This window comes from Cupressus sempervirens, chromosome 4 (assembly GCF_028749045.1).
Source record: "Cupressus sempervirens isolate cs-2001-9-10 chromosome 4, ASM2874904v1, whole genome shotgun sequence".
Taxonomy (NCBI): Eukaryota; Viridiplantae; Streptophyta; class Pinopsida; order Cupressales; family Cupressaceae; genus Cupressus; species Cupressus sempervirens.
Genome location: NC_143121.1, coordinates 521,524,237 through 521,668,415, shown reverse-complemented (window position 1 = coordinate 521,668,415; position 144,179 = coordinate 521,524,237). Strand labels below are relative to the sequence as shown.

General features: G+C 35.7%; 1 protein-coding gene across 1 annotated transcript; it reads left to right on the top strand.

Annotated features, from left to right (window-relative positions):
* The first annotated feature begins 24,328 nt into the window (after nucleotides 1-24,328).
* Nucleotides 24,329-140,835, top strand: LOC149562225 (zeaxanthin epoxidase, chloroplastic-like). The gene is made up of 16 exons (XM_089825765.1): nucleotides 24,329-24,957; nucleotides 68,928-69,090; nucleotides 69,304-69,378; nucleotides 69,494-69,594; nucleotides 69,817-69,932; nucleotides 112,478-112,689; nucleotides 113,008-113,099; nucleotides 113,266-113,380; nucleotides 113,566-113,669; nucleotides 138,848-138,893; nucleotides 139,073-139,137; nucleotides 139,252-139,353; nucleotides 139,500-139,554; nucleotides 139,919-140,007; nucleotides 140,111-140,198; nucleotides 140,290-140,835. Exons 1-16 carry the CDS (start codon nucleotides 24,506-24,508, stop codon nucleotides 140,371-140,373), a joined length of 1,959 nt encoding a protein of 652 aa, XP_089681891.1. The 5' UTR covers nucleotides 24,329-24,505; the 3' UTR covers nucleotides 140,374-140,835.
* The last annotated feature ends 3,344 nt before the right edge of the window (nucleotides 140,836-144,179 follow it).

Sequence of the window (144,179 nt, the reverse complement as noted above, 5' to 3'; positions counted from 1 at the left end):
GGCATTTTCTTTTCTTCTTTCTATTTCTTTCTATATCTTTCAAACTTCTATCTTCTATTTTCTTTTTCCCCACTTCTTTTCTTCTAAATCACCTTTGGGGCATAATATTTCATGCTTGATGATCTACCTTGGTTCTATGATTCTTATATCTTTCATCTTACATCAAGAACCTTATCTTTTGTTCGATTTGATCAAATTTATCAATTTGTTGTTTCTCCTCTATCTCATTTCGATTTCGATCACGAGGGGGCAGTAATTATCAAATTCAATCTTTGATTCAATTTTATCCTTGACTTCTTTTTTCAAGTCAAAATTTATTTGTATTCTTTGTCCTGATGTGTTCCCGATTCGACCACACATTTGAGTTGTTTTGTGATCCCAAATCGACCTCACACTTCAATTTCTTTCTTTGACTACATGTGTTCCCAAATCGATCACACATTAGTCAAAGAGGGGAAAATGTATGCACCCTAAAATGGTCGCTAGACTATGGGCCCCCATTATTCAATTTATCAATTTATCAAATTTCTTGAATCAATGGTTTGCAATATTTTATTAAATCAATTTAAATCAATTTCCTTGATCAAATTCAATTTTTTTATTTCTAAGGTTGATCATTTTATCCTAAGTCTTATTTAATTAAAAGAAAATCTCTCTTTTAATTAAATAAAATAATTCCCAATTTAATTAAAAGAAAACCTCTCTTTTAATTAAATTCATACACATTTAATAATTAAGAGAAAAACTTCTCTTTTAATTTAATTAAATATTTCCTATTTAATTAAAAGAACTTGCTCCCTTTTAATTAAATAAATCCCCACTTAAAGAGGAAATAAAATAAATTCTTTTATTTAATTTCTCTACACTTAAATGCACATATTTCTAAGTGGGACTTATCTTTCCACTTTCTTTTCAACCACTCCTCTTTTCTCATTGGTGGATCCTTATTTCACATGGATCATTATTTCTCCACCCTTGATTAAATCTTTTTCCTCTCAATCTAGATCGTCCAATCTTCTTTATAAGGGAGAGCCCTCTCCTCATTTTGGATACCCAGGATGATGCTATTGTTATGCTACAGGATTGGAGAGCAAATTTTGAAGAAGAAGTTTTGAATGCTAAAGCTTTTGTGGAGAACTTCTATCTTCTTGTCTCATTCTCTCTTGCACCCATGGCTTTTATCATGGGCTTTTATCATTGCATTTGCATATTAGTTTAGAGTCATATTTGCTTTCATAGATTAGATCTTGCTTTGTTTTGCATTGTTATCATTTAGATTAGTTTTCAGTTTCATTTGCATGCATATTTTTGGATCCTTGAATATCTTGTTTCATGTTGTACTTTCATGGGCACAAACTAGGTCAAGTTGAGGGCCTCCATTACAAACCCTTGAACTCCATGAATAGAGAGCTATGAGTCGCCATTTGAGATCTCATTTTTGAGTAATCTTGAATATAATGACTCATAGAAGTGTGCTCACATTTTAGGCATACAATACTTAAATATGATTATGCAACCATAACATTAGAGCATATAGGCATAATGCAACAAGCCTTGGAAAAGAAGAAAAATCAAGAAATACTTAGAAAGGAGTATAGACAGAGGCAAGCATTATAGGGAAATAAAAGACATCTTCTTAGATGCATTTAGCTTGCAAACACCTGAAGAGTCAAAGCTACTATTGGAATAACTATTAGAAAGTGTGGAATAGGTTAACAATGAAGACCAGGACACCAATGCAAAACTTTTGGAATAGTCTGAAAGGAAATTTCAAGGAAAAGTCAATGAAAAGATATCTGGTGATATAGCACTACAACAAGTTGAATTGGCTATGAAAATTGAGAAAGTGAAGAAGGTACTTGAGAACATTTTCTCATTGTACACTAAACTGTGTGATCCCAAACTCTTACACAAGAAACAAGCCATAGAATTCTAAGTCTGGAAATAAATTTATAAGTATCAGGTATGCGGCTACCTCAAAACCCAGCTCAAAGTGAGAAGCATTTTCACTTATTGCTTCAATCACAGAGTCAACTAGTTGTATTAACAATAGAAGATGCTAATATAAGAGCCAAGTTGATTAACATCCAAGCCTTTCTTACCCCTCATATGAAGATACTCCATAAAGAACTAGGATTTTTAGAAACATTGTTGAAGAAAGATCCTAATCTTTCTACATATGATGGACTAGTTCACCTTGCAGAAGAGATAGCAATCCAAATAAAATCACTAGATGTTGCATGTGACAATTGGGATGTTGCTCTAAAAATAATCATGGAGATCCAAAAGTCTTTCTTGAATAGATACATCATCAGTGTATAGACCCTTTGACATAAGTGTCCAAAAAGGGGGAGATAAATAAGCAAGGGGGAATAAATAAGCAAGGGAGAGTAAATAAGAAAGGGGCGGATGATAAAAGAATAAAAAGGAAACACAAGTGAATGAAAAGAGAGAGATAAACAAGGGGAAAATAAACCAAAAGGGGAGCAAAGCAAATAGAACAAAGAACATCAGAGCATAACAAATAAAGAGTATCAACATATTGAAGATAAAGAGTATCACCAAGAGACAAATCTACTCAGAATGGAGAACAAATTTTTGATACAGGTCAAGCACATTAACTCAAGGGGAGTTATAAATTTTGAGGTATATAGTCTATTACAGAATTTTGAAAATTTTGAAGTTTCGTATATAAGCCAAGTTGTGAATATATTATACTTGAGAAGGTTAGATTGATTATATAAAGTTAAGTGTTTTTGACACTCATGTCAAAGGGGGAGATTGTTGATCTCAGATTGGTTTTGACAATTGAGTGTCAACACACTTAAGTCATTTACTAAGTTCATGCCAAACTAGTTATGCATGTCGAGTATGATATGTATATACAAGACTATGTTGAGTTCCATGAGTGCCAAGTCACTCAAATGTTGAGCAGACAATACATGCCAAGTGACTCAAGTGTCGAGTAAACAGTAGATGCCAAGTAGTTTAGGTGTTGAGTCAGAAACATAATTATAGTATGTGTTGAGCATCCGTAGCTTCAAGTGTTGAGCATCACAGATTGGACATATTTGTTTGTGATTGCACAAACAACTATGTAAACCATTTTTCAGTTGACCTAAGGATAGAATACGATCTTTTGAAGATAAGGATGAATCTACATGTAGATTCCTTATGCAATTACATGTAGCCAATCAAAAAAAGGGAAGGATTAAGCAGCCAAAAAAAAGAAAAAAAGAGAGGATGAATCTCAGTTGTAGATTCATACTTGACCCTAATTCTTCTAGTCTTCTTAAGGAGGACGAAGCCCTAAACTTCATAATGAGCATGTAAGGAATTGAAGGAGGAGAATAGAGAAGTTTGCATGTGAAAAATAGAGCATTCATGGAGACTTAGAAGACATAGAGAGTGAATTGTAGAATTAGTTTAAGAAGAACAAAGGATAGAGGATACAACATTGACATATCAGATCAAAGAAGATTAAGAAGGATACTGTATGGATTTGATCTTTAATCAGGCTACTAGAGTTAATCACAAGATCTATGCTGAAACATCCTAACAAGTGATTTTAGTTAAATCTCTAAGGCAGAGTAGTCTTAACAGACTATTGTAAATCCTTTAACAGGGTGACATTCCAAGTGGATGTTCTAAAGTCCTTTAGCCAGGCACACTTCTAACAGGGTATTGAGATCCTCTAATAGGGTGGGACTTAACAGTCCTTGTAAGCCTTTAACAGGGCAAATCATGTCTCATGGTTAAATCATTGTAACCTTAATTGGCTACACTTTATTATTGCAATAGTGAAGAATTGTGGGTGTCATCCTCACCCCAGTTTTACCTTCACTTTGGAGGGTTTATGGGTAATCATATGAGGTGTCAAATGTGTGATTGCTTATGTGTTTACATGTTTTAGATGTATGTGCTTTACATGTTATTTCAAGTTTACCTATTGAATGCATGAGATGGATGAGTGGTGAAAAGTTTTATGGGTTCATGCTTTAACTGTTGATTCACCCCCCCAGCAGTTTACCTTTCCTACTTGTAATTCCAACAAATACTTTTGCTATCAATAATATTTCAATAGAATCACATATACCTTTGGATAGAATTTTAGATGAGACAGTTGAAGAATCTATGGAATGTGTGACATAATCCAAGACACTTAACAATGAAATGGAGGGATGTGAGATTGTTTCTTCAATTTTTTTAGATGAAATATATATCGATTTCAAACTTTATGAAGATGAAATTAAATATCTTGACACAATAAAGAAGAATATAGGATGGATTCTATCGGTGCTCTTCCATTTTACCTCATTCCTATGAGTTACCTACACATGAGACAAAACCACCTTCTTTTACTAAGATTGAGTGTGATACTTTGGTTGAACCTTTACTTCCTATAGAAGAAGAGGAAGAAGAAATTTTTGTTAGAAATTGGATTTACAAAGAAGAAAATGATGATGGACCCATCTTTGATGTTTATGATGATGATGAGGAGGAAGTGTATATACTTGATCAACATGATATATGTGATGATTTGATCTCTTTTACTAATCTTCTTTGGGGAGACAAACATGTTTTGGTTAATGAAGCTTCTACTTCAAAAATTCAAAATGATTTAGATATAGAAAACAATGATGAAAGAACATTTTCAAATAAGTATGAATTGGATTTATTTTTAGAGCCTTCTAAAGTTTATTTGGGTATTGATGTGATTCATGCTTATGATGCTCAATCCATTACAATTAATGAGATTTTCAACTCACATATTCTTCATGAGCTGGATTCTCTAGTTATTGGACAACTTTATGATTTAAGAGAACTTAAGAGGAACTTGATAGACTCTATTTTTTCAGTTGCCAATGAGGATGTTATTTATATTTACAATCTTGAGTCTTTAGAGGTTGAGATTCCATCATTGAGGGTTACTCTTAATGAATTAGTGACAAATGAAGACTACAAAGTTATGAGATTAAAAGAACTTGAGTTACTTCATGAGAAGAGAAAAGTTGATTTTGATCACATGAGAGTTTATCAAAAAATATTATCTAAGACTTATAACAAGAAAGTTTTCCCTAGAGAATTTTCAGTGGGAAATCTTGTTTTGCATGAGAGTCCTAAGAATCACAAAAATAGGGCTCAAAAAAGGAAAATTTGAGCCTAATTGGTTGGATCCTTTTATTATTATAGCTCCTTTTGGATTGGGTGCCTATTTTTTGTCTACACCTGAGGGAGATCAGCTCCTTGATCCTATCAATGTGCTTCATTTGAAAAAGTTATATCCCGATGTCCATTCTTGTTGAGGGCATCTGTACATATTTATGGAACCTAAAAAAAATTCTTTTAAAAATGATATATTCCAAAAATACAAAAAATTTATAAAATAAAAAAGAAAAGAAAATGGTATTTATCAAAAACAGTGTTCCTTAAATATCTTAAACATCAAAATAGTGCTTCTCAACACTACCTCGGAAGTCTTGTCTTGTAATCCTTGCCTACTTGTGAGATCTTGACCTTTTCCTCGAAACTCAATGTTGATTATCACACTTTAGTTTATAATTGATGTTGAGCTATTCTTTGATCTCTCTTTGTATGTTGACTATTCATTTCCATATATACATGTTTACTGCACTATATCTGCATGTTTTTGAATTCCATCCCTAATCATTTTTGCACTAGGGGTATGTGGTTTTTTTTTATAAGTGATTTGAGTAGTATTGATTGTTGATGAGTGTTTCTATTGTTTTCTTTGGATTCATATTGAGAGAATTATGGACCATGAGACACATTTTTGGTTGATTTCTTACTTGTATGGATTTGATCTCAAGACTCGCAGTGTTTTTCAACACTATTGGATCCCATTGATATCATCATAGTTGCCTTGGTGACTAGTGATGATTATGGGAGGCTTCTAATCACATTCATATCTTCAGATTCCTTTGGTGATTGGTGATGATTGTATAATCTTTCTAATAGAGTTACATTCATATCTTCATGGTTCCAACCAGTGAAGGTTGTGTAGCTCAGCTTGATGATTAAAACTAGGATCTTAATCTTAGCTGAATTGAGTAAGTACATAGAATGGAAAGAAGTGTTGTATGAACTTGAACATGAATCCTATTCCCTTGTCTTTTTGGAAGTTTTGATTTGTTTTTTTACCTTTTGGAGGTCTCCTTCATCTTTTCCTTACTATCAGTTGTGATCATGATTGTGCTTTTTTAGTACACGTCACTTGTTCGTGATCTCAATCAAAATTTCATATCTTGCATAATTGATGGTTTTTGAGGCATTTTCCCTCTTCTTCTTTCCATCTTCTTGTCTTTCATTCACCCTCCTCCTTTCTTCTGATTTGGGGCATGCTTTTCATGCTTGTTGGTTGAACCTTGGTTTCTTGATCTATATCTTGCTTATCTTTCATCATGAACCTTTTTCTAATTTGATCATATCTATATTTTTCTTTCTTAGCCTCTCCATCATTTAAATTTCAATCTTGAGGGGGCAAGAACACTCTATTGAGCTTCATTGTTTGCAAACCTGATTCAAAATCTACCCATCTTTTCTGCCTAGCTTGGGGCAGATGATTATTGTACCTGGGGCAAGTTAATGTATGATTTGTCATTTTTTGGGTGTTGATATTTGTCTTTTTCCTTTATATATATTTCATGAATTTTATATTTTCTGAAAACTCTTTTGGTAGACCTACAATTATAAGACCTGTAGGGACATATTGTGTTCTAGGCACTGTAAGACCCCTAATGGTATGTTGAGGGAACAAGAGTTGGATGCTTAATCTTTATATTTTTTTCATAAATCAATCTTTATATGTACTTTATCTTATGGTTCTTTGACTTAATGTGCTTGTCATGCATGTGGAAACACATTAGTCAAAGAGGGTCAAATGTAAGCATAAAAAAATGGTCACCTTGACTATGCATCTCGGTTTCATAATTTATCTCAAGCTTGAATCGATATTTGCATCATCATTTCCTTTGATCAAATTAAATTATTTGAATTATTAAATTTATTTAAATTATTTGAATTATTTGAATTATTTAATTAATCACTGTTATTTTACATCAATTCCCTTGATTAAATTGGAATTCATTTATTTAACTATTTTAAATAAATGGTTTAATCACCTTGATTTTTGTATTATTTAATTAAAGGAACTTTCTCCCTTTTAATTAAATAAAACCCCTCCTCACTTGATTCTATGTGCAACAATTGTTATTTTAAAAGAAATAATTAAATAACCATCACACTTTATTTTATAAGAAAATAGATTATTTTACATTTAAATTAAATAAAAACACCCCTCATCTTATAATTTTTATGGAGTGTTACACTCTACATCTCTTAATTAAATGCTAATTGCACATTCTCTTATGTGGGTCATACCCTTTCATTTAATTTTTTATTTTCCTTCCAATTGGGAATGCCTCTTTAGATTGATATATATAGGAGACCTCCTTCTTCATTTTGACATCATGATGATTTCTTATGCTATGGTTATTATAGACATTTTTGAAGCTTTCTTGGAGATTTGGAAATATCTTGCATGTTCATGATCATTTTGAATCTTTCATTCATTGGATGTACTTTTGAAGACCAAGATTGATGTTCATATGAGAGCCACCACTTCAAACTTTTGAAGGTCTTTGCACATTGATGATAGGAAGCTATGAGTTGATTCTTGTGATCTTGCGTTTTCATGGTGTTATTTTAAAGGATTTCGAGTGTAAGGATTCATATAAGTGTGTTTTCTATTTGTCCACATTTTTCACACATATTTTTTGTGTCCACCATGGGGTAACCCACCTTTACATGCTGGTTTTGGATTTTTTTTGGAGCTAACCCCTTGTGCAGATTTGCTTCCAACCCTAGATTTTCAAATATTTGATCATATCTACCAAATGGCTTGGTTTTTTGGTCTAAAATTGTTTTTGTAGGTTGGTGACATATTAGAGAAACTTCAATTAAAATTTCAAAGTTTTTTTATGTAATTCATATTTTTAATAATTATTTCTTTTATTTTCATGAAAAATCATTTTTGGATGCAAATTAGTGAACTTTTTGGAAAAGTATACATTTTTGGAAAGGTCTCTAAATTGTAAATATAATTGTTTCTTTGTGTTTTGAGTTTAGGGATCATATGAGGGATCAAACACTCGATTTACAAAAAATGGTCTATTTTGACAAAATGGGTCCCTAGGGCACAAATGAAAATATTTTTCTAAAATTATAATATTTTTGGAAAGCTATTTATTTTTTAACAAGGGTCTCTTTTCTACATTTAGGGTTTTGGATCTAAATTCATGTCATATAGGTCCAATCTTGTTGACTAGGTCAAAAATCAAAATTAAAAAAATAGACATTTAATGATTAGCTTGCACTTATTTTTCACATGATTCAATACATGATATGAGTTTTTATTTGGATTATTTGTTGGTTCTTATTTCTCCTAACAATTTATTTTTAGATCTAACCATAGGGTTTGCATAAGTTGAATACACATTGCATATCGTGTTTGCTTCTTTGCTTATCTTGCTTGTTAGCAAGTTTGTGGCTTGCTTGCACAAAAAGCTCAACAAAAATAAAAATAAGGTAAAATATACTAAGTGCATTGCATGGATTACTAGGTATTTTGTTTAAAACTCTATAACATTTGGTTTCGTTTCATTAAAATGAACCTTTCGCGTTTCTTACTTGAGTGATTTCTTGTTTTCATACACCGCATTTCAATTTTTGCTCTAAAGGAAATAAAGAACATAGAAGTTTGTTTGGAATCCCTGATTATTGTTCTATGTGCCTGCTTATTATTTATAAATCTGAAATTGATCTTTGTTGGTTAAAAAGAACAATCAAAATTGAGTTCCCCAAATCCAACTTTCCAGTTTACTATCGAACTGCCACCTTGCTTATTATGAACCTATTTCCTAGTTAGAATTCATCATTTGGAGAGTTCAATTCATTAATATGACTCTAGGGTAACCTTGTTTTTTGCCATTCTTGATTTGATTTGACCATTGTGGACCAAATCTTAAGCATCTAAACTTGTTGTCACTTTGGATCCTTGCATCATAGTTATCTTTCAGTTAGTAAATCTTGTCTTATCTTGTTGCCAACATCAAAACTTGCTAAGTTAGAGATTTCTCTAGTGGAGAAGGTTTTCTTTGGGATTCTTTGATCTCATCCTTGGACTATAGGTATTCACTTGTCTAAACATATCAGTTTGTCTCATATTATTACATTTTTATTATAGAACATTACAACTCTTGGATAATTCCACATTTGTAAGACCAACAGTGGCATATTGTGTTAACCAATCATGAAACCTCTATTGGCTTATTGAGTTAACGAGAGTGAAAAATAGTTAATTTATTACACCTTATTAATTTGACAAATGATTACTTTACTACCCAAGAGTGATACCAACACTTCTTGGAGTCTTAATATTTACCAGTGTTTTCCCTCTCATGTCGGTTACAACTAGGTTTCAAGTGAGTCATGGTAAACAACATCAAGTTAAATTTGATCAATTACCCTTAGTTCCAACTCATTAAAAAAGTAAAGGAAAAGAACATATCTTTGATCAATCACCTAAGGGAGAAACATAAATTGAGTTTACTCCTAGTCAGCTTAGTGAATTGAATATACCTAGGGCCTCTTCACTTTTTGAGCAAGACATGATATTCACTAGAAACAAAGATAAAAGAATGGATGACATGATGAATGATAGATTATTGAGGCAACATGGAGTTGAACCTTTGGGATCTCATAGAACTCATGAAGATATCTATGGAACTACCTCAGAAAATGATTTTGATAGAGATTTACATGGGAAATCAACACTACTCTCCATTTCTTACTCCTCCCAGATTGTCACCTAAATATTTTCACCCAATGGATGATAAAATAAAACAAGATGAATTGGAAAAGTTAGCATACTTGGAGAAACAAGAGAAACAAGTAGCACAACAAATTAATGAAAGTTTGGCTATATCTCAGTTGGCTAATTGAGTTAGTGAGAGTGATAGAGAGTTAAATTATTACACCTTATTAATTTGACAAGTGATTACTTTACTACCCGAGAGTGATACGAAAACTTCTTGGAGTCTTCCTATTTACTAGTGTTTTCTCTCTCATTTTGGTTATGACTAGGTTTTAAGTGAGTCGTAGTAAACAACCTCAAGTTAGCTTTGATCAATTACCCTTAGTTCCGTCTCATCAAAAACATAAAGGAAAAGAACCTATCTTTGATCAATCACCTAAGGGAGAAACATAAATTGAGTTTACTCCTCCTAGTCATCTTAGTGAATTGAACATACCTAAGGCCTCTTCACTTTTTGAGCAAGACATGATATTCACTCAAAATAAAGATAAAAGCATGGATGACATGATGAATGATAGATTATTGAGGCAACATGGAGTTGAACCTTTGGGACCTCAGAAAACTCATGAAAATATCTATGGAACTACCTCAACAAATGATTTTGATAGAGATTTACATGGAGGAAATCAACATTGCTCTCCATTTCTTACTCCTAGATTTTTACCAAGATCTTTTCACCCAATGGATGATGAAATAAAACAAGATGAATTGGAAAAGATAGCATACTTGTAGAAACAAGAGAAACAAGTAGCATAACAAATCAATGAAAGATTGGTTAAATCTCCAGAATTTCTCAACAAAACTCCAGCTCAAAAAATGGTTAATGATATTCTTTCTCAGAGGGGTAATGTTTCTCCACCTCCTAGATCTCTTAGAGGTGATGAAGATAGATGTCTTCTACAAGAAAAACAAGCCTACATGGATGCATTCATACAACACGAGGTAGAAAAGAAAGCTCATGAAATAGCCCATCATAAACTTAATGATATACTTTTTCTTGGTACTAGTAGTGGTTCTCCACCTCCTTCTCCTCCTCCAAGAGTTACTCCAGACATATGTCACCTTCACAATCTCATAAGGGAAATAGGAGACAACCATCTCCTCCTCTTAGATATCAGCAAAGAAAAATGTCTTCTCCAAGGAATTCACAGTCTCCTAAGGGAAATAGGAGACAACCATCTCCTCCTCTTAGATATCAGTAAAGGAAAATGACTTCTCCAAGGAATTCACAACAACATCCTCAATTTACTGCACATGGTTTTGGAGTGGATTATGATTTATTAGAGCAAGACCTATAATTTCACAAGTACATGGATCAATATATTCAGAATAATAAGGATAAATACTTCATGGATTTAATCAACAAAGGTGTTTAAGTACATTAAATTTTTGATGTGGATAAGAATATCAAGAGACAAGATCCTTCATTTCAAGAACAAACTGAGAAAATTATGAAGATGTTAATGGATAGACTTACACCTACGAATCCATTTTCTCTAAAGAGTGTGTGTTGTCTACCTTTTGAGAGGAGTATTCTAGAGGTTGAATTCCCTAAGAAAATAGAATTTTCACATTATGATAAGTATGATGGGAATGGAGCCTAGTGATCATGTGAGACAGTTTAATGTTTTAAGCTTGGAACTTTCACATAAAGATGCTTATCTTATGAGATTGTTTCCTAGGAATTTAAAGGGCCAAGCTATGGAATGGCTCACAAAGGATTACTCCCCCACTTAAGAATTTTGAGAAACTTGTTCAAAAATGTATGCAACACTTCTCTTACAATGTTCAAAAACTAGTTTCTATGTTGGATTTATGCAACCTCAAACAACATCAAGGAGAACCTCTTATTACCTTTATACAAAGATGGAGAAATTTATGTTCTCATTACTCTAGAGAAATTCTAGAAAAAAAGAAAATTGATATATTTGTGAGTAATTTGGTTCCTGAATTGAGAAATGAAATTGGCAAATGGGTGTTTTAGACTTTTCATAATATGGTAGAAGCAACTTTCCATATTGAGGATGTTTTGAACAATCAAGGAATTATCAAGCATAATAGCAACAAGAGTAACCACAACAATGGAAATAAGAATAGGACTACTTTTTATAAAGAAAATCAACATGTGGTTAATGATGGTGTAGTTGACAACTTCAAGTCTAGTGGTCAAGTTGTTTTCAGATTATCAGATGGTGTCCATGCTATGAAACTTCAAGCACCTTCTCAACATAATAATAGAGACAATTCTAGGTCCAATAATAGAAACCCTCAAGAGAGAAGAACTTTTACAAAGATTAGTAGACCTTATGAGGATGTTTTAAAAGAATTGGTTGATAGAAAGATATTAACTTTGATTGAGAATTGGCAACCACCTCCTGTAAATGGTTCACATTGGGATGATAATGCCTATTGTAAATATCATCAGAGAAAAACTAGTCATACTATAGAAAATTGTCAAAGGTTAAAACATGATATTCAAAATTTGATTGATAATGAAAAGTTAACAATTGATGGTGTTAGTCGTACTACTAATAACGATCATCAAGCTTATAAAGATCCATTGCCTAAGTATGAAAAGGGTGAATCATCTAAGAATGGGAAACCTCAAGTGAATTATACTTATTCCAAACAAGATTATGGATATTCTGATGCAGATAATGTTATAAACATGGTTGCAATTAAGGAAAATGATAAGGATTTGAATCATCCACATAGTCTTGCCTTACATATTGAAGTCATGATTCACAAAACTCTTGTTAGATGTGCATTGATAGATGGGGGTTCTGGGTTGAATATTTGTCCTTTCAACATTGATCCAGGTGGATCATGAAGACCTCAAAAATTTAGCGCACTCAAAATCTCCCAAAATTGACATCAATGCATAGAGCATGGCGAAACATTCTTGACACAATTTGAAGTGTGCCAAAAGGAGTCTATTTGCTTGAGATTTGCTTGGTCAAAGTTTGGGTCAAACTAGCAAACTAGGGGTTGACCAAAAAGGTAGAAATTTTACCATCTCAAAAGTGGTCAACAATGGGTTTCAAATTAAAGAGCCCATCAAGAGCTTTCCAATGGCGTTCGTTTCATTGAAAATGGAGTTCATATGTGAAAGTTATGATCATTTAAAGTTGGATGCTAAAGCCAAGTATGATGACATCAGCACAATGTCATCATGATAGGGTGTCATGAATTTCCATGATTTACCATTATTTTTTAAAGATTTTTTAGAATGTCTTTTTGTTTTAAAATGACTAATGTTGTTTTAAAATATAAAATGAATGTATAACCTTCCTATTAATAAGGATTCACTTTGTTATTTAAAAATTTAATAAGAGGCCATAATCTAACTGAGATTTCTATGTAAGGCTTGAATTATAAAAGGCAAGAATTGAATCAGTTAGGGCTATTAATATTAAGGATTTACATGGGAGGTATATGGAAGATTTATTTGTTATTTAAGGGGGAGATAGTTATCAAATTTGTTATTTGGCTTTACACCAAATAAGAAAAACAATTTGTATAAAAGGAGATTTATTTTCTTTAGAAGACAATTAATCATGGAGGAGGATTTTGATAAGTCTTTGTAATTCTCAAAAGGAGAATTTGGGAGAGAATGCTCTAGAGAATTAAGTGGTCTCATAATATGAGATAAAAACTTAGAATTTTCTTGTGAGTATTTTTGATGACATTGTGTCATTTTTGTAAAAGCTTAATGCCCATTGAGAGAGAGTTGCAATTTTATTGCTTAGCATTGTAAAAAGTGGCGAAGGACCTATGCACGAATATTTTGCTAGCAAGTTCTTGTCATCACAGTGTGGAAGCGAGAAACATATTGTAACTCCATGGAAGACCATGGTGATGTATGAGTTTTGCACAATAATAATGGCATCAATCTTGTGAGTTTGCAGATCCAAAGATGTAGCCAGAGTCTGGTGAACTCAGAAATCAAATCTTTTGTCTCTTGTTTTTTCTTATGCATGTTTTGTCTACTTAGTTGTTTTCCACATTTCTAAGTATTATTTGCTTAGTTCATAAGCAATGTCAGTTACAATCTTTCTATTATATCTGTATCTTAGTAAATCTTGAAATTCTAAGTGATTCATAACAAGGAGTTTACATATCAAACATACTTGAAGAGTTGGGATATTCAGAACAAGATATTGATACTAGACAAAAGGTTACTATCATAGTTTACGATGGTAGTAAAGGAAAGTCTAAAGGATTGGTTGTTTTACCTATTTGGATTGAGTTAGTTGAGAGAGATATTCTATTTCATGTGGTTGATACTAGCACCCTTGCTTATAACATTTTATTGGTTAGTCCTTGGATACATGAAATGAAAGTCGTTCCTTCCACATATTATTAATGTGTTACATTTCCACATAATGGGATCGAGATGTGTATTTCATGAGTTAATAGTTTGGCTATCAATAATATTTCAACTACATCACATATACCTTTGGATAGAGTTTCAGATGAGACAGTTAAAGAATCTATAGAATGTGTGACAGAATCCAAGACACTTAATAGTGAAATGGAGGGATGTGAGGTTGTTTCTTCAAAATTTTCAAATGAGATATATACTGATTTCAAACTTTGTAAAGATGAAATTAAATATCTTGACACAAGAAAGGGAGAATATAGTATGGATTATATTGGTACTCTTCCATTTTCACCTCACTTCTATGAGTTACCTTCACATGAGATGAAACCTTCTTCTTTTACTTATAAGCACACAAAAATGGTCACCTTGACTATGTGTCCCGGTCTCATAATTTATCTCAAGCTTGAATCAATATTTGCATCATCATTTCCCTTGATTAATTTTTTTTTTTTGAATTATTTAATTGATCATTATTATTTTACATCAATTTCTTTGATTAAATTATAATTTATTTATTTAATTATTTTAAATAAATGGTTTGATCATCTTGATTTTTGTATTATTTGATTAAATAAATTTGATTTCTTTTAATAAAACCCCTCCTCACTTAATTTTATGTGCAAAAAATATTATTTTAAAAGAAATAATTAAAAAAATGTCACACACTTTATTTTATAAGAAAAAGGATTATTTTACATTTAAATAAAATAAAAACACCCCTCATCTTATAATTTTTATGGAGTTTTACACTCCACAGCTCTTAATTAAATGTTAATTACACATTCTCTTATGTGGGTCATACACTTTCATTTAATTTTTATTTTCCCTCCAGTTTGGGAATGGCTCTTTGGATTGATATATAAAGGAGACCTCCTCCTTCATTTTGACATGATCATGATGATTTCTTTTGCTACGGTTATGATGATTTCTTATGCTACAATTATTATAGACATTTTTGAAGCGTTCTTGGAGACTTGAAGATATTTTGCATTTCATTATGATCATTTGAATCTTCCATTCATTGGATGTACATGCAAAGACCAAAACCGATGTTCATATGAGAGCCACCACTTCAAACCTTTGAAGGCCTTTGCGCAAGCTATGAGTCGATTCTTGAGATCTTGCATTTTCATGGTATTATTTTGAAAGATTTCGAGTGTAAGGATTCATAGAAGTGTGTTTGTTATTTTTTCACATTTTTTGACACACATTTTTGGCTGTCTCCTTTATATATCTTACACATTTTTTCATAAATCAATATTTATACACAATTTATCTTATGTTTCTTTAACTTAACGCGCTTGTCATGTATGTGGATACACATTAGTCAAAGAGGGGCAAATGTAAGCACACAAAAATGGTCACCTTGACTATGTGCCTTGATTTCATAATTTATGTCAAGCTTGAATTAATATTTGCATCATCATTTCCTTTGATTAAATTAAATTATTTGAATTATTTAATTAATCATTATTATTTTACATCAATTTCCTTGATTAAATTGGAATTCTTTTATTTAATTATTTTAAATAAATGGTTTGATCATCTTGATTTTTGTATCATTTAATTAAAGAAATTTACTCCCTTTTAATTAAATAAAACCCCTCCTCACTTAATTTTATGTGCAACAATTATTATTTATAAATAATTAATTAAATAACTGTCACACACTTTATTTTATAAGAAAAGGGATTATTTTACATTTAAATTAAATAAAAACACCCCTCATCTTATAATTTTTATGGAGAGTTTTTTATTTATTTTTAGATTGGTAAACAACCGAAGCCTATATTAATTATTATTATTTGTTGGAATTAATTATTACTATATGTTAAGCAAAGGTAAATTTGAACCTAAGACCTCCCACATGAGAGGCTTGCAAGTTACTATTGCATTGTAGGCTTTTGCCTAATTTTTATGGAGAGTTACACTCCACATCTCTTAATTAAATGCTAATTGCATGTTCTCTTATCTGGGTCATATCCTTTCATTTAATTTTCATTTTCCCCCCAATTTGAGAATGCCCCTTTGGATTGATATATAAAGGAGACCTCCTCCTTCATTTTGACATGAGAATGATTTCTTATGTTAGGATCAAGATGAGAAGCCTCCCGCAATCATCATCAATTACCAATGCAACAATGATGATAATCACCACCTCTTCTACCCAGTGAGCGGGTTCACATTATACAATGATTATTTCATTGACACTAAAGCAATTAGTGATTGGATATATTATGTTTCTTTATTGGAAAATCTATTTCAATGAATACATTAGAAAACTATAATACTAATTGGGTGAATTTCTTTTGTAATGTATCAGTTCAGACCATTACAAATTTAATTAAGCAAAATGATATGATAGTTGTGTAATGTATTCATTGACAACATTATAAAAATGAATAGGGAATTGTTGGTTATTCATTAAGAACATAATAAAAGTAAGACAACAATGTGAAATCTATGAGTTCATTGAAAATAGCCGAACTAGATTGACAAGTACATTAAATCATTGAGCACATCATAAACTATTTGTGTAGTATGCATAGTGAGTTTTGTAATGTACTCATTCACAACAATGTCAATACATCAGATAACTATTTGTGCACCATGTAGAGTTAGTCAAGTGCATTTCATTAGTGAATACATCACATAATTAATTGTGCAAAATGCACAATTAGTATTATAATATACTTATCGATAACATTATATAAATGAACAAGGAATCGTTGGGTATTCATTGGAAACATTACAAAAGTAAGACAACATTGTGAAATCTAGGAGTACATTGAAATGAAAACAAGTAGATTGACATGCAGATTTAATTGCAGAATACATCATAAAACTAATTGTGTAAAATACAGAGCTAGTTTTATAACGTACTCATTGATAATATTACAAAGCTATATTCATGGTGATTTTTTTGGCATGTTTGTTTTGTAGGTATTGGCTCAAAAAAGTTAGGTTTTTTTGTTGTTGCGAGGTCGGGGGGGTGGGGGATCTATCACAAAACTATAATGATCATTAAAACCCCTAACGAGTACTGGGTCTCTTCCCCTATCTAGCTTTCCAACTTAAAACAACTAATCAATCAAATGCTTGAAAATATCACAACTCATGTTTTTATAAACTCAACTTTGATAGTTGTGATAGTTTTTTCATAGATACCCTCAAATTACCCCTCTTAAGTGAGCCTCAAAAAATGAAACACGTGTACTAATAGCCAATCACACATGTACTAATAGTCGATCATTTTTTTAGCTTTTTTGGTTGGTGATTGACCAATTTGTGCATCACTATTGGGGCATTTCATAAAGACTACTAAGACAGTACTATTTTTTTTGAGTGAGCGACTATTGGTACATGAACATAACGAGTACTAGGTGAGCATTCCGAAATGACACTTTTTGATCACGTTGTGCTCCACAATCCCTACAGAATGATCCACTGACATCTAAAGGTCGAAACCTTAGCTTATAGCTCTTCACTCACCTACATAAGTACACCCAAAAAATCGACAAAATCCAGCTTAAAGTTTAAGAGTTCTAAATATATAAACTTAGCTTGGACAACTACTAAGTCTTTTCCTCTATACTTCTATAAATTTCTAATCACTTATTTATTGTAAACATCAAACTCAATTTTAACTATAATATTCAAAAGTTTGCCAACTGCAAATAAAACTCATCGTCAAGATCAAGGCCTAAAAAACATTCTATACCATCTCATTAATATTGAAATAGAATCAGCTTGTAAAACTAGACTACCAATCTCAAACTATCACTATCCTACTTTTAAATCACAATGTAATGCCAACTCATCTATTTAGTAAAGATAGATAGATAGATAAATAGATAAAATTTTAACGTCCACGAGGCTAAAAATAGCCTATGGGACAGCAAGACAACTCAAGTAGACTTAAGTAGCAATGTTCGCTGCTTGTGCAGGATGATGATGAGTCCACCCAATTGCTCAATGTACTCTTCGTTGAATAGGTTATGCCAAAAACAACAAATTCTTCACATGCATCTAGATAAGAAACAAAAAAGACTATAGATACCATACTATACCTAAATCACTATATCATACCAATTCATCTATCAAGTAAACAACAAATTTTCAGTTACAATCAGATCAAAATAATTACTAGCTACAAGACATCTTAAATTGTCTTACCCCTCACTACGGGACACCCATTAAAATTATTGTTCCGATCACTACATGACATATTTTAAGTTATTCAAACTAAAAGCAGCCAAGGTAGGGCCGACAACAGTGGCAATCAGTGCAGGGGCAGATTTGGTTTGGTCGGCAGTTTTGGCAACCAGTGGGCCCAGTCATCTAGTGCTAAAGGCTTTGCTATTATTAGTGGGTCCATATTTGCGGGCTTCTAGAGGTAGATCCCAGGTACGCCTTTTCCCTTATTCTTACCTCTTACATTTCAGTCCACACCTGTTCAGGCTTCCTGTATTACTTCTCCTGGCTTTGGTAAATTTACAAAGGTAAAACTACATAAAGAATCTATATTAAGGCACCAGTGGGTACGATATGGTCCCCATGGAAGGAACAAATGAGGAAATCATAGAAACACCTGCAGAGAAGATACTTGTACAAGTGTCATTGATTGATCAACCAAAGATAATAGAGGCACAACCAGAACTAGGTGGGTCCACCTTGCAAAACACAAGATCTGTCAGTAACAGGGTGGTAGAGAATTTGATAGTCAGGGCACCTGTAACAGCAGAACAACAAACTAATTTGGGAGAAGCTACGAAACACAATGACATTTCTGGTAATAGTGGCTTGGTCTTGACATACGGGGATAGTTTAATGCACAACAGCATCATCAAGTGGAATCAAGGGAGCTTCCTCATTCTTCCAGGACCCTCAGCCGGACACGTGAGTTCATTCAATCTTGGAGGGACAAATGGTAATTTACCCACAAACACTTTGAACTTCTCACAAGCCAGTGGAACACTCACAGGAGGAAACTATATCTATGTGAATGCCAAGCAATATAAAAGAATAATTAGGCGGAGAAAGATACGAAAGTTAAAAAATGCAAAAAAAGGGAAGTTAGCAGCTTTACTTCTGAAACCGATTCCACATATCTCAGATAGCTCAAGGGAGGGAGAAATAAATTTGAGGTCGATTGAAATCTCTGAAACAATTAAGCGGTTTGATAATATCAGAGATATTAACGGTAAAGAGAAGACAAATAATTCTCAGGTGATAGACACAGTGGAAGATGGGCTGCCAAATAATTACAGCCCCACAAGGACACTTATGACGTGGTATCCAGACATCTTTGTGAATGATTTGGTAGCTATGAAAGAAAGGGTGTGGGCACTTGAAGAGAGGAGCCAGATAGAAAGTATCACAATGAAAAGAGTTATTGAGGATAACTGGAAATTGACAGCAGAGGTCAAGTCACTTAGAGAACAAATTCAAAAATTGCAATTTAATATGGAAAAAGGAGAGTATGAATTAATATTGTTAAAGAAAAGTAGGAGAAAAGAGGACAACAACAAGTACTACAGGAGAAGGAGAGGCTACAGAAGGAGATAAAAATCCACAAATGAAAAATATACAAGATGTCATGGCCAATATGGAAATAAAAGAGAATCAACTCAGAGAACAAATTGAAGAAGTTAGATCATGGGCTAACATAGTAAAGGGACCAGCAAACACTCCTATTGACAACATAGAAAAGCAAGTTCGAAGACAGATTAGAGAGGAAAAAGAAAAAAATGAGAAAGTAGCAAATATCGTCATCAAAGGGCTACAAGACTATGGAGAACAGGAGAAAACAACGGATTTAGTTAAAGACTTCTTTAAAGACCAATTAGACTGGCATGGAACAACCATACAAGCAAAAAGAATAGGAAAATGGATTAGAGGAGGCAAAGACAGACATGTTAGAGTGACAATGAGGAATACAGGAGATAAAAACAACATTTTCAGCAAGAGGAAGTTTCTTAGAGGCACACACATATATCTCGATGATGACCTCACCGTAGCTCAGCAAGAAGAAAGGAGGCAGGAATGGGAAAAAGTGAAAACAACAAGAGATAACGACAAGTGGGCGTGGCTACAAAATGGCAAAGCCCAAATCAGCGACAAAATCACACGCAATAAATAGGAACTCGGGCCCACCCAGGAACATTTAACTATAGTTAGCTGAAACTGTAGAGGTTATCCTTGGAGAAGAGGACCTGGGTTAGGGCCGATAGCTAAAGATAATGACATCATTATGCTTACCGAGACGCATGAGCATGATGGATGTAGGGTTCCAGATTTTGAAGGGTATAAGAAGGTATCACTGTGGAATGAGAAGATAGATAATGGTAAGGGACATGGAGGCATTACCGTTCTAATAAAAGAAACTTGGAGTAGATTTGTAAACTTAGAGAAAGAAGATGTAAACAAGCAATATATTTGGATTAAAATAACAGAGAATCAGATTTCTACAAGGGTGGTTGTCTGTTATTTCGCCCCAAAAGGCTCAAAAATGTATAAAAAGCATAGATTGGATCGAGAAAACCCATTCGCTGCACTCAAAAAAGACATAGCAGCCTTTAGCTCTCTAGGGGAAATAATGATAATAGGAGATTTCAATGCTAGAACAACAAACAACCAAACTCTCAATCTTAAGGAGAGTTACAATGAAAGCAGAGACCCAGTTTGGCTTGAAGAAGAAGGGACACAAAAATGGGAAAGATCTTCACAGGATAGCATGGGAAAGATTAATCATTTTGGTGCTGAATTACTAGGTTTATGCTGCCTATATAAGATGGTCATATGTAATGGTTTGGAAAAGTGGCCCAAATCAGGTGGAATCACATGCAAAAGATACAATGGACAAAGTGTTGTCAACTATGTAATATGCTCGCAAGAATATGTCGCAAAGATTATTAACTTTGAGATAGAGGATTGCCCCATAGAGCTAAAATCTGATCATAACCCCATCTTGATAAGGGTGGCCACTCACTTTAAAGATCAACATATTGCCCCAAAACCTTTACAAAAGAGGAAGATGATTCCGATTGGCAAAGTTTTAATGACACAAGAAAACCATGTTAACTTCCAAAACTCTCTTTTGTGGCTGTCTAGGTTTCCAGGAAACCATTCTGAGTCTGATAAACATAATTTCATGGACAAGGATAATCTTGTTCTTACTATCATTAAAGCACCAGAGGAGTGTAAAAGATCTAGGGCCACAAGAGAAGCCAAGAACACTTTTCCGACCAATCCGTGGTTTGATGAGGAATGCAAAACAACAAAAAGAAATTGGAAAAAGAACATAAATAAAGAAAGTAGAAAGGAGTATGATCAGCTGATTAAAAAGAAGAAAGGAGAGTATGTAAACAAGAGAAGAATCGAGTTGATTAATCTTGGTAAAAACAACCCCAGAAAGTTTTGGAAAGAACTTTAGCAGAGAAAAACTCAGATAGAGAACAACATAACAGGAACCAAATGGCTGGAATATGCCAAGACTCTCTACGAGTGTGATCTAGGAGAACATAGAACTATGGAAATAGAGACTATAGGGGAGTTATTCAGTGAAAAGAATATTATCCAAGGCATAAGGAGGTTAGTTGCCGGTAAAGCGCAAGATATAGATGGGCTTCAAGCTGAATACTTAAAATGGGGTGCTAAAACCCTCACACCACATATCACTAAAATTTTCAACAATGTCAATAGAGAAGGTTTCCCTGTAAAATGGACAACAAGTGTGGTGATCCCACTCCACAAAAGTGGAGATATAAATAATCCTTCTAATTACCGAACCATCATGATCAATCCACTATTTGGCAAGTTATTTGGCAGCTTGGTAGAACAAAAAATCAGCAACTGGGCTGAAACGGAAGGCAAACGTGCAATAGGCCAAGCAGGCTTTAGACCAAAACACTCTACTATAGATCATGGCATCACTCTTAGACACTTGATTGAGAAAGTTTGGGACACTCCGGGGAACGAGGCTTTTTGTTGTTTCGTGGACTTTAAAAAAGCATTTGACACAGTGCCACGTAATAAATTATGGGATAGAATGGAAGAGTTGGAAGTTCCTAAAGAACTTAGGTCAGCGGTTTACAGATTATATGAGCAGGTCAAAGCTAAAATTAGAACGATAGAAGGGCTATCAGAAAATTTTGACAGCAACATCGGGGTTAAGCAAGGGTGTCCGCTATCTCCAACATTGTTCGGGCTTTATATTGACAAGTTAGAAGAGTGGATAAACAAGACCAATGGTGAGAGGGTGCAGCTGGCCCACTTTGTGATAAGATTGCTCTTATATGCAGATGATCTCATAATTCTTGCTAGAACAGCTAAAGGTTTGAAAGAGCACTTGACAGCACTAGAAATTTTTTGTCATGAAGTAGGAATGCAAGTTAACACTAGCAAAACCAAAATTATGATCTTCTCGCTGAAGAAGAATAGGAGCATACAAGACGACTTTCTATTTGAAAATAGACCACTTGAGATTGTGGAAGAGTACAAATACTTGGGCATAGATTTTCATAACAAACTCAATTGGGATACTTGCAGATCAAAAAGGATCCAAGGGGGCTGGAAGGCGTTATACTCTTTACAAAACAAGTGTAGGAATGCAGAATTATGGGATTGGACGACCATGAAAACTCTTTTTGGTTTGTTGGTCACTCCGGTTATTCTATACGGATGTGAAGTGTGGGGAGGTAGTATGTCCGAACAAAAATGGCGGCAAGTAGAAAGAATTCAAAAACACTTCATCACTTGCAATCTTAAAGTCAAGACCACAGTTTCGTATGAGATCCTTTTGGCAGAGGTGGGTTCCGTTCCATTAGAAGCCATTGCTTTGGTCCGGATGATAAGCTACTTAAAGAAAACCCAAGGGCTGAAAACACATCGTTGGCCCAAGTTGATCATAGAGGAAAAACTTGTGAGGCAGAAAAGCACATGGATGAAGCAAAATGACAAATGGATGCGAAAATGGGATATCAACATCCAAACTTGCCCGGATAACATTATAGAAATAAAAAAGTTTGTTAATGAAAAATTTCGCAATATTCTGTGGACAAGACGCATAAGGCGAAAAAAATCTTATTACATTAAAGAATTTAATCCCACTTCTAGTCATGATGAAAAGGCCTATATAAGAGCACCTATTAATTGGAAAGCAAAAATGTTGATGGCACAACTTCGAACTAGTTCACATCAATTGCGATGTGAAACTGGTCGGTGGCAAGTTCCAAAGGAAGAGTGGGCAAACATAACATGTTTATTTTGTAATATGGGAATAGTTGAGACAGAGCAGCACTTTGTCAAAGACTGCCTGGCTTACAATGACATAAGATCTGGTTATACAAAAATACTGCAGAACAAGGACTTCAACTATTTATTCGAAGAAGATCAAGTGAAGAGAGCAGCGGATTTGATTACCAAACTTCAAAGAAGGAGAGACAAGTTAACCAAAACTTTACAACTGACTAATTCCGCTCCTGACTCGGGAGGGTGAGTGCATGGGTCCCATAGACTACTTTAGTCTTGTGGACGTCATCAAAATCTATCATATCATATCATATCACTAATTTATAATATTATTTTATCTTTCAAAATGCAGGTGCGCGCAATATGATGGAGTTCCGGTAAAAGGAGTATTGGATATTCCATTGTCGATTACGCTTCCACTTGCACAATTCCCATTTCACTGTGACGTGGAATTGTCGCCTGGTCATGCTGGTGGGTCTCACTTTCCTGATTTATTGCGTCTTAAAACTCTGTATCATGTGGCTAAATTTTAATTCTCTCATCCACTCAGTTGCTTAAGACACTTTTTTTTAAAAATGAGAAAAAAATAAGACTAAGAGAGATCCTGAACCCACAACTTCCACATCAAACCGTCATAGTCTTCTCTTATCTGTCAACCCAAGTTTCATTCTAGGCCAGTTAATCCCAAATCTCTGTCACAGCGTCCCAGTTCTTTCCACGTATACCATTATATGTGATCTGCCATTTTCTAAGAGGAAAATGATTTTCTTTATCTCCCCGCCATCGATGCATAAATTAAGCATTGTAGTTTCACAAATTTTCAATTGGAGAATCCTTTGAAATTGATTATTGGCCAAGAGCCGCTGTCCACAGAAGTACCCTGTTCAATCTTCGCCTGACTTGTTAGTGATGCTTTAATGGTGTTTTAGTACTACTGGATAGCTGAGTTCTCTTTCCGAGGGCTAAAATCGAGGATGGCAAATTCACTGGTAAGTGGGGTTGGGATGGGGTGTATGAATATGGGCAGCTTTTCAGGGGAAGGGAGGGCGGTCCATTTGCACAAGAGATTGAATTTGTTGAGGTGGGCGCCCGGGGGAGGAGCTTTCAAGTCCACCACTTGTGCAACAGCTTGTTTGGCAAGTGAAGAGGAGAAGAAAAGCTTGAGGATTCTTATTGCAGGTGGGGGGATTGGGGGTCTGTCTCTGGCTCTTGCTATGAAAAATAAAGGCTTTGATGTTAAAGTATTTGAGAAGGATTTGAGCGCTGTGAGAGGAGAGGGTCAGTACCGAGGCCCAATTCAAATCCAAAGCAATGCCTTGGCTGCTCTTGAAGCAATTGATGCTGGTGTTGCAGAGGAAATCATGGCCAATGGTTGCATCACTGGTGATCGAATCAATGGCCTTGTTGACGGCCTTACTGGTAGCTGGTTAGTCTTTTTTCTTTTCTGCTTCAGCCGTCTTCCTGCTTCTTCATGATTATTGATGTGAGAGCTTTCTTGTACAATTGGAACTTTAGTATGAGCACTAGGGTGAGGTCTTCATACTGTTGTTGCTTTCAGGTCTTCAAGTTTACTTCATTGTCATTCTATACCATGTTTCAACACAAGACATAAGCCTTGAGATGAGTTTAGGAGAACCCAGCTGACAATAGAGTCTAATTTATTTGTCTCTAAACCTGTATAACATTTATATATACAGTTATCTGGTGCCATTTTCTCTTATTTTGAAAACATATTTCCTAATAAGTGAAGAGACTGTGACATCAATCAGTAACCCGTCTTTAGCTGATCATAATTCGCAATCCCGTTGCAGGCAAATAGACACCATTGACCTTGTTATCTGCCCAAAAGGTATTCTCTCTGGCTTCTTTATCATGTCAGAGAGATAAAATTTGATTGAGGTGGTGCATACTGGATACTTAAGATGGCAAGAGAGAGTTTCAGATTCCAGGAACATGTATTTTCTATTCTAACAATTACAAATTTTGTCATGTTTTAAACAACCTTGCCTCTGAGATATGGATGCCAACATTCTTTGAAAATCTCTGGATTTGCATCCTTTGTTTACACTGAAACAGTGCAATAATGATGCTTCAGGAAGGATCTGAAACATATCCTTTTGTAACTTCTGCTTGGCAGACCTTGCTTTACGTGCATTAGGGTGTACTCCCCGTAGATTTAAATGTTATAAATTCGGGAATATGCTAGGTAGCTTTCCAATTAAGTAGAGTGTTAATGCAGTATACATAACTCCTCTCTAAAATGTATCACTTTCCACTCATTATGGTTGTACTTATAAAAATGACATGGAGATAGCATAAGAAAGCTACAATTATTAAATGTTGGAGAAATATTGAGCGGATCTTTTGAAAATATGGTGGTGGCATCTTCTTCCCAATCTTAAGAAGAGATGACAATGAAACGATTCATGCAATTTACTTATCATGTAAATTCCTGGGTCCTGTGGTTATAGCACCAACTGAACATAATGCAATTAGGTTGATTATCCGCAGTAATGATTGTGTGATGTCTATCCATAGGATGAGTCACCTAATGTTGTATGAACTGTTTAGAAGTATGTTCTTTGATGATCTCAAACCCTTTGCTGTATTCAGCATAAGTGGTCTGATATTCATCAACCCTTGAGCTCCAACAAATCCTTGGTACCAAATCATCCTTATTTGTGTACTGTCATGTAGACACTGTTCTATCTGATTTCAATAATCTGATTCTCATGCCCAAACTGTTATTTTTTCTTTGGAAATCTTAGGGAGTGTTCATTGTTATTCCATCCGAAACAGATGTCATGGTTAATCTTATTTTTGACCAACGGGAAGACTTGGTTCAACCATAGGCACAAAATCTTGACACAATTCCTCAAGATTTCAAAAAGAAAATCCCAATTGTTCCAACTTATCACAATCATGAATGACCTAAAGTATTGGTAGGATTCACTGTCCACTGTGATGGAGGTGAAAATCTGAAAGGTATTTATAGGATCTTTTGTTATTAACCTCCATGAGTTTATAGATGGTTTAATAGCCTTTATACCATGGATTAATGTCATCTCTATTGGGACACAATGGCAGTAGTAAGTATTTTGCGTAGGATACATGCTGGAAGTGTGACTTCTCCTTGCTATCAAACTCAAACATTCATCTCTGGATCTTAGATCATAGGAAGGAATCCTGATCTGGATTGTAATCTCTTGTAGTTTGATGGGATTATTTAGTGATAGCATTATTAGGACCTGTCATATCGTTCCAAGCTGGTCTCAGTACTTCATTGATTAAAGATGCACTGGGATCCTCAATTCTATAATTGTCTTCAACCTCATCAGAACATTTATGATGGACTTCTTCATTTAGTTCAGAGAGCAGTTTCTCATAGATCTTATTTGCTTTCACTTCAAACAAAGGGTTATTAGCAAGCTGAATGTCATTCATGTTTCAAGAGCCATCCTTTTTCAAATCTTTCTTATCTGATTTCTCTAGACAATGGATTTTATCGTAGTGCTCATCTACATTGTTTGGTTCCTTAATTTCACGATTTCTTCTGTTGTCACCTGGTTCCTTGCAGTGCTTAGTTACTATACCTTGATTTTTCTTCTGAAGGTCCCTGTAATGCCTCGCCAAGGAACTCTTGGACAATAATGCCAAGCATATAGCAATAACAATCCAGCATGCATTAACTACATAAACACCCATACCAACCTTGCATTATACATCTTATGCACAAACAAGTGCCCCATGCATCGCTTAAATCAAACAAGTAGTAGGCGGTCATGCACTACCAAGGGTCCCATGACTTCTAGTCCAGTTTACCACTCAGACCTAACCACGTGTTCTTATGATGATAATCATGTAACTGTGGATGCCTCGCCAAGGAACTCTTGGACAATAATGCCAAGCATATAGCAATAACAATTGAGCATGCATTAACTACATAAACACCCATACCAACCTTGCATTATACATCTTATGCACAAACAAGTGCCCCATGCATCGCTTAAATCAAACAAGTAGTAGGCAGTCATGCACTACCAAGGGTCCCATGACTTCTAGTCCAGTTTACCACTCAGACCTAACCACGTGTTCTTATGATGATAATCATGTAACTGTGGATATGCCAAAGGGAACTACAGGAAAAATTGTATCTATCCATGTTCTTATTGTTTACTGAGACTCTCATTATCACCTCTCTATCGTGAATGCACAGGGATAAGTGCTGAGAAAAGGTGATGAATATGGAAGAGAAGATAACGAATGCACAGGGGCAGCACTCAAATGCCCAGAAACAACATTCAAATGTGCAGGAAGAAGGTTCAGATGCGCAGAAACAAAATGATTGCACAGGAAGAACATACATATGTGCGAGAACAGTTTTAACTCTGAAATTCAAGCCCAAATCAAGCCGACTCACTTGTGCAGCTTAAAACATGACTAATTCCACACCGAGGAGTACTGGATTACCATTACCGAGGTCAAGTACACTTGATATTCTTGGAATAAACATGAATACATCACAAAACCATTATTACAATATAAACTATCATGATTGTATAACTTATGCATCATACTATAAAGAAGCCCACCTTGAGTCATCACAAGCAACATAAATCTTGTAGAATCATATATGAGGACTGCTCGTAATTTGTACACTTGTCCCCATATATGGTTGATCACACTACTTGACCACAAGGCATCCTCAGGCCCTTCCCACCGTGCTCATGTAGATAACTATATGGCCAAGCATACACACAAAGAAATCATGCAATATACAAAATTCCAAGGTACAAGATTGAATCTATGTACAATGAACATACGTCATAAGAAGACCAAAGATTAAAGCACAAGAAAGACGATACCAGGGCGATCAACCACCCAAGGCCACACAATGCAGTCCAAGACAAAATGACTACTCACATGATGTAATCATGACAACACAAGGAGTCATCAAGAGATCATGCCTACACTCATGCAAGGATAACTAGTTGCAGCATTCCATGAGATTGCAACACAATCCCAATGGGATAGGTATAAGACTCTGGAAGCGGGCGTGTTAAACATTCCTTTCATGAAGACAGGGAAGCTCACTTGTGCCTTTGATCAATGTGCAATGAGCAACTTCATTTTTTGTGTACAACTAGGCACACATCTTTGATCAATGTAAAAAGGAATGGCTAGGCTCCATGTCTTCGAATCAACATCCGTATACTTCTAGGCAAATATTCGTTATCTTATTGTCTTAGTCGTGTGTTTTGCCCATTCCCCTTTATTAATTGCTATGTTATCACTTGTTTAAGAAACTCTCGATGGGTTACCCTGGTGGCCACTTTGTGCCCCGGTCCTCCCATTGAGAGCCACCCCTAACATGCCGACTCCACATTAAACCCAAGCTCAGAGCTGCATAAGGCACAATGATGCAAGCAACAAGCTCCCATGCTGCACATATCCCATTACAGAATTACTCTTGTCATCAATATTCACGGCATTCATACAATTGGTTCCATCCAAACATATGGATCTACATTGATCCCATATCAAATATCATGTATCATACTAACAATATCACATATCACAGCAATTACAAGAACCATTACAAGATTATCAATTATCACATAACTACCCCAAAACCACATACACCATAAATACAATATGAAATGCATGATCCTATTGCACACAAGAACTTCACTGAGAGACATTGCCCAAAATTGGTATACACAAGCCTTCTAATAGTTTACCAATATCACAATTATGATAATCATGTTCAATCCACATAAAAAACTAATTATTAGTGGTATATACTATAATTTTCCTCAAATCCGCCTATACAAAACCACCAAAAATTAAACCTAACAAAATGAAAATCTGGGAAAACCCATTTGTCCTAATGCATATCTCCTCTCAAAAACATGATTATTTTTCAAACTACTCTTGCAACTAAGCTCCAGCAAAAGCAAAACAAAACCCTCTCCTCTCAAAAATCATGGAAAACATTCAATTCTTCATCAATCTTCCTCAAACAAACTTGCAATGGAGTTGAATTCAAGAACCAATACTAATCCAACCATTCTAAAGCCATCAAATTGAAACCAAAGAACTTATCCCTCTCACAAGCAAGATCCAAGAAAAGGCAAGAAGTTGTGAAATGCTCCTCCAAATGCAACAAAATTTCGAAGACAAATAGTTCACAACAAGATGAATCCACCAGGCATATACCCACATATTAATTTCCACTAGTTTTTTTTCATGTCAAATTCCTATTCCTCCAAGGGGGTGTTGGACCAAAACTCATGAAAATTGGGACAAATGAAAAGAATATAAAAATAAGAATGCACTTTTTCAATATTTTGCAATGACTCGTTTATAAACTATGTTACCAGATTCTTCTTTGGAAGCCTAGGATCATGGTCTTGTTCAGCTCAAATTTGAGTTTGTATTCAGTCTGGCCAAAAATCGTCTAGGGTTTGAAATTTAAACCATGTTCACAGAAAAAGACCTTAAGATAATTTAGAGGAATTTGGAGCTGATTTTGACTTGAGCAGCACAATCCGTGAAGAATTTGACCAGTTTTGTTGTTTTTTCCCTAAAAGTTATGTTTTGCATTATTAGTGGGTTGTGTTCTCTGTATTTGGTAAGGTTTCTAAGGCTTGATTGTTGTTTTAGGGAAGATGCTGGTGTTGCAGACTTGCACATATGGATAAGAAATTACATGATTCTCCTTTTGTAATTGTAGATAGCTACCTCAAGTATGCATTCAATATTCTAAATACAGACATGTGTTGGGTTCAAATGGACCTGTCAAAATGGGTACCAAACAGATGAGAGCATATGTAATTACATTTTTTTAGGAGTTGCTAGCTGTAGTCATTAGGAATGGGAAGGTCTATTCTTGGAAATTTGAAAGAGTGCTAGTAGCAAATTCAATCCTACCATTGTAAACTTTAGGACGTTTCTATGAAGTTGGATAATTAAATTAGATCAAAATATGCCAAAATAAGAATTACTATATATGGCGGTGTGTTTTGCTATGTTTCTTTACTGTTAGCATAGTGGTGTATTATGAATTTATTTGCTTCTCTCTCTCTCTCTCTCTCTCTGTATATATATATATATCTAGATTTGTAGGGACGAACCCAAAGTGAACTTGAACACACCCCCAATTTTATTTTGAACAAATCTCGAACTCAAATCTGAATCTGAATCAGGGACCGGCAACTTAGTTTTAAAACAATAAAATATAATATATCGCTTAACAAACATATCTCAGAATTGATCTGTTCTAAAATATAGAATGCCTTATAGTAATAAAATTCCATTTTAATTAGAAAGCCCTTACAAGATTTTCCAGCAACAATAAAGATAGTACAGTTCTGATTGGCAATGCCAGCTATTAAACATATATATTATTTTACTCATTGACTGACTGGTAACCATTACAGACAACTAGGATGCACAAATGTAACACATTGGTCTCATCACATTACACTAGTATAGCCAGATGTTAGCATGTGGTAATCAAAGGGGAAGGCATAGGTGATTGGTGATTGTTGCCCAAGAGTAGGAACCACAATTAGATTATTCATATGACTATCTCCAAATTTAACCCACTGTTGGGTATATTATACGTACGCTCAACCCTGTGGTTCTAGGTGGATTAGATGCCTAGTAGCTGCTATCACTCAAACTCCAAATGTCAATTGTACTGGATCATATGTATAGATAGGTGAAGCACATGCAACATCATTAAATGACATCAGTTAGTGAAAGGGAACTTTGTGGTATAATCATTCTAAATGTTGCAACACCGCCCTTTCTCACTTTAAATCATCATCTATCGAAGTGTCATATATCATTGATTAACATTAAATAGCATTACCGTAATTTATCATCATTAATAATCATTTGAACATCACAACATAATCTTATCTAAGCAACATTATCAAATAAGACAATATATCATTGGAATCATTGACTAACAATACCATTGTTTAATCATTAGAAGTCAACATAAAATCTCATCAAAGATCATTAACTACGACCAGTCATTAGTAACCATCATGCTACAACCTAGGAAATTATCTAACTACAATAGTGAACATTTAATAGATCCTTGATCAACGTAGCATAACATATTGTATCATTGGCAAAGTATCTCACTCATCATGCATCATCAATGCCATAAGACCATAATATCATCTAAATATGCAAATGTAACTGGACATCACCGCAGGGTTATTAAACAAAAATGATAGTCAATGACAAGTAAAATCCATTATCTACACTAACGGTGACACCCTAAGGACACAAGACTATGATAATAACCTGATGCATCACCATATGCCAATGCAAGGAAATAATATGCAAACAGCCATGATCAACCATAAACATAATTCATCTCAAATCAAAATAGACAGCATATGAATAGCGTAATCCAGGTCACCAAGAGGGCACCAGTACAACATGGTCCTCTTGGTCAAACATCATAAATCCATCCAACCTAAAATGAGCACAAAGAATTACGTAAAGCAACAAGACTGCATCGAAAACCAGGCTAGGACATACAAGGGTCCACAACTAGAGGAACACAATGCAGAGAGCAAATGGGAGGGGGACTAAAACCTCTTCTATATTTATCAACTTATTTTAATGTTTAGGGTTTCATGACATCTAGATGTCCTTTTGTCCTTGTTCACTATCTTTTATATCTCATCTCTCCATACCTTTGAGGTCACATATCCTAGTTTATCCACCTTAAGGTGATTAGATTGGATACTATAAATTCACCTGTACTAGAAACATCAGCCAATTCATCCACAACCATGAATACTAAGAATTCTTTGATAAGTCAAAGGGAATTTTTGATTGATATCCTTATCACTAAGCAATTTTACAAAACTTGAAGTATGATTCCAAGATTCAATCTCTACTATGCCATTCCTTGTGTAACAAACAAATTTTCATATCTAAACAAAGATGGTTCAAACTAAAAACTCCCAACATTCATAAATAGATAACTGAATCCTTTTTACATGACATTAACTGCTTTTAACAATTAACAGAAAATAATTGTAATCATGTTCAATTCAAATAACTAGATCAATGATTAACTATTCACAACTGTATTCATGATCAGCTGAAATAAATAGATTAACGATTAACTAGCATAACTGTATTCATGATCAACTGTAATAACTAGATCACCGATTAACTATTCACAACTGTATTTATGATCAACTGAAATAACTCGATTAGCGACTAACTAGCATAACTATATTCATGATCAATTGATTAACGAAACATACAAGTGAAGTAAATGCTTAACAAGAAAAGAAGGAATGGAACATACAAATATCATTAGAGGATCTTTAGTTGATTGTACAAGCCTCGGCTTTGGCGAGAGGAGAAGCATTAACATAAGCTTAACCTCCCAACCTCGGACCATACTTATCCCCACACATTCTATTAAATTAGAATGACCCTCCCTACCTCGAGATCGGGCTTGGGATGTTCTTCAGTCCAACCACCTGAGCATCCTAGTGTTTTGAATGTCTGCTCAGTTATGAAATGGACATGCTTACATAACTGACGCTACTGACATCAAGTGATTATTAGATGACAAACATGCCTATAAACTACCTTGGCCAAGGATTTCTGATGGGTTCAACAACCCGATCACCACCGCTCGACTTGACAATAGGTTTCATTGTAGGGATGAGCATGAGCTATTAAGTATATTATCATTTAAGTTATTCATGTTTGATTTCTCTTTTGCTTTCTTGCAGATCATTCCACCTCTTCACCTTACATGGCTACCTTGCCGGTGAGTCCCAGGTGTATTAAAAGTTTATGAGCATTCTGCCCTTTTTACACCTCTTCACCATTTCATGGCTTTGCCGGTGAATCCCATATGTATTGGTGGTTTTATGAGCATTCTGCTCCTGATATCTTTTATCATGAATTTCAACATTATAAACTTGTTCTTTAGATCAATAACATTCATACAGGTTCCTGATACATTTAGAAACTTTTCTTAAAGGGATAAAAATCAACTTCTTTTATGATGATTCTGGTTACATTGAAAGTAGAAAGGCATTTCATTATGAATTGCAGTGTTTATTCAGCAAGTAAAAAAATAAAATAACATGTGATCATACACAAGGAAAGAGGTTCGGCTGCTATAGAAAATGGACATATTTGAAATGGTAATCACATGACCTGCTAAGGAGTCGGTATTGCTTGATGATCTTGAACTTCTGATTGGTTTTTCTCCAGCAAATTGAGACGTCATCTACAATGCTCACAACCTCTGAATCTTAGCTGGAAATTACTTGCTCGACAAGGAATAGATATCGTTTGTTTTGATCAAATCACTAGTCAATATTTGCAGGAATTTGGTAGAGTAGAATACTGAGATGAAGTCGGGTTTAAGGAGTTTGGAGACAACATTGCAAAAAGAATTCAGAATGTGGAGAATATAAGGGGATGGTGAATGCGTTCGACTCCTCTCTATAAAGGAACGAGCCGTGACTTCTTGGCTCCCTCCGTTTTCAAAAGATTATAAGCCATTTCAAAATTCCAAATATTAAATCAATTGGAAAAGAAAAAGAGACAAGAAAATAAAGAGGTTGGAAGAGGAAGTTGGAAAGATTATAGTTTCACTATTATTGTAATATATACTTACATATGTTCATGTAAGTATATCAATGGGATGATATCATTATATTAAATTATTATAATTTAATGGTGCCACTTCATTTTTATATTTATTTGTATGTATATAAATTTTTATTATAATAATATAATGAAAGATCAAATAAAAAAAATTCCTTGAGGTATGTTTCATATTTTAATTTAAATTATTTTATGTTATCTAAGGTTATTTTCTTAATAGCTCATGCAGGTCCCATAAATGTATCCTGTGATCAAGTCGTTGCGTCCTTTCCAAAGAAGTTTAAGGTCATACTTGCCAATCCTGATGACTAAACTAAGCGAATATCCCATTCCAATGATCCTGTTTAGCAATGCTTCCCCCCTCTTCATCTTCTCCTGCAATCACCCATGAAAACACTTTTGCCATAATAATAATTTTATAATAACTTCATATAAACATACTAATCATTATTTAAATCAAGCAACTGCTATCATCTAATAGCAGTTAATGGTTAATGACCATCTTCATTAATAATTAATACAACATATATAAATAACTACCTATTTCACATGATCATGAAAGAATAATCCGTTAAATCCAACGGTTATGAACAAATTTAAAATTAAGTTAAAATTTTGGGATGTAACACCTTGTGCATGATCCGTGAGACCATCTAAGATCAATCTTACAATCCTTATGATCCATTTACATGGCTCATTTTTTTATAGAAGGAACACATGAAGAATCAGCTTCTCCTACTTGTTTAAAAGTGTTGTAAATTATTTCTTCTCCTTGTATTTTGAATTTGTTGCTGAGAATATTATGTACTCCTCAAGGGACTTGATCATTATTTTCTAATTCCTTAGGTTGATTGAAGGAGTCCATGCATTCCTCATAGGGTGTAGGGGAATTTTGGCCTAAATTACCTTAAATATTTCCTTCAATCCCCATTTTTGAGAAAAGTTAAGGGTGGAATTAGAACCACATGGATCATTGTCTTCCCATGGTTGTTCCATAGACTTTCTTAAGCCATCAAGATACAAAAAATTCAACTTTCCACCTTTTTTCCTTAGGCCAAAGTGATGATCTTTATCCTTTTTATCTAGGTACTTCATTCTTAAATCTATGTGATTTCTTAGAGATATATCATATTGTAGTCCTCCATTGTCCAATCTTGTTGGAATTGATACTATAGATCAACCAATTTGGGTTCATTGCATTTTTGGTATCCCACCCTAGATGGGGATGCTGGTACTACAGGCGTAGGATTTGTTGTAGGCGTGTACTTCTTTGTAGTTTTGATTGTTGATGGATTGTTTTCCATTTCTGATATCTTCTCCTTTGTAGCCATTACAATCAATATCATTGTTTGCCTATGTTAGCCTGCCCAACAATTAAGTCAGCCACACTTGAGTGTTTCTATATTGTGCCTTTGAAGGATTCATCTTATCATTTGTTTTGTTCTAACCCTTGATTTTTTCTCATTTTCTGCTTATCTGAAATGTGTCCCACTGGTTGGCAAGTTCATTATCTTTGATACCACTTGTAATGTTCCCTTCCTTAAAACTTAGGAAATAGGAACATTAAACTTACTAACTTCAATTGCAAGACAATTCTTCCCAAAACATCTCAGAATGATATGGATTGAAGTTACTTTATTGCAAGAATGATATTTTACTTAATTGTAAGAATAGTATTTTATGATCACTTTCTAAAAGATTGTCCTTAAAGAATTGATTTCTTATATAATATGATGCTACATGATATATGAGAACAGATATCATTTCTATCTCTGATATAGCAAATTGATGTATGCAAATATGATCTTTGATCCAAATATCCAATCTGGACTTCTGCTAAACAATATGAATTATGCAACCAATTGTGATTTGTAGCCATCTCTAATTTGACAATAGAAAATATGCTACAATATATTCTGATTGGTCTCTGTTATGAAAATGAGAAGTATGCTACAATATGTATTCCTATTGCTTGCAATGATGAGGTGATTTTATGCTCTTGATTTATCTTGATGAATATGCAAATATATATGCAACCAGTTTCTACCAATGACAATTGCTGAATTTAGTGATCCAATAAGTATGTAAGGAGAATAAGAAGTAATTGATGATCTTTGAGGGAATGGATTCGATATTCATTACATATCTTGCAAAGTTGAATGGTTGCAACCTTAAGAGACATATCTTTTGTTGAATGCATCTATTCATAATAGATTGGCTTATTCTATATAGACATTGCACCTTTCAAATTTATTCCCTTCGTATTAGCTTTTGACTAAAAAACCATAATGCCTTAATAATTGGTATCTTTATAATAGACTCCTTAGCCAATCACATTATTTGATCATATTGACTAATGAATGCCAAATACAAACTACAGCTATTCTTAAGACATTATTATTGTTTAGGGATAGATGTTCATCAACTTAGCTTTGCTTGATTGCTAAACAACACAAGGCATTACTTGAGTTGTTTCCATTGTAGACACTCATAGCATGGATGAAGGTGATCAAATTGATTCATTTTGTCCTTAAATTGCTTGTCAAAAGATGTTTTAGGTGATTGCTAACAACCAACTTCACACATCAGCAGAAGTTGATGAATTTCAAGTGGAAGTCTCAAAGGCTCTTGGTTAAATATGTGTTGAATCGATGAATGTGATATGCTTTCTTTTTCTAACACTTGTGGTAGACAATTTAGAACGATCATATTTGATACTTAATTATCTTGGTCTCTAATCACTGTAAATCCCTATTGTTGAAGATGGATAGATGATATGAAATTTAGAATGATTGTTACAATTCATATGTTGATTTTTGTTCATCTTTCTTCAATCACAGTTCTTTTATATATATGTCTTAGTCATTAATTCAAATTTATTAGCTTTCCTCCAAACATAAGAGATGCCTTATGTACTTCATTACTGCTTTCTTCATGAACCATTATTTGTTCGGAGTAATCATTGTTTTCTATTTGGGTTTGATGGGGGGATATCTCAGGGTAGAACTAGGGGGAAACTTTTTTTCTCTTTTTTCTTTCACATTTTCCAAAATAGGTCAAGATTGTTAGAAATAGGGAATACTAAGGAGGGTGGGGGGTTGAATCAATATTCCACAAACTTTTACCCAACTATGGATAGTAAACAATCTTTAAACTTGCATAGATGATCAAATTGAAAAGTAAACATAAGCATAACACACTGAAACTCATAACACCATTGTTTGTTAATTGGGGAAACTCTGACCAACGGAAAACCTCGGTGGGGATGGTACCCACAAAATGATCCACTAATGAAAAGTATCTTGTGAAAGATATTGACCTTGTTACGAGTCTATTACATCCATATAGTGTATCTGTCCTTACTGGAGGATTAGGCCTTGTTAGAATCCTCAACCCCATTAGGAGTTGTGATTACAAAAAAAAATAGGAGCTCACTACTCATAAAAGCATATATAACTTTACAAGCTATATAGAGTCATACCAAAATTTAATTCCTGCCAATATCTTCAATTTCTAATTAGGTCTTGTTTTTCTTCACAAAACGATCATACTACTACTTTGCTTGGCTTTGTACATTAAATTTGCATCTATACTAGGCATATAAAGTGCGCATATAAATATTATATCATTACAATACAATGTCATACTTCGCTAAACAAAAAGATAAGTCTTTTATACCAAAATCTTTAACCCGTCGGCCTTGTAATTATTGCACGTTATCCAAATTTTTTAACTAACTTCTGCCACATATGGGTTAACGTCTAGGATGTCATCCCAACTTTGTCAAGTAATTATTTTGGCAAGCCAAAATAATTCCTTAACCAAAAAGCCAATACTTTGTTGTTTCCCTTGTTATGCTCTGTCAAATTTGTCTCTGCTAATCTGCCCATAACTTACTCAAAACTCAATATAACATTCTGTAGTCTTGAACATATACTCTCTGGTGTCCATACGACCTTCCTCTAAGTTTGCATAACCTGATATGCTTCTAGTAAAGCTCGCCGAACATAATTGTCTACCTATACCTTGTTTATCAACATTGTACTTGGACAATTTTCTATGTATAATAACTCCAAACTTGTCCTTAATATCTGTTATCTCAAAATGAGTAATATGTTTCCATAAATCACAACCCTACCAACTTACCCTAGCCAAATTGCTAACAATCTCCCCCTTTGGCATTGATGGCAACATATGGAAAAATTGGCTGAGTATGCACAAATTGTGAAGTGTTCACAATGGCCTTCCAAAATTTCAAAAACTTTGAATCATTCAAAATTTATACCATCATCAACATATACTGTACTCCCCCTATGCACATGCTCTTATGTCTAAGCTCCCCCTTTCAATATGCATGATAGACTATACATAATATTGGCAATTTTTCTTCTTCCTCTCACCCTTTGACATCAATGAAAAAGGTGAGTCAAAAACTATATACAAGTCAAAAACTTTGGTGCCTTCTTCTTCCTCAAGCTGAATGTGTGCTCAAGAGTGTCATACAGTCAGAAATACCATCATCAATGTATACTGTACTCCCCCTATGTACCTGCTCTTATGTCTAAGCTCCCTCTTTCAATATGCATAATAGACTATACTTAATGCTGGCAATTTTTCTTCTTCCTCTCACCCTTTGACATCAATGACAAAGGTGAGTCAAAAACTATATACAAGTCAACAACTTTGGTGCCTTCTTCTTCCTCAAGCTGAATGTGTGCTCAAGAGCGTCGTACAATCAGAAAAGTTCTTCTTCCGGTTTGCAAATTCAGTGTCCCATGAAGCTCTAACTGCATTTGCAATACTGACAACTACACACAATGCATAAGTGCCAACTCTGCTGAATTAAGATCAGAAAAAGAAAATTTATCATATGATGACCTAGCTTCTAATAGTGTGTCCAGTTCTCTTTGTACTACATCCATCTTCAGAGTTAAGTGATCTCTAAGTAGACTGAATCTCTTCAAGATTCTCTCTCTATCATTCTCCAACATTCTCAACTCATTGTATGCCTTGCTAAACTTTTGATCAATTTCAGTAACCTTGGGCGTCATTCTTCTTAGAATCTTCTGCCATCTTCTCAAGTTCTTCTTCTTTTCTCTTAATGGCTTTACCAATACCATGGGTATGTTTGTGTGCTAAGGCACATTCAACATATAAGTTCTTCCCTTCTGAAATACACTTTCTTATTTCTTTAATGCAAACATCTAATACCGTCGAATCATTTCTTATGTTATCACATACTGTCCTGAACAGTTTTGCATCATGCTTTGTTTGTGCTTTAATATTTGTTGCATCCTCAAGAGTGGAAAAGTGGTGATCAAATTCCTCAATTAATCTCTCAGCTTTCTTCTCAATGTCTTGCTCTGCTAGGTGAATAGAGAATGGAAGTGTACTTTGCAACTTCTCAGTTACCTTCTCAAAAACATTCTGAGCATTCTTGCTCAATTTATTGGATTTCTCTGCTATCTTGGTTAATGAAAATGCTGTTAGCTGAATATACTTCTCCAAATCTTTGTCCTCAGTAGTTAAGCTTGTGGTATCACTTCCCATACTGACAAATAATGCTTCAAAAGATGATTTTGAAGTGTTTGTGGGTGTCATTACCAGCCTTCTTTGCAGGGGTTTGCAAGACTTGAATCTGTGTGTCCTTCTGACCTCCTTTGTCCTCTGACCTGTCTCATTACTCTGTTCTGTGGCTGCCTATACCTTCTGCTCTTCACTCTCTCTTTGTTCAGCCTCTGGCCGTGACTCTGTAACTGAAACTCTGGGAGCCTGTTGCTCACCCTTTTCCCTTTGCTTTGACAAATTGGCTTCTGTGCTTTCAACACTGGGTGTCTAGGTGGATATACTTGGGTGTGGCCAAGCCAAAAGAAGTCCTTTAGGTGTCTGCTCACCTTGTGAAGTGTTAAGGTCCTGCTGACCTACTCTTTCTTCCTCCTTTTCCTTTGCCTCATCACTGTTGTAGTCCTCGACATTGTCACTTACCAAATTGCCAACATTGAATTCTGATTTGTCTTTGAAGGGGTCTTCAATAGTGTTGATAGTAATCTGATATCCATCAATAGTCATATCATTATCGTCAATCTGTTGTGCAGGTGTATCTAGAATAGTGTTGTGTTGTTCTTTTCTGTAGTGGTCTGCAAATACTTGGTTCATTCAGTACTCTGTGTATTGCTTCCTCTGTCTCAGCTCTAACCTTTTCATAAAGACCTCCCATTATCTGAATAGCTCTCATTTTCTTCTTCAATAGTGGCTCTACTCATTTCAGAATATTGTCCAACTGCGCTTGACTTTTACTTTCACACAACTTATGAATAGTAGCTTCCCTTAGTTTCTTGTCTTCCTCAACTGCTCTAAGTCTTGAAGTGTTTAATCTATCGTATATTTCTTTTGGTATGCTACCATGCAAGTAAATAAGATATTGCTTAAATTTCAACATGTATTTAATAATTGGTATCTCAAGATTCCTCATCTGATTAGGATCATAATTATCATAATATTTCTCCAATTGTTCTAGATTCCAATCTTCCATAATCATATTCTTCAATCTGCCAATCTGAGGCTTCCAACCTTTCCTTTTCTTACCACTGCTAGATTCTGGTTTGTCTTGTGGCTTTGACATCCGCCTTCTTATCTTAGGCTTCTCTAATACTGAATTCTTTCTTGACTCTGACTCTTCCTTCCTTTATAAGCAATTTCAATTTTAGGCTTTTGAGGGTCGGGACTTGTTGCCATTTCTTTTACTCTCTTAGTCCTCTTAGGTGGCTCATCAACTTTCTCTTGTTTGATTTCAGTCTTCAATATTTCAGGTGGCTTGGTCATCATCACTGATGACTTATCAATTGAAATTGATGGTGAAGTCCTTGAAGATCTCCTTGTAGATGCTAATGGTTTGGATTGTACATGTGTTATCTTTACTTCTTTTCAATGGTGATTTCTCTGTTCTGACTGCGGTAGATGGTGCTGCAGGGGTGCTAGAAGTTGTTTCAATAAAAAGTGGTTTGACCAGAAGAATACCTGATTCTCCACTAGCCTTCATTTCGACTGCTACTTTTTTGCTTCCACAAATTCTTTCTTTTTCATACCTGTTTCCTTAAGAATATTGTCAGTTGTTTTGTCAATCTTCCTCTTCCTTGCACCACTAGTCGATTGCTCATGAACAACAATTGACCTCTCCTCATATATCCCCCATCTAGGACATTCTTCATGTCTTTCTGATTTAAGTATCAATTTTGCATATCCTTCAACCATATCTTTAGTTACCTCATAACCCATAGGATCAATGAATTTTACTTTAGGCTCTACTGCCTCCATACATGCAAAATTTGTTTCAACCATAGAGAAAATTTCATCTTTATACTTTTCTACAACTTATCTCGGAATCCTAACTCTCTTCATCTCAGACTGAAAGGATTTCATCATCTTGGTTATGTGCTCTGTAATTCTCTCTAGGATATTTCCTGAACCATTGTGTAACTAAGTCCATTGTGAATTTGTTGGTATTCTATTAATAGGTAGGCATATCTGGAAATTCCTTAATAATATGAAAGAAAAGATAGATTATTAATGGCTCGAATCTAAACCCAATATACTTATCCTTCTTTATCCTTGAAATGTTGTCAATCAGTTGTTGCTTTAAAATCTCACACATGTTCACTTTCACTTTGTCTACTACCATCTTGTATGCAACATGGATGAATCCAGATGATACAAAGCTGTCCCTTGAACTGTAATTCATCTTATATCCAAAATTTTTGCTAATAAATCTCACATCAGTTTGCTTAATCTTGTTCAACATCACACCTCTGCCATCCCAAACTGTTTTAGTGTTCTATTTATTTTTCTCATTGATAGGTACAATTCCTTCATTGCTCAAATTAGTTACTTGGTGAATCGGGTCATTTGTTATCATAACTGGTATATCTCGAACCCAAAACATGTTGTCATGAATCCTACTCAGTATAATTCTTGACCATTCTTCCTATTGAAATTCCTCATAAAATATATATTATACAAAGTTTATTTGCCCTAGGTGTCCAAAACCTTCCTTGAATGTGTTATCATTGTTGTACACCTCGTTTATGTCCTTAAATATGTCCATGTCACAAATAGTATCAAATTTTAGTGAATGTATGCAAAGACATCTTCCACATGTAAGACCCTATTCGGAATTCGAGAAAATGCTCCTGCAGGATCATCTCCCAAAGACATGAAAGGATGTTTCTTAAATTTGTATCTATGCCTTTTCTGAACATCACATATTACTGGGGTTTCCATAGCTAAGATTATATCTCAAATGTAGTGTAAATGATAACCTCGCGGATCAGATAAATACCTTTCTTTTGCAAATTAGGGCTTCTTGATAAAATTCTTCCAAACGCTTCTAAACTCTCCAAGTCTCATTTGAATCTCTTGGCCAAGTCTTTGCTCTCCTTAATCGATCAAATGGTGACCAAATAACTCAATTTTAACCCTTAAATCCTTGCAAAATTAGATCTTCATTAAATGTGCAAACAAATACAATTAAAAGGATGTTCCTCAAACTAGTATGCTTCAATTCTTTCGTAGTCTTTTATATGTGCATAACTTTTCGCACACTCTTAGACTTAGACTTCATAATATCAGGCCAAACTATAGTTAACATCACAAAGCTTAATTCCATAATTCAGGGATTTGTCAGATCTCAGGTGCAATATCCCTTGTTCTTCTATAAAGTTGATCGTTTAAGTTGATGTAGGGAGTTTAGTACTTGGTACGGTTCCCATCTTATTCTTAGAGGTACCTTTTTCCTTTTCAATCCATACTTTAGTATTTGCTGGTGTTCCTTCTCTAACAAATGTTTTGTCCATAGTTTAAAATCTTGTTCTTTGCCACTTATCAGCAAGGCAAAAAACAAAGTTCTGGACAAATATCATAGATAAATCGGCAACTTCTCGAGAAAATATTAGGTATTTTAAAATGACTTAAATTTAATTAGAATTTTTTTTTTTCAAAATTCAATAAGTATATGCATCTAATGAGTCAGTAAATGAGTAAACAAACCAAACAAGCTGATCTAGATATATATAAATGCATCATGTAACAAAATTGAATCCTCACGTGGAATGTTGATGGTTGGCAATCATATTTAGAGACGCTGAACTCTAAAGCAAACTAGAAATAGAAAATTGTTAAGTAAAATATGAAACTAAAAAATCTCTTTGATTCTGCTTTGAATCCACTTATGATCGATTTACAAGGCTTCCAAAAGCAATTTCTCTCCGCCAAAACCCTTCTCCTCTCCTCCAAACACTCAAAATTGCAAAATAAACAATGAATGGGCAAGTCACTAGGTGCCCCAATTTTGTTGGTGCGGCCAAGAGTAGTTAAGTTATCGTGAAAAGTTTGTGATTTATCATAGAGAAGTGGCCAACTTATCAGAAATTTAAGGTCTTCTTGGCTTGAATTTCTTGCCAGAAAGCCTTTAGTTTTCTCATTATGCAGAAGTTCTCATGAGAAGTAGAGATATCTGCAACTTCTTGAAGAGATTTTAATCTATGGTCCTTTCAATGCTTTCTACTTGCTTTCCCTTCATTCTCATTCCTTCTTGCACTATTGTTCATGTTTCTTCTAGGATTAGGTGTTCTCATATTTTGTGATCTCATACTTTTCATTTAAAATTATTCAATCTACAAAATCTTGCTGTATGTCCCAAGTTATTGCAAATCTGACATGTCATAACTTTGTTTCCATATCTAGGTCCAAATTGATTAGTCTGTAGTCTGTGACCTTTAGCAATATGTCCGAAGTTGCATTTGTAACACATAACTCCATTGGTAATGATGTTGTTTACTACCAAAGGTTTACTTTCTACATTGTTAGTCCTTTCATGCATACTATTACCAAATCTAGGTTTCCTACATTCATTACCTCTGACCATGAGTAAAGCAATTATAACAATAACCAAAAAAGGGTTTAGAATACTTACTTGCACAGTTCTTCTTCATGTGTCCAAGCTGATTGCATGCAAAACATCTTCCATTGAATTGTCTCCTTGTATCTTTAGGTTGATTTGGTGCTTCTTTGCTCAGATTTGTTCGTCGATTAAGTTGTCGGTTCACAAGTTCTTGTTCTTCAGTAACCTTTGATCGCTTAAATGATTCTCCTTCAAAGTATTCAATTCCAGTCATATCTCCTACAGGCCTTTGTACCATGATCTACTCATCAAGACTTTCAGTGCTTGAATATAACTTCTCTAGATGTTGCTTGGTTTCTGTAAGTTCTCCTTTTATTACACAATTGTACTTCTCAACTTCTGCAAACTATAACTTGGTAGTCTCAAGTTCAAATGTCACCTTAGTAAGTTGTGATTTCGGATCTGCATTCTCAAACCTTGAATCTATATCCACTTTATGCTCATCTGATATCAAACTCATCTTCAATTGGGTGATCTCAAGTTCATGTCTCAGAATTTAATTTTCTTTCTCAAGTTTGGAAGCTAATTCACAATCTTTGATTTGATCAACTCCTTTTTCACTGTAGAGCTCTCAATTTGTTCTTTCAATTTCTAAATGAAATCTTGTGCATCCCTAAGCTTGAACTTCAGTTTGTTTTTTTCATTAGTAACTATATCAAGTTTCTCAATAGATGCTTCAAGATTCTTTTGCATGTGTATTGAATCCATAGTAATCTTACTCAAGTTGTTAGGCCTTTCTAGAATAACTGTGATTTGATACCAATTATTGGAAATAGGGAATGCTGAGAGGTAGGGGGTGGGGGTGAATTAGTATTCCACAAACTTTTGCCTAACTATGGATATCATTAACAATCTTTGAACTTGCATTGATGATCAAACTAAAAAGTAAACATAAACATAACACAATGAAACTCATAACACCATTGCTTGTTAACTAGAGAAACCCTGGCTAATGGAGATGGTACCCACAAAATGATCCACTAATCAAAATTATCTTGTGAAAGATATTGACCCTGTTTGGAGTCTAATACATCCATATAGCGTATCTATCCTTAGAGGAGTAGGCCTTGTTAGAAGCCTCAAGCCTGTTAGGAGTTGTGCTTACAATACAAAATAGGAGCTCATTGCTCATACAAAGCATATACAACTTTACAAGCTATATAGAGTAATACCAAAACTTGACTCCTGCTGATATCTTCAATATTTGATTGGTTCTTCTTGTTCCTCTTCACAAAACAATCATACTACTACTCTGCTCTGCTCTGTACAACAAATTCGCATCTATACTAGGCATACAAAGTGCACATATAAACATTATATCATTACAATATAATGCCATACTTCGGTAAACAAAAAGATAAGTCTTTTATACCAAAATCTTTAAACTGTTGGCCTTGCAATGCTTGCATCTTACCCAAAACTTAAAACTAACTTCTGCCATGTGTGGGTTAACATCTAGGATGTTGTCCCAACTCTGTCAAGTAATTATTTTGGCAAGCCAAAGTAATTCCTTAACGAAAAAAGCCAATACTCTATTGTTTACCCTATTATGCTTTGTCAAATCTATTTTTGGTAACTTGCCCATAACTTACTCAAAACTCAACATAACATTCTACGGTCTTGAACATATACTCTTTGGTGTCCATACTACCTTCCTCTAAGTTCACATAACTTGATATTTTTACATGCCAATTTTTGACCTAACTTGAAATATAGCCGTTGAGGTTCGCATGAAGTCAGTTGATAGTTTAATTTGATATAATCTCGTGAAATGGTAAGTTAGTTGGTCGTTATGATTTCAAGTGAAGATGACATGATAGTTGATCGTTTATCACGAATTCATGAAATTAAAATGAAAGGTTAACCGATATGATTATTTATAATTTATAATTTAATTATAGAGAAATTCCTTGCAGGGAGCATGTCGAAGGGGTGGAAGCATTGTCAAAAAAGAATTAGGTAGGGCATCACCATCACTGGTAGATAGGTAAAGGACATAGTGATTTGAAACAGGATACGCCCGTGGAATTGTATGAGTTAGTTAAATAAATAATTTAAATAAAATAATTGAGTTAAAATATAAAACGTATCATAAAGGGTTTTAAATTATCTTTTGTTGTAGTATTTTTAATAATTGTTTATAAATGTTCTTTCAAATATAAAATCATTTAGCACCATTATAATTTAATAATCAATTAAATGATGTACATATTAGATTTTAATGATTAAATGACCTTTAAAACCTTTCATCTTCTTTCTTTCTTTCTTTTCCCTCCTTTCTTTATTTATTTTATTTAATCGATTTGAGTCTTTTTGAATGGCTTCTTGTAACTATAGGTAGCCATAGAGTTAGGCTTACTCTATATTATGGATTTTCTTTGGCTGTCGGCATCCATTCTTCTTCTTCCTTTTTCAAATTTTGGTTCTCTTGGCAATTGAACCCTGGTATTCTCATAATTTTCAGAGGGAACCCGAGTTCATACTGTGCCATCGATTGGAATCTACCAGGCTGCAATCTCTGAGCTAGTAGGCGGATTCATACAAAACGTCAAGGTTTTCTTCTATTCAGAACTTGGGCCGAGTCACGAAAGGTGCCTGTTACCCCCAGTCACCTTTGTTCTGAAAGTATTCTTTCCCAACTTATAACGTTTTCCATTTGCTGCGGGTCTGATGGCAGAGTTGGCAGATTAATCATGCGTACGTCGTTCTCAGTTTTAGGTCACGTATTGCATATTGACCTGGCAACCTGTAAGAACACTGTAGCTCAGTCATGGCTGCCTCGAATCTTCATTCTCTTTCTCTGCCTTCACATGTATTTAATACAAACGATAGCAAGTATTGCAAGGCATTTTGTAGTTCCCTTATCTTGTTGGAGAAGTCAACATGCCTTGTCACTAGAAACCAATCGATCAAGTGTATTATTGCCGAACTGTTATGATCCTGCTCAAATCTGATCCCAAAATGCTGATAAAGGTTCAAGAAAACACTTTGCATACTAGGGTCATATGACTGATATAAAAATTCAGTTTACTTTTATGGCTCTTTCCTTCACTTAGCATCAATAAGAATGCTTGCAAGAAGACTCTGAATTGACTAAACAATGACCTAACATGAATGTGCAACTAATTTTGGTAATATACAATGCATATATATGATCTAAACATGAGAAATGAACACCTACAACCAACTGGCATTTTTACAAACAGTTGGTATGCAAACTAACTAGCTGATAAATAATGATATTGAATTGCTCAAATGACACCAGCAACTATTATCTCCTTAATTGCAATGAAATTTCTAATAGAATGCTCATGAAATATGGCCAAGACTCTTGGCATTTACATGGATTACAAAAATGATAATGTTGGTATAATGCACACCTACAGCTGAAACTTATAACACCTAAAATGCAATGCTAACAAAAGAACTTAGTTGTAGATGGCTGTAATAATTTTCTCCAATGCTGCCTTTTCTGCTTTGCTTTTTCTGATCTGCTTTTTTCGGATCCGCTTTTTCGCTTTGCTTTTTCAAACTGCTTTTTCGGATCTGCTTTTTTTGGAGCTGCTTTTTTGGACTACTTCCAAAAACTCAAACCCTCAAGTAGTCTGAGTATGCAAATTAAGTTCAACTTGAAATGGCTGAATACCACTTCCAAACTGCAACCCTTCAGAAGGTCTTTCATTTCCTGAGTTATGCAATCTCTTGAGATGTATCATTCTCAAGGATTATGCTGAATATTTGCAGACCTGGATGGTGCCACAAATGCTCAAAGAGAATGGTAGTAGAATCATCAATTCCTGTCTTTCCAAAATGAGAGGCCAAGCCCTCTATTTATTTACTTTTCTAAGAAGTTACTAAGGACTTCTAGAAGCATCCTTTTCTAAGAAGTTATTAAGAACTTCTAGAAACATCCATTATAAAATCCCATTATAATGCACTTTTCTAATAAAATAACTTTATAAAATAAAAAGTGCAACTCAACTTAGAATATAACATGTAGGCCCAATATAAGAAGTAATGATAAAATATAAATAATATCTCCAAGAGCATAATAAACTATCCAATCCTCAAATAAACGCTAGAATGACTCTCTCATCACAACCACCAGTCTACGAGAGTCCGTGATAGACTGATTTGGCACGCAAAATGATGTCAACCAAAACGGGGACATTACAGTCCACCCTTCCTGAAATTGCTTGTCCCCAAGCAATGGCTGAACAACAAACCAGTCGCTCCACCTAGATCCCAAATGTAGTCATGAACTATGCTGCTGTTAGTCAACGTAGGCTCCTGCAACAACCTCTGAAATATAACCAAGAGGAATCCATGAATGAATCGTGAATCACTGTGCAACTGAACTCCAAATCCACTACTGCCACAGTTAGGAACCCACGAGGCACAAACTCTCGAAAAATCTGACCCCAAGTAGAGTAGATCACCCAAACTGTCAACATAATAAACACCATCCACACAACCCATTGTGTTATGTGGAATGCACACTCCAACTCTGCTACAATGGTGACCACTCCCACATGAAACTGCACCAAATACAAAGAATCCACACACTGTACATCTACTGCAGTTAACACAACTCTGCAGGTCACCGGCCATTGTCTCATAACCATAACACCCATGCACTGCTGATGGTGAATAGTCATTACACGTTAGATAGCAAAAACTAGAGCCTAGACCAAACCTGTCTGCCATCAACTCCTCAACACATGGATCAAAAGCAAATTGATGAACATACCCTGCAGTATAATGCCGGTAAAAAGAACCAATCCTAGTTAAAGACTCATCCTTCAGACGTGATACGACTAACTATGACTGATCATCAGCTAAGTCAGAGGATGATATAGCCAAGGGCCAAAATCAACAACAACATCACTAGTCTCTGTGCCCTCCAAGTCAAACATACCACAATGCTCAGCTGCAGCGCCCGACTCAGCTGAACCTACCTCCAGTGGAAACGAACTAAATATGCCAATACTAGTGTCGTGGACAGATATATCCTCATGTTCGTTGCCTCTATCAACCTCGACCATGGACATCCTCAGATTACCAGACACCACGCTCTGTGACTGTACAAAATCTGGTAAAGACTGAAGTCGTTCTAACTCCATGGTCACCTCAACTAAATGAAACTGTGACTCCTCGAAAGCCAATTGTGTACTCTCAAGAAACTCATAAGTCAACTCGAGCTGCTGAGTAAGCTCACTCACCTCATCTTCCTTGATCAATAATGCATCATATGCTGTACTGCCCCACTCCATAAGATAATCTCTGTCGGCTACCAACTGCATATAATTCTGTCTTATAATCCGGATAGCCTCCCATAAAGAGTGGATCTTTGTCAAGGAAAGATAACTACCTCCCTGCTCATCACTGGTAGGAGAACCCCATCCATAAACTGCTAACAACTGACGAGCAGCATCGAAATGCTTGCAAGCGATAAAAATGTCTCGCTCGCCAACTCTCAGCTGACTAGACACATGATTGTGTTGACTGGTCGAACTCCTATACTCTATCCCTGATACACTGTCCAAAGGAGTAACCTCAGAATAGCTATCATCTGTAATACTGCCATCCAAATTCTGCAGACCAACTGCTGAACTCGTATCATCAAACGGAGCGATTGAAGCATCAACATCAAAAACCTCTGTATCAAAAGAAACTGCTGAGGAGACTAAGTCCTCAAAACTGTCCACAACATCCCCCTGGGTGTCATCTGTAATAATCAGATCCTGGGACTCTTCTGTAAACTCTGTCATATCTGAGAGATCATCAACCCATTCCAACAAGAATGGTCGACTGGATACATGAACAATGCCCAACATAGGTGTGTAAAAACTAATTCCAGCATCAAACAAGCTGTTGGCATGGATGAGAACTACACCTGGCAAACTACTAATCAAGTCCATGATGGTGCACCAGATACTACTACCAAAGAATGATAGATATCTCCGGTCAAAACGATCCCAAGTACTAAGATAAGGATCCCAACATCTAATCCATGAACGAAAAAACCAATTGGCAATTCAAGTAAACTTCTCACCTGAGTAATGTGAACAATACCAACTAACTTCACGCACCTGTCTACAATCTCTGAATCCAGAGTGTGAATGCTAGACATACTCATATCATCATCAACATGTGACTTGACTGTAAAAGAAAACTGAGTCCCTGCTATACGCGCTAACTCTTGAATTGAACTCACCTCAAGACAAAGCTCGTCCACATGTCTCTTAGAATCCTGGAGAGCCAACTGAGTACACACCAAGGAATTCCGAGTATCCTCTAACTCATGAGAAAGCCGGTCAACCTCCTCCTCCTTCTTCAATGCATCTAAATAGATCCCTGCAAGATTAAGGAGATGATCGCGATCTGAAAGTAGGTGTATGTAACTTACTTTCATTGCCTCCATGCCTTCCTTGATCTGCTGTAAGTCGTCACAAGAAGAACCTGTTGTGACTCCTTTTTGTCTCTCCTACAGTTGAATCATCCAAATGTGATTCTCAATCAATCCATGCATCCTGTCACGATGAGATAAAGCCGCGACAATATCCTTGTCCCTTGTCTTTAGCTGGCTTGCTAAACCAAGTAAAGAGCTACTAGCCTCTATCTCATGTGAAGAAGCATCCAACTGTGCCTGATACTCATTTTCTGCAAAGTCCTGAATGCTCACTTTCTGATCAATTGTACTATCCTCAAACATGACAGTATCCTCAATTGCTGTAACTTCATCTAGCCCAACTATATTGGAATCACTATCTGTGTCAATCATGCAATCCATTGTGCTTGTGATATCACCTTCTAATGCAACTGGCTCAACCTGCACAACATCTGTAACCCCTTCTGCCTGTGAAGATGATGCAGATAAACCATTACCCGAAGATGTGCTAATGTCTCCCTGTATTGAATCCACATGTCTGTTAAACTCTTCATACAAGTTTTTGCCTATCATAGGGAAGGTACGATCCTTAGGCCTATTAATCAGGCTCTTTAACCACGTACATGCCATAGGTGACAAATTCCTCTCTTTTGTCCAAACATACCATAAGTCTTCTGCCAAAAGTTTAGAAATTTCATCCTCCTCCTCAAACAAGATTGTGAACATGATGGAGTGCATTGATGCCAATACCCTACTGGGATGAAACTCGTCCATAATATTCCAAAATGTATTAAACATCCTGCGAATGTCACCAATACAACCTATTAACAACATAATATTTTCAAATCTACACCTTGCAAATACTTCAAGTAATCTTGCCCTCTTTGTGAAATAAGGGTCCCGGGTGTTGTCCAACTTTTCGAAGCTTTTTACCATGGCATGAAGTACCTCTCTCATAATTTGATCGTCATAAGAATTAAGGCCAGCTATTATCCTCATGATTTCACTAATGCAAGAGAGAGCTGTAAGTCTGATTACCTCATCATGATGTCTCAATAATCGGGGCTTAACCAACAAACCAAATGTTGGAGATAAAGTTGTTTGCATAGCATTGGGTCTTGACTGATCAAACTTGCCTAAATAAGTTTCCAACTCCTCCAAAATTCTTAGAAAGTCCTCTGTTCGCTGAAATGGACAATCTAATTTCTTCTTTACATTGTGCATTCTTTCTTCCAAATCCTTGTCTCCTGTTAAAGCCATACTAATAATTGAATTCAATCTGAAATAACCCAATCAGGTTGGTAGAAAACCGCTTTGATACCACTGTTATGACCCTGCTCAAATCTGATCCCAAAATGCTGATAAAGGTTCAAGAAAACACTTTGCATACAAAGGTCATATGACTGATATAAAATTTCAGTTTGCTTTTATGGCTCTTTTCTTCACTTAGCATCAATAAGAATGCTTGCAAGAAGACTTTGAATTGACTAAACAATGACCTAACATGAATGTGCAGCTAATTTTGGCAATATACAATGCATATATATGATCTAAACATGAGAAATGAACACCTACAGCCAATTGGCATTTTTACAAACAGTTGGTATGCAAACTAATTAGCTGATAAATAATGATATTGAATTGCTCAAATGACACCAGCAACTATTATCTCCTTAATTGCAATGAAATTTCTAATACAATGCTCATGAAATATGGCCAAGACTCTTGGCATTTATATGGATTACAAAAATGATAATGTTGGTATAATGCATACCTACATTTGAAACTTATAACACCTAAAATGCAATGCTAACAAAGGAACCTGGTTGTAGATGGCTGTAATAATTTTCTCCAATGCTGCCTTTTTTGCTTGCTTTTTTCGATCTACTTTTTTTGGATCCGCTTTTTCGCTTTTCTTTTTCGAATTGCTTTTTCGGATCTGCTTCCAAAAACTCAAACCCTGAAGTAGTCTGAGTATACAAATTAAGTTCAACTTGAAATGGCTAAATACCACTTCCAAAGTGCAACCCTTCATAAGGTCTTTCACTTCCTCAGTTATGCAATCTCTTGAGAGGCATCGTTCTCAAGGATTATGCTGAATATTTGCAGACCTGGATGGTGCCACAAATGCTCAAAGAGAATGGTAGTAGAATCGTCAATTCCTGTCTTTTCAAAATGAGAGGCCAAGCCCTCTATTTATTTACTTTTCTAAGAATTGATTAAGGACTTCTAGAAGCATCCTTTTCTAAGAAGTTACTAAGAACTTCTAGAAACATCCATTATAAAATCCCATTATAATGCACTTTTATAATAAAATAACTCTATAATATAAAAAGTGCAACTCAACTTAGAATTATAACATGTAGGCCCAATATAAGAAATAATGATAAAATATAAATAATATCTCCAAGAGCATAATAAACTATCCAATCCTCAAATAAACGCCAGAATGACTCTCTCATCACAACCACCAATCTACGAGAGTCCATGATAGACTGATCTGGCACGCAAAATGATGTCAACCAAAACGGGGACATTACACGAACCTATGGAGAAAACTAGTATATTTTGATGCCTTATACACTCAACGATTCACTGGTAGTCATTCTATCTTCTTTTAATAAGCTTGTTACTTAATGAATATCTACAAATTACAGAGGCACAACCTTTTTCTTTAAGACAGTATTTCTTATTTTTATTTGACATCGGTTATGGTATAAATTGAAATTATGGTGGCCATGAGTAGACAGGTAGCAATATAAATTCAACACTTAATGCTTTTACTAATTAGAGCCATACCTGTCAATCAACAAAATTTGTGCTAATGACTTCTAACTTCTTTGGATATGGATAGGCTTTTTTTGTGTGGAACTAGGTTATGAAAATATTATATGAGTGCCTGTTTTCCATTATTTCCAATCTGGAAACAGAAATTTAAATGTCCTGGAATCTTTTCAAAAACATCTGATGGTGCTGGCATATCCTAGAAAAGTACTCGATTTTGTATATGTTATTCATTTTGTATGAACATAGCTTGTGAAATGTTGGATACATGTATAATTGGCAGAACCGGTTAATCTGAGAATTCCTAATACCTAGAACTCACCCGGCAGTGTAGCCAAGAAAAAGGGTGACGAGGTGTAAGAGAGGAATCATCATTAATACGAACTAGTATCAGTTATAACATTTCTATATTTATCATTTAATATGAATTAATTAATAGCTCATGCATATTCCTATTATGATGATCTCCTACTGTCAAGTCGTATGGCGTGTTTATATCTTGAAGCCCAGTGAAAGGTAAGATGTTCCCTGAGATCGTGTGGGGATAACATTTGGTCCGAGGTTGGGTGGTTAAGCCCCTGACAATGTTTCACCTCTCTCAAGATATCGGATATGCGTCAGATAGAGATAAGCCATGCATTTAATTGTTTATCAGGAATAGGTAATATCACATTTATTTATGAGGAGATAAGATTAAATTGAGTTATTTCATTGTTATCGTTATGTAAGGGATAGATTCATAAATTATTTTCCATTTATATAAATATCGAATATAAATATATTTCTAATCTTGAGTTACTGTCACAGATAAACAATCAGAAGTAAAAGAAATCCGAAGCCCTAACTGATTGAGTGACAACTAGAATTTTAATTGATACAGTAGTATTGGAAGCCCTAACTGAATCGTGGTATCGAGAACCCTAGTTGAATCCATGGTTGCGAAAGCCCTAAATTGAATCTGTGGTTGCAGAAGCCCTAAGTGGTAAAGCAGTATCAGAAACCCTAAATGAACCGATGGTAATTGATGCCCTAATTGGTAAAATGATATGTGATGCCCTAATTTAAATTATAGTGGTATTTAGTTGTAATCATCAAATGATTTTTGTATAGTAGTTTTTAGATGATAGTCGACTTGTGAAATTGTTATAGTGTATTTGTGGACTTATCGGGGTGGTTGCAGAAGCATCCTTTGTTGATTATCAGTCTCAGTTTTTCTGAGGTAATTGATTTTCAATTTCAGAAGTAATTTCATTTAATGATATTTCAAGTAATTAGTTAAGAAATTTTGTTTAAATGTTTTTAACGGTAAATCATATTCACATGAACATGAATGATGTAATTGCCTTCCTATGGAATTGAAAATAGTAACTGTAAACCTTGAGTATGTTGAATGTTAAATTAGACCTGGGAAAACTGGATGTTACAGATATGCTTCCAGTGAAGCTCGTCAAACATAACTATCTTCCTGTACCTTGTTTATCAGCACTATACTTGGACAATTTTCTAAGTATACTAACTCCAAACTCGCCTTTAATATTTTCCATCTCAAAATGAGTGATATGTTGCCATAAATGACATCCCTATCAACTTACCCTAGCCAAATTGCCAACAAATATTTGTGTCAAAATTCATCTCTCGGCCATCTTGGGTCCAATGGTAAGGTTCAATTTTGACATAAGGGATATGCCTTACCTTGTAGCTAGAGACAACACAACAGAAAACTCAAAGACAACACAAACAAATAGGTAACAACTCATATTCTCATTAGTTTCAAGAATAGATTACATTCGATTGGCTTGCAACATGTAGTTTACATACTCTGAACAAACATGCCTCATTACTAATCCTTATTCTAGATCATCACTATCTATATCTCTTGGCTATCAACCATCCTACCTACTATCTCCATTGCTTGCCACAACTCATCTTATTCATCCCAAATCCCCAAGATAAAGAAAATGTATTAGAACATATAGGTCATGATCCAAATCCTTAAGAACACCCCCAAATGGATACAACATTTTGTGAGAATACACAAAGAGGTTGGTCACATGTATAAGAACATTGAACATTGCACCAATTGGCTTTTTTGATCATGAAACACCATCACAAGATGATTCATGTCAATCTGGCCATTAGAACGCAGAGAACAATATAGGAACGGACCAATCATAACTTCATTGGGAACATCAGATCGAGTTGCAACACTAGACTTAGGATCTCAATGATGTCTAGAACACACCAAAAGGGTCACATAGGATAATGAATCAACTAGGAAAATCACTTTGAAATTGACAAACAAGAATAGGAACAAAAAGAAAATATTTTAGGGTGATGCAAGATCCAACTACCCAAGGATGCTCTTGCATCAAACAACCTAGCTGAATAAAAGATGTTCCATAAGAGGAAATTATGAACATCTGACATGATTCAAGGCATAAATCTCATGCTTATTCTTAACCCACATATCTTATTTGTCTGCAAGTAACACTCTCTGCAAATGACTACTCTTGCCCATGGCTACACTGACTATCCGAATTCACAAACCCAGTAGTATACCACCCATCACTAGGTACTACTTTGCAATTGCTTTTACTATCGCTGTTTTGTTCATTCGACTTATACTAATTGCTTTTGCCTTTGATGCTTCTACAATTAACAAGAAATGTCTATCTCTCTTGTTGCTTCTTGACTTCACCTTTGCCACCACTTAACTTCCTTGTCTCTAACCTCATCACAAGATTCTTCTACTCATCAAATACCACTCTTATATTTTGTTGTCGCCACCTAAGCTTGTTTTTATCAGCCTCCAACAACTATACTGGTTATGATGCCACTCTCTGCAACTTCACAACCTCAGATGCATTCTCACCTACCTACTACATATCACTTTCCATCCTCTAATCCCTATTACTTTGATCTTACAAGGTGTAAGTCCTCATAACACTCAAGTTCTTAGCATGTCTTTTTTTGTTCCTCCTTCAAAGGAATCAATGTGAACTTCCTTCTATCATTCACAATAGATACTACATTCCCTTGCCAATCATGAATAGCTCCAACATTATATTGCCAAGGTTTGCCCAACAAAACATGACAAAAACTCATGTTAACCACATCCCATAACACTTCATCCTTCTAAGGTCCAATGTTGAACTTAACCCAACATTGTTCTTTTACATCTGTCATATAATCTTTTGGAAACCAACTTATCTCATAAGAACAAGGATGTTTAAGCTTCTTGAATCCCAACTTCTATACCATCTCTTTTGATACAAGGTTATTAATACTACCACTATCCATTATTAACTTGCAACATTTGCCTCCTAACTTGCAAATAGTTCAGAACAATTGCCTTCTCTGAACAAGCTCAAATTCCTTCTCGCTCAACACAACTCTTCAAAATATACGAGACTACTCTCCCATCTCAAGTGCAACCATACCTTTAATAGGTTCATCATCAACTTGTTCCTCATGTACCACTAGGTTTCGTTTCCCTTTGCCTTGGCTAGAACCTTCTAAACATTGGGAAGCTCACCAAAATTCCCACATTTGAAATAAGCAACTTTGAACTCTCTGTTGCTACAACCTCTTCCATGAATCCTTTGGTCTGGTTCTTCTTCAATTACTAACTTCTCTTTGTTTCTATCTGCAACTTTCTTATCCCTTCCCCAAGGGCTGCTTTGTTTTCTTTTCAACTTGTCTTCTGTCTTTAGGGTATACTGATAAGCATCTTCAATTACACTGATCCTTGTACTTAACTCATCTTGAATGTTAAGTCTTAAACCATTCTTAAACCATTAATATACCTAGCCACCTTCTCTATACATGAATCTCGATGTCTTGATCTAATTGTGATCTTATAGAACTCTTTAGTGCACTCTTTTACACTTAAAACCTTTTGCTTCAGATTTTGCAGCTTCTTTAACAATTCCAATTCATATTTCTCTAGTATGAACTTTGGTCTCAAGTCCAGAAATCGTAACTCAACACCTAGTGACCTTGGGTTCACCATTATCTTTTCTGTCTTTCTATAACTCTTTCTGCCATAAGGCAACATGACCCTTCAACCTAGTTTGTGCTAACCTAACCCTTTGTGGATCCTTAGCATTTTCAAGCTCAAAGTAATCTTCTAGCTCATTAATCCAATCTATCAAATCCTCAAGATGTAAAGGACCAAAAAAGTTAGAAACATCCATCTTATGACTCTTACCCTTTTGTGTCACAACTCTCAATATCCTTTCTTCTTCTACAAGGATCTCAACTTCAACAAAGTCAAGATCTTTAACAGCCTCGTCATATTTATCTTTTGTCTCAGGGTTTCTTCTAATCCTAGTCAAGGCATTATGAATTTTTGCCCCGATCTCATTCTTAAATTCCTCCATCATTTGCTCCAACCTTCTTGGGTTCATTCTTCTAGTTGGTATATTTGCAAGTTTTAGGTGAATCCTCCTCATCTTTGGTGATCTGACCACGAATGTTTATTTCCCTAACCACAAGCAACAATCTATCAACATTGCTGTAATCTACCTACAACCTGTTGTGAAGTTTTCACACCATCATCCAATTGCAAATGGAGATCCCCTCTTTTTGCTTTAGCAGGAGTAGGAGTAGTGGTCTTAGACGGTTTTAATTGATAACAATTTCAAGTCTCCAAGTCCGAGAGTGAGTTTGAGCAATTTTGTCTTGCTAGGAAGTGATCCCTGTATGTGGTGTGAGCAAGTGTTGAGCTAAGTCTGCCAACAATGTAGAATTGGAACTAAGTGATTTATGATGGGATGAGTTAAAACTTTTAGAGTCTAGACAATCCTTGTTCTAGCTTCAATTTGACCTTAGAAAGCTAGGATATATTATTGCAGGTTAGAGTGTTGAAGGCATGCAAAATTCTGAAATTTGGTTGAGTCCGTTTTTTGTTTTAAAAAATCCAAAAATCTAGAATATGCATTTAACACCTATGAAGCTGAAACCTTTCTCAAACATCTTGACAATATCTATACAAATATAACTTAAAGTCTAAATTACAATAACTTAAATGCTATATTTGTATAAATCCTCCCGCCTCTTGAGATGAAAATGACTAAGTATTGAGTTGCAAAGCTAACTTGCAAACAAAATGCCCAAGATGAGTTGAAATCCAACCCTCTTTGGGCATCATTTCTCAAAATTTCTGTATTTCTGCTCACTCCCAATGTGGTCTTTGAATATGGCATGATGGCAATTTGAAGTTTTAAGTGAAGTGTGAAAAGGGGGCAATTTCAACAATTTGTGGACATTGAAATTTTTTGAGTTTCATTGAGAATGTCCAAGAAGATTTGGAATCTGACCTTCTTTGGGCCATTTTGCCCTAACATTGATGATTTCCACACTACCATTTTAACTCAAAACTTTGTGCACATGAAATCTGTTTGGTATTTAACAATTTGATGAAAAATGATTTGAAAGAATGAAAATTTGGCGGGTTTGACACTTGGAAAAGAAACTTTTTGCTGATGACTGGGAATGCCCAAAACCTGATTTGGGCATTAATGCCCAAAATGTGGGAAATTCCAACCTCATATTTTGTCACCAATCTTTCGTACCATGATGCAAATTGCTAAAACTTAATGAATTTTACAAGGGTATGGCTTGAACAAAACAAACAAAGATTTGGAGATTTTGGGGACTTGATTTTTCTGATGTAAGGGTGAATTGCCTAGTTAAGGTCGAAATCCAACCTGATTTGGGCGTTAATGCCCCAAAATTCTATATTTCCAATTCCTTTAGTTTGCCCAAAACATTGTAATTTCATGAGATCTGTTTAAACACTTGGTAAAATTGGATGAGAATGACCTATAAGACAAGAGATTTAGGAGGGATTGGCTGGGTTTTAAAACAATTGCCCAAGTAGGGTTGGATTCCGACCCTACTCAAGTATTAATTTCCCAAATGTTTGCATTTATTCTCCCCAAATTACACTAAATTCTTTGTAAACTGCAGTTTTGTATGCCAAAATCAAATGAGGAAGGCACCAGCATGGAGTTGGGAAAATTTGTGGAAGGGCAAGTCATAAATTCAATGAAAAAAATGTTGCCCAAGAGAGGCAGAATCCGCCTTCTCCTAGGCATTTTGTGCCCAAAACCTTATGATTTCCGACATAGATTTAAACCAAAGCAACAATAATCGGAATCGGCAAGGCCGAATCGAATCGTGAATCGGAATCGAATCGGCCATGAATCGGCAAATTAAAGAAACCCTTGAAATTTAGTGAGTAACTTATTTCATAAACCCTTTATTGCTGATTTGATTCACCGATTCACAAACAATCATTTGGCTTGAATGAATCGCTTGGAACTATGATTTAAACACTTATGAAATTCAGAAAATAAAATGGCAAAGTTGGCCATATTTATATTTTAATGCTCAAATGGTCAGGTCGGCCCTTTAGAAAGATGTATCTTGTGCCTCCCCAGATCACCTATAAATAAAGACTCAATACTTTAATTTGAACACCACTTCAAGCCTTCCATCTCTTCTCTGCAAGGCCAGAGAACATCTCAGAGTTGACAGTGTTTTTAATCAGAATTGACAGCGACTTTTATCAGGGATAAACAACGTTTTTTCATCAGAAATGGGAGCCATTTTTTTAACATTTTAGATTTGTAAGATCTCCATAGTTGGTAGTAATTCTCCAAGGAAATGTTAGAGACAAAGGTGGCAGAAAAACAAAACTTGGGCATATTATGGGTAAAAAAATTTCCCAGATTTTAGAATAATTTCATTCCAAAACTGCAGAGGCAATTGAGTTTTGATCTTGTGTTTAAGGAAAATCCATTTCATTTTGATGTTGATTAACATGAAAACTCTCATATTTCTTCATACTTACCAATTTTGCAAAGCTTTTTTCTTGTTTGTTTTTGCAAGGTCAATTTTTAAGAGGCTTGGAAAGTATGAGGGAGGACAAGAGGATTCAGGAAAGATCAAATTTAACCTCAAGGCTCCAAAGGAGAAGGAGATTTATATCAAATTGTCTTCAAACTACATTAAGGAGAATACAAAAAAGATCAAATTTCATGTTCGAAAATGAGAGTTGAAGGATTCAAGGATACCAATTCAATTTAGGCCATGAGTAAATTTGAGAAGATAGAAGCAATCATGAACTGTCTCGATCATCATCAAGGAGATGAATAGTTTTGGAAAGACTTAATCAAAGCTAGAAAAGTTTGGTATTGAGAGATCTTTCCTTTATCAATAGTTAAAACAATTGAGCAAGATATATTTATAGTCCGGACTCCGAACAAACTCATTCCACAAGTCAAGATTTAGAGCACATGTTCTTAAATAGATCTACAAGATAAGGGTGATGAGGTGGCACTTAGTTGTTTGCTTCGATCAGAAAATTTAATTTTTAAGCACAAGCACTCACATCATGCCAAGCGTCCAGTCTTCCCATTGGTTGGAAAGGGCTTTGTAATTTTCTTATTGGCTCATGATGTGGTGCCCTCTTGTAATAGGTTGTAAATTTGGCAAGCTTAATAGGGTTTGTGGGGATGAATCTCGACCCTTGATCTCCAATCGATCTTGGCCATTCATTGTAATTAGACATCTATAAGAGGCCAAGGCCTTCTCATTTTTAAGGTTGGTAGTGGTGGAGTTCAAAGCTAGATAGATATTAGAATAGGAGCTGATTAGGCTAGCTAAGGGAGAAACTTGATCAAATTGTAGATATGATGATTTTGAAGTAATGAATATTTCATTGTTGAGTTTTCATGGTGGATTACTTAATATTGCTTTGAGGTGTTGCATGGTTTCCTCAATCTTTCACTTGGAGTAGTTTCCATTTCATGTTCAAGTAGTTTAGTTTGATGAAATTTATTGTGGATGTTCACTTGCTTGACTTGAACAAATCCGGGCCACTAGCCTCTTGTTGATGGTAAGAGTGGCTTGTGTGATAAGCAGATGATTGAAATCCCTTAACTTCAATTGATATTAAATCATTAACTTCAGATCTGCTATTCACGTGGATATATGAATGCTTGTATGTAGATGAAAGATGTAAAATGAGATGTATGATGTCTCCACAAATGCAATAGATCTACAACTGCCAAAACATAGAACCATGGATGCAATTATGCCCTTGAATGCTTGAAGGGTTGAATGCTTAGATGCTTGTGCATAATTGATGAATGTGGATCTCCTTCCTTGATGGCCAAATCCACTATCTCCAATGGAGAAGGAAGCTAGATCTTGAGAAGGAAATGCATGAATGATGCAAAGAGGGCCTTCAATGAATATTTGTTTGCTAAAATTGAACTCCTTGAATGCAGCTTGAGAGTTTTCTTGCAAATGATGACTTGAATGTATGCTTTCTCAACAAATGGATTGTGTGGATAATAATGGATAGCTTGTGTATAGAATGGATGATTAAATGAAGTGAGCAAGCCTCCTTTTATAGCGATTTTAGTATCAAAATTGAAAACCCGAAAATGAGCCCAAGAGCTCGAGGCAAAATGCCTTGGGTTGAGGTCAACCTCGACCTCAACCCAGGAGACCTCCTACATCAGGATACTCTCTAGGATCATGGGGATGGAGAATGAACAATTGAAAATAGGCAAAAGCTTGGAAAAAGAAACAGATCGAGTATAAATGTATCCATGTTCCAAGAAATCACTGATATGGAGGGCTAAAAGGTCTTAGAAAGCAAGTATACACTTCTTAAGATGATAAAGTTTGATGTCTCTCCTCAAAATGTCAAGTATTTTATCCTGCATGTTGTAGTGGAACAAAACTCACATCACCACAACCAATTGTTTGTTTAGCCTTTTACAACCACCAACTAGGCCACCGATTGATTCCACATGACTTCCTATGCTTCCTTTATGCAACCCTCTGAAATTGTATGTCAAATCTACACTATGCCACCCCACAATTAAGATCTTTAGGGTTTACAATGTCAGGAACAAGATTTGATTGATCCTATAGTCAATACTCTCTTTGTCATGCAAAATCATCAACAATTCCTCTTTCTGACGACCTTGGGCAAGTCCTTTGTTGATGTAGGTTAGAGCCTCAGTTTTTGCACCTTACAAACAACAAATTTGCCGCTTCACAAGCTCAAGAACTTGGATTTGCAATCATAAGATTGCAATTTGTGCTTTGATGTCATTTGACACAGTTAAGTCAAGAGAATCCCCAAGGGAGATGAATAACCTTGTAGCTAGAAACAACAGAACGGAAAATTCAAAGGCTCACACCAACAAGTGGGAAACAACTAGTTTTCTCATAATTTCCAAGAACGATTACATTCAATTGGCTTGCAACATGTAGTTTGCATACTTAAAACAAACATGCCTAATTACTAAGCTTTATCCTAGATCATCACTATCTGGATCTCTTGGCTATCAACTCCTACCTCTAACAACAATCACTACCCTACTTATATACAAGATTGCCTGCTACAAATCACTTATCGTATTGCAAATCACATGGATACAAAAAAAAATATTACAACATATAGGTCAAACCCAAATCCATAAGAAAACCCCCAAATAGATATAATATGTTGTCCGAACATGCTAGGAGGTTGACCACATATATAAGAACATTAACAATGCATCAAATGTGCCAATTAGCTTTGCTAATCGTGAAACACCATTGCAAGCTGACTCATGTCAACCTAGCTATTAGAACAGGAAGAACAATATAGGACCGGATCAATCATGAGATAATTTTATTAGGAAACATTAGATCGAATTGTGAAGCTAGACATAGGATCTCCATGATGTTTGAACACACCATAAGATTCGCATAAGATAAGGAACCAAGTAAAATGATTGCCACCTAGAACACTGAAATGGACAAACAAGATCAAGAACAAAAAGGAATTTTTTTTGGGTGATGCAAGATTGCCAATTAGCCAAGGATGTTCTTGCACTAGTTTTGTCCTAGGGTGTAATTCACAACACTTCAACAAATCCCATACACATCCAAGAAATGCATTTGACCCAACATTTCATAGACCCTAAATCTGCCATGAACCCATTCTAACATCAAAACCAAAATCCTCATTTCTGCAATAACACATAATATTACAATACATCTTTAGAGCTTGTTTTCTTGGCATTTAATTTTGTGATAGTATCACCCATCTATGAAAATTATCTTTGTAATCTTTTCCATATAAGGAATGAAAGTTTCCATTTGTAAAAAATGGTTAGAGACTGAGCTAAAAATAAATCTATGTTGTATACCACTTTTATTTGAAGAAATACTATTGTTACAATGTTGTTTGTCCATTTTGTCTTGGCAAGATTTTTGGGTTTCTTTATATGAGTGATGGTTTGATTGCGGGTTTCTCCTTTTTTGTAGTGTTTGTTCTTGAAGAGAAGTACACTATCAAGGAAGGCAATTTTTTTTGGCTTATGCATTCACTATAGGATTTGTTGTTTTGGCGAGCAAACTTTCAAGGAGATTGAGATATATTTCTAGAAAGCAAGTAGACTTTTTAGTAATGATAAGGGATTATAAAATAAATTTCTGTACTCAAATTATATTTACAGGTTCAAGCTATTCTAAGGCAATAATTATTGTAAGGTCGTGGTATAAGTTTAGAATAACTAGATATTTTGTTGTGGCAATACTTGGTGACTGGTCTTTCCTTGAACAGACACCAATCTGTCTGTAGGAAAACCTCCTAGAGTTCTCGCATCTAATGAGGAGAATAATTTGATGAATAATTAATTCTATAATTTTATTTTTGAGCATTTAGGGGTTCAAGAGGTGTACACAAATGCATAATGTTTTATAAGTTCTTTCTTTATGCATGAACATTTATCTTCTTTACACTGCGACAAACCTATTGCATTTCTCATAGAATTTAGTGTGCATTGATATGGCTACCCCCTAGGTCTTTTAGAGCATAAATATAGGATAGATCTAAATAACTCTCATTCCTCGGCCCATCCTCTAAGTAGTTTTGATCATTGACATTTACAACTACTCTGAACGGTGGAGAATAAGACGATTTTGACAAAAGAAAATTATAGGTGCGACAATGGAAGGGCAAGTTGGCAAGGCATCAAATCCAAGTGATATTTAACACTCAAAATCACATCCTTGCAGTAAATCAGCCATAACAGTATAAAGTTGCTTGTAATTTGTGCATGATGATTTTTCAAAGGAGAAATCAGTTTTCAAGCTAAAACTCATGCTCTCCCATATATATATATATCAATGTTACGAGACTCGGACTCGTCGTTGACTCAGGAAGTCAAAACTGGGCTTGAACTTGAACTCAGTGACCGAACTCGACAAGGACTCGGAAAATTGAATTTCAAAGATTTTGAAGGATTTAAAGACTTTTCATGCATCATTTAGTCAATTAACATCAAATACACAATAACTGAGATAAATAGAAGCTACTTAACACTCACAAATTTGCATAGATCATATAAGTATAAAAGCGAATTTCTAAAGGAAAAAAACTGAATAACATAATATAAAGTTAAACATAGTGTCACTGTCAAATGTCTACAATTTATGAAATCCATGGGATCAAAAGTTCAAAACATATATCAAAATATCAGCTAGAGTGTAGAAGACTAAGGCTCATAGTAGCCTCTGCCCTCCAATGAATACGCCTAAGGTAAGTGATGGAAGACTCTAGAGCCATCCTATCCATGTGTTTGAGGCTGAACCTCAGGGGCAGCCTCATCCCCTCAGGGGCATCCTCATCCTCATCCATACCCACATGATCTTCATCATCAGACTTGGATCCGTCACTCCTAGCCTTAGGGTCCTGCACTCGGTCTCCTTGTGCTGTAGCCTCCTCAACTGCCATCGCCACTGCCTCTACCTCGCAATCCACCTAATCAACCCACTCCACATCTTTATCATTGAAGACAAGATCAACACAAGATCAACAATCTTTGTGTTCCACTCTGTATGTGGATCAACAACCTCTAATACAATCGGTGATATATGCCCTGGATCTATCTATGAAGAAGGTGAAGGTTGTAGTGAACAAACTACAAAGACAAGATCATTCAATTTTTGCACAAACAATGGAAATGCAAGTAAGTTTGTAGAAACCTCCTCCAATGCTTCCTTTAGCTCCTCTCAATACTTAAGTGCAAGCTACAAAGTTGCACAAACAATTAGCAATCGAAATGGGAGAGCCAACCTGTTTGCTAATTTCTCTCACAAAACCCCAGTACTCTTATCCAACTCTTTTCTTTTTATCACAAGCATTAGCAATGGATGGAATGACCTTTTTAGGTAAAACAGATGTTATACAAAGCACAAACAATTCACTTAACCCTTTATTTTATTATTTTTTGTTGCACTTTATGAGTCATGCTGCCAGAGAGAGTCCAGAGCTCGGGACTGTGCGAGTCAGGAGAGTCCTTGGACTCAGCAAGTCCATGTTGACTCTGCTAGGACTCTGCCCAGTCCGATCCCAGAGGCCATTTGCCTAAAAAATGTGGACTCTAGCTTGGATTGGCAGAGTCCTTTAACTATGTGATATATATAAGCAAGTTAAATTGCTATTTTCTTAAGCAATTTGTCCTAGATCTTTTCCAATAGAATGTTGCTCTATCTCAGTCTCGTGGCATGTTTTCATGCAGATTTTGGCACCATTAGAGGGTCAATGTTGGGAGTTCTAGTAGTGTGGAAAGACATACGTTCCTAAGATGCATATTCTTGCACTTTTCAGTAGTGTCTAGTTTTCAAATTTATTATTATTTTTTGATTTGTAAGCTTTGGGGTGGGGCCCACTTCATTTTATTTAAGCGTAAAGGAAATAAAAGGTAAGTCAAATCTGCCACATAGGAAACATAGAAGTAGAAGAGAAGGAAAACCATGAAGGGTGCATAAAGAAGAAAAAGCCAATAAAGCCCTCTGAAGAAGGAAATAATAAACACTTGAACCCACTTGAAAAGTCCACATAGCAGGAAGTTAAAAACACAAAACTGGAAGCCAAAATACAAAAAAATAAGCTGTCTTATAATTCTGTGAAAGGAGAGCATCCATAGTCCACTTAGAACCCTTCTCAACAGCTTCCAAGCCTCTTAATATTCACATCCGATCATTTTCTACTTAATTTTTTTTGTAAAGTTTCTTTCTTCCATGATTTTCAGTCGTCTTTGAGGTTTTTCTTTAAAGATTACCTTATGGGGTCCAAAAATGATTTTGAAATTCAAAAGATTTGGTATTTATAACCTATAAATAAGTGTTTCGGGCACATATAATTCAAAGAAAATAGTTCAAGCTACACTTTGTTGCAGAAACAATTGTTCAAATTTGAAGTTATTATCAAATGTGTGTTTGTAATTCCTATAAATTGAATTGAAATTGGAGTTTATCATCGAGCTCTTTGTTGAGGTTATTTTTCTAATTAGGTTGTGGCATTGCATATGACCCAATTGTATAGTTAATGATTTAAACTATGAATACAGAAGAACTAATTAGGGCATATTTAAGGATAAAAAAGAGTTGCTATCAATATTCAGAAGCAAGTATGAAAATCTTGAGATGGTACAAAGACCAAAGTTTGATGCCCAGAATGATATCATTCTATTCGTCCAGTCTGTACCATCATCCTGCTATGTGACAACATGAAGGAAAAGATGTATCTATAGGCTAGAGAAGGATTTGACAATTTATTCAAGTGAAGATTGGGCCTGGCCACTAGCTTCAGCAATGAAAAAATGGACAAAGTGAACTGCTCTATGTATGCACCCTAAAATGGTCGCCTAGACTATGGGCCCTCATTATTCAATTTATCAATTTCGTGAATCAATAGTTTGCAATATTTTATTAAATCCATTTAAATCAATTTCCTTGATCAAGTTCGATTATTTATTTTTCTAAGGTTGATCATTTTATCCTAAGTCTTATTTAATTAAAAGAAAATCTCCCTTTTAATTAAATAAAATAAGTCCCCATTTAATTAAAAGAAAACCTCTCTTTTAATTAAATTCATCCACATTTAATTAATTAAGAGAAAAACCTCTCTTTTAATTTAATTAAATATTTCCTATTTAATTAAAAGAACCTGCTCCCTTTTAATTAAATAAATCCCACATGAAAAAGGAAATGAAATAAATAAAAATGAAATAAAGTCCTTTTTCCTTCCCTCATTTAATTCTTCTCCTCTTTTCTCATTGGTGGAATTTTGTCACACATGGATCAAACTTTATTATCCCATATTGGTTGTGAGAAGCCTCTCACCTCCATATTTTCCTTTATAAGGGAGAGCCCTCTCCTGATTTTGGACATCCAAGATTATACATCCATGATTGATCCATGATTATACATCCACGATTATACATCCACGATTATGCTATTGTTATGCTTTGGAGAGTGATTTCTGGAGGAGTTTGAGCATTAAAGCTTTTTGTGGAGAACTTCTATCTTCTTGTCTTATTCTCTCTTGCATCCATGGCTTCTATCATGAGGTTTCATCCTTGCATTTTCAAATTATCTTAGACTCATGTATTTTCATAGATTAATATTGCATTGTTATTTCTTTTCATAGATTAGTATTACATTGTTATTACATTTCCTTTCTTGCATTGTTTTGCATTGTTATCATATAGATTAGTTTGCATTCTCATTTGCATTCATGTTTTTATCCTTGAATCTCTTGTTTCATGGTGTACTTGCATGGGCACAAACTAGGTCAAAATTGAGGGCCTCCATTACAAACCCTTGCACTCCATGAATAGAGAGCTATGAGCCGCCATTCGAGACCTCATTTTTGAGCAATCTTGGATATAATGACTCATAGAAGTGTGCTTACATTTTAGGCATACACTCTATAGCCTAGGAGAAATAGAGCAGTTCTTGTTCAGAAAGGTGACTATTTATATTAAAGAGGTGAGAAGAATATCAATCAAGTTATCATATGCAAACGACCTAATATCTATTTTTTGTCACGACTGAAAAATTAAGGTAGTTAATTGAGTTTTAGTAAATAAATAAATGCATGTCATGCATTTTTAGGAGAGAGAAGTATAGTGACACTAGAAATATATCATTTATTTTGTCAACTCTTTTGTGGGGAAAACTTCAAGGTTGTAGAAGCATTTTGTTTGCTAGAACTTTGTGTGCCAGATATGGTACTATAGCTTTACTGAATCGTATTTGTTCTTACCTTGCCATTCTCTTCTCTTTTATTTGGAATTTAATCAGTTAAGATTTTGTTTTGGCATGCATGTTCTTGAAGAACTCTGATTTAAATATAAGGTGCATGCATACGCGTTGCAATTATTTAAAAGAGTCAACAAATAGTTTGCTCGACAGATTTCAATGCTGTATCAGCTTGGATCTACTTGCTTAATCATTTTTATTTATAGTATTCTTTCTTTTGTTTTACATCATGTATAAAAAGATGATGCCAATTCTGTATATGTCGCAAATAAGATTTTTATTTTAGTCAAGGGTATCACTCATAATAGAATAGAGGTTTTTATTTCGTTCTATATACGTTTCATTTTGTCCAAGTTTGACAAAATCAAATGTTAATATACATGACGAATGAACTCAAATAACTTTCTTGTAACCCTAACTTAAAGGAGTTTCTTTGCTAGCAAGCTTACTTTTCCATAGCTTTCAGGTACATCAAGTTCGATACATATACACCAGCTGTAGAGAGGGGGCTTCCAGTTACACGAGTTATTAGTCGAATGACTTTACAACAAATTTTAGCACGTGCAGTTGGTACAGAGATAATTGAAAATAGCAGTGAAATTGTGGATTTCAAAGATGATGGTAAAAAGGTATATTAATATTTGGTCTCAGTACATCTTATTGATTTTTTGACTTTTTCCGTGATATCCTATTTGTTGAGAAAAATCATCAAAGGGATTTTGAAGATACCTATGAGATGTGAACGAGATAATCCAAATCAAATGTTATAATGACTTTGTACTTGAAAATTCAGACACTTCTTAGCATGTCTGGACCATGTTCTTTGATGTAATATGGAACAGGTGGCAGTAGTACTTGGGGATGGTCGACAATATGAGGGTGATCTTTTGGTTGGTGCAGATGGAATATGGTCAAAGGTAATGATTGGAATTTTTTTGTAAATTTATAAACATGTAGAATGCAGGAAATGAACTTTACAAACCTCAAGTGTTTTGCAATACTAACAATCCCCTCCATAATCATTTGATCCAGGTACGCAGAAAGCTATTTGGGCTGAAACAAGCAACATACTCAGATTATACATGCTATACTGGAATTGCAGAGTTTGTACCTCCTGATATTGAAAATGTGGGGTATGTTCTTTTTCAACTTAATGATTTTAAACTGAATTTACCAATCAATTAATTTTTTTCACAGAACTATATGACACTTGAGAGTGTTTAGTAGGACTTATTTCCTGTTTATGCTTCGATATTAAAATAGAATAACTTTGAAATTTCAAATAGAAATAACTTGTTCCTTCGGAAATGTTTCATGCGAAAAGTAGTCTCTCATTAGTTTTTGTATTCTTCAAGGTATCGAGTATTTTTGGGTTACAAGCAGTACTTTGTTTCTTCGGATGTGGGAGGTGGGAGGATGCAGTGGTATGCATTCCATAATGAACCTGCTGGGAATGATGATCCTTCTAACTGTGAGTTGCCTTTTCACTTGCTTACAAATTTTGTATATGAAGAGAATGATTCTTTGGAAAATTATTTATGTTTAAGGCCATTCTATATGTAAAATTAAAATGCAATGTTGCAAGTCAAGATGGCTTTGGCATTAGGTAACAGACAGCATTATTGATGTAGACATAAACCTGATGTGAATATTCATAATTTAGCTTTAACATCAAACCCCTCAAACGGTTTCTTTGTCTTTCATTGTTGGTTGTATGCAAACTTTTTTTGTCATCTAATGAGCAAACCACTATAATTTTACTGGATCCTTTTAAATTTGTGGAAGCCAAAGGAAGATTTAGTGGCTGTAAAATTTCAGGGAGAATCTTGGTCTTCTTGTCAAAACCAAGATAACATGTTTCCACAAAGGTACTCTCTGAATGCCCAAGTTAGATGTTAGTTTTTCTGGCATTTAGAGTGAAATTTTCTTTGTAAACCTGTTAAATGGATGCAGTTTCCATGCTTTCTGATATTTTCAAAATTAGAATAGCATAAGCAAAACTAAACCACTACTAGCATAATAGGTATCAGTAATCAGTTGCTGAACCCCATAGTATCAACTTCAGACATATGAGAAATCCTAACAAAAATGGATCATTATTTGGACTCGTTAACCCTTGCAACTTCTTTCCACTTTATTTTGTGACTCCCCTTTGACAAGATAACAACATCTCGACATGATAACAATACTCGTATGTCCACATCCATACTTGCTGTTTTTAAAACACTGTAACTATGCTATATTATGTAGCCTATGACTCTGTCTAACTCTGTTGTTCTTCAACAAAGTGTTTTTCTTCAAGGTTAAATTTGTTGTCCTTTGTATCTGATCACATGCATCTGATCATTGCTTTGTTGCATGTCTTCATTGTACATTGTAAACCACTATTCTGACAATGCCCTCTAGATCCATAATAATCCATGTTTTCTTGCTAATGTCTGAGACATTGTAACGACTATCTTTACATCATTGAAGGTAATGTGGCTTAATATTCTGATTATTGTCTTCGTAATCATTTGTTTTGTGTTCTTCATTCTTTGATTCTTAGCTTTCATTCACCATGAAATGGTGTTGTATATCATCATGCAATCACTTTGTTATTAGGCACTATTTCTCGCTATCATGATCCTCCTCTTTGTTGTTTTTGATGGTGATATAAACTTGTAACATTCATGACAACCAAACAAATTTGGAACATCTGTGATCTCCTCCATAGTGCACAATCAATGCTCTCATCTAGTTAATGAATGTTCACTGACAAGATATGCTTATCTCTATCTTTCTGACAGCATGCAATACCTTATTTTCTTTTCATGACAGGGCTATATTTTCTTTGACTGAAATGATCCTGAAATCTCTTTTAGAAATTTATCATCTCGTAATTCACTTAAAACCTATTGATTACTATTTTTTCAAATCTGAAATCATCACTTTTTGCTTATGATTTATCACTGCTTTATAGCATGCCCTTGTACTTCAGACTCTCATAATGCACCTTTGATCTGATATGGGCCTTTATAATTCACTGAACTGCTTTTCTATATCTCTCACTATTTTCTGTAGATGCAGTAAGCTATTATAACTGTCTTCAATTATGTCTATTTTTATCACTTCTCACTATGATTCCTAGCTGCTAGGAGATGAGCGCACTGCTCTGTCAAGGCCTGCACTTCATCATTCTACAAAATCCACTCGTAATTCCTCTATTAGGTCTGCTATATATTCTCCATATTTTTTGTTCTTTTGATTATATGTGACTATTTTCATGGAACACTGTGGCCCTTCTATTGTCATTCACATTGTAAATCATTACCCTATGCTCACGAAACGTAAAAGTCATTCATTTTCTTGTTGATATTCAACATTGGATCTTCACCTTTTCCTATTTCTCTAGTTGCTAACACCTTGAACCATTAGTCTAAGAGGAAAAGAAAGATGGGGACTTGTGAATATATGATTCTTGACTCTGACTATCTTGTAAAAGTCTGAAAATAATGAGTCTCTATCAAAACAATAGATACCTCTGTCAAAATCATCACCAGATTCTTGGGAAAGTGTATGCATTTGATGGAGTTGCAAAATCCTTTCGACAATGAATCCCTCTCTAAACACTGAGCAAACTTAATATTGATGCTCTATATGAAATTTTGCCATTTTCTCCTTCCTAATAGTGATCCTGATTGAAGACCCTGCTTTCTTTTTGCTCATAACTTGTTGATGTTTTGGTAGCTTTAGTAGGATAAACTTGTGAGATCAAAGATAAATTTATATATATAAAGTTTGTCATTATATTAATTGTATTAATGAATAGACATGTCTCATGAAGGGACATGTCTCTTCTCTTTGTTTATTCCTCATACAAATACAAGAGGACACTGCCATTTGGAAAGTACATGCCTGAGATTATGACAATGCTTAGTACATTTGCAGCGATCCCGGAAATCGACATGGTATTAGAGCCAAATTGCAAATCCAGCAGGAATGAAAACTAGAATTTACAAGTGATGGGGGCAATATATCTGTGTGTAGCATATAAAATCAATAGATACGTAATTTGGTTTTGAATTATGACATGGGAAATCAGATAGTTTTCGGGTGGAATTCTCAACATTTGATTTACATTTGAAAAGAATAGAAAATTAAAACTTGAGCTGAGCGGATATGCTCGTAAGTGTTCATCTTCTATACATGATGAGAGGTGGTGGACTAACCGTGCCTACTCATCAAACCATGCGGATACATGTTGGCAGAGGTATAAGGTATTTGGGAAAGGGTTCTTGACAAACATTTTATCTTCCATTTTGCTTCATGAAGTTGGGAAGAAAGAATAAAAGGGAGATGCACAGTATTAGCTGTGTTTTGACAGGAGCTGCAGACATTAAGAAAACCTGCACAAACCATCATTTCTTCACAGAAATTATTTAATTGCTCAATATTGACCAAGAGATAGACCAACATTGTAATGTCCCTTCTCTTTGGGACATTAGAAATATTAAGAAGGGACGTATTTATGATATTAAGTTTTTTTTTTTTTTTTTGGATCGGTAAGAGGCCAAAGCCAAGATTTATTATCATGTGTTGTGATTAATTATTATTATTTATTAAGCGCGAATAAATTTGAACCCAAGACCTCTTTGATAAGAGGCTCACAATTTACCATTGTGTTGTAGGCTCTTGCCTATTTACAATATTAAGTTTGACTATGTGAGCTGGAAATTTATTATTGAAGGTCAAATTAATATTCCAAGTGGTCACAAGAGGACGAGGAGAGATAAGACAAAAAACCTAGAAAGGAAGTCGAAGGGTCACCGTTGTGAGAATAAAAGGAGAAGAGACCCCTTTCTTTTGGTTTGCTTGATTTTATCATTCAGTTTAGTTTTCTCTCTTGTGAGAGTCTCAGAAAGCTTCAACTTTTAGCTAGTTGGAGGACGTAGCCCCTCATGCTAGCAGATAGTGGACGCAAACCCATTGTTCTGGGAAACATCAATTCGGGTGTTTCATTCGCGCTTACAGGTTCTTATTCTAGCATTCCAATCTGACTGTTAAATTTGTATTTAGGATTGGGCTTTTTGTATTGGTTATTGTATTGCTATTGTATAATGCAATAACGTATTTGCGGAGTTGTATGAAAGTTTCTAGTTTTAACATTATAAGTTTGTAATGCATTTCTACATGCCTGAAATCCTGAATATTATTCTACAAGGAACTGGGTATTAATTTGTGAAGAATCTTTTGGTTTAAACATTGTATCGTATTCCATTTGCCTATATTTGAGTTTGAATATTATAATTAAGAAGCTGGTTAAACATCTGTCGGCTATTGTACTGGAATACATTTGCAAGGTTTTAGTTCTGATTATTTTGTTTATAAGAGAAATCGACAATTTTTTTGGTTAGGGATATTATAATGGTATCAGAGTTGGTTTACCTACTAGCTTGTGAAGTTATAATAGAGACAATTTTATGAAGGGTCAAATTTGCATATCTAAAGTTCGATTTAGGAGGAACAATTGTTTTTCTTAAGGGAACAGAACTTAGGAGCATTTGCAATCTTGAGCTTTATATTTGCTTTAGTCATGATCATTTGAGGAAGCTATTGCCTGCAAAATGGGCACTTGGGCTTGATTTGAAAAAAATGTCGATTGGGGTTTATGATATTGTTTATTGTGGGAGATACATAAATAGGGTATTTCAGAATATTAAAGAAGCACACGAATATTGCGGATGTTTCATACTTCTTATTTGGGAGTTGGAGGTTTATTTCCGCAACATTCGATTGTTAGTATTAACAAACATACAGGCCCTTTAGTTGCCATTTGGTCTATGTTGTTCACCTACACAGCATTGAAGAATAAAATAGCCACTAATACCCTAAAGGTTATTAGCACTAGAAGTTTTAGTTGTTCCATAAACAAAGATCACCACTTGCCATGACAGTAGAGGAGAGCAGACATTAGTGATTCAAGATCTTTCTGCAGTGAAGTCGACTCCTTGTTTGGAATATCCGGGAATGACAATAGTTTAAGTGCACATATGACATAGTCAAGTGAGCATTTGGACATAGGCAGGTGAGAAAGCATAGAAACACAGAACTGGCTTCCACTACGGCATCCTCTAGTATAGCTAACATGGTATATGGTGACAGGTCGTGGGCATGAAACAAGCATTATATATAATTGATTGTGGTAAAGACTACAGTTGGAAGGGCGTCTAAAACGCTAAAGTTTTTCAAGCGTTTTAATCTGCATCGTGTTTGGAAGTTATCGACCATTTTTAGTAAGCTGAGAAATTTTGTGTATGCTCGATACACCAATCTCTACTTATGGTGAATCGAATTGCGGAGACATTGATTGAACCTCCAAAAATTTAGCAGATGCATATAAGCTTCAATAGAGTGCAGTGGAGTATCAGTGTTTGATAATTCCTAGATATACAAGGTTGAGCACTGATTTCTTTCGGGAAGTTAAAGAATTTTATATTAATAGGATATTTGCAAGATGCATGACAACTGTGGTTGGCACTAGTTTGGGAGGTTACAAATTCGTTGATGTGCAAATAATTAATGAATCACCAAAGATAGTCACACCGATACGTGCATGGAGCTATCTACTAAGCGTGTCAGTTGTCTGTATGCTCACTTGTCGTTACAAAATCTTGCCACCACCTATGTCGGGAGTCATCAAGTATTTTTCTAAATTTGGTTTCTTAGAGCATTACTTACCAAAGAATGTTAGAATACCGCACCAAAAGATTGGCAACATAGGGATATTTTAAATTGTGTTAATGATGTTTAGAATGGATTGAAGGACAAGAGTATTAACGACAAAGGAAGGACTGTATGAGGTGAAGTTGTAAACTGTTATACTTGTAGTGGATGAAGCAATTAAACTGGAGCATAATCATTTCCCATGGATGACGTTCGTACACTAGCTCACCACTACATTTGAAATTTGTATTTGTTATGGCTCAAGGAGGATTTTGAGGTTGTAGCTGGGTTTTTATTAGTAAAACATAGCTCTCTGGAACTGACTGCTAGTCACGTGATATAGAGAATCGAAGGACATATTTACATAAGGAAGACATCTGACATATACGTGGAAGATGAGGAGATAAGTGGAAGAGATGTGCCAACTTTGTATTTGGACCTTCACCATGCTCACTGTATCCAAAAATTGGAGCACCACAATGTTTGTGGAGTTCGATAATATTTCTTTTGTTGTTCAAATATGAAGTTGTGGAGTGAAACTTAAAAGTTTACTGCATTGAAGAAGGCCTCCGGAGTATTTTCCTCTGAGAACAAGCATACTTTGAGTATGAACGGATCTAATAATAATATACTACCTGTTGTAGCTTTATAAATGTGAGATGGAATAAGATAAGCAAAAGAGGACCATGGCAGATTCAAATTCAAGGTTTCAATCAAAAGTACAAGGTGAAGATCTAACGTATCAACAAGGTGCATAATACAATAATCAGAATCATGATTTATTTTTTATTAAATTATATCCCCACACACTGCAGTAGTGATGAAATAGGGCCAGTTAGAGCAAAAATGAATGATCTTGCTGCTATGAATCAGCATAATATAGAAAAGCCCAAAGTATCAATTGCTAAAATTGCGGGTATCAAATTGCTCAATCAATTATGGAGAGATCAAATTGTGGTCATTCATAGTGTTGTTGAATATGACAAGAAAAGATGCCCCCAAGAGGTTATTCAGGCATTAGAGATGTATTATGACAGCAACATTGACTGAAAATCCCTGCACATTAGTTTTCTATTTTATTGAAAGAACATCCATCTAGACAGTGTGGGAAAATATAGGGTTTGGGCAAGATCTTGGAAAGGTTCTTGTGTTGGAAATAAAGATCTCCTGAGTAGCAGAGAATTTCAGTGATTACTTTTGGTGTCACAGGTGGGCACTTTTGAACATTTACGTGCACAAGCAAGTAATTTTACACAAGGGAAAATACAGGGCTGGGATTAAATCATGAAAAGTAATATGAAGCCACAAACACAGTTAGCCCATGATTTTGAAGCTGATGTAAGGGCAGAAATACTCAACATTCACAGAGATTATAAAGAACTTCCTACCTAAATCTAGAATGATTTATCATTCAGTGACTACTTGGATTTTTATCTAGGGTAGCAAAATATGAGTGATATGGCAAAAATAAAGTATTTGGAGTTGGTCCAGGATCTCTTTGCAAACAAACAACACATAGGGGTGTACGAAGAATCTGTGATAAACTAGAATTATCATTTAAATGGTCTTGAAATAGAAGAGCAAACAAATGCCAGTGATTTTTAGCCTTCTCATGATCACGTAGAAGATGTTACATGAGGTGCAGGTTTCTTCGTTGGTGACTTGGAGGTGAGTCTTGTCAAGTAGAATAATGAAGTAGATTGCACACAAAGTAATAACAGTTTGGGACCTTGGTATCATGAACCATATATTCATGATACTCAGAACATGAATTTAGAGGAACAACCTAAGATGACACTGCAAGCCAATGAATAGCTTCAGCAGGGAGACAATGAAACACATGCCTTATAGAATCAACTGAAGGTTAGTAAAGACATGGATGTGGCATCCTTGGTGCAGTATGACAATACCCACGAGTTGGTTGAGGAGCTCTACAAGAAAGTCCCAAGGGAAGGGGAAGGTGATTGGCATGTGGCCGATTTACATAAGGTCAAAACAACCCTCGAGACTATGAAATAAGATTATTTGTATTTGCTTTCAGACAGGGATAACATTCTTAAGGTTGTTGAAATTCATGTTGATTAGCTGGATAAAGAAAGGAATGAAACTATGGAGCTCAAAAGGGAGCTTAAGGATACTCATGAGGCATTAGATGATGCTCGATTTTCTCTTCAGGAGGCAGAAAATCAGATTAGGATCATGAATCACTCTCAAGAGCAGGAGGATAAAGAGAGACATGAGTGCTTCCTAGAGGTAATTGATGAACTTGAGAGCATTCGACAGATGTATGACTTGGATAGCTGCCCCAAACGGTTAAGTAGCAAAACTTCAAAAAACTTTCAGCTTGTTGACAACCCTTTGTTTGAAGTTGTTGCTGATTGGACGTCTGACAATGCTCTTTTTGTGTTAAATTAGGGATCATCTCTTGTTTTCCATGAAGAGGAAGAGTTTGATTTCAGACTTTGGGATCCTGGCTCAGATCCTAGCAGTGAATCCGGATCTCAGCATGGGAATGATGAATTGACTTCTATTGTTTATCATTTGATCAACCCCAACATATTTTCTGATTTCACCCCATTCAAGAGTTGGGTGAATTTTTTTCATCAGCCTTTGAACAGTTTTCAGTGGAGTATTTATGTGAGGTTTGTGGTTAGGTTCTCAACATCCTTCATGTTCATAGCACTTATGCGCTTGGGAATTCTCCAAGTTTATGCTGACAATATGAATTTTGATGTCCATGGGATGGTGGTTTTAGCTTTTGAGCAACTCATTTCTTACATCATCCATTTAGGTCAAGTCTCCACATTCTATTGGATTATACATGAACCCTAGATATATTTCTATCTCATCATAGCAGCGAGGCAGCATAACAAAGTTTGGGATCTAGGCGTTGGTAGTTTGTATCTATGGTTGGACGAGGACTTTATTGTGGTCCTATTCAGTTTGAGGTTGAATATGGTGATGATCAGTGTCAATCAGTTTATAGGCACAACATTTCTTCATAGAGTAATATGGGATCTAGGGATTCGATTGACATGTGGTTTGCAGAGTGGTACCGTGCTTCACAATTTGGCCAGGTTTGTTGTCAGTTTAAGCTACTAGGTTAACTACAAATTTATATGGGAGCCTGGTACATATTGCTTGAGGGCAAGCAATCTCAAGGAGGGGAGATTTGTAATGTCCCTTCTCTTTGGGACATTAGAAATATTAAGAAGGGATGTATTTACAATATTAAGTTTGACTATGTGAGCTGAAAATTTATTATTAAAGGTCAAATTAATATTCCAAGTGGTTACAAGAGGACGAGGAGAGATAAGACGAAAAAACCAGAAAGGAAGTCGAAAGGGTCACCATTGCAAGAAAAAAAGGAGAAGAGACCCCTTCCTTTTGGTATGCTTGATTTTATTATTCAGTTCAGTTTTCTCTCTTGTGAGAGTCTCAGACAGCTTCAGCTTTCAACTAGTTGGAGGACGTAGCCCCTCATGCTAGTAGATAGTGGACGCAAACCCATTGTCCTAAGAAACATCAATTCGGGTGTTTCATTCACGCTTACAGTCTAGCATTCCAATTTGACTATTAAATCTGTATTTAGAATTGGGTTTTATTTACTGGTTATTATATTGCTGTTGTGTAATGCAATAACGTATTGTATTGCTGTTGTATAATGCAATAATCACAAATGATCCTGAAATACAATTGTAAACTCCATCATGAATTCATCACAGTTGATGAATCGAGGCTATGTCTAATCCACCAAGAAGAATCTGAGGGTTTGCATCCTTAGATCTTTGAATAGAAGCTGAAGCTTTCCTAATTTCTCCAAGAGAAATATCAAATCAAATCAATATCTAAGCATACCCAAATTAATGAACCTTCTTTTATTGCCCAAAGTTGAGCCCTTTCAACTCTCTTCTCCCATCTCTTAGTCTTATTCCTCCTTTGTCACTTTTATTTGTTCACTATATAATATTAAATTGGCCCCTTCTTATAAACTTATATTATGCTCTCATAGGCGAATTTAATATTTAGTGGATATGTCCTTAATTTCCTTGTGTCCCTAAAAAGGGACATTACAAGTCCTTCCTCCTCAAGATTGCTTGCCCTCAAGCAATCGGTACCAGGATCCCATATAAATTTGCAAGTAGCTTTGTAGCCCATTTTGACATCAGTGAGATAATATCCCCTCATAGTGTGAAGCAAGAGGTATAAGTGCAACTCACCTGTCCATAGGATACATGGATCCCATTGTTGTAAACAATTATGCAATTGTATGTTGTTTTTGATGTTACACAAAATGTGAAGCCTTATAGAGAAAGTCAGTGATTGCCTAGCTCACTCGAGCATTGTAGATAGATTCTTGTATATGCAGAGAGTTCTAGTTATAGCCAAGTTCAGACTTAGTTCTTATCGAGCTCACTCGGGCATCGGAGGCAAATCCCGTGTTGACCGAGTTCACTAGGTTACCAAAGAAAAGTCAATTCAAAATTAGTATTGACCAAGTTGAGTCAATTAACGAAGAGTTTCTCTGAGTTGACCCAGTACTCAATTCTATATTAGCCGACTAACAACATATTGAGTCTGATAGATTTATTGGTTAATGCTAGCCGACTTAAGGGATGAAAATTGATTGATTAAAAGTATATTCAAGCCGACTTGACAAGATTATTCATACAAGGTCAAGTTGAGGATTGAAGAATGAGAAGCATGGGATTGAAGAAGATGAATTAAGTGAATTGGAAGGATATCTGCAAGAGGACAGAGTATCCGAGTTTACCAAGCTGCACAAAATATTCTGATCAAAGAGGATCAAGTAATCAAGTTAGAATAGAGATTTGAAATCAGTAAAGGTAGTTGCATCAGCAATTAGGTCAAGTCATTGTTACTTTCTAATAATTGTAGCAGTGAATTAAATCTCCTAACAAAATTAGCCTAACATCGTTTTGGTAAATCCTCTAACAAAGTGGCATTTCTAGATTGAAGTGTCTGAAGAGCTCTAATAAGGCCACTCCTAATAGTGTGAATTAAATCCTTTAACAGGGTCATACCTAACAGTGTTTTTTTGTAACCTTTAATAGGGTTGGTGTCATGTCCCCTCTTTTAGCTTAGTCTAGCAAGGACGTGAGTCGGCTTATTATGGGGTCTTGTAGGCAGACAGGGTTGGATAGAGACCTAGTATGGTTATTCAGTGTTGGGGACTTGATGTTTTGGCAATTATTGATCAGTTGGGAGACGTTCCTTGTTTTTAGGAGGCAGTTCCTAATTTTTAGGAGGTATGATCTTGCCTAGGGTTGGGTCTCCATGAGATTACTCTTTGGGTTCAGTTTTAGAGGGATAGGGCTTGTTTCCTAAATTTTAGGAGCATCCCTAGATTTTAGGGATGAGACTGCCAGTGGATCCTTGATTTTTGACTTCAATCACAGACAGGTGATAGGATGATTTTATGGGTTGTGATGTTAGTTGGGCATTTTGTGGCTATTTGGGTTATATTTTTAATATTTCCTAAGTTAGCGTTTAATAATTAAATAAGGCTAAGTTATTAGCCATTTTGGAGTAATAAGGGGTTTTTGGCCTCATCTGTATGCGCATCCTATGGTGCGATAGCTCGTTGGAAAGGTCTCGAAATTCTCTAAATCTTTCTCTTTGGTCGTAGGGCAATTCAGTGAACAGATTTCTGTCTATGAGGAAAAATGTCATTTTCTAGTAACATGACCACTTTAAAATAAGAAATTATAACATTTTCACTACCCAACGCCACTTGGAGACATTTAGGGTTTGATTTGCAATTGAGAAGGGTTATAAGGAGATAGAAGCTTCATTCTAAGATCATCTTTTGCATATTTGACAACTTGTTTATGAATTTGCTTTGAATGGGCGATTTCTAGTCTGGGACGCAAACCCTAGTTTAGTGATTGGCTGGGACGTAGCCCTTAGCAATCTTTGGCACCGAATCTCTTTGGCATTGTGCGTGGTGATTAAGGATAGAGGCATCAATTCTCATTGGGGCTTCAGCATGGCATATCATCTTTCCAGTTGGGACGTGGTTGATTGCAGCCTGTGGAACACCATTTGCAGCAGATACACCACATGGTGTATAGAGTATTGCTTGTATTCACCTCCAAATGTATGCTGGATTCGAGAACAATCTTCACCTTCAAGTTTAACATCAAATTTGTATGTGAGCTTTGGGAAATACATTGGATTTATTGCTTGGCTCCATAATTTAGACAAATCTGCCTAGTACGGTTTGCAATAATTCTGATTTTTACTGAATACCTTATTTATTTCAGTCTTGTTTCATGGTTGCTATTCCCTATTCCTTTCTATGTTATAAAACCATAAAAAACAAACAAACCTTTCTGCACTTCTGTTTAGTTCTGCAAGAAAACATAAATAGGAAAACAGATTTAAAAAATATAAGATTACAACAGATCAGCAAAAGAGATCCATCAGGGATCTTTCAGTTGGCTCCTAATAGGGCTCATTTTAGAAGAGTGAAAAATAGTAACTAGTTGCAATTGGTGGTTTTTCCAAATTGGGTTGCCACGTTAAATCTTGGTGTCTAATGTGTTCATGTTATTTGCTTTATTTTTCTGCAACTAAGTTAATTAAGGTTAATCACATTAATATCTTAAGATCTTTGTGTTAACCGAGTTACAACAGAATATTCAATGTTAACTGAGTTACAACAGAATATTCAGCATTAACCAAGTTACAACAAGTTATTGGTTTTATATTCTGTTGACATCTTAAAGGGGCTTTTGGATTTGTTTTTGTTGTAACTGATTCACCCCTCCCCTCTTATTTACTCCTTTCCATTTCCAGCAATTTGAATGAGAGCTATTGATGCTTGCAGATAAGGTTTCAAGGACCTAAGTTAAAGATCAATGTCTTATAGAAGGGAGATTTGTAAACTAAATAGAGATAACTTCCAAGCATGGTAGGAACTCATGAAGCTACATTTGGCAACCATTGGAGACACATGCTTGAAATATCTGCATAACAAATATGTGGCATTTGTTGGACCTTTGTCTGTGGATCAAATTGTGGAAAAGAAGAATCACAACACAATCATGATTGACATTGCCTCTACTCTTAATTATGCTGAATTTGATGAAGTCAAAGATTGTCCCAGTGCTCATGAAATGTGGAACAAGCTGAAAGATATCTATGGAGGAGATGACAATGTGAGGAGAGCTAAGGCAGAAAGTCTAAGAGATCAATTTGATCAGATGGAAATGATAAGATGACCCTCATTTCTCATATTAGCAAAAATGACACATGGATTATTGATAGTGGTTGTGCTCACCGCATGATTGGTGATAAATCTAAATTTGAGCACTTGGAACACTATGATGGTGGGAGTGTTTGATTTCGATATGATGAACCTTGTTATGTAAAAGGAAAAGGTTGTATTACATTGACTGATGAACTTAGGTGTGACAATGCTTACTAGGTTGAAGGACTTAAACACAGTCTACTTAGTGTGGCACAATCGAACAACATTGGATTCAAGGTAGAATTCATGAATGACAAGGCCAAGCTGCAAGGTTGGAAAGGAAATCTAGTTGGGACTGGTAATCAAACAAAAGGTAATCTATTATATCTAGATCTCACTGAAAGTTTGTGTTTCCTAGCTCAAGTAGAGGAAAGTTGGTTATGGCATACAAGGTTGTGTCATATGAATTTTGATAAGTTGGTCAACATAAGCAAGAACAAAAGAGTGAGAGGCATTCCTAGTCTAAAGAAACTTGATATGAGCATGTGCAAAAATTGTCAAATTAGAAAGATGGGAAAGACAAGTTTCAAAAGAAAGAACTATCATTCTGAAGAAGTTCTGGAGTTGGTTTATACAGATCTTTGTGGACCCATTATCATAGAAAGCTATTGTGGAGATAAGTACTTTATTTTATTTTTCGATGATTATTCCAAGATGATGACAGTTATGTACCTAAACGATAAATTTGAAGCCTTTCAAAAATTCAAGTCGAATCTGGCTAGAGTGGAGAAAGAAACATGAAAGAAACTAAAGTGTCTAAGGTCAGATAGAGGAGGAGAATTCATCTCAAATGAGTTCAATGAACTCTGCAATGAAAGAGGAATCAAGAGATAGTATCTGCACCTGGTACACCTCAACAAAATGATATAGCAGAAAGAAGAAATAGATCCATTATGGATTGTGCAAGAACATTGATGATAGAGAAAAATGTTGCAATCAAATGCTGGAAGGAAGCAATCAGCATAGCAGTTCATACCTTGAACCGAGTTTAGCTGAATGACGCAGTGCAAGGTAGGAGAATCCCCAAAGGAGATGTTCTAGCCCCCAACTTTACAACCACACAGCGGAAACACAACAACAAGAAATAATAATGCAAGATCTGATACCAAATTATAATTCTTGATTCATAGATATAACTGATTACATGCAATATACCCACCTATAAGGCCTTCTGGGTTAGGGCCAAATACAAATAGAAAATTACAAAATCAGTTCTGCAAGATCCAACATGATCCAACTTACAACCAATCTCAGCTAGTCTAGATACACAACTAGATAAGAACACCAAGAAGAATCCACACTTGTACCCGCAGGTTCACCAAGAGATCCTCTAATTCCTAAGCCGCAACTTTAGCTCCTCAAATTCACATCTGTCCTTCCTTCCATCCCCACTCAATAATGATTAAAAAACTTCACAAGACCCCTACTTATACCAATCTAAGCAACAAGTCGGCCCAGAATACAAATTAAATACAAATACAAAAATAAAATGCCACAAGTCGGCCTTCTATAACAATTAAATGTCTAGAAATAGATATCTGAGTAAAATTGCGATATCTCCTAGCTCTAATTGAATTAGAACTCATGCTTTGAACCATAGGTAGTGATGGAGCCAAAATTTCTTGGTTTCCTTTTTGATTTAAGGAGTGCAGTAGGTCTCAGGAGCAGATATCATGAGGGTTCAGATATTGAAGTGGGATTGAGCATTTTTGAAAATTGTCTGATCAGACAGGATCACTGCCAGTTATTCCAATTTTCAAATTTCTTGCATATGTGCTGAGCATACTGATTATTCTTGATTGGTGTAGACTTGAAAGATAAGTAATCTCGAGATATACTATGTGAAGTATTTTCTACACAATGTGTCTCCTAATCTGCCAGTAGTGTCCTAAAAGAGGCATGAGTCTGAAAGCATATCTGCAAAACAGTTTTAAACATCCTTTAATCTTGGACATAAAATGCTATATTGGGATAATGTAGCAAATGCCTTTTCTCATCGTAAATCTGAGAGTAAGTCTCTGCCAGCAATGCAATATCGCAGGAGTGGAGTTAAGTTGAATACGATGCCAAATATATCATTCATTAAGTGCAGCAATAACCTCACAAAGCGATAAAATATGGAGACATGAATATGGTGCAGATGCAATATATATATCCAAAGAAATTATAGAGCAAACGTCAAAGAACGAAAGACATATCGATCCCTCCTTTCTGTGATTATATAAACGAGAGAGAGACTCCAAACATAATTGTGTTTTTAGCAGATATGTATTTATGGAAGTGATTGTATCATGGAAGTCGAGCAACTAAACTAGAATATCTATGCGGAGTAGCAGCAAAATTGTGCTTGCAAGACCGAGTTTTCCATTCATGTTATGCAACAATATTAAACAATACTGGTTTCCGTTTCCTTTCTCTCAAAGTACAGATAAAGAAGGATTGATGTAGTGGCAGTAAGGAACAACTGTATTATATCCAAGTAGCCATCAGCAAATCGCTCTCCATCCGTGAAAGTCAGTATTAGTAAATTTTAGTAAATAATTTTTCTAATGTATGTTGTGTTTGTTGCAGGTTTCTGGGCATACAAACAGGAAGTATGCAAGTATCGGGAGCAGTTTCAAACAATAATAAATGATGTCTGCATTAAAAGAAGGAACAAACAACTCTCTGCCAGGACACTTTACATTGGGGCATCTAATGTCCAAACCGATTCATGCCATTTCATAGACGTGGAAATAATATGAGGGCCTGATAACATGAAGATTTCCAAAGACATTAATTGATATTAAGAGGCGTGAAGTTTTTGTGGAAGATGATTTAGTTGCCATATCAATCAAGCAATATATTGGTATGAAGAGTTGTTCGAATATAAGCATGATAGAAGCAGAACACATAGAGAAAAGAAAGACAAAAGTCATGAGATTCCATGTCATAAGTAAAACTACACACCCAACAATCTCTGATGAACAGGGAATGATACCGCCATAATTGAACTATTTGAATGCAGTGATGAATTCATGGAACGTTCAAACAATCAAATATGCCCAATGAGCAGCGAATTGGTGGTGAACATATCAGTTATATATGATGGAGTTTTCATTTAGAGCCAAATTCGATGCCTCAAATTACTAATTACGTATTATGAAATAAGGATTAGATTAACTGGCGGTTGCGTTTGTTTTGTCTGGGGTTATATTAAAGGGGTAAAATTTTGGTTCGTTTTTGTTATGAAAAGTTGCAATGTTTTGAAACCAACCGATACCCTTTGAAATGTCTATAAATATATGTGATGTAAAGCCGAATAGACCATTGGTATGATTTTCAGAAAACAAAAAAAAAAACTTTGCATATTCAGAAGTATACATGTTATTAAATTTCTTCAAAGGGAGATTTTGAAGTTTGAACAAAGCAAGTGGAGATTGGGAATTTTGTAATGATCTGAGCTATTACCTACAGTAGTTCTTGTTAACTCTATGACGTTCTGACTCTGAAATCTGGCAAATGCTGTTGTAAATTTTGTGAGGTAATTATATCAAACCGTTCACAAGTTCTTGTAGAATCTCCCAAATTTGCTATACCATTCAATGTATAAAAAATCCAGTCCAGTTATGGAATAACAGAGATAGACAATTCATCAAACAGTTGCAGATCACTTGGGGTAATATTAGAATTCTTTGTACTGGTATTTATAAAAAAAAATGCATACAATCTTAATGTGAAAATAGTTTGGAGGCACAACCATAGAATGAACAACTAAGTGATGTCTCAATTCTGTACTGTTAGATTTAATGTCAGAACTTCCAAGATTTCCACCAATTACAACACTACTTCCTAGTCATTGCAATCTGAATGTGGCCCCAATATATTTTGATATTCAGAAAAAAATGGAAGAATATTAATCCTGTTCACATACAATGCACAGAATAGGTTTTAAGAGCACAACATTACAGACCTCTAATCAAGTTGGGGTTGTTGGTAATGACTCCTGCTGTATGGAGCCGACTGTGTGAACCACCTGAGATGCCGTAGACCAAGTTCTAGTTCAGTTCCCTTTCCACATTTAATTCTTGTCTCCTCCAATAATGTGAACCCGCAGTCACCTTCTTCACCGCATGAAAATAATTTCCAGCCCGACCATAAACTGAACAACCGCCTTCAAAGTCACCTTGCTCAAATACGGGGTGTAGTCATCTGCTAACGGGGCTATCCAATATTCTTCAAACGTCTGCTACAGGTCGTGGTAATACTTCCTTACGACACGTTCATAGTTGAATACACAGCAGAAGGTATGGAAAACGACTCATGTCCATCTTAACTGAGGATATATGCCATTGTCATGATTTCTTCTCAACCCCGATAATCACCATTCTGGCTTGATGTTTAGATGAAACTGACCCTTCGCTAGTTTGGGTATTTACTCTGTGCCGTGGTCCAGATTCATGGACAAAGACCCTACTAAAATCTTGTCAATGCACCCGCAGAATGTTAGAAACCTGTCTAAGGGAAAACACGACCAGTATGCTAGAAGATAAGTGCCGCTAGTTGGGTTAAATCCAGTCACGTGAATACTTCTTGCAACCCATTTAATAAACCAGACAACCTGCAATGGAGCCACCTGTGTGTAGTTCTTTCTAGACCTGATAAATCCCAAAGTGGTAAACAATACAAAGCTCCCTGCTAAATAAAAAAATCTGAATTTGTTTCTACTAGTCGTATTTTCACTCTCAGACCATTAACCATAATCTAGCATACCAATATCAACTGCTTGAAGGAAATAAAGATGTATTTAACTCCTAGTGTAAAATGATAATGAAACTTAATCTCTGAACTGGAATCCACTATTGCCGATTTTGCCCACAATTAGTCAGCTGCAAAAAAAAGAAGCATGGGGTATCGTCTAGCTCCTTAGTGTTTTAGACTAGAGGGTTTTCGTCCTCAAGCCCCTCAGACCAGTCACATTTAAGCAACCAAAAACTTAGTGCATTTGGTTTTGTAAATTTATTGTGTGTTAATCCCAATGCAAACTAGTGCATATATAGCCTCGGAATGAGGGAAAGTACCACGTACAAGCAATGTGGGATTAAGAGTCATTTTCATCCTGTAGTCACTTAAAGCTGTTTATAAAGTAAATAACTTTAAAACATTAAAGTGACTTAGCTCTGTACCTTTTAATAAAGTTTTGGAATAAATTAAATTAAATACCCCATTGTGATTGGAGAGCATCCTGCCTGAAATTGATATTAATCTATCCGGATGTGGAGATTGATTAATTTTGTCGCCCGGAACTAAAATTGAGAAGGGGACATAACTGTCCTCCCTTCCCGGGATTGCTTGCCTTCAAACAATCTCAATGCTGGGTGCTACAATATGGACTCGCCTTCCCAAGTGGCATCCTCACAAGACAAGTCTTTCTACTTGATTAGATATTCCCTAATAGTCCTGTTGCGTAGCTTCCTCTCCCTGGTCTCAATCACCTCCTCTGGTACCAAAACAAGTTTACCCACTTCATCAAGTGGAGGTAAACTCTCTGAAGGCACAATCTACTGGTCCACTACCTTCTTGAGGCACGAGACATGATACACAACCTCCCCTATCCTCCTGGTGATACAATAAGGTCCATAAAACCTAGGTTTAAGTTTCTCGGCCTTGCTTTTCTTCAATGAGCTCTATCTGTAAGGTTGTAGCCGAAGAAAAACTCTATCTCCAACCTCAAAACTCCGCTCTGTGCGATGTCGGTCAGCGTACAACTTCTGCTGATTTTGCGCCTGCTGAATATTATCCTTGAGAGCTCGGAGGATGTCCTGCAGCTCCTCAATCCAATCTCTGGCTAATGGTGCTCTGCTGTCTGATAAAGCCAAATCAATAAAAGAGAGAGGCTCATAGCTGTAGAGAGCACAGAAAAGAGTCATCCGAATAGACATATGATAGGTGGAGTTATAACAGTACTCCCCCAAATACAACCACTTGACCCACGCTCTCTGCTGTCCTGCAATGTAGTTCCTCAAGTAACCTTCCACCCACTTGTTCACTATCTCGGTCTGGCCATCAGTCTGTGGATGATAGCTTGTGTTAGGAGTCAATTCTGTACCAGTCAATCTGAAAATCTTCTACCAAAAGGTACTGAGAAACCTACTGTCTCTGTCACTCACAATGGTTTTAGGTAATCCATGGAGTCTGAAAATCTCTCGGAAAAACAATTCAGCTACCTGGGAAGCTGACCAATCTACAGATATTGCGAAGAAATGTGCGTACTTGTTCAACCTGTCCACCACTACAAAGATGCAATCCCTGCCTTGGACCCTCGGCAACTCGGTGATGAAATCCATAGAAATGCTCTCCCATCTCTGAGCTGGAATGGGGAGGGGCTAAAGTAATCTTGCAGGAAAACCCTATTCTGACTTGTTCTGCTGACAAGTTTGGCACTCTCTAACATGCCGTAGGACATCATCCTTAAGTCCCTTCCAGGAGAATCTCTCTCTAATCTGCCAGTAGGTTTTGAAAAACCCTGGGTGCCCTACTGTCGATGCATCATGTATGGTGCACATAATTTCCTCCTTAAACTTAGAATTGGGTACTAGGTAAATTCTGTCCTTATAATATATAATATCATTTAGTACCTTGTACCGCTCATCTTGAAGTATGCCATCCATAATCTGACATGCGTGTGCATCTTTGGAATGCTCCACTAGTAGCTGTGATCTCCGATCCGCTGAAATCTCAGAAGTGACATAACAATCCAACACTGGGGGTCTATGAGAAAGAGCATCAGCAACAATATTATTTTTCCCCTTTACATATTCAATGTCAAAATCATATGCTTGTATCTTGCTGACCCATTTCTGCTGTCTTTCATTCAATTCCTTTTGTTCTAGGAAGTAATGTAAGCTGTTATGATCGGTTTTATCTGTAAATTTACTTCCTACCAAATACTGTCTAAATTTTGCTAAGGCATGCATTATGGCTAGCATCTCCTTATCATATGTGGGATATAATACCTTGCTGCCCCAAAGTTTCTTGCTTTCAAAAGCAATGGGGTGACAGTCCTGCATCAAAACAACCCCTATTCCACTTCTCGATGCATCACACTCTAAAACAAAGGGCTTAGAGAAATCAGGAAGTGCTAGCACTGGGCATGAACTCATCACTTGTTTCAGCTTATCAAATGCTACCATGGCGTCCTCTGTCCAAGAAAAAGCCCCTTTCTGTATCAAATCGGTGAGGGGTGCAGCTACTTGTGAAAAACCCTTGGCAAACCACCGATAATAGGAACATAGACCAAGAAAACCACCTAACTCTGATACATCCTTCGGTGGTGGCCAATCCAAAATCGCTCGGATCTTCTCCTGTTGCACCTTAACTCCCTCAGCTCCAATCACATGACCCAAGTAAAGAATCTCAGTCAACCCAAATTCGCACTTGGATTCCTTTGCGAATAGAAAGTTTTCCTCTAAGAGACCAAGAACCTCATCCAGATGCTGTAAATGTTCCTCCCAAGTTCTGCTATAAATTAATATGTCATCAAAGAATACCAAGACACACTTCCTTAGCTGTTTTTTAAAAATATGGTTCATGCAAGACTGGAAGGTGGCTGGTGCATTAGTGAGCCCAAATGGCATCACCAAGAACTCGTAATGTCCGTAATGGCATTTGAAGGCTGTCTTATGCACATCTTCTTTCCGGACCTGTATCTGATGGTACCCTGAGCAAAGATCTATCTTGGAGAAGTAAACTGCCCCATGAAGCTCATCCAACAACTCATCAATACGAGGAATTGGGTACCTGTTCTTGATAGTTCCTCTTATTTAGTGCATGGTAGTCTATGCACATCCGAAGGGTGTCATCCTTCTTCTTAACCAACACTATTGAAGATGCAAAGGGACTAGAGCTGGGTCTGATATGCCCCATATCTAAAGGCTCCTTTATTGTCTTCTATATTTCCTCCTTATAATGCCTGGGATGACGATAAGGTGTAGTAATAATAGTTTTAGCTCCCTCCTCAAGCTCAATAATATGCTCAAATCCTCTATCTGGAGGAATCCTAGGAGGAGTATCCTCGAACACTCTCCTATGCTTATCTATAACTGTTTGTATGTCACAGTGATATCGCTGTCCTGTACCCTGTGTCTCCTTGGACGAGATGAAACATTGAGTAGCCCACTCTATATCATCGTGTCTCAAAATAGCCTGCATCTTATGAGCTGAAATCACCCTGGGACTACTATCAGATATAGCTCTGAGGATCATCAATCTATCATCTTGTAAAACTCCAGTTGCATAGTCTCATGATCAAATGTATACCTACGGAGAGTACTCAACCATTGTCTTCCCAAAATAGCATCTAGTCCATCCAGATCAACCACGTAAAAATCAAGCTCTAGAAGATAACCATCAAACTGAATCTGAAGACTGGCTACCTTCTCTGTGCACCTCAAAACTTTTCCACCAGCTACCTTAACATCAAACTCGAGTATGGCCACTGTCTGTAAACCCCTCCTAGATACCATCTGTGTACTGATAAAATTATGTGAGGCTCCTATATCTAAAAGGCAAATAATACGCTGGCCTCTAACAACCCCTTTCACCCTGAAAGGATGACATGTTGGATCACTGGAAAGGGTAGCTAAAACAGGAGGCTGCTCAATAGGGGTTTGTTTCTTCTTATCTTTACTAGGCTGCCCCTCAACTTCCTCCTTCTTCTCGCTATCCGCACTGTTATCCTCTTCCTGTGTCTCTTCTACCTCTTCCTCCTCATAATGGACCTCAACATAGTGGATTTTGCCTTTACCCAAGCATCTGTGATAAGGAGTCCAAGGCTCCTTGCAAGTAAAACATAACTTCTTCCTCCTCAGTTCATTGCGTGTCTCAAAATCCAATCTGGGGGTGTTTGTCTTTTGCTGTTTTTTAATTCCCTTAAAAGAAGTGGATCCTTTATAGGATTTCTTAGGAAGCTGTAACAGTGATGTAGGTGAGTCCAAATTGTGAGCAATCTTAATGGCGTCATCCAAGGTGTTTGGTTTTAGGACTTTAACTAAACCCCTAAATTTGTCCTGTAATCCTTCTATGAATAGCATCACCTTGTGTTGTTCGGACATATCCGGTACCATCACTAATGTTCGCTGAAACTCATCTATATAGTGATCCAAAGTCCCGCTTTGCCGTAACTGGGCCAAATCCCTGTAGTAAACCTCGATATCTTTCCTGTCAAAACGAGTAATCAGCTTTGAGCTGAAAACCTCGTATGAAGTGATGAGTTCGTGATCCTGGGTAACTAGTCCATGGTGCCACCAATCATAGGCTGCTCCCTCAAGATGCATCGTGGCAAATCTGATAGCTTCTGTTTCCGTCATGGGCTTGAGTGTTAGGTAAGTATCCAACTCATGAATCCATGCCCTGGCTGTAGTTTTATTGCTGCCATCAAAAGTGGGAAGTGTTAATTTGTTCATAGCATGTTTAAGATCCCTGTTTTGCAAACTAGGTCTCCTATCATGTTGAGGTCTCTCAGCTTCCCTCTTTTGGTTCATATATTGAACAAAAGTCAAATTTTGTTTGATTGGATCCGGCAATAAATCCCACTCATCATATAATGCCATAACATTATCAAGTAACACAGCTGGGGCTGCGGGTTGAGCCACTTCTTCTTTAGCATTATTTCCCACAGAAACGGGCATTAAGGGTCTATCTGTCTTTCGAGTAGGAGCTCTTGCTGCATAGGGTGATCCTACTATGCTACCACCCCCACTGTGGTGGCTCGGTGCTCCTCTATTTACAGGAGCTAACTACTGCATGGCACCTGTGAGCTGCTGTAATGCTGTAGCAAGGTTATTTTGCCCCTCTCTAATGGCCCGCAATGTTTCCATTACTTCCCTATCCACTGCTTTGTCATTTCGTGCCATTGGAGAAACTGGTGCTTGTTCCTGAACTTGTTCAATTCTAGTAGTTTGCTCAACCTATACTTCTGGCCCAAAACTTATGTCCTCATCCACTGAATAACTATCTTCCACTACAAGATGTTCTGAAGATTCTGTCTTTTCCGGCTGAAGATGACGAAATGTATACTGCCTTTTACTCATTCCGGGTTGTCATTTTGTTTAATGAACCTGTGAAAATAGTTTTTCCCACAAGCTGGCAGGATTTGTGGCTCTGATACCATTGTAATGATCTGAGCTATTACCTACAACAGTTCTTGTTGACTCTATGATATTCTGACCCTGAAATCTAGCAAATGCTATTGTAAATTTTGTGAGGTAATAATATCAAACCATTCACAAGTTCCTGTAGAATCTCCCGAATTTGCTATACCATTCAATGTATTAAAAATTCAGTCCAGTTATGGAATAACAGAGATAGACAATTCATCAAACAGTTGTAGACCACTTGGGGTAATATTAGAATTCTTTGTATTGGTATTTGTTAAGAAAGATTCTGAGGTCTAAATAAAAAAAAATGCATACAATCTTAATGTGAAAATAGTTTGGAGGCACAACCATAGAATGAACAACTAAGTGATGTCTCAATTCTGTACTGTTAGATTTAATGTCAGAACTTCTAAGATTTCCACCAATTACAACACTACTTCCTAGTCATTGCAATTTGAATGTGGCCCCAATATATTTTGATATTCAGAAAAAAATGGAAGAATATTAATCCTATTCACATACAATGCACAGAATATGTTTTAAGAGCACAACGCTACAAACCTCTAATCAAGTTGGGCTTGCTGGTAATGACTCCTGCTGTATGGAGCCGACTGTGTTAACCACCTAAGATGCCGTAGACCAAGTTCTGGTTCAGTTCCCTTTCCACATTTAATTCCTGTCTCCTCCAATAACGTGAACTCGCAGTCACCTTCTTCACGGCATGAAAATAATTTCCAGCCCGACCATAAACTGAACAACTGCCTTCAAAGTCACCTTGCTCAAATACGGGATGTAGTCATCTGCTAATGGGGCTATCCAATATTCTTCAAACGTCTGCTATAGGTCATGGTAATACTTCCTTACGACACGTTCATATTTGAATACACAACAGAAGGTATGAAAAACGACTCACGTCCATCTTAACTGAGGATATATGCCATTGTCATGATTTCTTCTCAACCTCTATAATCACCATTCCGGCTTGACGTTTAGATGAAACTGACCCTATGCTAGTCTGGGTATTTACTCTGTGCCATGGTCCAGATTCATGGACAAAGACCCTACTAAAATCTTGTCAATGCACCCGCAGAATGTTAGAAACCCGTCTAAGGGAAAACACGACCAGTATGCTGGAAGATAAGTGTCGCTAGTCGGGTTAAATCCAGTCATGTGAATACTTCTTGCAACCTGTTTAATAAACCAGACAACTTGCGATGGAGCCACCTGTGTGTAGTTCTTTCTAGACCTAATAAATCCCAAGGTGGTAAACAATACAAAGCTCCCTGCTAAATAAAAAAATCTGAATCTGTTTCTACTGCCGTATTTTCACTCTCAGACCATTAACCATAATATAGCATACCAATATCGACTGCCTGAAGGAAATATAGATGTATTTAACTCCCAGTGTAAAATGATAATGAAACTTAATCTATGAACTGGAATCCACTATTGCCGATTTTGCCCACAATTAGTCAGCTGCAAATAAAAGAAGCATGGGATATCGTCCAGCTCCTTAGTGTTTTAGACTAGAGGGTTTTCGTCCTCAAGCCTCAGATCAATCACATTTAAGCAACCATAAACTTAGTACATTTGGTTTTGTAAATTTCTTGTGTGTTAATCCCAATGCAAACTCGTGCATATATAGCCTTAGAATGAGGGAAAGTACCACATACAAGCAATGTGGGATTAAGAGTCATTTTTGTCCTGTAGTCACTTAAAGCTGTTTATAAAGTAAATAACTTTAAAACATTAAAGTGACTTAGCTTTGTACCTTTTAATAAAGTTCTGGAATAAATTAAATTAAATACCCCATTGTGACTGGAGAGCATCCTGCTTGAAATCAATATTAATCTATCCGAATGTGGAGATAGATTAATTCTGTCGCCTGGAACTAAAATTGAGAAGGGGACATGACAAATTTTTTGAGCATAAACACTGATATTGTCTGAGATCGAGTTGTGTTGAATAGAGCATCAACAATATGAGTGTCTTCAATACAAGCTTTCCAACAATAAAATCAGTAAGAGTTTTATTTGTTTTAGAGTTAAAATTTATCTGATTTGTCCTTTGTGATCGTCTTATTATTTGTTTGTTTATAATTGATTATTACAATAAGTGGGTCAAATTGTTCGCTCCTATTTAAATCTGATAAATACAAATATTGCAAATATTGTCGTTTTCTTTATTTGTATCTATTTTGTGTCCATTAAATGGTTAAAACATTATAGACTGATTTAAATAGGTGGAAAGGCGAAACAATTTGAGGCATTGTAATAACTGAATCATTTGCAAATATGAGATAATCGGCATCATAAAGTTGTATGAGAGAAATATATATTTGACTCTATTACCCAATTAAAATTTGGCACTGATCATTAATCTGTTCATGATTTTCAATCCATATGTTGGCAACGCTTTAACTTCTTTCTTTTAAGAATTTGATCTTATTTGTTGTAATAATTCATTTTAAAATTTTCCTTTCAGCAACACTCAATTCTAATAGTAAAAATTTGAAGAATAATAATCATTAATTACTATCCAGAAGGTTTCCTCAAATACTTGCCACTTGAGGAATTCATTTTTGCGTTATAATCCGCTGTAAATCATCTTGGATCCGAGTTTTTGTTATCCAAGATTTGGGTGAACAGGCCTTGGTCTAGCGGAGCCTAAAGTGCAGGGGATTTGGATCGCATTGATCAATCCCGTCAAGTTGGCCAAAATCAATTAGATACCCAGCATCGAGCAGACAAGGCTCGTAGGTTTCTAATCAACAATTTTGATAACCAACAAGTAGAAATCTAGGTCCTGTACAATCCCTTAAATGCGCAAAGTCTGATTCCCCAAGGAAAAGTGCGCATCCATCCTGAAAGTCACCCCCAACAGATTGTCGCGCAAAACTGCGATAAATTGATACTTTGGGAGAATTGTCATATCTCCCAACCTATAATGAATTAGGACTTGCGCTCTTGACACAAGGAAGTACTCTAGGCCCTCTTCAAACCCTGAAGTGTGCACCTTCTCATTCATTAAGGATAATTAGTTATATAATCTGCAACAGGCACTCATAAACCAGTTAAAAAACATAGTTCTAGCAGCAAGGTAAAAACAGTTCAAACTTCAACTCAATCCATCCAATCTTTATGCAATCATGAGGAAAGGTTCCCCAATGTGTCTCCAACACATCCCTAACCATGAAAACATAGCTCCACCAAAATCCAAGCTTGATGCTCCTCAACACTTGACCAAAATCCCTCCAAACATGCAGGATTGCAGGAAAGCCTAGGATGCTCCTGCATTAGACACCCTAGGTTCGGAAAGATGTTCTAGTAACTGGAAGAACATCTTCTAGGATTCAACACATAAATCCCAAATTGGTTCTTCACATACACATCCTCCAAGTCTTCAACTTGCATACTCTTTCCCTTGTTTTTCTTCTTCTTCATAGGTGCTCCATAGATCTGCTTTCCATGCTGATCTCCAACCTTCTTAGAATCTACCAACTCAACTCGGCTGCCAATACTTAGGTTCCTCCTACCAAGCTCTTCATTCTGCAAAGAAATCAGGGAAAACTTCCTACCACCTTTCTTAATAGTAAACACATTCTTAACACAATCATGCACAGCCCTACAATCATACTGCCAAGGTTTGCCAAGTAACACATGACAACTGTTCATATCCACAATATCACACAACACTTGATCCTTATACTGCCCAATCTGGGAATCAACAAGGCATTGCTCCCTCACTTTCAAAGCATGCTCACCTTGCAACTAGCCAATCCTATAAGGATAAGGATGTTTCACTCTCTTCAAACCCAATTTTTGAACCATCTCTTCAGCAACAAGGTTATCAGTACTACCACCATCCACAATCACTTTGCAGACTTTACCACCAGACTTACAACAAGTTTTGAATAAAGTAGTCCTTTGACAAGATTCCAGTGTCCTCTCACCAATTAGTACTCGTCGAGCCAACAAACTCTCTCCTTGCTCTAGCTGACCGCCTTGGACTTCAACCTCATTCACAACAATAGCGGTCCTACTAATTGGACATTCAAAAGATCTATGCCCTTCTTGATCACACTTGAAACAATTACCTCTGAACCTACCTCCACCTATCCTTCTTTTCAGATCAGCAGGTTTTGGTTCACCACCTTCTTTTGATTTAGCTTGTGCTGAACTTTCTTGCTTCTCCTTCCCTTGGGAATTACCTTGATTCTTCCTCTTTAGCTTCTCTACTGCTTTCAAAGCATACTGATAAGCATCCTCAACTGAAGAAATATTTAGCATACCAACCTCATCTTGAATATTGAATCTCAGACCATTAATCTATCGAGCTACCTTCTCTTTTGATAATTCTCTATGCCCAGACCGAATAGTCAACTTGTAGAACTCCTCTGTATAATCTTTCACAGTCATATCCTTTTGCTTGAGATTGTGCAACCTCTTAAACAACTCAAGTTCATAATCAGCAGAAACGAATTTAGCCTTCAACTTAGTCACCATCAATTTCCATGTAGTGATCTTCATTTCACCTTCCTTTTCTCTATCTCTTTGTAGTTTTTTCCACCAAAGAGCAGCATGTCCCTTCAACTCAGTTTGTGCCAACCTTACTCTGAGTGGATCCTCAATATCCTCAAGCTCAAAGTAGTCTTCCAATTCACTAATCCAATCAATTAGGTCTTCAGGATTCAAAGTACCCGAAAAATTAGAAACCTCCATCTTATGCTTCAGCTTCAACTGAGATCCATGTCTAAGAAACTGATCAGCCCTAGTTCCAATAGGTCTCTCCACACGATCAGTTCTGTTCTCACTACTAGATCCAGTAGCTTCAAAGTCTTCAGCAACTTCCTCATAACTTCCTTCAGTACCCACATGCCTTGGTACACCACCTAAAGCACTTACAATTTTAACAATCATGTCATTCTTCATCAATGCAATCTCAGATCTGAATTTTGCTCTCATCTTCTCAGAGATCCATTCTTCTACAATATCACTAAGATTATTAATTTCCCTAGGGTCCAATCTTCTTGGAGGCATCTTCTAAAATTTTATCAAATCCTAAGCAACAAATCCACCAATCAAGAAGATCAATCAGCCACAAGATCAACCTTCTTCAACTCAAGTTCTGGTGCAAACTGCCTTAGCTTCAGCGATCTGTCTACACACTCAAGAACAACCTTCGCTCTGATACCACTTGACGAAGTGCAAGGCAGGAGAATCCCCAAAGGAGATTTTCTAGCCCCTAGCTATACAACCACAAAGCGGAAACACAACAACAAGAAATAATAATGCAAGCTCTGATACCAAATTATAATTCTTGATTCATAGATATATAACTGATTACATGCAATATGCTCGACTGTAAGGCCTTCTAGGTTAGGGCCAAATACAAATAGCAAATTACAAAATTAGTTTTGCAAGATCCAACATGATCCAACTTACAACCAATCTCAACTAGTCTAGATACACAACTGGATAAGAATACCAAGAAGAATCCACACTTGTACCCGCAGGTCCACCAAGAGATCCTCTAGTTTCTAAGCCGTAGCTCTAGCTCCTCAAATTCACATCCATCCTTCCTTCCATCCCCACTCAATAATGATTAAAAAACTTCACAAGACCCCTACTTGTACCAATCTAAGCCACAAGTCGGCCTACAACAAAAATTAAATGTCTAGAAATCGATATTCGAGTAAAATCTCGATTACTCCTAGCTCCGATTGAATTAGAACTCGTGCTTTGACCCGTAGGTAGAAATCTAGGTCCTCTACAACCCCTTAAATGTGCAAAGTTTGATTCCCCAAGGAAAAGTGCGCATCCATCTTGAAAGTCAACCCCCAACAGATTGTTGCGCGAAAATGCCGAAAATTGATACTTAAGGAGAATTTCCATATCTCCCAACCTATAATGAATTAGGACTTGTGCTCTTGACACAAGGAAGTACTCTAGGCCCTCTTCAAACCCTGAAGTGCGTAGCTCCTCATTCATTAAGGATAATTAGTTATATGCTCTGCAACAGGCACCCAAAAACCAGTAAAAAACACAGTTCCAGTAGCAAGGTAAAAATAGTTCAAACTTCAACTCAGTCCATCCAATCTCTATGCAATCATGAGGAAAGGTTCTTCAATGTGTCTCCAACACATCCCTAACCATGAAAACATAGCTCCACCAAAATCCAAGCTCGATGCTCCTCAACGCTTGACCAAAATCTCTCCAAACATGCAGGATTGCAGGAAAGCCTAGGATGCTCCTACATCACTAAAGGACTCAGAGTAAACACCTTATGAATTATGGTATGACTATAAACCTAATGTTTGTTATTTCAAAGTATTTGGAAGCAAATGTTATATCTTGGAAGAATCCAGGTAAGGAAAATTTGATGTGAAAAGTGATGAAGAAATATTCTTGGGATACTCTAACAAGAGCAAAGCATATAAATGTTTGAATCTTTCTACTCACAAAGTCATAGAATGTGCACATGTGAAAATTGATGAGTTTGCAAAAAAGAGTGAAGAACAAAGTAGAAAAGAACTCGAAAATTACAAAAAAGTTGTCTACTTTGAACCTGATATTTTACCTGAAGTTCAAGAAAATGCAATTGGAAATCAACAGCCTTCATCACCCAAGTTCCCTAAATCTCTAGTTCAACCCGAGTTGCAGCCAGTGTAACTTGAGTCACAGTCTGAAGGACCCGAGTTTCAGCAAGTGCAAACTGAGTTGCAGTCTGATAGACTTGAGTTACAAACAGTGGGACCCAAGCATGATTTTGACCATGATGAATAGAATGAAACAAGTTCTAAAACCAAGGAGAAGGTACCAGTACTTGCTAGATATGTCAAAAGGCATCATGCACTTGAGCAAATCATTGGAGATTAGTCAAAAGTCACAATGACAAGGAACAAATTAAAAGGTACATGTTTGCTTACCAAGTTTGAACCTAGAACTGTTAAAGATGCATTAGAAAATGAAAGTTGGATTGAGGCAATGAATGAAGAGATTGATCAAATTGAAATGAACAAAACTTAGGACTCTTGTTCCTAGACCAATGGACAAAAATGTAATTGGCACAAAATGGGTATTCAGAAATAAGTTGAATGAAAATGGAGAAGTTTCAAGAAACAAAGCAAGGTTAGTTTGCAATGGTTATGCTCAAGAAGAAGGTATTGATCATGAAGAGACTTTTGCTCTTGTTGCAAGACTAGGTTTTAGAAAACTACTTGCTTATGCTGCACATAAATGATTCAAAGTATATTAGATAAATATAAAGTCAGCTTTCTTGAATGGAATCCTAGAAGAAGTCTACATTGAGCAACCTGAAGGTTTCATAGATCTCAACAAAAGGGATATGGTTTGTAGACTACACAAAGCTTTATATGGTCTCAAACAAGCCCCTAGTGCTTGGTATGAAAGATTGCACAGTCATCTGATAAAGATTGGTTTTCAAAGGACAAATGACAACAACCACCTATACATCAAGGAAGGATAAGATAAGAAGATAGTACTAGCATTATTCACTGGACATGATGATTTATGCAAATCTTTTTCTAAGGAAATGAGTAAAGAATTTGAAATGTCAATGTTAGGAGAGATTAAATTCTTTGTTGGCTTGCAAATTCAACAGAAGAAAGATGGTATCTACATTACTCAATCAAAGTACATCAATGAGATATTGAAGAAATTCGGAATGGAAAATTCCAAACCAGTTTGAACACCTATGTCTACTGGACATAAATAAGCTTTCCAAAAATGATGATTCCAAAGAGGTAGATCAGACTACATACAGATCAATGATCGGAAAACTTTAGTGTGTGGTACACACAAGACCTGATATTGCATTAGTAGTTGGTATGGTGGCAAGATTCTTTGCTAATCCAAAGAAAAATCATATGATGGCAATAAAAAGAATTATGAGGTATCTAAAGGGTACTGAAGATAATGGTTTGCGGTATAAGAAAGGAGACAGCTTTGAATTGAAAGCCTTCACTGATGTTGATTGGGCAGGAAGTATTGATGACAGGAAAAACACTAGTGGTAGAGCATTCTTTCTTGGAAGAGGCTAGTGTCTTGGACAAGCAAGAAACAAAATTGCATCTCAGTCTACATCAGAAGCAAAATATGTTGCAACAATAGTTAATTGTTCCAACATCATTTGGTTAAAACAATTGTTTTGAGGTATGAAGAAAGAAATCAAGGATCCAATAGTTACCTTCTGTGATAACACCAGTGCAATTAACATATTCAAGAATCTTATGATGCATACCAAGACAAATCACATTGCAATTAAGTATCATTTTCTGAGAGAATTAGTGCAAGAAAAAGAGGTGAGATTGGAATATGTGAATACAAAAGAACAAATTGCAGACATATTCACCAAGCCATTACCTAAGGAGGCATTTTTGTATCTAAGAGGTAAGCAGGGGGTCATTCCCCTATCTGAAGCTCACTAATCAGATTTTAGTGATGCATCAACCAAGCATTTTAAAGATCAGCCAAGTTGATGCAGTATTGTTAGAGAAAATTGCATATGAATTAGTACATCAGGTACTTGAAAAATACATTGATTGTTGTCTTTGGCATGAGATGTCAAAGAGGGAGAGTTTGATGTCATATTAGATCAAAAATTTTGTATCAGTAAAGAAGGAGAGTTTTCTTTCAGAGGGAGAAATTGCAGTCAGAGAAATCAAAGAATCATTTCAGAGGAAGTGATAAATGTCAGAGGGAGTTCTCACTGATAGAGGGAGTTCTCATGGATGAGAATCATGATGAAACTAAGACTATCATTGTTTTATTTTGCTCTAAAATTTTATTGTACTATGACATGTGTTGCCATCAATGCCAAAGAGGGATATTGTTGAAAACAATTATGCAATTGTATGTTGTCTTTGATGTTACACAAAATGTCAAGCCTTATCGATCAAGTCGGTGATTGCCAAGCTGACTCGGGCATTGACTCCATCAATAAAGGCATCATGAGTAAAGAGAGGACTACAAATCCATCCCCTATGATCAAATTATAACTCCCAACAATCCTTAACCAAGACCTGTTCAGCTGATTTAGCAAGAAGTCTATCCAGCTCATGTGTAAGTCATAAATTGAAACCATGTGTAGGTTGATCGAAGAATGAGAAATAGTGTTAAATCTGAAAATCAGGTGACCACACCAATCTTGTGAACCAAAGTCACCGCTAAGAACTGCAATTGGGTTCCACACCCTCCAGTTAGGATCATCTTCCTCATGGGAATCTGAAAGATCTTCTATACTTAGCTTAAAAAGTGGAATATCAAATGTCCAATCAGCATCCACCTCAAACAAGGAATTGTGTATTAGCTGAAAATGATCCAAAGTTACATTACTTGATTTCTTGGGGCAGCTATCCAAGTTGTAAGTCGGCTGAATGCTATCAAGTTCCTTAATCACTTCCTGGAAAAACTTATGTCTTCTTTTATCCTCTTGCTCTCTAGATTGTTTTGTGACAATAATCTGATTTTTTGCTTCATGAAGAGCAACTCGTGTATTATTCAATGCCTCCCGAGCATTCTTAAACTCCCTATTGAGCTTATTAACTATTGTCACTTAGGCTTGCACCCTTGTCCAAAGCCTATGCATGAGGACAACCTAGTGAAACATGGAAACAACCTCCAAGCTGTGGGACTTGAACTGTGAGGTTGAGTCTCCGGAGAAGGCCGACTTCCTCTTACTATCAGGATGCACCTAACTACTCTTGGAGAGGAAAAGGGAGAAGGAGAGCATGAAAGCAAATCTACCTAGTCTAATCTAAACAGGTGATGCACCAAAATAGAGTGTTCAGACCAATCTCTGCCCATATATGCACTATTGAACTAGAATGAAACTAAGGATATACACATTCAGACTTGCTTTAATCTAATAATCACATGCAGATCAGAGAACCAAGATGAACAACACAAGGAAAGAGAGATTCGCTTATATTATCATTCATAGGCCAAGGAGATACAGTCATGCAGATTATAGATCTCTATAAAACACCAGTACGAGGCAAAGAATTCTTGCACTTTCATACCAATGGCTGAATGAGATAAGGTAGGAATCATACAGTTCAGAGGCAAAGGGAATTTACATTGAGAATTGCAGAGCAATAGCAGAGAACAATAGAGAAAGGTCGACCTTGACAAAATTCACAAAATTGCCTTTATAGTTCAGGCATAACTGAGATTTTCCCTCCAAAACCATCCTGCAACCACCGCCATCAAGGCTCTGTCAGGAACAATCATGGGGATCTGAAGAAATCTGATCCAAGCATAGCCTTTTGGTACCATGAAATCTCATTTTTAACTAAAACAGGGCCTTGAGAAGACAAAAGCGGCGCCATAACTGTGCTCTAACCAGGCAGATGGATCAACTGAGGGGCGGTGGAGTGTTCTTCTTTGTTTCGCCTTCACTTCTGGTGGTTGGGATTGATTACAGAGATCAGATCGCATAAAAAATCCCGACTTCTTCATTCCTAAGTGCCTGAATCAGCGTGGTCAGCAAGTCAACCAAACTCTGCATCCAAAACGGGCCACGTGGGCCAATAACCTCCTTTTATTTTGCCACCTTGCAAAAGTCTAACATGGTTGACCATCCTTTTTATTACTAACCGCACCATCTCCTCAAACTCCAACTGTGACAGTCTCACTAACTGCTAGCCCTCACTATTAACACCTAGCGTTACCTTCCTGGGCCCGCGAGGACATGTGTCCTCGAGTCGCTATCTCACTATGCATATCTTTTGAGCACCTTTCCATAGCGAGATAGCGAGGACCATTGATCTGCCACCATCTGCTACTTTAACCCTTTGTAAATCAGCAACAATAGAATCACCTTCCATTCCCTTTTTCCTCTCTTCTGTATGTGCCTTCTTGTAGATATCATCAACGATCTTGTGATTATCATCATAGCACACCAAGGCTGCAAAAATTATCTCTTGATCAACTTTCTACTGGTTTTTCAAGGAATCATTGTCACTTTGGCATGTATTTTCTAATTGGTCACCCCTAACACCGTCATCCTAAAATTTTGTTTTTGATTGTTCGACTAAATCACTATTATGTATAAATGAGTTGTTATCATGGAAAATAAATGACTCATCAAGGACGTCAAATGTCATTGTACGCTTCAAGCTCCATGTTTGATTGAGATGTGTGCAATGACAAGGTGGCTGTCATGTTATCATTTTCAGGCAAATTCTCATTGTTTGAAGTTTCTGACATACTCTTTCTGCCAATTAGACCGTCCTCAAGATGGTTGCTTATAATCAACTCCAAGTCACCAATGTAGAGAGTTCCATAATCCATACTTTTGTTGTTTTCTAGGAGCAAATCTGTGAGCTTTTTATCTTCTTTGTTGGTCTGATTTTCTATGTTTGCCTTAGCTTCATTATTATCTTCACACATACGATTTGGGGTCTAGGTTTGCTAGCATGTGAAACAAATATGTTCTCTTCTCATTTGGTTTTTGCTCATTTTTGGAGATCCTGCAACTTGTTTACCTACTGATGTGAACACTTGTTCAGTCATAAAATCCTTAAACATGTCAAACTTATGTTCAATCAATTCCTCCACAAGCTTATAATCTATAGGCGAGATTATATTTTCCCCTTTCCACATAGCTAACAAATCAGATTTTAAATGCTTGTATATGTCATCATTCTCATCAAGGATCAATGACTTGATGTTTTCTACGCAAGCTCTCACATTGTTGCGATAATGTTTCCTGAATTCTCTCAAGAAAATTTGAAACAATTGCCATTTCATCTCCACACAACTGAGGTCCAACTTGAGAATGAAAAATCTGGGTTCTTCCATTAGTGCTAAAATCTTTACCTTCTTTCCAAAAGTAGGGTTCTTGTCATTATGTAACCCCTGTAGGCTGTCCACAATCAGCTTTAATACCCTTCTTAATATGTTGTCATTGTAGGGGGTAACTAGTGCCGTGATCTTGATAATTTCATTGAGACAAGAAGCAATCGTTAATCTTACTTCTACACTCAGATGATCCATGAACCTGTGTTGTACAAGGGCAATCATTGAAGGTTGCAGGGCCCAATTTAAGAGCCCACAATCTGATTGATCAACTTTAGATCGATATGGAACTAATTCTTCCAGTTTAGCAACATCTAAGGACTTCACGGACTCCAACTATAATTTAATCATATACAACCAATTGCCCAGTTCCTTTTCTTTCTGCAAGTCTTGATGCTGAGCAGCAGTGAATGTATTATAAAATTCTTTTGAGAAGAGGCTACTTTCACCATTTTCATTGTTTCCAATTTTTTGCTAGAAGAGTGCTTATTTGTACAAATTTTTGTTTTGCGCTTTGAGGCATATTAACAGATAGTTTTCTTGCAGGTTTTTAAATGCACAGTAAGATATAAGACTAAATCTGAAATGATTTGATTGGTAATACCATAGATTAAAATATCATCGTTTTATCGCCGATAAGTAAACTTCTCGCGAGAAGTTTCAAGTGGCGAGAAAACTCTAGTTTTTATCGCCAGATTAGGGTGCCAAGATTTTCAACTTATCGCCATGAGAAGTTGGCAAGAAGTTGGTGATATATCGCCAATTTCTCGCAATAACTTGGACTTTTCTTGCGGGCAGTGTCTAGTATAAACTTGCGGTTACAAAAAACATTTCATTGTTTCATTTGCTGCGTTTGACATCTTGGGTGCAAGAGAAGGGTTTGGAGCAGCACCTAAGTGTTTGGCATTTATTTGTAGCGATTTCCAGCAGATTAGGAGCGGATTCAAAGCTCTTTCCAAGCAAATGACCCCCTCTCTCTCCCATAGTTCTTATTAGAACTACTGGGATGGGGAAGAGGAAGATGTAGAGTCAGACTAGTTCCATATTGAACTTGACATTTGTATTTGCTTATATTTTGACAAAGACAATTCGGTATTTACTATTTGTAGCTTGTTTAAGAGTTCAGAGTCTGTGACTACATCAGCATTCCACATGAAGATGCGATTTTGTTACTTATTGCATTCATATATATCTAGATCAGCTTGTTTGTTTTGTTTACTCATTTACTGACTCAATGCATCATCTAGATCAACATCTACTTATTGAATTTTGTGACAAAAATGCATTTTTAATTAAATTAAAGTCATTTTAAAAATTCCCGCTATTTTCCCAAGAAGTTGCCGATATCTCTTCGATATTTGCCGAGATTTTTTTTTTTTTTGGCCTTGCCGAGAAGTGGCAAAGAACAAGAAGTTGAACTATGGGTAATACAACCACACTTAGCTTGCTACTTTGCTTTGAATCCTTCAACACTTTCCTAACTGTAGAGATTAAATCCGACTCTATGTGTGCCTTTAACTTCATGGATGAATAACAGTCGTTGATTCATACCAAACCCTATGTCACCTAGGTCTTCTTAAGGAGGAAAAATCCTAAATTCACCCTCTACCTGTTACAACTTACAACCATTCACAGTAGGACCGTGACTATGATTGCATACAATTACTGTCATTGCACAACGGTAGATGAATGAGTGGTGTCCACTCCACCAGAAATCATCTATATCAATTCCTTTTAGCTCCTTAGATAATCTAGTCCACACAGTAAATTAGGCCAACCAATATATTTTGTATGGCAAACAGATAAATAGTACATTTAGGTCCCTCACGTACTCAACAATTCATTGACAACTTGACTGTCCTAAAAATTATGATAGACAAGACCTAGGGCCATTGATGTCTTCACACCTCTGTGCTAAAAGATTCAAACCGCTTGGCTATGCATAAATAGGAAATTATTTGTCTGTATAACTTTTTGGATTTCCAACTGGAGCATTACCCATCTAATAACGTTTCATTAATGTTCATAACAAAGTCTTGATGCCTCAATCTCCCATTACCGTTACAAAGACTTTCTACTTGTAATTGATTGGAACCCTTGACAATTCTTACTCGGAGAACAGTCGAATGCTCATCAATTTATTTTTTTGTTCAAATGTCTTTTTCAGTTTTCACGATAACTTTGTTCCATTGATTGGGTGAATAGATTGAAAGCTCCTATGAATACGCGAAAGGTAATCCCACTATACCAAGCTTGGTTTTGCTTTCTCGTTCTATGGTCCAATATGGCAAACTTTTGCACCTCCGGTAGACTCCAAACGTCGGCTGTATGAATATAGCATCTGTGATACAGATTGTATTTCCCATGCTACTGTCCAAGTTAGATGACTATACTGGAACAACTCACGACAAATAAAAAGTCATGATAAACTACATGCTCTGCTCAAGATTAAGCTGCAACACTTATTAATTATCAGCAACAACAGATAGAAGGTTCGTTACTAAAGTCTTCCACGCCTTTAGATGTTGAAACAACAATAGCATGAGTTGTAGTCACTTTGGTTTATTCCTGCCATTGTCTGGAACCACCACAATGCAAAAGTGGTTTATGACATGAACAAACTGTAGTTGAGAATATATTTGTCGCCGTAAGAGATTGTATCTACAACTCTAGTGCAAATAATTATCCTAATGTGTTAAGAATACAATGATTTTTAACATATAATTTTTGTTGACTGTCTGTGGCCAAGATGTGTCGCTCCTACCAATTAGGCTGCACACATGGCACAAAAATAAACGCCTACAACAAAACATAAAAAGAATACAATGCTGGACATCAACTGCCAACTCAAAACACAAGGAGATTTTGTCAACGTAACCTATGTTCCCACATCAATCGACACACAAGAATAATCTCCTAGTTTTCCAGAAACGATAACAATATTTCTAATCCTCTTGTGGCATGTGGAGTCACTGTGGATATAATTGATGCGACTCTTCATTGTTCTCTTGAACGGTTCAACTGCTCAAGGAAGACTCTTCGTAGCACAAGAAAGACTTCGAATTTCACAAACCATTCAACTTATGAAAGCAGACTCTTCATAGTCTTATTTAATTGTTCTCTATGCTGCCATGAACAAAGGAACAAACACACACCTGAGTGAGGATTGTAGCATTAGAACAACAACATGATCATTGCAGGTGTAACAGATAGCTCTTGCAGTAATTTGTAATCTCATAAAAATATTTAACAACAAGATGGTTCCCAATATTTTCCAAAGCTTTTGCTCAATCTCGACAATCTCTAGCCAGAATGACATTGAATCAACACAGATTCTCTTCCATCAAGTTAGTTTATACTGTTTGCACTCGGAAAATCCTCCAATGGCATTTTGCTTGCCGATTTTCTACAACCACTCACAATCTTCCCAGACCGTGTGAATTCCTCTGACATATCAAAGGTTGACGATACCAAATAATGTTTTCTACGCCACGATATCTCCAACATTCATCATATAAAATATTCTTCCACGGCAATAAGAGAGCTTGAATGAAATAAATTCAATATTCCCATGCCCATTTATTAGCACATTCCTTTCCCTTTTCTTTCAAACTTGCAGGAAGTCGAATGGACTCCAGCCAATAGAAATGCTACGTTAAGAAATATTTTGCCCAAATTGTATACTTCAAAATAGTATGGCTGTTGAAGGAGCCGCAATAATATTTGTAAAAAAATTTAAGAAAATACTCTTGGGAACCTCAATGTTCAAAATGTAATGCTGAATGAATTTTCTATGCCCAAATATTAAATTCACAACAAAACTCTTTTAAAAACTAATCTGAAAAAAATAGATTCTTTGCCCCACTAAAAATAATCTTCTGTAACCATTACTTAGATGCAGTCTTTCACAAATGTTTGAGTGATATTTGCCAATAGACCCATAGTAATAAAAGATGGGGATAGATTTTCAAGTAAACAACTCTCTAGAAATAACAATGCTTAGAAATAATATTTTATTTATTTGAAAACTTCAGTAGGAGCCAATTTTGAGGAGATCTTTTAGTAATTTGTCTTTGATAAAAACTTTCATAGGCTGGTAGGATTTTTGGGTCTAATACCACTATAATATCCCAGTGGGATATATCTCCAATTTTTCTTCAGATAATTTTCAGAATCATAAACAAGAATGTAAACAAGAATATTCAACAAATAACCAGTAAATATTCAACAACAATAACCAGTAAATAACCAGCAAATTCTCTAGAATCCGTTATTGCATTATAAATCAGCTATACAATAACAATACAATTGTATAAACAGTGATAACAGTCAGATTGGATAATCAGAAATGTACCTGAGATTCAATTGTGAACTCCGTCATGAATTCACCAGAACTAATAAATTGGGGCTATGTCCAATCCACCAAGAAGAGCCTAAAGGTTTGCATCCTTGGATCCCTGAATAGAAGCTGAAGCTTTCCTAGTTTCTCTAAGAGAAATCTCAAATCAAATCAATATCCAAGCATACTCAAATGAACGAAGCCTTCCTTCTTTTATTGCCCAAAGTTGTGCCCTTTCAGCTCTCTTCTCTTGTCTTTCCATCTTATTCCTCCTTTGTCACTTTTATTTGCCTAACTTTATAATATTAAATTGACCCATTCTCATAAACTTGTATGTTCTCTCATAGGTCAATTTTAATATTTAATGGATGTGTCCTTAATTTCCTTATGTCTCAAAAAAGGGACATTACAAAGTTATTGAAAGGTGACAATATTACAATAACTTAATTTTCTATTATAATGGATATCTTATGATGTCTGTGCAGATCATGATAGATTATACTTTGCATGGTGAATGTTTATATGGTACACATTATGAGAATGCATGTCCACATACTTTATAAACATTTTTGAGTGCATGGTGAATGTAATGCAAATTGATGCTCTGGAGGCCATTAGACTGAGTACTTGGTGAATATCATGTAACTTGATGTTCTAGAGACCATTAGTCATAGTACTTGGTGAAATCTTGCATCTTAACATTTTGAAGGCCATTACTCAAAGAGTATTTGGTGAATATCATATATTGTTATTTTGGAGACAAATACTCAAATGTGATTTCAAAATGGTGAATATCATATGTTGATATTCTAGAGACCATTGCCTCATTGAGTACATGGTGAATATCAAGTATTGATATTCTGGAGACCATTACTCAAAGTTTTGGTGAATATCGTATGTTGATATTATGAAGGCCAATACTCCTGATTTCATATGTGATATCAAAAGGGTGGATATCTTTTGATCAAAGATATCTTTAAAATTTGCCATACCTAATATTACCAATGGTGTAATACGTGTCTTGTGTTTATCCTCGCTACTTTAGAGGGAGTGTTGATGTTTTGGTAGCTTAAGTAGGATAAACCAGTGAGATCAAAGGAAAAATTAAAAAAAAAAAAAAAAAAATATATATATATATATATATATATATATATATACGACCACAATTAAGTTTGCCATTATATTAATTTTATTGATGAAAAGAGGTCTCTTCTCTTGGTTTATTCCTCATACAAATACAAAACGACGTTGCCATTTGGAAAGTACAACCAGACATTATGGTAGTGCTTAGTACATTTGAAGCAATCCCAAAAATCAACATATCTAGCCCTTTTACCATCAAATATGTGCTTTAATTATTGATAAACGTGATGTCCTCTCTCTTAATTGTTGTAGTCCTTGACATACGCTGATGTTCCTTTGAAAATGTAGAACTTCACTATATTGTTGATCTCATCTTAATTGGTTGCCTCTTTGTTTGAAACAAAACAAAAATTTCAAAACCAAAAAGGAGTACAAAAAAGGCAAGATAATAAAAACCAAAAACTTGAAAAAATCCTTCCTTCAAGGAAATAATCTTCCTCTACAATCTCCTTAACAATGAATGTGTTCTTGAATATGTATAGTAATAGCCTTAGTTATCGGATTCGTGCCCTAGAGGCCGGATCCAGTTTCGGATTCGAGCCTGGATTCGTGTTGATCTGGGCAGGATCCTTGTTTTATACAGTGGATCATCCGGATTTGCAGCCTACGAATCTAGACAAATCGATTATGTAAAACAAGGTCAGATCCGGATACGGATCCGATCCTGAATTCATGCTGATCTAGGCAAGATCCTTGTTTTACACAGTGGATTCGTCTGGATTCACGGCCTGAAAATCCGGACAAATCAACTATGTAAAACAAGAATCCTGCCCAATTAGCATGAATCTAGCACGGATTTAGCACGAACTGCGAATTTGGACGAATCCATTGTGTAAAACAAGGATCCTCCCCGAATCAGCACAGATCCAACACGAATCAGGCACGAATCCTCATGGATTGACAGGCAGGCCAAGGTTTTGAGTGGGTCTAACTTATTTAATATGACTTTTAAAACATTTTTTTTCTTTCTAACCCTAAAACTACCCTTTTATTTCACATCCAAAAACAGTTCACCTCAAATTTGCTCTCTCATTATATATTTCTCTTCTATATATATATTCACGAATCCTAATTGGGAAAAAAAATCGCAAATCCACGGATCTGATTCACAAATACTAAGGTAATAGCTAACCAACCACTTTGGAACCTTCATTGATCAGTCATTTACTTTGTTTGCGTGATGGCAAGAAAGAGTTATAGTTCAGCAAGGATGATAAATAATTTTGTACTGCGTCCAGAATGAGGGAGATCAGTTTATTTTTGTCTTTAAAAGACCTTGAAATCCATATTTCAGGGAGCAGTTTAAGGCACGAGTCAGAAAAAGAGAAAAAAAGAAGGCAACAGACTAATTGGATGTTGATAGGTTCCGCCTGGATGAAGTCACAACGATTTTCCACTACCTTGAATGGAATCCCCTATGAGCTGAATCCAAATCTGAATCCACATCTGGGCTAGATCAGATCCAAATTGGCAGGTCTAGGATACCAACCTGGCAACAGCTAATTATGAATTAATGTATGGAGATCTTAAATCCAAGCTTCTACCTTGTGAGGCAAAGGGCAAACACACAATTGCCAGAAGTTAGGGGTACATGCCCAAAAAAGAAATATGTATTTAGTATATGGAATTAATTTTAACAGTAATTATCAGGATATACTGTACTCTACTGAACTGAAACTCTGACAAGTTTATTCTGGGTAGTCAGAAATATTTTTCGGAAACTTGCAGAGGAAAACAAAGGTTACTGCTGGTAGTCTGCAATTGTGGGAAACTCTGTCCGAATTGAGTTTGGTGCTTTAAGCTTTGCAAATACTCTGCTATATATCAATGATTGCATGCAGGAATTCCCCCAATTTGTCTGTGCTCAGCTTTCTTTGGTTCAAATTTAAAACTTGTGACATGGTATAACTTGGTAGTCTCAATTTTGACTTGGTCTCAGCAATGCAAAAAATAAAATAAAATAAAATTTAAAATTACACACACACACACACACATATATATATATATATTAACTTGGAAAAACTCATCATCAAGCAAGTTTTCAGCATGGACTGACCAAGTAATTGCTGCAAGTTCTTGCCTGCAACTCACTTCTGAGTAACATAGCTGCACTGCAGGGTGAGTTCTAAAATTATGGTTCAGAGAGAGAGCTAGATGTAGTGTGTTTCAATTTACCTTAATACAATCTTTTTAGCAATTTGTCATGGTCAGCAATAAGAGTTTGTATGCACACGTGGGAATGCAACCTACACTCTATTCAATTTGATAATAGTAATAGAAATAGGCATCTGTTTCGTTTGCTTGCTTTGTAATTTTGAGTTAACATATGGCCAAGGTTAGGTTTCTCTGAAGAACCTTTCAGATGGTGGTAATTTGTTTTTCATACTTTCATGTTCTGGAAACATTCTCAATAATATATCTTTGTCCTGATAAATCTGGATATATTTCTTCTTTCATTCTTTGCTAAAGAAATACAAACAGTAATACTGCAAGCATAGACAAGAAAATAGATACTGGAACTACTGCCTCTAAAAATCAATGAACAAGAACTTTTCAGTGGCAGCTAAGCAAACTGTCGATCATTTTACTTTGCAGGTAGAAAGAAGAGGTTGTTGGAATTATTTGGTAGCTGGTGTGAGGAAGTGGTAGATTTACTCATAGCAACACCAGAAGACATGATTCTGCGTCGAGACATTTATGATAGGGAACCAATTTTTAGTTGGAGCAAGGGGCTTGTGACACTACTTGGTGATTCTGCCCATGCCATGCAGCCTAATATGGGTCAAGGTGGTTGCATGGCAATTGAGGTAGAATCAGTAATGCTTGAAAATAAGATAGATAATAGATGATATGCTTCTGGAAAGACTGTGTATGTTTAGTTTTAATCAATGTTTCTGATCAAATTCTGTGATCCATTCTCAAGATAAGAGCTAAATGATAGCAGGGTTGCTGGAGTTGCCTGTTATAAATTGTTTTGTATTTTATCTGTCTCTATTTTTGACAGATAATCAAATTCCATCTTAACTGTTCTGTGTGCTATTTGCAGCTTAAAGTTTGAATGTTATACTGTGGACAGAAATAAACATTTAAGAAGTCCTAACATCATAATGTATTTTGGCATACAGGATAGCTATCAACTTAGCCTTGAACTTGAGAAAGCTTACAAAGCAAGCCGCGAGACAGGAAAATCTGTTGACATTACTTCTGTGTTGAAAGCGTGTGTACTTGCATGCAAGTTATTAGCTACAAATAATAGCATCATAGCTTCTAACAACCTCAAATATGCAGAATTACAAATGCAACAAAAATTATTTAATATGCCAGTTGTACTCAGATTTGTTCTGTGTAGAATGCCTTACAATTCTAATCTTCTTTGTACTCAGATATCAAAAAGAAAGGATATTACGTGCTGGGGCAATACATGGAATGGCGAGAATGGCTGCAATAATGGCATCTACTTACAAGCCTTACTTGGGTGTTGGACTTGGACCTCTATCGGTAGCACTTCTATATGTTTCTCCTTCAAATTTGTTTTCCTAGTTTAACACATTGACTCGATATTTAATATGATTATTGGGATCCATCAAGTTTTGTAACAAAAGTAAAATGATACTTGGGTTTTTTTTCTCATATTTAACTTTATGATGGTTTGTTTCTGATCGTTGTTTATCATTACTTTGCAGTTCATTACAAAGCTGCGAATACCACATCCAGGTAGAGTTGGTGGAAGAGTTGTACTCCAAACCTTTATGCCCATTATGCTGAACTGGGTGCTAGGAGGCAACAGGTATGATGACAATTAAGGTCTTTTCCATTCTCCAACAAAGTTTGCTTTCTATGGAATTTGCATACGATGCTTCTCTTTTTAAACCGCTGAAGAAATACCACCTAATTCATTACTGGCGGTAAGAGAAGGAAATAATTTAATAATGTAATAATGAATTTCCATTAGAAATCAGTGGCATATCATAAGAAAGCTTGGAAATCTACATTTTACAACTTTCAGGGATAACAAAAAGTTTGCTACATCCATATATAAAATATGCTCTTCAAAAAACCTTCGACTACATTCCCAGTAATGACCTAGGAGTGAGGGAATACAAGACCAAGGGCTGCTGTAGAAATTTAGAGGAGATTATATCTGAAGTACATGTCAGTAATTAGATGGGACATCTTCAATTAATTTGTTGAAGATGTAATCATTAAATTCCAATGCGCTGTTGTTATATATTCAAAGTCTAATGCATTGCTTATGTCATAGGGGGAAACAGAATTATAATCTGTGAGAAAACATCTAAACTTTACCTTCTGAGTGCTGGAATGAATAATCTCTGTAGTTTGAACACATCTACTTCAGATCCTTGTGTTAATATGTTGGTTATCTGCCTTTATGTTATTTTTTAATATAGCATTTTAAGCAAATGATTCTAATCAAATAACATTAATGTTTCAGATCTTCCAGACAATGATGGAGGCATTTGAAACTAGCAATTTTATTTATTCTTTAAAAGATGGTTCTACTGTGCAGCTTTAAAACTGCCTATGATCGTTAAACCGAATGTGATTTACTCATCCTTCTCTTCATAACACAGGATCCTCTACCTTGTTTGGTTGTGTTTCAAACAGCTAAATCTTTTCCATATTATCACATCTGTTGAGTCAATAATTTTAGACACTATTGAATTCAATTGCCCGCTTCTGTTTATATAATATCCTGTTGGGTTTGATCCCATAAAAGTAATCATTGTGAATTAATTCATCAAGACCTTCGGATGCTGACCTGGAATCTTTTCCCCAAAATTTACTTTATACTCAACCTCTCATCTCCATGGTTCCTACCATATGAATGGATGGTTTGATAAGAAATGCGAATTCCTCCATCGAAAGCTCCAGTTTTCACTAACACGACCCTCCCTCTATGACATTTGTTTGTAGAGAATATTGAGGTCTTCTATATCATAATTACAGTTCTTGAACTCAGCTCAAAATCGACAAGATGTTTTATTATTTAAACAAAAACTAGGTAAAGGATAAGAACATTGAAAAAATAATGAAATATAGAGATTTTTAAGGATTTAAAAACCTTTTTCATGCATCCTTTACTAACTAAATGATAAAAACACAATAAACTTGTAATAACCACCCCTATTTTTATTTTTTGGCTTGAAGCAATGTATTGTTGATTGTTAGCTTTGTATTACATGCATGTAACTCAAGTCCACATTTACAAATACTCACAAGATTAAAAACTGCTGGAGTGGGGCATATTTGCTCCAACTCAATCAATAAAGTAATATGAAACCCACAAATGCAATGCTCTTAAACAACTTGATGAGTGGGTAATGTTTGCTCCAACTCATTTAGTACAATAACATGAAATAGAAAATGAGCATGCAACTATCTTGTTAGAGTTTTAGGTGACTCTACAACACCCCTAGGATCAAATGAAAGACCACGATAACTTTCACAAGAGAATGACAAGACAATTGCATGAAGATGCAAGAATGCTCTTATTGATAATGGACTTGATAGACATCCAATGGATTGATTTGAAATGTACATAATAGACTTCCTTATATAGGAGAGGCGATAAGAGACAATGATAAGGAGAAGATAAGCTATCACCCACACAAGGTGGAATCACATGTCCAGGAAAGGTGGATCATTCTCCATTATGCAATGAAGTATGTGTGATGATGAGGATGATAATGTGATATGTGCACTAAAGGTGGAATGAGATAACAACTATGACCACCTAGAGTGGAATTCTCCTACACCATGCGTTTAAGTGAGGTGCAAACTCCTGAGTGTCTCAATCACAAACTACTATGCAATGCATTATCCTAAGTAAGCTTAAGTAAGTGTAATTAGCGAATATTTAATTACACCAACACCCCCAATAAGTGCAACTTAGGGGAATGAACTTAAACTCACAATGCAAGATGGGTCCCGGCAACAAGGCCATTTTAGGTACCCATGTATAATATGCAAAGAAATACATGAAAATGTAATCTCTCATAAAGTGGAGAAAGAGAGAAAACCTCATGGGGAAAACCCTCCTCCAAAAGAGAGATGAAAACAAGATGCATGGATGGATGGAGTACTCAAGACTCCCCAAAAATTGCATACTATCATGTATATACAAAGAATGATCCCCCCATAGGAAGGAAATAAGGAGACATGATATCCCCCCCATAATGAAGAAGCTCCAATGTAGATGAAGAGTACCTACAAGCAAAATATAATACAATGCATACAAGAAACATGTCTCCCCTTAGGAAGAGATAAATACATCATATGATGATGAAGCCACTCCATGTAAAAAGTGAGGGAGGAAGAAGGTCTCCATGTATGCATCTTTGAAGATTGAATATGTGTCTCCAAGCTCAAAGATCTTGTCCCACCATCAAGCTAACCTATGAGATGTGAAAACCCAAGAGAACATGAAGAGTTGGGAAATCCAATCTCCAAAGAAGGTGAAGAAGTATCTCGAAGAGAAACCTCCTCAGATGTATTAACCAAATTTGCATCATGAGACTCATCTGAAAGAGCATCCAGGAATTCATCCCACACTGCAAGATCTGAAGCATAAAGATTATCCTGTTGAATAGTAGAACTCATGTTTGAAGAAGCAAGAGGTGGAGGAGTAGGAAGTTCAAGACTTGTCTCAAGAACAAAATGATTCAAGTGTCCAATGTTCTCCTCACATGAATTATTCACCCTTGATGAAGGGTTAGGTACATCATGAATATCATCATCATTATCAACAAAATGTGCAAAAGAATACACACGTGATGTATGATCAACAACTCCCATAGCTATGACATCTCTTGTCTCCATGTCCCTATAATAGACATAATCAGGAGTGAACTCAACAATTTTACCTTGTGCCCCATGAGTAATTTGGTGAATGGAAAGGATATTAGTGGTCAAGGATGGTACACAAAGAACATCATTGAATGTACCCTATCCCATAGGAATAGAACCTTTCCCACAAACCTTCATGTATGTATTATTACCCATCAATATAGGTGGAGAATTACAAGGCTCAATAGAAGAAAACATATCCATAGAAGATGCCATATGATGTGATGCACTTGAATCAAGAAGCCATTTACCTTGCTTAGGATGTGTGGAAGCAATGAGTGCTTGTCCTTTTCTTTTGGATGATGATGTAGATGTAGCAGCTATCTGATATTGAGAAGGAGGAGAAGACACTGATGAGGGCAACTGGATATTGTTCTTTTTGAAGAATGTGAGTAAGCTCATCAATCTTCTTATGGAAACATTTATGCTCATCATGTCTTAACTTTTTGCAATAAGCACATCTATCTCTCTTTCTTCTAGATGTTTCCTCTCTTGAAGAGGTCTTGGATTCAATATTATGTTGTGAAGGAGAGTCATCATCTTTGTCATGTTTCTTAGGATCCTTGTGTTATTTATTTCCCTTTCCTTTGGGAGCCTTTGGAGAGGAGTCATTTGCAACGAACGCCTGATGCTTGAAAGGCTTCAGTTGACCCATGTGTGCTAACTTTGCTTGTTCCCTTGCAAGTTGAGCTGCAAATTCATCAAGAGAAGGCATTTTGTATGCACTCCCAAGAGCATCCGTAATAGCATAGAATGTGGAAACAAAGATTGAATATTCAGGACCTACCTTGGAAAGAGTAGATAATATCAATTGCTCATCATCTCTAGTAATGCCACAATTAGAAAGCTCCAATCTAATGGAATTGAACTTAGAGAAAAAGTCTTGAATATTGTCAAAATCACATGTACTTAGACCTATAAGCTCATTCTCCAATTTGAATTTTCTTATTCTATCAGGTTTACCAAAGATTCCTTCCAATGTAGTCTAGGCATCAGGAGGATGTGTGCAGGATGCAATATGATATAGCAAATCATTGGAGATGGTAGATATAAGAGAGCCAAGTGCTTTATCCCTTCTATCAAACCATTTCCTTCTTTTTGCAACACCTGTAGCTAGTTCTAGATCTTGTCCAAGAATCATTTTAAGCAATCCAATACTCATCAACTGATTAGAAACTGCTTGTTTCCATTCATAATAGTTATATGGAGTGAGCAATGAAACTTTTGAAAAATCCATAATGAAATCAAATGATTACTGAAATCAATTGATAACTCCTTCAAATTACTGACTCAATTAAGAAAATTGAAATCCAAGTATTCACCAAGTGCAAATATAGCCAAAAAAGATCTATTTCTAAAAGCGATATGCCCACTCCAAATCACTGAACTCTGATTACAGATCTGGAAAGTAGAGGAAAAATCATGCACTTTCAAAAAAAATTGCACTTGAAAATGTTACCGAATGTGCCCAAATAGAGCCTTGAAAGTTGCAAAAAACGGGATTTGCGATTTTCAGAAAAATTTCTGAGACAAAGATCCAAAATCACCTACACCACTATGTAGATTGTGAAATTCTACCCTAAAACAAAAAAAATCAAATGGCCTTTGAAATTATTATTTTTGAATCGCCGCCACCACACCTTGAAAAATCAAATGGCTCTAAATTTGGCCTCAGATGTCCGATTTGGATGAAACAAAATTTGATTTAGGGGCTTTTGGACCTCCTCTATATGATGCCAACCTCTGATTTGCACCAGCAAGCTACAATTTTCACCTGCAATAGAAGGTCACAAAATAGGACTCTCAAAATCTCCTCCAAATTGTGATATCCAAATTGCCAAATGCTGCACCAACAATAAGTCAAGCCAAGATTGCACTTCTTGAGAAGAAGTCTTCACACCATGAGAGCTCTAATACCATGTTAGTTTTAGGTGACTCTACAACACCCCTAGGATCAAATGAAAGACCAAGATAACTTCCACACTAATACCATGTTAGTTTTAGGTGACTCTACAACACCCCTAGGATCAAATGAAAGACCAAGATAACTTCCACAAGAGAATGGCAAGACAATTGCATGAAGATGCAAGAATGCTATTATTGATAATGGACTTGAATCCTTGATAGACATCCAATGGATTGATTTGAAATGTACATAATAGGCTTCCTTATATAGGAGAGGCGATAAGAGATAATGATAAGGAGAAGATAAGCTATCACCCACACAAGGTGGATCATCCTCCATTATGCAATGAAGTGTGTGCGATGATGAGGATGATAATGTGATATTTGCACTAAAGGTGGAATGAGATAACAACTATGACCGCCTAGAGTGGAATTCTCCTACACAATGTGTTTAATTGAGATGCAAACTCCTAAGTGTCTCAATCACAAACTATTATGCAATGCATTATCCTAAGAAAGCCTAAGTAAGTGTAATTAGTGAATATTTAATTACGCCAACATATCTAATGGAGTGGGGGTTTATTACCATCACCACAGTGAAGAATGTTTATACATGAAATAGGTAATGAACTAGGAAATACAATATAGAGATCAAACTCTAGATAACTAGATGGTAAAGCCTTATTACAAACATATAGCTAACAAACCCACTTTCTAATAATTGGATATGATTACATGCAACAACAAATCAGTAAGGAATAACACTCAAAACCCTAGCCACCCAACTTAAACTCCTCAAACTGAAATAGCATGAAGAAATCAGATCTTACTATACTTAAAGTGTCCCCTAAAGAGCAAATTTTTGCATGCAAACCTCAAATTGAAGAAGAGTGGACAGCCCATTCACTTATGAAGCACAGCTGTGATCCAAGTTAATTTCCCAAGTTGTCTCTTTTTACAATGTGAGAAATGGTGTCAGCAAGGGGTTCCATCCTTACAAACCAAGAAGCAACAGCTGCAATTCCTTTGAAAATCAGAAGCATAACAATATCCAAATCTTCAACAACCCAAAATGAGAGCCCCAGTCCTCCCTTTATAGCTTTCAACTGTTTTTATTTTTGAAAAAACACTTTTTTGCTTATTCCCTATTTGTTTGGGAATACTTTTTCCCTATTTTTTTGCTATTTTTCCATGAATGCTTTCATTTAGTTTTTTCACTGTGACTCTTTTAAATAAAAGACCACTTTGAAACTATACACTTTATTTTAAATATTTGACCTTTCCCTTGTCCCCTATAAAATATCTAAAAATAACGATAAAGTTAAATATTTAATTGAACTTTATAAATCAACAAATTCTCATTATTTAATTTAATAACTCTAGACTATATTAAATTGCAAGGTCAACTCCATTAATATTACTAAAAATAGCAGATGTCTTTGTTGTTGCTCATCACTGAATTAAAATTAGTAAGAAGAAAATGTTTGAAAAGGGTCCAAAAAAGTGTGTGATGCTCATTAAACATGTCTAAACAAACTGTTGACTTCAAAATATCCCTTTGATCTTGCTGAGACCAACCCAAAAAACCAGCACCAGCTGCACTACAAGAGAACTAGAAAGTGGGGTCATTACAAAACTATACAAAGAAAAACTGCCTTGACCATATACACAATTGATGACTAGCATGAAAACTAAAAGTAAAAAAATTGTTTTGTTTTAGACTTTTAGTTGAACAAAGCAACATTGTTAGATTTAGAAATGATAAATATTGTTCAATGTATACAAATATTATGGAGTATGAAATCCATGGCGTAGAGCAAATTAAAACAAGTTTATGGCTTAGAGGAGCCTACATCACTTGTCCCATGTCCAAGACCACAAGTTCTATTTGGGTTTCCATTTCTTAGATAAGTCTTTAACCATGTTATCTACCTACATATAAGCAGCACCAAGTCCAACATCCAAGGGATCTCCTTGTGTTGTATTCCCCTCTTTGCTATGGCTACTGCCTTTACCTCTCAATCCACCTAATTAACCCATGCCATGACACCATCATTGAAGACAAGATTGTTAATCTCTATGATCTAATCTGAGTGTGGACAAACCTCCTCTAAAGTGATAGGAGACAATTCAATGCCCAAGATGTGTTTGTGATGGAGGCAAATTTTCTAATGAACATATGCAAGATCATTCAAACTTTGCATTGACAACTTATTGCATTTCTTGGAGTGTCTATGACTCTATGCTAAAGAATACTTCTATTGCGCTCACATCTTGAAGCACTACACAGTTGTCTCAAGACACGAACTACAGTCCTTTGAAGATTTGGGATCTTAACATTGAAATTCTCCCATAATGCATTTGAAATGAGAAAAAAAATTTAAAAAATAGTTTTATTCTATAACTTTGAGTTTCATAGTTCACTTTCACTCATAGTTAGTGGACTCACACTCAAAGAGTACTCGAGATGCCCAAAATTTTTGACTTGGCAAATACTTAGCAAATACTTGAGCAAAACTTGACAACTTAATTTGTGTTGAAATTCAAATTTCTTGTACCACATTTTTTTTGCAAAAATAATACTAAAGGGATTAATTTAAAAATAGGAATTTTGTGGGGTTCACCACTTAGTGTGTTGGTTAAGTGGTAGTGTTGTTCTCTGCACCTAGGTTCAAACCCCTGTTGGGACATTGTGATCGTCGACTACCTTCACTGCTTGCAGGGTTGTGCCTCAACTTTGTAATAAGGGGATGGGGTCCTCCATTTGTGGTCTCACTGGTTCATAGCTCTATGTCAAAAGTGTTTCATGTAGAATCGGAGGACGTGTTGTGCCAATGTCATCGGTCATGTTAAAAAGTCTACTAGACATTTAAATTTAAAACAATAACAAAAAATATTGGCATTTTGAAAGAGAAAATGCATGGTCTGTTTTAACTAGCATTTACCCAAATTGGCTTTCTTACTAGCTTTTTTCCTTTGTCTGCAAAAATTCATGAGTTAGACCATAGTTCCAAGAATCACGGCGATTCATGCGATTCACGCGATTTGGCGATTCGATTCAAGCCAAACGATTTTTTGTGAATCGGTGAATCGAATCAGCGATAAAGGGTTTATGAAATAAGTTACTCACTAAATTTCAAGGGTTTTTTAAATTTTCCGATTCATGGCCGATTCGATTCCGATTCATGGCCGATTCACGATTTGATTCGGCCTTGCCGATTCCGATCCGATTCCGATTCTTGTTACTTTGAGTTAGACTTTTAAAAATCTGTCTAAACATAAAAAAAACAATATACTTGGTATCTTGAAGAGTTAAGACTTTTTAAAATCTGCCTACCCAAAAAAGACAATATACTTGGTATCTTGAAGAGTGCTCATAGAGTTTGCAAACTATGGTTCCAATATTTAGTAATGAATCTAAAATTTTAAAAGAGAGAAAAGTTCAATTTCCAAATTTAAATTCTGCCTTTAATAGATTTTTATCTTTCTGTGATGTTGTCCAACTTGCCTTTCATCTCTCGTGCAAGATCTCCTCATGGAAGCCTAAATATCCCTCAGTGACTAGCTTTGGTCCAAATACTGAATTGGGTTCCATCCTCTTTACAGCTATGTATATCCCACTCAACACCTCCTCATTGGTCTTGAAATTTGAGCAAAATCGGAATACCAGTTTGAGGAAGTAGCAAACTAAATATAAAAGCTTTTGAAACTAAAGGTGTCATCAACCATTCAATTATCTCCCATACGGGATAGTACCTATCCTCAACTCTTGAATAAAAAAATCTAATATCCTCCTTTTGCCTATCAAAATGCCCGAATGTAGTACATCATAGGGTTCTCTCCATCAACAACTCATGGGAGAACAGCTAAAGCATATGTAAACTACAATCGCTGTGAAACATTATCATAAATAAGTGCAAGCAAAAATAGTAAAATGAAACAGAAATACTGATAAATATGTAATGCAAAGTTACCTCTACAATCTACTTGGCTAGTTGGTAAAAAATACTCAACAAAGATCCAATCAACCATGTAAACCTTTGGATTGGTCTTTGTATATGGTGACATAGACCACTTCTTACTTACAAAGATGTGCCTCAAAGCTGTTTTTGACTGAAGGAAGGATTGCAATGTGATAAAATTGTTGTGAAGTGGGTTATTCCTAAGTTACCAGATTCTCTCCAGCAACCCTCAAAGTCTGGTACAATTCTGTACAAAGTCTGGTCCTTGTCAAATTCTCTCCAAATTCTCTTGTCGAGCTGTGAATTTGCTGCAAATTCTGTCAGAGGAACCCAGGCAGTTTATGCAGCGAATTTTGAAGAATTTGCTGTCTAGACCTGGGTTGAATTTGGTCTTGGTGTGATAAAATTGTTGTGCAGTGGGTTATTCCTAAGTTACCAGATTCTCTCCAGGAACCCTCAAAGTCTGGTTCAATTCTGTACAAAGTCTGGTCCTTGTCAAATTCTCTCCAAACTCTCTTGTTGAGCTGTGAATTTGTTGCAAATTCTGTCAGAAGAACCTGAGCAGTATTTGCAGCAAATTTTGAAGATTTTGCTGTCTAGACCTGGGCTGAATTTGGTCGTAGAACATTTTTTAAGACTTTTTCAAGTGTTTTTTTGACCTCTCAACCCTAAAAAAGATGTTTATATGTCGTTTATGCATTTGTGTATGAAAATGAAAACTTGCTCATAAAGGAAATCCAAATTGACAGTAAGTGACATCTAAATTGATGATTATAGAGGAATGTCTTTAAAAAGATATGATATGTTTGAATCTGGGACTTCAAATTTGTATCACCTTATGATATAGCCGGGTTAGAAATGCTCTAACCAATACAAAATAAAAATTCAGATAACTGCACTTATCTTTTGACAATTCCTTTCATCTTCAAACTGTCCCCATGATATGGAAATATGTTCCATGCATGTCACCAAGCAAGCGTATCAAGTTGTATGTGGTGCTAAATGATGCAATTAATGTCCTATTGAACTGAAACATAAATTTGGTGGTGTATTATGCTATGTTCCTTTACTATTAGCAGATTCAAGTATGGATTTATTCTTTGTTGCATATATATACACAGATATATATTTTTTAAAAACGACATTTTGTACGGATGAATCCAAAATGAATCAGAACCCAAGCCCAAAAAAGTTTAGACAAATTTCGAACCCGAATCTCGAACCCGCGTCTGTACCGGAATCCAAACCAGCAACTTAGGATTATTCCTAGACAAGCCAAATCTTTCTTATTTTCCAATTTTCCCATGATGAGGATCCAAATATTGATTATATATATTTAAAAGTGTCTTGCATAATCCATACCTGTTTTGATCCAAGAAGTTTGACAAGATCCTTTGATATGAGGTCAAAGAAATGAGCAACACGAGTCCAAAACAAGGTGGGTTGCCTATCTATAAGAAGGTTACCTACAACAACATAATTTGCTGCATTATCTATAACTATTTGTACTATGTTCTACCTTAGGCAAGACTCCCTTCAAGGATTTATAAAGGAATGCAACATATTTGTGTTTCTCGAAGTATTAATTGATTTCAATGAACACTGTACTTTCCATGAAAGAAAAAAACAGCAGTTCAATAAGTTAGAAATTTAAAATCTTAATCACTAAATCAACAGATTTCACAAAGTACAATTAACTGAAAGTAAAAGAATATTTTGTTAAACTAGGATGAAAATATGAAGCTTGAATACTCAAAACAATTTACCCTCTTTACAGAGGGAAACAACCCAGCTGAAAAAAGTTGTGAATTTTACTAATAAAGAAGAATAAAGAAGATTTAAATACTTCAATATGAAGTTTTCCGGACTTTGAATAAACAGAAATAGATGATGAATGAACAACTAATGTTAATATTCATTAACTTGCTTATTTCACAAGCAGTGACAAATGACCATAAGATGTTTCCTTAACAGAACAGAATCAAACTATATATCACAATACTAAAAGTCACACTTGTCAATGCAACAGATTCTCTCAAAACTTCTGCCTGAAAAGCACTCACTGTCAAAAATGTTCTTGCCCAGAACAAAGAAACATTTGAGAGAAACTTCTAATGATCTCATCGGTTTTGCAGACACGTCCGTTTGCACAATAGTGCTCCAACTAAGCACCAACGCTGAGATGGCAGGAAAAGCCAAATTGAGAGTGGCATGCATATTAATGACATGGCACCAAACATGAAAAAACCTGCCATTATTCTTTGGAGAGCTTCAATCTTTCAAATGGGCATTGACTAATGGTAGGAACGGATGAAGTTATTGATTGCCATGTTAGCACTAATGATGGGGACTATCTTTGAATATGCGGCTCACACAGCTCACATTCTGCTGTCCGGAACTTCAGTTGTGCACACTTGATTGAGTCCCGTGACTACACATGCACAACACTATGGCCAACGAACAAATAAGTTAGCATAAATATTTTCCATAAGTAGAATAATATGCACCAGATTGAGAAATAATGTGAGGACAGATGGGTAAGTACTGAACTCATAAAAAATCATAACACAAGTGCTCTGCACATAATTACCAATCATAATAATCTTATTTATGTTTCAGAATTTCATATGAAGCTATTAAATCCAACATATTTAACAATGTTCTATCAGTCCAACCATTAGTCATGACGGTAACCCTTCTTTCTCCACATGTCACTTCATTTGTCAAATTTGGCTTTTACGTCAACATTCTTTTGACCCAAAATGGAGCCTTTTATCTTATTATCAAGAGCTTTGAACCCTGCACCACTAAAATTAATGACATCTATCATACTTTTCCAATAAGGAGATCTACAACACATTAAAAAACAAATTAATTTCTTAAACTGAGATTTTGACTTTGAAACTTCACTATCACATACTCTTAAACTGAGATTTTGACATTAAAAATAGTGTAACACGGGGACTCGCACCCCCTCCCAAACGTCGAAGTACCCGTCCCCAAGACATCCCCGGACCGAGTACCCAAATACCCAAATACCCCACCTCCACCATTCCCCAACCATGCCGCTGCTAGGATGGGTACGTGAATTTCCGTTTGAATTTTGATTTTTGAATGTTACTATTGGGTATTTGTTACGTCACTATGTTGAATGTGTTGGTTCCCAAAACTGTAGATTGGAGTCCTACAAGTCTTGCCAACTTGATGCTGGGATATCCAATCAGTTATGCCAACTTGACGAGATTGATCGATGCGATCCAAATCCCTTTGCGCTTCTAGTTCTGCAAAACCAAGGTGGGTGTACCTAATCCTGAACAAAACACTTAAGCCCAAGATGCTTATAGCAGATTTATTAGAATGCAAATGTAATAAAAGTTTTCAAAATGTCAAGAATTACACAAAACTTTAATTTGCAATTACGAATTAAGGATAATGAATATATGAGTGTTTTAAATAAAAAGTAAGTATTGTAGATTATTGCAACAAATGAAAATATTAATTCTTTAAAGGAAAGATATGAAATAATTGTCAGTGTATGGATTGCCAATTATGAAAAATATAAAGACTACTGCCAAAGGGTGATAGAGTCAGTATTATAAGTTTAAAACATACAACTTTATAAAATTTTATGCACATCAATTATAAATAATTTAGTAATCAAGAAGCGACAGATCAAATATATGGACTCAATTTTAAAATAGTCTAGAATGTATTTTAACTCCTATTGTTCGGAGACAAACCGGACGTAGATTCAGAAACAATTAAATATTTCACAATATCTATGATGTTCGATTTTTAAATGCTATATTGATCCTATCCACTTATCTATCATATTAATTATTTATAAAATTAAAAATAATAATTATAAAGGACAAGACTATATAATATCATAACTCTAAAGCTTCATGCAAATAAAATAAATATTTCTTACTAGTCATGCCGGAAATAAAATTGAACCAGAGACACTCCTTAGGGATGATGTAGTTTGACTTCAGAATCGCAAATAAAAATATTTGTTCAATAATCCGAAATTCACAAGCTTAGTTCAAAAAATCATTTCTTTACCAATGAAAGAATATAATATATCAAAGTGCATAAGATATGTAAAAATTTAATATGAATATGAATTGTCTTACTTGCACATTTTCATCTCATATTTATAAATGATGGAAGGGTGCGAGACTTTCCTTATAACACCGTGACCCTTCATAACAAATAACTGATCATTTGTTATATGGTAGTATAACCTTGGTACAATTTAATGTAACTTTGTTATAATATAACCGACAATTCATGCGTATGGTTCCATCGATTTATACTCTCCTATTTCCCTCACTCGTCTACACTCCCCATGAAGTGCCATCTTATATCTCCTTTTAATTGATAAGTTTGCCTTCCGCTCCATACTATTTGCACTTTGCATTTGAGCTGGAACTCCTCCGTGTTTTTATCCATACCTGCGAGAGACATGAAGTATTGTTAGATACAATTTAGTAATATATGACACAAAACTCCTGTATACTGGAGCCGCATATGAATTGATTGTCTTCCATGCTCTTGCATTTTTCAATCTTTAACAGCAAATGCCCTATGACCTTCGGGAGCTGAATATTTGTTTAATATTTTTCTTCGATTGTCATATTCATCCGCCTTGATTTATCCATTTATGGAGCTTCAATACTTTGTGACATTGTCTATAATGCTTTCTCCATGACAAAATCATTGAATGTTCGTCCCTTACAAAAGAGTCTATTCTACTCCATACGGTGATGCCTGGACATTTTGTTTGGAAGTTTTGATACTTATTCACTGAGAAACTTAAACATTTCAAACGATTTTATTCTTCTGTCGGTGCTGATTAACTTAAACATTTCAAACGATTTTATTCTTCTGTCGGTGCTGATTGCTTTTATCTGCATGTCTTTGAATTGGGATTTTTGTAGACTGGATTTGCTTCCTGTACGTCTTGCTACTGCTACTTCATAGAGGAGTATGTGACTTGCTCAATAGTGGCTGTTGTTGATGCCACGATATCTGACTGGAAACCCTTAATTGAAATCGGTATCATATGTTCTCTGCCACACATGGCTTACTAGTAGGATCGTCTTATCTGTATGGCATGTGTCGTCAATTTCATAGCCTTCTATTACTTTTGAATCTCCAGATCTTTCTGATCTCTTCTGCCATATTCTTCCAACAGATTTAAGAAAAGATCAGATGTTATTTATTAAACAAAACTTGGATGATTTTATTTCCTTATAGATTATCCCAATGCAGACTAGACTCACACAAATATATAGATAACTTGCTCTTATATTGCACATGGGGTTGCTAACTTCATCGGGCTGCCATGATTCCAATGTTTAAAGAGTCAAATTGTCATGATTATCACTATTCATGTGTTCACTGAAGATGCTCTTTTCACATTCATTCGATATTCTATACTCCCTGCATGATGAAATTAAATTGGTCACACTCCAACCCGATGGCAAGCCATTGTCATTCTATTCCACTCTGATGTGTGCACCTTAAAACTTATCAGATATATATTAAAAAATAAGCTCGAACAGTAATACTTTGCCATATGAGAAAATCAATAAAACATAGTAACTCTTTATACAAGATTAGAATGAAAAACTTTTATGAGACATGAAAGATCATGCTGCAATAGTGCTTCAATTCATCATTGATGGACACGTATATTGCTCCATGATTAAGCCTAGGTAAGTTAAGTAGACATTCACTGCAAGGATATATGAAATCAGTAACATTTTGTCATTAAACTTTCTCTATCCAGTGAACCTTGCATATGAACATAAATCTCCAAATCCTTCTTTCTTTGGATTCATATTTGCTCATTCTTCAAGATCAAAAATGGAGACCAGAATTTTAGGCTCCATCAGAATGTTCAATGATTCTAGTTCATGTCGCAATTTTGCTATGTTCAAGTATTTTAATTTAGTATGTTCTACTGAAACATCATTTCATAACTAGCATTTCATGTTCTATATGAATACTATACAACACCCCTCCTTGCCTTGTCCTCCCATTGCTGCCGTCTCAAAAATTAGGCCCATTTTCCCCCTGTCCTAGAAACCCGTCCCAATGTCTTGCCGTCCTGACACACCCTAAAACTGGTGTAACACTGCTTAAAAAATAAAAATCAATAGACATAAAAATCAAAGAGTGTTTTAAAACAAAATTAGTAACAATTTCATGGCTACATGAAGTGGAAATAAGTAAAAGAACTATATCTCCAGTTGCACTTTTTAATTGGAGCTATGAATGGGTGAGGTAACAAATGGGGCACTTCATACCCAATACAAACAGTCAACTTGTTGTTGTTCCAACCCATACTCATAAGTGATGGTTGGGACCCTAGAGTGCATGGAACAAAATATGAATTTAAAATTGATGACGGCTTATGAATTTGAGGTCCAATGCTAACATCGCCACTCCTTATAGATCTAGAAAATGGAGGTATTGAAGAACTTTCTTCACCAATGATTGCTACTTTTTCTCTTTGCCTCTTTAATAATTCTTTTTGTTGCTCTAGAGCATACTAATGAGAATTGCCATGAAATTGCCTAAATCGCCAGTTTGGCAATTTGATTCATGGTTCCTCATTTTTTTTGAACTAGTGAATTAGATCAGCAATTCCATCACATGAATCACTGATTCATGCAAAAAATCGCCAAAATCACCTTTTTGAATTGCAAAAAATCGGCTGAGCTTGAGGATGATGATGAGGCTTGAGCTAGAGCCTTGTCTTTTCATTTTGTTTACAAATACTGTTAGACATACGTTTCATGGATCTTCATCTTACACACATTTGTGATTTGATGTCTGATGGATCTTCATCTTACATACATTCTATGATTTGACTCATTATGATCCTATGATTTCTATTTACTTAAGCTACAATTTACATTTTATGTGTAACATAGTTATGTATGTGATGAATTTATCATTTATTTTCCATGTTTATGTCTATTTGATGATGTCATATTGTGTTTACGTTATATTCAATAAAGGGTGCATGGAATAAGTATTAAATTGTTAAAAGCTCTAAATTTCAAGGGTTTTTTGAATTTGCTGATTTGTGGCTGATTCGATTCCCCTTCATGGCTGATTTGCGACTCAATTCGGCCTTGCCGATTCCGATCTGATTCCAATTTTTGTTATTTTGCTCTAAAGTTTCTAATTGACTTTACACTTCACATATAACTCCAAGGTTTGCTTATTTGCATGATTTAGCATCATGACATCATCTGTGTACAAGGTGATACTTCAACTGATGAATACCTTCCCCAAGGATTATTTTTTTGCATGGATACATGTTTCTTCCCTAGGTATGCCATGTCCCCAAAACCCTTTTTAACTTGGGTAGACATTGTGCTTGAACTTTTTTGATCAATTTTTAATGAATAGTAGGCAATAAATTATAAATGGGAAAAATTAAGATTTTCACTTTTAATTTTTTATTTTTTTTAAAACTAAGAACAAATAGGGTTTGTAGCTAAAAGAAAAATAAAAACAATGAAAAATAAGATAGGGTTTAACTACTTTCTTTCTTTTCCCATTAACCTTTAATGAAATAAAATAAAATAAATGGAGAACACAACAGAAATTTGAAAATAAAATAAAAAACAAAAAGTACAAATTAGCATTTTCAAATTTGCTCCCCAAATCCTTCTTAAGCTCCTCTGGAAATGTCAATAGTAGCTACAAACCTGCCAAAATGATCTTCAACCACTATTTAATCCTCAATAAATCTTCTGGTTTCTCTCTAATAACATTCAATTTGTGCTCAAACAGTAGTTTTCCACTCCTTGTGTTTGAAAACAAAGTGAATGTCATTTTAGAATTGAGGAGATCACTTTGTGTTTTTGTTGAGTTTTTCCTGTTTACAGCATAGGGTAAGAAGTTCAACACATGTATAACACGATTCAATTCAGAACAAGTACTTTATTCATGTATGCACTTGCAGATTACAATCTGATTACAATGACTACAATGATCTATCAATGATTCCAAAGTCCATCTCGGACGTGTACATATACCTTTCCGAAGGGGTGACTGAAACGTCACGCGCCTGTTCGGATACTACTCTACCCATCAGCTACATTATACATTTATTGACAATATCATCCCCCCAAAAAGAAAAAGTCGTCTCCGGACGACAATTACAAAATATCTGAGACAAATTAACAACAAAATACATTAATTGACTAACTACAACAAGATAGATTTGTTTCTGTCACATCACTTTCACATTCATCTCGGAGTAATCTGAATTCTACTATAAATTCTTTTTTAACATTCTCCCATGTATTAAGTTTTTGAGGACCAGTGTTAGAAAACCAATCTATCGCCACATCCTGTAGGGTCGCTAGAAATTGTCTTGCCCAATCATCCTCATCCGTCACACCATTTGCCGTCCATATGGTTTCACATGTTTTACAATGTCTAATAGGGTCTGCTGAACCATCACCATGAAACTTGGGTAACTTTTCTTTAGGGCCAGCCATCATTACTTGCCTTTGATTCTGAGGTACTTGTGTACCTGCGCTGTTCTGAGCTCCCGCGCTGTTCTGGACTCCCGCGTTGTTCTGTGCTCCCACGCTGTTCTGGTCTTCTGCGCTGTTCTCTGTTCCTGCGCTGTTCTGGACAACAATCTTGTTTCCAACAACTGCGTTGTCTGGTGAAAAGTCTTCAAGTGACGTTCTATTCTCCGCCTGTATCTGTTCGTCCGGTGTATCAGGAACGAAGAGATCACTCCACGCTCGTGCTCCCTTCGCACTCCGAGCTGTGCGAGTTGCTTCCCTTCCGTTCGGACACTCTCCCCTCGGCGTATACAGGTTAAGGAATTCTTCCCTTGTTTCCTCCACCAAATTCAAGCCTTGTCGAGTTTCTTCCAGCAATTCCTCGGCACTCAGCCTACTAGGTGAGTGCACTCCCTCCGTCTATGTCTCTTCACCCCTTCGGTGCCCCTCGGCAATCTGCTGCTTGCTGTGTTAAAATTAAAATTTCTTCTGCTGAACGTAGTTCATTTTTATCTTTCACCTTATTCCGATCTTTGTTTGGCAAATTCGGCATTAATCTTCATATCATTCGTTCGTTTCGGGTATGTCCGGCAACGGCGCCAAATGTTTGTCGCATAGGGTAAGAAGTTCAACACATGTATAGCACGATTCAATTCAGAACATGTACTTTATTCATGTATGCACTTGCAGATTACAATCCGATTACAATGACTACAATGATCTATCGATGATTCCAGAGTCCATCTCGGACGTGTACATATACCTTTCCGAAGGGTTGACTGAAACGTCACGCGCCCGTTCGGATACTACTCTACCCGTCAGCTGCATTATACATTTACCGACAACGATCCGTCAAGTCTAGTGAGTTTGGGGGACTCAAAGAATCTCTAATAGTCACCTAGGATTTGGATCTTGAGTCTGCGATATTTGTTTGGTGTGGTTTGCCTCAAGATTTGTCAAGTTTGGCTGAGTCATGTAACTTTGTTCTATGATGTAAGAAGTTGGATTCTCTCAAGCACCTTTGTCACACTTTTCCATCTTACAAGAGCTAAATGATAACATGATTGCAAGAGTATCCCAATCCTTTTGCACACTTCTTCCCCGAATAAACTTGTGAATATGGCCTCAAACATTAGCTACAATATGTGGGTTCCCTAAGCTGGCTCTCTTCATAATGTGCCCAAACAATTCCTTGTCATGGTCCCCACATCTTCACTAAGTTTTGCCATTTTCTCAACATTTAATTTTAGGAGAACTATCATGAAGTTATGTAGTATTAGAGTCATAGATTGCAAGGGCCTCCGAGTGGAATTGATCAAATATGGTGTCATTGCTTGGCCTTCCCTTTGGGATATCTATCTTTTCAGTGAGGTTGTTTATTCAGGTTTTCCTCAATCTTGGTCTTAGCATATACTTCGTCCTATTCTTATGTATATCTTCAATGTTGGCAATTACAAGAGTATCATGATTATGTCATGTCCCCTTGCTCCATGACCTATGTTGTGATCTATGATGCCTATTTTCTACCAGCAATTTCCCTCTTGATCCAAATTTGTGTATAGGGGAAATAAAATAAAATATTATTGCCCAACCTTAGAACTCACCAAACACTCCACTCTAAACTGAGAGGAAAACAAGGGCTGAGATCAAGTGCACACAATAGCACTTACAAGCCATATGCTAAAAATAGAAACTCTGTTGGAACGCACTGAAATCACCTGCTAGAGCTTTCTGTAGGGAACCAAGTCCCCTAACCAACTTCACTTAACCTATGAGAATCCAAGAATAGGCTAATGAAAACCAAAACTGACCAGGTGCAACAAGAGGACATTATACTACATCACCCAGAGATGCTAAGGCCTTCCTTATTAGTTGGAAATAAAGAAGGAACAAATTTAAAGATTTTTCCATAGGGAAGGATATCAAGTTTCAACAAGCATGAATGCAAAGGAAGAAATCTTGGCTTCTGATACAAACAAACCTAGGAGCCTGACCACTTATGTGAAATATCCCCGCTTGATCTGTAAATGTAAATTCTCATTTTTTTTCTGATTTTCTGCTTTTCTTTTTAACTTTTTTTCTTGATATATATGTATTTTTCTGGCTTTTGCAAATTCTCATTTTTTTGTTCTTTTATAAATGTTGAAAATAAATGCAAGAAAGAGTAACAGGAAATAACTCCTAAATGCAAACCAATCAATATTTAACAAACTTAGGGCTTTTATTTCAATAAATTCAATCTAGCACATGCCCTACTCATGCCAGGCAATGATGATATCATCATAATAACAGCAAGTCTGATATTATTCTTAACAGAAGCCAATTAACAACTCTAAATCTAATGAAGCTGTAACTGAGTTTTCAATGCCTAAAGTTGCCATGACAACCCAAAGAAAAACATCCAGCTGGGGAAATGATGATCTGGATAGATCTGTATGGTCTGATTTAATATTAGCAATCTGATCTGAATATGCATTGATAACCCCTTGTCACACCCTTAAGAACAATTATTCTTGTTGCCAAGAATGGCATGGCTGGTTGTTCGCATGGAGTACTGATGAATGGTGTCTACACTGTTTAGACATGCTCCTTGGTCGGAATCAACAATGAGTCCCTGCCAATACTCTCTGATGCAACCTGAATATGGATTCCTTTTATTATTTCTCTCAGTGAAGTAATAGTTCAGACCCTTGGGAGGTCTTTCACTCTTGTAGGCCCTCTGAATTGAAAGGGTTTTCGTCCTTACAACGTATAAATCTAACCCTGAATGCCAGCTCTCATGATTCAATAAAAGTTTGTTTATTTTCTCCTAGGTTTTCACAACCTCATGGGCCTTCTTATTTTATTTTTATTTGTTTTAAAACTACTTGTGCCTCCTAGGTGGGCATACCCCTTGGTGGCCCCCTTTTATTAAATCACTCTAATAAATTATTATCAACTTTATAAATAAAGTATTTTATTTTATTTAAACATTAAAGCCAATACTTAGTATTTTAAGTTTTATTTGGAAACCCTTTCTACTGAAAACTGATGATGCACCTGATCTACCAGTGATGTCTACAAATAGTAGGCCAACTCTAGGCTCATAAAAAATAGGAGACTATTTTTGAACATCTAAAATAGCTCATACAGTCCCCTACAAGACTCCATCTATTACTGTTGGGTCCCCTATCCACTATGTGAGAACCCTGAGAGTAGGCCAACCCTGCTAAAATAGAAGTACCTAAGAAGGAGGGGATATTACACTAGATAAAGATAAAGAAGTGAAGTTGTTAAAGGAAGAATCAAAGTTTAGAGGAGAGGCTGAAAAAGAGAAAGTGGAACAAGGAGATTGTCAAGTTGCCCTTCCAGACATTGCAATAGAGGAGCATGCTAATTGCTGACATTTTCCTAAGTTATCAATGCTGGTTCTGATGCTGATGCAGGTACGGGGTGCTGATGTGCGGATGCGTGGATTTTTTTTTTTGGGTGGATTTTGTATGCATTTGGGTGCGTCCATATATATATATATAAACTATAATTTATGTATGCAAAGAAATGCAAGAAATATACAAAAATAAACCATTCCATAGCAATTACCATATTCGAATTGAAACAATAGTAATGTCTAATTAGTAAATTACTCAAGTTCAAGATTCCAATGCAATTCAAATTACAAAATCAAAACATAGTTCACGGTTCAATGTTGATCAATTAAGAGTCGAGGCTCAAGATTCACAAATCAAATTCAGTAAATCAAAATCATAAGGATTCTCAAAAAAATCCACATTCTCATCATCTCCTTCTGCTGCAACACTTGCAAGTTCATTTGAACCAAATGAGAAGAGAGTCCAGCTGCAATGAAGATGAGAGGAATGAGCAATGAATAGCCTATACTAGGGCCGTGTTAAGGTTTTGGGGCAAAAAGAGAAAATATAATTTAAAAAACCAAAAAAACACGTGTTACATTGTGTCACTTAAGTGACTTGGCGCTTAAAAATCACGGATGCTCTGTGGATTCATGTGGATGCTTCATGGATGCTTCAGGGATGCTTTCCCAAGCATCTTGCGAGAACCTGTAGGCAAACTCCATGCATCCTGCCCACCTCCCCTACGCATCCAAACACCTCCGTGCATCGTCGCGCATCCGCACCAGCATCCGGGTAAAACATGCACGCACCGGTATCTAAGACATTTTCAATGCTTTAATGCCATCTCTTTAGGACGTTTGCAAAGAAGCACATAAAGTTGAGTCTCATCTTGAATGTCATCTGGCTTCTAAAATTGAAGATGAACTTAATCTTGCAAATGCTTTTGCCAATGAGGAGAAATACTTGAGTCTTCGCAGTACTGTTGAGATCAAAGGGTATGCTGATTTGGAGTTTGCTAAAACAGCAACTAATGAAACTATGAATACATATAATAACTCATTCATTGAGCTTAACATTTATGCAAGAATTTGGAAAAGGTGATGATAGAGAGGTAGCTGATTTTGAAAACTACCTTAATGAGGACAATTCAAAAAACATGGTTTTGAAAAGAGTCAAAACCCCTGGCTGAGTTTGATCAAAGGAATAGTGCATTGCAAGTTTTGAAGAATCAATTGTTGCTTGCTGAGGAAAAGATTGTTTAAGCCTCAACTTATTTTGATAATGCACACAAGCTCATTGAATACCTCCTTTGGACAGCTCTACTTGAAGAGAGACAAAAGGGTTTAATAGTTTGAGCTACTGTATCATTTCTGCAGACTATTAAGCATGCTTTAGAAACAATGAAATCACATTACCAACATTTTCTGTCAGATAGAGACTAGGGCATCAAGTTTGCAGAGAAGACTTGTAGAGCATTGACAAAACAGGAAAAGTTGACAAACCTAGCCTTAAGTTTAGTTCACTTTCTTTTAACAAAAAAAAAGAGTCAATCACTTGTTGCAGCCATATTGAATGGGCAAGGATGTGTTACAAAGACTATGGAAGTCAAACTATTGAAGGAATTAATGAGCCAGGGAGTGATGAAGAATTGCTCACTAACTGCAACAGCTCTCTGATTTCTGATGCAAAATCTTCTCTCAATGATTTATAGGCTATCTCTTGATTCATGCAATTAGAATATCAATATGGGAAATCTAAGTGATTGTTTAGGATTCTCCACAAAGCATATTTCACACTGGTAGCATTGCAAGGCATGCTCATCATTTTTCTTTCAGCCCACACACAAATGATTTTGTCATGCTTCTTATGATGCATAAGAATTGGATAGTAAGAGATTATATAGAACACTCTGGTATGTGGTGGGGCCTTCTCTGAAGAAGAGTTCAAATATTGCAAGAATCCTAATTTGTTTCGATATGATGAATCTTATGTTTAAATACAGGATGAGGAAGAAGAGACTTGACGCATGGGTTCTCTAGTTTTAATCAAAGTGGTGTAGCAGAAGGCATCACATTTTGGGAATTTTGACTTCCAAATTTGGCTTTGGGATACAAAGATTTATATGATTGGTGGATTATTCCACATTATAATAGATATAGACAGAGTTCTTGTGTTGAGTTTTATTAGGTATAGTAGAGAATCAGAGATATAGTGGAGCATTCTACAAGTTTGTTTAGGATCCTGGTATTGGCATACAAGTTCAGATTGCTTGGGACAAACAATCTTAAGAAGGGAAGACTTTCGTTGGGTAGCTGGAAGTGCCTCTTTTAGCCCATTTAATTCTTGTAGGCTGATTTAGGGATTTAACATAGAATAATTAATTAAATAAATTTTAAATAGTCCTAAGGTTCATGGGTTTTTTTTTGGTTAATTAATCAAAAGCCAAATCTTGGTCATAATAACAAAGTGAATTTATTTACGTGAATGGAGAATTTTTGAAGTGAGTCACTTAATGAGCAGAAAAATGAAATTAAATAATTCTCTCAAAGAGGGATATAAGAGAGTCGAGAATTAATAATCAATTTATTCTTGGCTTGTTATTTTCTTGGAGAGCTTTGAAAGCTTCTGTGTTTTGTTCAGCAAACCCTATGACAAAAACCCTTGCGCTTTTCTTTGTTGATTGGACAAAACCCCATTTTAGCCAACCTTGGCAGATTCATTCAAGATCAATGTATGCATTTATTGGATTGGAGTTGTAATTTTGGCTGGGGTAAATGATTTATCATTTTCACCTGCTTTGGGAACTTGTTTCACAGGAGAGATTTCATTGATAATATTTTGGTTTTCTATACATATAGAAATCTATGATGTTTATAGAGAATATTGTGGGACATCATTTTTAGAACTGTGGCGAAATTGAAGGGATGAATTTTCTGGCTAATTATGAATGCTATCAATAAGAAAAAATCAAATATTTAGAATCAGACACCACATAGAACAAATTCATTAAAGGCAGCCGTAATATTGTATTTTGCTGGGTGTTTATCTTCTGTTATCATTGGCCTTGCCGGTTGTAAGAAAAACCAAATGTTGGGCACAATGTTCACTTATGGTTGGTGTGAGTATTATACTTTGCTGGCATTCAATTAAAAATCCAGCATGTAGTATGGTATAGATTTAAGGAAAATGGAGGATTGTTGAGCTCACCACTGCCATGCTTGGAGCTGGCATGTGATTGCAACTGTTTAAGAAGAATTTGGGAGGTTGTTGGGGTTTTCGAAGCACCTTATTTTGCTGGCACAGATCTGTTGGGAATCCTGGGCAAGCTGAATAGAGTAGCATTGAGCATTTGGAAGGCCTGCGGCTTTACATGTTGGGCAATTGCCAGCTTCTGTGCATGAGTGTAATTCTTGGCATTTATAAGGGATCAGGGAATGAAATAATATATTTCTGTTCCTTGTGATTTTTAACAGCAATTGTATTTAGTTCACATTTCTTTCCTTCCGGCATGTATTGGATGTATGGCGATTATTTGATGTAATGTTCATATGATCAATGAATGTTGATTCCGCTTGGGTTATGAAATCATGTTCTAAGTCTTCCAATAAAAAACATTCTCAGCAATAGAAAATAGATCCATATTTCTGTGCAAACAAATTGTCTGGCAAAATTTCTGAGTTAAAAATTGTGAAATTTCAAGTTTGGTAAGGCCCATACGTTTTCACATCATTAAACTAGAGTAGGAAAGGGACTGTCAACTAAAACAATTTCCCATTCTTGAATCTTGGAAAAAGAGCTTAAATTTCTGTCAACAGAATAGTCAGACAGAAGCAAACAATTTCTACCAGATTGGCATCTGCTGTGTATATTGTACAAAAAATTGACACTTGTCTTTTGAAACGTATGAATCTTCAAGAATCATGGAAGTCATACTTGTAGTAAAATTTCCTCACGATGCTAAGATTATGAAAAGAACCATTTGCTTGTAATGGCCACAATCCTTAAGATTTATTTTTACATGTTAATCAACTCATACAAATCCCATATAGGCCCACAATCACTTAAACCCTAAAAAATCATGTACATGAAAGTCTAGATTTCATATCCTAAATGGGGCTTGTTTCTACCTTTTGGTTCCAAGAATTAAAAAATTGATGAAATATTAGTTGTACAGTTTTAGATCACTTCAACTTTGGCTCATCCGTCACAGAATGTTCTGTGTTTGTTTTAAATCTTGGTGATTGAAAGTTTTAAAATCCTTATTCAAATCACTTGTGGTCATGCACACTACTTGAATGGAATTCTTTTGATGTAACCACTATTTTTTTAATGCAGCTCAAAGCTAGAAGGGTGGGCACCAAGGTGCAGACTTTCTGATAAAGTAAGTTGTTGGCAGGCTGCTTTTTACATTGCTTTTGAAATTTCAACTGAACTATCTGCATTAAATTCTCTAAATTGTTTTCGGATGGACTGTTTGATTTGTTCTATTTGTTCAGTGAGCATGCCACTCCCACTATCATTGCTCCAATTTTCACGAGTGTTTCTTGTTTTGGTTTCCAGGCAAGCAGCGAACTACAGAAATGGTTTATAGATGATGATGCAATGGAGCGTGCTATTGATGCAGAGTAGGTCTCGTTAATTTGTTAGATAATTTAACATGACTGTAAGGCACGAGTCTTTGGAGTTGACTATTTTATTTTATCTTTTTTCTACTGACTTAGTATGTGCAATATTTCTAGCTGGTGTCTTGTACATGCAGACGACAGAATGCCTTCTCGAATATCAGGTGCTTCTGGAGTTTTTCGATTGAGCAGAGATGAGGATAGGCCTACTTTAATTGGGTATGCTCAAAGCCTCAAACTTCATTCTAGAAACCAAACGATTTTTAATTTTTCTTTGAAGTATTTATCACAATGATTTCAGAGGAAATATTGCAAGTTTCCCCGTTTTCTAAATAAATAAATAGAATTTATGTTTCTCTTGTCAGGAGCACTGCGTGTACATACTCAGAAGGTGTGCCAGCAGTGCTGCCATATCCACAGGTCAGTACGTAACTTTGTGGTGCCCTCCTTTAAATTGAACCAAATCCTTCAAAACCAGCAAAATAGTTATAATAAAAGTTTTGCTCAAAACAGAACTGTATAATACATGCTCTGTTTTAGTGTGTATTTTTCTATTGAAATAGTGTTTTTCTTCTTGGTTATGTTCTACATAACAATGTTATTTGATTGTCAATACATGGTTCTAATTTCTATACTGTATTCGTTTCATTCTTCACTGAATGCATGTTTCACAGTACAATGTTGGTACCAGTTGATTCCCAGTATTATTATTGGACAGCACTTTTCATCAACTGAGAGATACAATATTATTATTGGCTGATTTGTTAGTTTCTGTACTAAACAGGTTTCTGAAAGACACGCATCCATTACATGCAAAGAAAATGCATTCTTCCTGACTGATTTAGGCAGTCAACATGGCACTTGGATCACTGAGTAAGTTCGAAACATAGATGATACTAGATAGATAGAATGCCCAATCGAGGTACACTACTTCCACATTCTGGTATACTCTTTAATTGTCATCGTTATGTTTCAGTGAGGAGGGTAGGAGATACCGTGCTTCTCCAAAATTGCCTGTCAGGATACACTCTGGCTATGTAATAGAGTTTGGAGAAAACAAGCAGGTACTTAATCCTTCACTGCTTAAACTAGTTTCCTATAATTTAGATTCCTTTAATGATGGATTAAATTTTGCTTCCATCTTCAATTGTGTAGGCCACATTAAGAGTGAAGCTATACAAATCCCTACCGGAGCAGAAGTACACCGAACAAAACGTACCAGTTTTGGGTGCTGCGTAGGATATGATTAAGACAGAGTATCTAAACATAAAATCTGGAAAGCTAAGAATCCTTCGTTAAATATAAATTATTTCTGCTGAATAAGAAATTTCTTAACAATGTATAATGTATAGCTCACCATCCATTTAAACATTGAAAAACATTATTGTTGCACCGATGCTTAGTTGACAACTGAGGAAGAATGTCTGGGTGACATGTATGGAATGGAAGTTGTTGCTTGAAGCATTGTGTTTGTATACGGGACGAAATCAAGATATCCCCATGCAGTTTCATCATGTGCTCAAGTAATATTCACATGTTTCACAGACTTAATTTATGTCTGCAGGCATATAAGAGTGTCACAATGCTCAAGGTTCTTGCAATTTACTGTTGAGCAAGTCGAACAGTTTTCTTCTGCTTGCAAGGAATTCAGAAATGGCAAAGCAAATTTATATTATTATTAAATTAAATAATTATTACAAAGTTTGTTCTTCTCTATACTCTATTCATTTTAAAATAATTGTTAAGAGGTTTCACCCCAAAACTTGTTATGTACTGGCAAAGCTTTTAGTGCACGTAATACCTGTAGGACATGGCTATCCTCTGGTGTTTTTTTGGAAATTTCGTAAGCACGGCGGATTTTAAGAAAAAATTCATGACGAATTCTTTATGAATTCAAGGGTTTATAGTAGAAAACAACGCACAAAAAAAATTGCTGTGTTTTTGTAGATCTGAGATTTTTTTTTCAATATTGTCTTTTAAGAGCATTCTGTCCGGAGGATAGCCCGTGCCATGCCTGTATTAGCTTTCATTGTCTCACAATTCTTGGATATGTGCTTGTCCATACTGTAAGTATGCTGAACAATTTCCAAGAGCATATGCTGAACAATTTCTCCGAGCAGTCATTTTTGCAATATCTTTCTTTTGCTAGCAATTGTAAGGTAAGGGATCAAGTCTGGTTTTTGTTATTTTTTTAATTTTTAATTTCTTTTTCAGGAATTTTACAATCATCAAGATGAAATCAATAAAGGAAGGGCTTAAATTGATTATTAGTATATTACAAAATATGGTCCCATGGAGAGGAGCTTCCCAGAAGTTTTCAGTGAGCACTAATTGTCCTATGAATTCAGTAGTGTGTTTCAGTTTACAATTGTAAAGAAACATCATTTTTAATTTAATTTTCTGGTGGAAATATAAAATATTAACTAATTGACAAGTAACAGAAAAAAACTGGTGTGACAATTTTTAGTCCAACCTAATTTCACCTAAAATATGCAGTCTTTAAAAAAAAAGTATCGTTGCTATTTAAAAGAGAAAAATTCCAAATAATTCATTAGCATTTTTTTTCAATAGAATCTCTTGCCCCATAATATAGATGCAGAAATCTTCATATGGGACCTTGCCTTATTGAAGAACCTTGAGTCTTCACAAGGGTGGCCAAAAAAACGGAGCTGATGACTTGTTTAAACTATCACTAAAGCTTTACACTTGATCATATTTATTTAATTAATTGAGAATCATTATAGGAGATTTTTAAAAAAAATTTATTAATTAAAAAATACAATCAAATAAACATTTGCAGGTCGCATAAACATTGCCTAGCACATGCAACAATAGTCATTAAATAGCATAGTAATTAGGAAAAATTGGCCAATGGAAATCAATAAAATAATGGATAATTTTAATCATTTTAGATTGTATTTCCATTGGATCATTAGAACAGTAATAACATTTTGCATTTTTTCATTTTAAATTGATGTTATGTTGCTCTTTGTATACTCTTAAGACCACTTTTGATATTAAGATTGTTCAAGGCTATATGCATTGTTAACGTGTTGTTAATGGCTTGTTGAACTTGATAAATTTCCTTTGGGTGTAAAAACTTCTACTAATTTTGACAAGAATTTTTAGTTTTGGCATAAACATACATATATAAACAATAACACCAGAAACAAATGGTGAAGGAACATAAGTTTATGTTTTCTTCTTGATAAATAATAACATTAGAAACAAATGATGAAGGACTTGTCCACAAGTTTATGATTTCTCCTTGAATTAGAATGGAAAATTTAATGATATTAGATCTGACATGGGTGTGATATTACTACAACAATGAAGCTCTTTCAAATATGAGGGTTATAATTAATCAAATGTGGGGATATTATTAATCAAAATGATTACCCATATACTTGGATGCATAAATAGGTCATTGTCTAGTAGAAATCAAGATTTGAATAGTGACCAACTATGAAGTGGTTTACTTAATATGTAGCAAATGACCCTTGGAATTCAAAAATATAAAGTTGACTTCCATAGCATAGCTAAACAATGCCAAACATTATCAAAATATGCCAAGGCCTTCAATAGCACACCAATCACCAAATTGGGGTTTTCAAACCCTAGCTCCAACAATATAAAATTGTTTTAGTCTATAAACCCTTGTCAAAACCCCATTTGAAAGATGTCAAATGGATGTCATACATGTGTTGTGATCATATTGCAAATATCTTCAACATCAGTCAACACTCAAAATGCTAATTACCAAAGATGTGAGAAAATGAGCTTAGTACAAACTTGAGCAGTTGTAGTCTTCCAACTCCTCATTGTCAAATATCTTCAATAAGCTCAATGTGAATTTTGGAATGAATCCACCTAATAGATTGGATGATTTTTTGTACACAATCGGAAAATGCTAGTGGTTTCCTCCCATAGATTTCTTGTAAATGAAAGTCAATGCCCTCAAGCTTCGTAAAGAGAAAATAAACAAGCCAAGTGTATTGAATGACTTCCTTAAATCCCCTATTATAATCCTATAGTTTCTAGAAACCCTATTTGTTTTTTTTCACTTTTTCTATTTACTATTTAACTTGTATATGACAAATGATATCAAAGGGATACTTTCGTATAATTTCTTCATTAATATAAACCTACTTTTATATCCTTATACCTTGATCTGTTGGCAACTCATTTGGTATCATAATTAAATATTTCATGACATTAATATATTAAATGCACAAACTCAGTGTATCCTCTTTAATCACAAAGATATTTAATCAATGAAATTATATTATTAAGCCCTAGTAAATGCTACATATCTAATAAACAATTGATCATGCCAACGTTTAGATTTGATTGAGGAACATAAACGACATTAACCCAAACATCCAAGTGACTTGCCAAAAATAGTAAGTATGTTTAAACATAGCTTGAAAATCTCTAGAAGGCAAACCGCAAATAATTTGATGCACTGAGATGTAGAGTACTAAAAGGGACACCCAAAGAGTCAATTGAATAACCCTCAATCACCTTCAAATGGTCACGTAACTACCATATTATCCTACGGGGACCATTGATAATAAGCTAACCTCTTAAAATTATTGATGCTTAGGAAGGTGTAAAAATGAGGACATTATCCTAGAGATTTCTTTCCCTCAAGCAATTTGCATTTACATACAAAGAAAATACTATATACACTTGTATGCCAATTAGAACAACATATTCCCGAGTCATCCTTAAACATACACACTAATGAAGAAATTAAGCTTAGAAAAATAAGTCAACTTTGACTATTTAACACTTTTAGCTTAGGAATCAAGTCTTTTTGTGTGATGTTTAAGTCCTCTCATATTCCTGAATTAATCTCAGAGTTATATCTCCACTAATCTATTGCACCACTTTGACATAGTGGTCATCAATCTGCAACAACTTGGGAAGCACCCCATAATGTAATCCCAAGAATCCCACATCTAACAATCATAACATAAATTGAGAGTGGTCGAATAAGTATGCTCACATAGTTTTACAAAAGGGAGTATCCTCGAATTGTT

Excerpts from the sequence above, each read along its gene's own strand:
- LOC149562225 (XM_089825765.1), top strand. The coding sequence starts at position 24,506 with ATGGCAAATTCACTGGTAAGTGGGGTTGGGATGGGGTGTATGAATATG. Across the intron at positions 140,008-140,110 it reads CATGGCACTTGGATCACTGA|TGAGGAGGGTAGGAGATACC; the intron begins GTAAGTTCGAAA and ends GTTATGTTTCAG. Across the intron at positions 140,199-140,289 it reads AGTTTGGAGAAAACAAGCAG|GCCACATTAAGAGTGAAGCT; the intron begins GTACTTAATCCT and ends TCAATTGTGTAG.